The sequence below is a fragment of the Equus przewalskii genome, chromosome 1, assembly GCF_037783145.1.
Source record: "Equus przewalskii isolate Varuska chromosome 1, EquPr2, whole genome shotgun sequence".
In the NCBI taxonomy this organism is placed as follows: Eukaryota; Metazoa; Chordata; class Mammalia; order Perissodactyla; family Equidae; genus Equus; species Equus przewalskii.
In genome coordinates this window covers 58,840,029-58,981,917 of record NC_091831.1, presented here as the reverse complement: position 1 = coordinate 58,981,917, position 141,889 = coordinate 58,840,029, and the positions used below count along the sequence as shown (strand labels likewise).

General features: G+C 52.5%; 2 protein-coding genes and 1 long non-coding RNA gene across 6 annotated transcripts; 1 reads left to right on the top strand and 2 right to left on the bottom strand.

Moving 5' to 3' along the window:
• Positions 1-16,411: 16,411 nt before the first annotated feature.
• Positions 16,412-20,070, bottom strand: LOC139082207 (uncharacterized). The gene is made up of 3 exons (XR_011537980.1): positions 19,159-20,070; positions 16,995-17,070; positions 16,412-16,465 (listed from the first exon to the last, which is right to left on the bottom strand). It is a non-coding gene; the product is annotated as an uncharacterized lncRNA (long non-coding RNA).
• A 72-nt stretch (positions 20,071-20,142) lies between these two features.
• On the top strand, positions 20,143-38,393 carry TBATA (thymus, brain and testes associated). Its single transcript, XM_008543936.2, has 10 exons — positions 20,143-20,286; positions 22,085-22,238; positions 23,534-23,769; positions 25,740-25,895; positions 26,799-26,878; positions 28,159-28,332; positions 30,273-30,354; positions 31,172-31,316; positions 32,809-32,861; positions 33,871-38,393. The coding sequence occupies exons 2-10, from the start codon at positions 22,192-22,194 to the stop codon at positions 33,954-33,956; spliced, it is 1,059 nt and encodes a 352-aa protein (XP_008542158.2). The 5' UTR covers positions 20,143-20,286; positions 22,085-22,191; the 3' UTR covers positions 33,957-38,393.
• Positions 38,394-58,518: 20,125 nt separating this feature from the next.
• Positions 58,519-141,524, bottom strand: ADAMTS14 (ADAM metallopeptidase with thrombospondin type 1 motif 14). 4 transcript variants are annotated; one of them, XM_070612174.1, is made up of 22 exons: positions 141,296-141,524; positions 139,159-139,601; positions 115,205-115,361; positions 109,296-109,486; positions 90,631-90,714; positions 89,732-89,888; positions 87,528-87,633; positions 85,669-85,812; positions 84,907-85,039; positions 83,338-83,451; positions 80,991-81,139; positions 78,853-79,028; positions 76,372-76,505; positions 75,869-75,992; positions 74,772-74,852; positions 70,661-70,824; positions 69,063-69,231; positions 68,491-68,623; positions 65,874-66,081; positions 63,014-63,143; positions 62,782-62,892; positions 58,519-60,596 (listed from the first exon to the last, which is right to left on the bottom strand). In XM_070612174.1, the coding sequence occupies exons 1-22, from the start codon at positions 141,375-141,377 to the stop codon at positions 60,442-60,444; spliced, it is 3,345 nt and encodes a 1,114-aa protein (XP_070468275.1). In that variant the 5' UTR covers positions 141,378-141,524; the 3' UTR covers positions 58,519-60,441. The 4 variants fall into 4 exon arrangements, with proteins under 4 accessions (XP_070468275.1, XP_070468254.1, XP_070468264.1 ...); XM_070612153.1 differs by having other exon boundaries at positions 58,519-60,570; XM_070612163.1 differs by having other exon boundaries at positions 58,519-60,567.
• Between the last annotated feature and the right edge of the window lie 365 nt (positions 141,525-141,889).

The window sequence follows — 141,889 nt, the reverse complement described above, 5'->3', positions numbered from 1 at the left end:
TAAAGACAAAGAAAAAAAATCTTGAGAGCAGCCAGAGAAAAGCAACACCTTTCCACAGGGGAAAAAGTAATTAGAAAGACAGTAGATTTCATCAGAAATCATGGAGATCAAAATGAGATGGCACAATATATCCAGGTGATGAAGAAAAACAACTATCAACCCAGAATCCTATACCTAAGCAAAAATATCTACAGGAATGAAGGGAAAATCAAGACATTCTCAGATGAAGGAAAACTAAGATAAATTGTCACCAGCAAGCTTGCCCTAAAAGAATGGTTAAAGGAATTCCTCTAACCAGAAAAGAAACAATAATAGAGGAAACTTTGGAACATCAGGGAGGAAGAAAGACCACACTAAATAAAACCATAAGTAAATATAATAGACTTTCCTTGTCATGAGTTTTCTAAATTATGTTTGAGAGTTGAAGCAAAAATTATCACACTCACTGATGTGGTTCTAAATCTATGTAGAGGAAATAGTTAAGATAACTATGTTATAAAGAGTGGAGGATACAGGAACACAAAGGGAAGTAAGATTTCTACACACAGAAACCTTCACTTGAGCTGGTAAAATAACACCACCAGTAGACTGTAATAAGTTTTATATATACATAGTCATGCACTGCATCATGACATTTTGGTCAACGATGGACCACATACAAGATGATGGTCCCATAAGATTAGTAGCATATAACCTAGGTGTGTAGTAGGATATACCATCTAGGTTTGTGTCAGTATACTCTATGACGTTTGCACAATGACAAAATCACCTAACGACACAGTTCTCAGAACTTATCTTGTCATTAAGTGACCCATAACTGTAATGTAATACCTAGAGCAACCATTAAAAGTTATTCAAAGAGAGATGCTCAAAAACACTATCAATAAGTCAAAATGGAATTCCAAAAAACATCCAACTAATCCAGAAGAAGGCAGAAAAAAGAAAACAAAAACAAAAACAGATTGGTAGAGTGGGTTTTAAAAAATGACACACAGGGTGGGCCCTGTGGCCAAATGATTAAGTTTGTGCACTCTGCTTTGGTGGCTCAAGGTTTTACAAGTTTGCATCCTGGGCGCAGACCTAGCACTGCTCATCAGGCCTTGCGGAGGTGTCATCCCACATAAGAGAACCAAAAAGACCTACAACCAGAATATACAACTATGTACTGGGTGGCTTTGGGGAGAAGAAGAAGAGGAAAAAAGATTGGCAACAGATGTTAGCTCAGGTGCCAATCTTTAAAAAAAGTAAATAAATAAAAGATAAAAAATCACATAACTATATACTGTGTACAAGAAACTCATTTAAAATATAACAAAATAGGCAAGTCGAAAGTAAAAGGATGGGAAAAGATAAATCATCCAAACATTTATTAAAGGAAAGCAAGAGTGCCTATCTTAATATCAGATAAAGTAGACTTCAGAGCTGTTACCGAACCAGGTTTGTTTTTGCCCACCACCCAGAAAGCCACACACTGAGACAATGAGATTGCAGCAGAGTGGTGGTTTACTCACAAGGCAGCCATGCGAGGAAGCAAGAGCATGAGCCTCAAATTCACTTCCCCAAAAATAGGGACCCACAGATATTTATGGGATGGGGGTGTAGGGGAGGAAGACATTTCCTCTACCCTCTCTGGGTTCTTCTGGCTGGAGAACGAGTTAAATTCACATGAGACAGAATAGCAGGAGAAAACTAAACAAAGCTTTATAACGTGTGTACAGGGGAGAGGCTCAGGCAAGCTGAGCAACTCGCCAAAATGGCTGAAGCCCCCACCTTAAATATCATATCCAGCTAAAGACAAAGGAGGATGTTGGGGGTGAGGGGAGTCAGTTACAGGAGGTTACCAGAAACAGGAATAAAATTATTATGCAGATTTAAGTCCTTGCCTTTGGCTTTGATTAAGAGTTTCTAGAGATAAGGTCATCCCCTTTCTTCTTCCTGGTACAGAGAGGGAGGCACCTTTACAGATGGAGATTTCCTTTACAAGGTAAATGTCTCTTAACAAAAGGCAAGCAAGTTCCACTCCACAGAGCCTCCTTCCCTGTCCCAAATAATCCTCATGTCAAAGAGACATATCTTGGCATGGCCAAGACCAGTCCCGCCTTTGAAACTTAAAGTTTCACAGTCCTTTGTAACTTTAAGAGCTTTCATAGTCCAGAAGCTGAGTGGTAGATTGCTTCATTTCACTGAACACATTTCTTAGTCCTGGTGATAGAACAGTCCAGTTAAAGTCATTTTAGAAGGTGGCGATGCAGGTGGACTCCCAAAGTTAGGCCTGAGTCCAGGGGGCAGCCAGTCAAGAAGACTTCTAGATGTTAGAGTCAAAGCATCTTTTCAACAGACAGGAATCTCTCTTAAGTTTCTATCAAGTTGTTCAGCTTTAGTTAGGAAGGCTTCAGGAAAAAGAGGATGTTCAATTCTCAATGATTCCAAATGAAAATGATGGAAAAAATTGAAAACATTAGTTTGGAGATTTGTAACCAGATATTTCAGCAGAAGAGTTCAGGATCCAGTCCAGTTCACGGGTAGAAAAAAGCCTCAAAGACAATTAACAGAACTAGGATCCAACATCCACAAATGTGTATTATAGTTTTTCACTGAAACATAATTCTTCTCTCTAAAATCACCCTCATTTTTACCAAAGATAGCCAAATTAAGACTAATTGGTTTGCAATATAAGTTTAGTTTCAAGAAACTGGGCCCAATTATTTACATAAGTGCAGCAAGAATAGCAATTGATCATATAGGCTCTTAAATCTACTTTGCTGGAATTTTTTAATGAGGAATCTCAAACTGAACCTTAAAGACTTCTTGAGGCCAGGAAAGCCACACCAAGGATTTGTGCCATCAGGCCTTGCCTGCAATACCTTATTTTTGGGTGAATTTCTCTCCTTTCTTGAGATTCCCCAAAATATTTTGAGGTTCCTCACACCCGCCAGATAAGCAAGCTTCCTTACTCAGCAGGTAAGATTGCTGGAATCTCTCTCTGTAAAGCAAGGTATCAGGCCCATATTTCCAAGTGGCTTTATTTCCACAAAGTCAACCTTATTCCTCAAAGGCAGTATTGTCATATCCAAGTCAGTACGTTTCTCTCAAATGTGACATTCCAGTCAAAGCTTTGGTAAGATAACCAATGTTTCCAATTGTGTCCTGTTATAAGGAGAACAGATTCTTATTGAACTTATGCAAATAACTATATTGCCATGAAATAACCATACTCACAAAGAGTTTCCAAATTCTCGAGGGATCAGGTAGGGAGAAAAAGATAAATGTTTCAGTTTTGCTCACAAAGGTATAATTTCACCAAATTGCCAAAAGTCATAGCTAGGATAAGAGAAAAGAGAAAAAGATTTCCTTGAACCTGAGAAAACAAAGAAAAACATCAAAAAATCAACAATACTTCAAATAAAAGTCACAAAAATTATAATCATCCTCAGTTCATTCAGTCCTGTATAATCGGTTCTTGATCTTAATCTTCTGTTAGCAGTTTTATGGGGTCATCAGTTTCTCCATAGATTTCTGTAATTTCTTACCCAGTTCAGTTCTATGATCTGAAAGTTTATCAGAAACCTGTAATCCAGAATAAGTGTCAGAGTCCTTTCTGTGAATCCCTCCGAAGATGAGACATATTTGCAAAAGCGAAAGGCATCAGAGTAAAACTGACTGTAAACAACAAAAGACTTAAAAAATGACAATTGACAGGGGCTGGCCCCGTGGCCGAGAGGTTAAGTTCGCGCACTCCGCAGCAGGCGGCCCAGTGTTTCGTTGGTTCGAATCCTGGGCGCGGACATGGCACTGCTCATCAGACCACGCTGAGGTGGTGTCCCACATGCCACAACTAGAAGAACCCACAACGAAGAATACACAACTATGTCCCGGGGGGCTTTGGGGAGAAAAAGGAAAAAATAAAATCTTAAAAAAAAAAAATTAAAAAAAAAAATGACAATTGACAGAGAAACTTGGTTATTTCTGTGATATACAACACCTTAAACTAATGATTAGAATTATGGGTGATAGCCAGGACAGATCAGAATTTTAGAATGTTATATAATTTTCAAAACACTTATATCAGTAACATGTACCAACACAATACCACCTAAGAAAGATTATCATCACTTATCTGACAATGCTTCCAATGTAATTTAACAGACCAAATAAGCCTAATTAGTTTAGAATCTTCCTCCTTATAGGAAGAGAGAGCAAATTTCTCTGTGAAGTCCCAGGGGCCCTCTGAAAATTCCTAGAGAAGTCCTCCTCCTTCATGCAGGTCAAAAGAAAGCTTTTATTCAGGATTTGAATATTTTTGAGGGAGAAGCTTATCAAAAAAATATCAAAAGGTTTTAAAACACTTGTTCAAATAGGAAACAACTCTCACTGTGAAACAATGTTCAGGTATGCACTCAAAATGACAATGGAAACAGCCAAAAATCTTAAGAGAGACCTCAGTCATTATTTTAACAAAACAGATTTGTCTTTTAGGCAGACTTAGACCAGGCTGAAAAGTTCAAGATAATCATCTTTTGAGAGAAAACCAAATTTTAATTTCTGCACCAGCTTATTTTTAACATTAAAACTCATTTACTTAGTTGGATTTACTTTAATCTTAGTCTACTTGACCAGGCATAAAACTTCTTTCATAATTTCTTTTTCACAAACCTTCTACAACTTTCTTTTTGCCTTCAGAATTTGTTCCATGCTTTCTTTCTTACTTTTTAGTATAGTAGGACAAATTTATCTTTCTTAACCCATCAAACAAAAATACTTCCATTCTTTATACCCTCTTTACTGAAAACATACATTTTACTTTCCTTGAATACAGAGCTGTTTTCCTTATTAATTCCCAGTAGCTTTAATTATATATGTTAATTAGAACTTTTAACCCTTACAGACCCTAGTAAACACTGAAAAGGTAAGCAATTATGAATTGTCTTTTATCCTGGCATTCTAAACACTGCATAATTTCTAGAAACACGCCACTCTACAATAAAACACAAGGCATACTTTCTAATAGACCCAAATGCTTTTAGCCTCTTTGAAATAAGAAGCCAAAAGTAGATAAACTTACATTTAATAATTAATGTCTAATATCTTATTTGGAAATGATCTAGGTACTCAATGAATTTTATCATTTAAATTAACCTAGCAAAACTTGGAAAATTTCAAGTTACGAAGGATATTTTGGAAGTTATTTTAAGTACACATGCCATAAACTATAATTATTGCTGAAAGTTTATCTATAAACTCTTATTTCATTTATATCTAAATCATTTGTTCCCAATAATGTTTAGATTACCCACAAAAACTCTGAGACATTAGACAAATTTAGCTGTCATTTAAAGTTATTATTTGACAAATTTGTAACAGGGATAACATGAGCTTTTATTTTTCTTCTTTTTAAACTAGTAAACCCAGGCTGCATGTTTGCATCATATTTAAATACTGACAACTCTTGAGGACATGCCTTTTCAATCAAACCAACAGACTTAAACTTTCATTAACCAAAGATTAATCTATATCATCTTAACATAAAAGACATTGGGTTAATTTCTATTACATTTAGGATTTATGTAAGTGCTTACTTTAAGCCAATTAAACAGAGCGCTTAGTTTGGGCCATACCATCTGGAAGTAAAGTCACACATATATAACTATACACATATAGACACACAGACACAGTTTCCACAGCTATTGTTTTGAAAATCACTGCCATGAATCAGGTACAATACAAAGCTCCCTAGTTATGAATCCGAATTTTGTTTTGAGCCCTTTTACTAATATTTGTGGAGAAGACACTCAAGATACTAGATTTTTTTTTTCCCAGTCCTGGGAATTAACTTCATCACAACAGCGTGGAGAAACCACTCAAGTTTTTTCTGATGGAGTTTCTGGGGCATAAACCACCCAATTGAAAACGTTTCCAACTAGTTAAAATGCATCCAGGGGGTGAGTCTCCGGGGATGGTTGAGGCATTCCTCATGGCAGGAAAGGTGGTGTCTGACTGACAGCGGCCAGAGAAAGGGTGCAGAGACTGATGGCAGGCATCAACATAGTTCTAAGATGTAGTCAAGTCCCACTTAGCCCAGGCACTTAGTCCCTGAGCCAGCACAAGTTGAGGCAGGGAAGCAGGAGGCAAAGGCCTGGAGCTGGCTGGGGGCTGGGGCTCCCTGTGTCTGGGGTTGAGAGTTAAGTACAGAAGGTCCAGGTTCTGCTTAGGTCCAGCCTGAAATTTACCTCGATTTGGTGACAAGAGAGGAGGTGACAAACAGAAAGGAAAAGAGATCAGGCCTCACCCTTATGGCCTCTTCCCCAAAGGTTATTGAGATAAGGGTCACATAACAGTTCCCGTGCCGGGGCACACAATATCATCAGGACAGTTCACAGAATAAATCACAGGTCTCCCATCCTCACAACCAACTCAGTAGGCCACGTAAAATACTTAACAAGTCAATAGCCAAGAGAGGGCACCCCACTTGGTTGCCAGGGTGATCAGGCCTGGAAACCAGAGTGGGGGTTCCCAGGAGTGGAGCCGTTAATACTTTAAAGATTTCCTTGTTTCTCAATTGCAAAGCTCAAAAGGAGCCCAAAAATGGCCACTGTAACTTTAAGAGAGAGGAAAGAAAAGGGTCCATTACCTTGAAAATCTGAACCTAGGGCAGTAGCCTACCCATTCTGCCTGTGGGGTTCCTATAGCAAGGGGGTGATGGGGGCATCCCCCTCCATTGCATCCCTTGTATACCTTCCCTATTATGCCTGGCAGTCATAAGTGCCGGGTGAATTGTCCCAAAGATAAAAGAATAGAGAAAACAGATAAGAATTTTCCACCAGTCTGGGGGACACTATACCCAATTGCGTTCTGGAGCCATTCTCCCAAGAAGGGGTTCCCATACTCAACCAAAGGTTAGAGTTTGGTACTTTCCTTGAACCAGAGTCCCGATTGGGACTTTCCCGTGGTTCGGAGTGTGGTCAGGAGCCATAGGGAGGGATTCCAATCCAGCCTTAGGAAAAGAAACCTGTCACGGGAGTCTTGGAGATTGGCGACCGTCCTAATGACTTAAGTGGTCGACCCGTGCCCATGTAAAATTTATATATCAGAGATAGAATTAGGAAGCAATGGATTAATTCATTCTCCATCACCCTCAGGCTTAAGGTACTGATTCTCTTCAGGCTGAATGCCACAATTTGCCCCATAGAGTAGCCATGGGCAGCAAACATGGATTCATACAGCTGTCTGAGAAGGTTCCTGATGGAGCAGTGAATTTAGATCCATCCTTGAAAAAGAGAAAGGCACAAGGAAGACTATAACTTTAGCTCACAAGCTGGTGAAGCAAGCGGGCTTGGCGAGCCAAGGAGTCAAAAGGAAGATTTCTTGGACTCTCAAGGTCTGGAAGTAGTGCTCCTTTATTCAAATAGCATGGGGACAGGGCCTATGGGCAGTGAAGAGCTGCAGCATGGGGACAGGGCCCATGGCCAGGACTTAACAGGTCCTAGTCTTATACTATTGGATAGGGAAGTATTCCCACCCAGACATTTTAAAACATACTCAAGCAAAGTTGACATAACCTCTTTATAAAGAAAATCAGCTCAAGCATTCCAAGCTTTACAATTTTACCAAGACTTAGACCTTTATATTTCACCAATTCAGATATAACCTGAGTTAGGGTTTTAAACCTAGTCATAATTTTCTTGTGTTTCCTTTTTAATTTGGCCTTTTCATAGATACCAATAAAAATTATGATGAGAGCTCTCACAATTTTTTTCCCCAATTTAGAAGTTTTCTGAATTTAAATGATCCATTGTATGGCCGAGTTGGCGAGTAGGATCTTAACAGCGACTCAACCAAAGCTTAACCAAGGACACAAAGAGGCGTCTTCAAAAGAGATCCAGAAAGTTCACTCCCAAAAATAGTGTAAGAAAGTAAAGACCTTCATTGCACAGCTAGCAACAAAGGTTCAGACGACAAAGACCCCTTTTGAAAGCAATTGGGACGTCTTATGACAAATTCCCCAGAGAGCTAACACAGCTGGACAAAGAGAGTGTCCTGGAACCCCAGTCTACACAACTGGCCACCAAGATGCATGCTGGTACATGCATCCTCTGATGGCGGAGACCAGAAAGGTCACAAAACCAAGCTCTCAAGACGTAGAACAAGAAAAAAAGCCCAGACAACAGGCTTATAGATGCCTGTGTAGTACAAACCACAAAAAGACAGAGACAAGGAAAAGTCTATCTCTGGGAGGAAAAGGATCTACAACCAATGAGTACTCAACACAATCCTAGAGTTGCTGAATCCAAGAAGCTAGTGTCACCAACATTTTCTCCTGCTAATCCAAATTTAGAAGAGCGAAAAAAAAAAAAAACCACTCACCACTATTGCTTCCATTGGACCCTGCAGGCAGAGATCCGGGAGACTGACATGGTAAGAACTCTTACCTCTTGCCGGCTCTCATCAGGGGTCCAGGATCTCTCAGCTGCAGCAGTCCAGGAGCAAGCAGTGTCCAGCCAGTGAAATTTTATCCTGTCAAAGTTGCCAAACTGTAGAGGAGGAAGACATTTCCTCTACCCTCTCTGGGTTCGTCTGGCTGGAGAACGAGTTAAATTCACATGAGACAGAATATCAGGAGAAAATTAAACAAAGCTTTATAACATATGTACAGGGGAGAGGCTCAGGCAAGCTGAGCAACTCGCCAAAATGGCTGAAGCCCCCACCTTAAATATCATATCCAGCTAAAGACAAAGGAGGATGTTGGGGGTGAGGGGAGTCAGTTACAGGAGGTTACCAGAAACAGGAATAAAATTATTATGCAGATTTAAGTCCTTGCCTTTGGCTTTGATTAAGAGTTTCTAGAGATAAGGTCATCCCCTTTCTTCTTCCTGGTACAGAGAGGGAGGCACCTTTACAGATGGAGATTTCCTTTACAAGGTAAATGTCTCTTAACAAAAGGCAAGCAAGTTCCACTCCACAGAGCCTCCTTCCCTGTCCCAAATAATCCTCATGCCAAAGAGACATATCTTGGCATGGCCAAGACCAGTCCCCCACAGGGGCAAGGTGGTCTGAAATGTGGAGAGAGGTGACTGGAGATGAGGTAACTGATGATGTGTACAAGGGTAGTCAGATTCCATGCCTCTTCATAGGACCCATGTTCACAAAATGGTGGTGTTATCATGATCTGAGGGTGGAGTTTTTAGCTTCTCAACTTCAAAAGGTCAACTATCGGACATCTCTCTGGGTCCAGTTGATGAGTTGGTGGTCTCAACAGGCCTGAAGTGGACAAGGGGTTCTAATTCCTGAAAAACAGCTCACACACCCATTACCATGGTGACCCAGGCTCCAGGGAGATGTTACCTATAGGAGCCTAGTGGGAGTCAGATAGCATATTGCCTAAGCAGCACAGTTAACAATGGGTGGGTTAAACAGCCAAAAGCTATAATCAGTAATTGCAAAAAGGTGAAAAAAACTTTAGTTCCTAGCTACTTAATCATCAATAGCTAACTCTCTGCTGGCTTCAATCCCCCCTATTCTCTGGTCATTCCTCATTCGTGAGGATTTTGGGGTGACAACAGATCTAGCTACTTCCTGGTGAATCAGGGCACAGATCTGTTTTAGAGGAATGAAACTGTTTAGCACTCATTTGGAAATATTCTCTTGTTCAGGGATTCACGTTGCCATTTTTGCATTATTAGAATTTTGTATCTTCTTCCACATCTAAAACATCTAAAAAGCACATTTTATAATCAAGGGTCCAAGCAGAAGGATAAGAAGTATAGACAACCCAAATTTTAACAGTCCCTGAAAAATAGACCTAATCCCACTGGGGCCTCCATCTGATCTCCAGATGGGGCAGACATCTGGTCTCAGATCCTGATAGTCTTTTGTTTTACTAGATACGCATCAGAGACCAGAGCAACAGCCTGTATCCTGATCTTTCAGTTGTTTGCAGTTTGAAATGTTTCTGACAATGTCATCAGGTGTTCAGGTATCTTACTGAGTGTATTACATAGCAACAGACATAAATCTCTCTTAAGTTTATATCAAGTTGTCCAGCCTCAGTTTGCAGGGTTTCAGGAAAAAGGGCAGGTTCAATTCTCAATGATTCCAAATGAAAATGATGGGAAAAAAATTGAAAACGTTGGTTTGGAGATTTGTAGTCAGATATTTCAAGAGACTAGAAGAATTCAGGATCCAGTCCAGTTAACAGACATAAAATAAAAACCTCAAAGACAATTGTCAGAACTAGATAGGGGCTGGCCTGGTGGCGCAGCGGTTAAGTGCACAAGTTCCACTTCGGCGGCCCAGGGTTTGCTGGTTCGAATCTCAGGTGCGGACATGGCACCACTTGGCACGCCATGCTGTGGCAGGCGTCCCACATATAAAGTAGAGGAAGATGGGCATGGATGTTAGCTCAGAGCCAGTCTTCCTCAGCAAAAAAGAGGAGGAGCGGGGGTGGGGGGGACAAAGGGTGAAGGGGTGCACCTACAACACGACTGACAAACAATAATGTACAACTGAAATTTCACAAGACTGTAACCTATCATAAACTCAATAAAAAATAAAAATTTAAAAAAAGAGAGACCAAAAGTTCAAGAAAATCATCCTTTTGAGAGAGAAAACCAAATTTTAATTTTTGCACCAGCTCATATTTTTTTTACATTAAAACTCATTTACTTAATTGGATTTACTTTAATCTTAGCCAACTTAACTAGGTATAAAACTCCTTTCAGAATTTCTCTTTCACAAACCTTCTATAACTTTCTTTTTACATTCAGAATTTGTCCCGTACTTTTGTTCTTCCATTCTGGTACTTGAGGACAAATTTATCTTTCTTAATCCAACAAACAAAACTACTTGCATTCTTTATACCTTGTTTACTGAAAACATACATTTTAATTTCCTTGTATACAGAGCTGTTTTCATTATTAATTTTTAGTATCTTTAATTATGTATATTAATGAGAATTTTTAACCCTTACAGACCCTAGCAAAAACTAAAAACTAAGCAATTATGAACTGCCCTTTACATTAGCATCCTGTGGCTTGGCAAATTTATAAATATGTTTTATAATTTCAAGAAACATATTACTTCATGATACAATCTTAATAAAATACAAGACATGTTTACTAATAGATCCAAACACCTTTTAGTTTCTTTATAATAAGAAGCCAAAAGTAGATAAATCTAGACATGTCTAATGATAATGTTTCAGTATTTAATCTTATTTGAAAAATGACCCAGATATTCAGTGAGTTTTTTATCATTCAATTTTACCTAGCAACATTTCAAAGTTTCAAGTTACCAGGAAGATTTGGGAAGTTATTTTAAATATACATATCAAAAGACATAATTATTTTAAAAAGTTCACCCAGCACTTTTATCTTTTTCACATCTGTTTAGTTTACTTGTTCCCAATAATTATTTAGATTGCCTATAAAACTTCATGAGACATTAGACTAAATTAGCCATCATTTTAAATTTTTATTTTTGCTAACCAGTTTTGTAATAGAGATAACATCAGATTATTTGACCAATAAATGTAGGATAAAGGCTGCATGTCAGCATCATATCCAGTGCTAACTCTGGAGGACATGTCCATTTTAATCAAACCAACAAATTTAAATAAGCTTTCATTTACCAAAGATTAATTTTACATCATGTTAACTTAAAAGACATTTGGGTTAATTTCTTTTCCATTTAGAAATAATTTAGGTAAGTGCTTGCTTGAAGCCAATTAAACAGAGTTCTTAATTTTTGGCCATACCATCCCAAAGTAAAAATATCACTCACATATAACATACATATAGACACACATACACAGAGACTGCACAGCTATTGTTTTAAAATTACTGCCATGAATCAGGTACAAGTCTCCCTAGTTATGAATCCAAGTTTTGTTTGGAGCCTTTTTACTAATATTTGTGGAGAAGACATTTGAGATGCTAGATTTCTGGCAAGGGTGCTCTTCTGGCTGTTTTTTGGCTTTTTTCCTTTTTTTTCCTTCAGTCTTAGGAATTAGTGATGGGCTAGATAATCTCCAGAGGATTTACAAGCTCTTCAAGATAAGAGAAACGGGTGGAACTGCCTCTAAAGCTGCATTTCCAGTCTTACAACGATTTCCCAAAGACGGTTGCTCTTGTTTTCCCAGAAACTGGGTTGTAACTCAAATGACATTATGGGTTGATCTACCTGTCCAACTACAACATAAAGGCAGAGAAACCACTCAAGTTTTCTCCAAGATGAAGTTTCTGGGACATAACCCATCCAAAGTTGAAAGCATTTCCAATTAATTAAAATGCACCTGAGGAGTGAGTCTCTGAGGATGCTTGGGGCGTTCCTCATGGTGGTAAAGCACCGTCAGTGTCTGGCCGACAGTGGGTTGGAGAAGGGTGCAGAGCCCGACTGCAGGTGTCAACTTAGTTAAAAGATTTAGTCAAGTCCCATTCAGCCCAGGCACTTAGTCCCTGAGCCAGCAAAAGGCAAGCCAGGGGGGCGAGAGGCAAAGGCCTGGAGCTGGCCAGGGCAGGCTCCCAATGCCAGGGTTGAAAGTGAAGTCCTTGGCAGAAAGTTTTCAAGTTTTGATTTTACAGAAAGTCTAGGTTCTGCTCAGGTCCAGCCTGAACTGAACCCCGACGATGACAATAGAGGAGGTGACGAATGAGACAGACAAACAAGGGAAAGATGTGATCAGGCCTTGCCCTCCCAGCCTCTTCCCAAGAGTTATCAAGATAAAGGTCACACAAACAACAGTTCCCAGGCAAGAAAGTTTACAGAATAAATTACTGGTCTCCTGTCCCCACAACAGACTGAGTAGGCACCTAAAACCCTCAACAAGCTCTTGACAGGAGACAAAACAGGGTTCCAGACTGTCAGTCAAAGGACTGACCAAGGGGCCAACCTGGAATCACTCCAGGTGCCCAAAACCAGAGGAGAGCTGCCAGGGGTGGAATGAGGACTCTCTGAAACCAGGCAGAGGAGGGCTCCCGGGGTGGAACATGGACTCTTCAAAACCAAAGTTGTCCAATTTTGAAGAATGCAGCCTAGGGGGCTGCTGGTGGGAATCAAATTAGCGTAATTTAGACAGGGCCGGTCGAAATATACTTATACGGCAGCTAGAACCAGATCTCAAAACCAGCCCAAACCAAGCCAAGCCAAGAGCACTTCTGTGAGTGGATCCCCTAATTCTTCCTTATTATCGAGCGTCCTCAAAACCAAGACCCTCACAATGAAGGCCAGGCCAAGGCTTCCTTTGTCAGAAGTCACAGAGGGTGTCCACTGCCAAACCAAGAGGTAAAAAAACTTTAGTTCCCAGCTACTTAATTATTAATGGCTAACTCTCTGCCAGTTTCAGAGCAATGAAAATTACCCAAAAAAGTGGAATCATTATATAACGATAGAATTGTCAATCCACCAAGAAGACACAGCAATCCTAAATGTGTATGCACCAAACAATATAGCCATACAATATTTGAATAAAAAACTGATAGAACTGAAAAGAGAATAGACAAACTATAATTATAATTGGAGACTTCAATACCCATCTCTCAGCAATTGGTAGAACTAGACAGAAAATCAGCAAAGATAGAGAAGAACTCAATACCTCCATCAACTAGCAGGATCTAATTGACATTTACACAGCACTCCCCTCAACAACAGCAGAAAACACGTTTTTCCCAAGTGTCCATGGAACATGTATCAATATAAGCCATATCATGAGCATGAAACAGACTTTAACAAATTTAAAAGAATTAAAATTATGCAGAGTGTGTTCTCCAATTACAATGGAATCAAAGTAGAAATCAATAGTAGAGAAATAACAGAAAAATTTTCAAACATTAGGAAACTAAGGCATAAACTTCTAAACAAACCATGAGTCAAAGAGGAATTCTCAAGGGAAATAAAATAATACATTAAACTAAATGACATTGAAGATATGACATATCAAAATCTATGGGACTCTGCTAAACCAGTACTGAGAGGTAAATTTATAGAACTAAATGCATACAATTAGGAAAGAAGAAAAGTCTCAAATCAATAATCTAATCTCCTACCTTCAGAATCTAGAAAAAGAACTGCAAAATAAACCCAAAGCAAACAGAAAAGGGAAATAATAAAGATAACAGAAAAATCAATCAAACTGTAAAGAAAAAATAACAAAGAAAAATCAATGAAAAAAAGAGCGGGTTCTTCTTACCCCCACCCCCCTTTTTTTGGTGAGGAAGATTAGCCCTAAGCTAATGTCTGTTGGCAATCTTCCTCTTTTTGCTCGAGGAAGATTGTCACTGAGTTAACATCTGTGCCAATCTTCCTCTATTTTACGTGGGATGTTGCCAATGCATGGCTTGACGAGTGGTGCTAGGTCTGTGCCCACGATCCAAACCTGTGAATCCTGGGCCCTGAAAGTAGAGTGCACGAATTTAACCACTACACCACCAGGCTGGCCCCTGGAGTGGGTTCTTTGAAAATACCAACAAAACTGACAAACCTTCAGCAAGACTGACAAAGAAAAAGAGAGAAATTACAAACCATCAATGTCAGGAATGAAATAGGATATTACTACAGATATCAAAAGAATAATAAAGGAATACTACAAACAACTCTACACATGTAAATTTGACAATTTAGAAGAAATGGACCAATTCCTCGAAAAACACAAACTACTACAACTCATCCAATAAGAATAGATCATTTGAATAGTCCTAAAACTATTAATGAAACAGTCTTCATAATTTAGAAGCCCCCCAAAAATAAATCTCCAGGTCCAGATGGCTTCAGTTGAAAAGCCTAGCAAACATTTAAAGAAGAATTAACACTAATTTTACACAGTCTTTTCTAAAAAATAGAAGAGAACACTTTGCAATTCATTTTGTGAAGTTGTATTACCCTGATACCAAAACCAAAGACACTACAAAAAAGGAAACTATAGACCAATATCCCTCATAAATAAAGATGCAATGATCCTTAACAAAATGTTACCAAATAGAATTCAGCAATACATAAAAAGGATTGTACACTTCAATGAAATGAAGTTTATTCCAGACATGCAAGGCTGTTTAATTACTCAAATATCAATTAATGTAATCCACCATATTAACAAGCTAAAGAAGAAAAATTACATGATCATATCAATTAAGGGGGAAAAAAAGCACTTGACAAAATTCAACACCCATTCATGCTAAAAACTCCCAGAAAAATAAGAATAAAGGGGAACTTCCTCAACTTGAAAAATAACACCTACAAAAGATCTACAACTAACATTGTAGTTAATGGATAAAGACTGAACACTTGCCCTGTAAGATCAGGAATGAGGCAAGGATGTCCAATCTCACTGCTCTTTATTCAATACAGTATTAGAAGTTCTAGCCAGTGCAATAAGGCAAGAAAAGGAAATAACAGGCATACAGACTGGAAAGAAAGAAAACTGCTGTTTGCAGATGATATTATTATCTACATTAAAAATTCCAAGAAATCTACAACATATCTCTTAGAACAAATGAGTTCAGCAAGGTCATAGGATACAAAACTAACATATAAAAATCTATACATTAGCAGTGCACACATGGACACTGAAATTAAAAATACAATATCATTGGGGCTGGCCTGGTGGCACAGCAGTTCAGTTCGCACGTTCTGCTTGGTGGCCCGGGGTTCACTGTTTCAGATCCTGGGTGTGGACCTGGCACCGCTTGGCAAGCCATGCTGTGGTAGGCGTCCCACATATAAACTAGAGGAACATGGGCATGGATGTTAACTCAGGGCCAGTCTTCCTCAGCAAAAAGAGGAGGATTGGCAGCAGATGTTAGCTCAGGGCTAATCTACCCCCCCCCCCCAAAAAAAAAACATACAATGTCATTTACTCAAAAAAACCTGAAGGGCCAGCCCCGTGGCCCAGTGGTTAAGTTCGCGAGCTCCTCTGCAGCAGCCCAGGGTTTCTCTGGTTCAGATCCTGGGCATGGACATGGCGCCACTCATCAGGCCACATTGAGGCAGAGTCCCACATGCCACAACTAGAAGGACCTGCAACTAGGATATACAACTATGTACTGGGGGGATTTGGGGAGAAAAAACAGGAAAAAAAAAAACCCTGAAATACTAAGGTGTAAATCTAACAAAATGTGTGTAGAGTTTGTATGCTAAAAACTACACAACGCTGATGAAAGAAATCAAGGAAGATCTAAACAAATAGTGAGACGCACCGTGCTCAGGGACTGGAAGACTTTAACATGGTAAGGATGTCAGTCCTCCTCTAATGGGCACCCAGGGTTAACTGGGTTGCTAATAAAATCCCAGCAAAAATCTTTATAGATATAGCTAAGATTATCCTAAAACTTATATGAAAAAGCAAAGGAATTAAAAGAGCAAAGAAAATCTTAAAAAACAAAGCTGGAAATCTGTGATATTGTGATTATAATAAGAAATATACATACATATTTAGTCTTCGCCATTCTTAGCACAGAGCTCCTAAAAGCCTTAGAATTTCCTAAGAGATAAGAGAGGTAAAGATGTCTTTTGTTATTCATAACTAGCTCCTTTCAATTACACCTGAATTTATGTTAATAAAGATGGCTTTTGATTGCTAGGGAGCCTTTCAGCCCTACTCCCCCTGTTCCTGGAAGGGGAGAGGGGCTGATGTTTGAATCAATCACCAATGGCCAATGATTTAATCAATCATGCCTCCCTAATGAAGCCTCGTTAAAACCCAAAGGGATGGGGTTCGGAGAGCTTCCAGGTTGGTGAACACACATCCACGTGCGGGCAGTGGCGCACTCCAGTTCCACATGGACAAAATCTCCTGTACTCGAGACCTTGCCCTATATACTTCTTCACCCGGCTGTTCTTCAATATCCTTTGTAATATCCTTTGTAATAAACTGATTTAGCAAATTATTGAACCCGAGGAGGGGATTATGGGAACCCCGATCTATAACTGGTCAGTCAGAAATACAGATGACAATCTGGACTTGTGACCAGTGCCTGAAGTAGGAGCGTATTGAGGGACTGGGCCCTTACCCTGTGGGGTCTGATGTTATCTTCAGGTAGACAGTGTCAGAATTAAGTCAAACTTGCAGGACATCCGGTTGGTGCCCTGAAATGGAGAAATGCTTGGTATGGAAAAAAACTGCCATACAGCTGGTATCAGAGAGTTGCGGAGAAAACAGTTCTCCCTGACGGAGTCTTACACTAGATATCAAGATTATTTAAAACTAGTTACTAAGAGAATGCAGTGTGGATGCAGATAACCAATAACCATTCTACAGATAAGAGAGAGAAGGTGAATTTTACTTGAGCCAGGCTGAGCATAAGCTGGGAAGGTAGGATCTACAAAGGAAGAAAGCCCCCTGGAGAAGCAAGGTTTTCAGTACAGTTTTATACCTTTTCAGAACAAAAAACATACATCAAACATGCCCAGGATACCTAACATATATGGTCATCAAAGTTTCAAAGAGGTATTCAGCTGCAGATTAGCAGGTCAACATGACCCTGATGTCTGGGAAAGGAAATTTATCTTCAGGAGCACCGATACTGGCATTACTGGCGTCAGAGGACAGGAAGTACGCATCCTTATCTTCAAAGAGCGCATTCTTTTACTTTGAGATAATGTTTAATGCATTCCTTACTTTAATGGTTAAAGCAGATGCACAATGTATGTTTGAAAGGCCATATAAGGCTTCTTTAGTTAAGGACAAATCAGGTTTAAACCAGAATAGCTACTTCATATACCTCAATGTGTGAAAATTTGTCAGTAGTATCGGTGGAATGGTAGACTAACAGAACACTGGAGAAGAACAGAGTCCAAAGACAGACCCACACATATCTAGATGCCTAAATTTTAATAAAGATGATACTATAGAGAAGCAGCACAAGAACAGTGTTTTAAATAATGGTGATGGGTCAAATGGATACTTACATGGGAAAAAAACATGGCTCTTGACCCCTATCTTACCCCATATACAGAAAGCAATTTCTGACTGAGCATAGATCTGAATGTGAAAGGTAAAACAGTAAACCTTCTAGAAAATAATATAGGAGAATATCTTCATAACCTTGGGCAGGCAAAGATCCCTTAACGAGGACATAAACACCACAAATCACTAAGGACAAGATTAATAATTGGGCTAGGTTAAAATTAGGAATTTCGCCCATCGAAAGACTACATTTGGAGACAGAAGAGCAAGCCACAGAGGGGAGAACGTATTTGCCACACATGAAACTAACGAGCTCTGGGATCGTCGACTTCCTCTTCTGTAGGCTTAAGTGAGTTCACATATTTAAAAGGGAGCACAGTGCCTGGCACATAGGAAGTGTTCCATAAAATTTTATGTTGCTTTTCTTATAATCAAGGCATCCAGGCAGGAGGAATTTACTTCAAATCATTTCCAGGCAGACAAAATCTCTCTCCTATTTTGACACTCCACAAAGAAAGAAGTCAGCAATTCTTTCATTCAACCTTACAAACGAGTGTTGTAAGGTTCATCCCCCAGCTGCAATCTGCATGCAGACCCAGTGCTCAGTTCTAAATAGCAGAGTGGAGCGTTAAGTGCAGTGAGGAGCACGGTTACTCTCGGCTGTGTCAGGGCTCAGTGTGGGAAATTCCCCAGGTGGCTGAGAGCAGCAGGGGGAAGAAAGCCCTCTCTCCTTTCAATCATGGTGTTATTTATCACAGTAGTTGCCAGGATTCCCAGAAGCATGGAAGAGGGGCTTTTCAGAACCGTTTCGAAGGGGTTGCCTCATTCCTGCAGAGACAGGCCCAGGGCAAGGCAGAGCTTACACGGGGAACATTCTGACCTGTGTGGATGGAGAAGCACTGGGAGCAAGGTCAAGATGAGAGGCCACCTCCCAATGGGTCACCACAGTGGTTTGAATTCCCAGCCCTCAGCCCAGAAGGGGCAGAACTTTTGAAGGACTTGAGTTTGCCTCTAGCTACCCTCCTTCCTTTTCTTCCTCTCCAGTGGAAGACACAGAGTCTAGAAGCTTCAGGGCATGGATAGGGAGCCAGGGGTGCTGAGAAGGAAGACCCTCGAATAGGCCCATCCCCATCAGTTTTGAGGGCCAGCAGCCTCATTCCTAGGACGGCATGAAGCACCGTCTGCAGACCTTGCCCTGGTTCACGGCGTTTATAACCCTCGAATCCTCAGATCTCACCATAGTCCTGTGGACTAAGGATTATACTTACCCCATTTTACAGGTGTCCAAGTTGAGCCTCAGAGACATAAAGTGTATTACGCAAGGTAGTTCTCAGACTAAGGACTCAGCCTACTATATAATCCTACTTCCATTAAGATTGCCATTTTTGAGCATCTCTTGTGTGCCAGGCATATGACTAGGTGCTTCACTTCCATTAGCTCTTTGGTCCTTCAGAATGACCCCAGAAGTAGGTGAGGTTACCCCATTTTACAGGCTCAGAGAAGGTTATAACAGTCAGAGACTACACTTGGTGCCAGGCACTGTTCTAAACTCTTGAATGTGCATTAAGTCACTCAATCTTCCCAACAATCCTACGAGAATAAGTACAGGTAGGATCCCCATTTCAGAGATTCAGAGAACTGAGATTCAGAGATATCAGGTAAGTTGTCTGAGGCCACACAGCTAGGAAGGAGAACTGGGATTTGAACCAAACATTCTTACCGCTATTATACATCTCTGGCACTATGGGCAATTTACCCAAGGTGACACCTCTAGGGAGTGTCAGAATCTGATTGAAATCCCTGCCCAACTGAAAACCCAGGATCTTCCCACTCAGCTATCCTGCCTAAAGTAGGGCTGGAAGGATGCTCTGGGTCATGTTGGCAGCCACCTCCTTTCCATCTAAGAGACAGCTGTGCGAATCAATCCCCAGAAACAGGATGTGTGGAGACAGATGCCTCCACGGTGGCATCTGGCCCAGCTGGCTGACAAAGCTGGGACCCAGCACAAGCAAACTTCTTTGCCAGTTTTTCTCTCTCTGCCTGCTGCTCGCTGGCTGAAACCAGCCCCTGACTCTCATTCTCTCCCTTGGTCCCCATTGAAAGTGCTGAATGGGAGGTACAGCGGGAGCTTGGAGGGAGAGCGGGTCCTCAGTGAGCCCTGCCTGCCCCTCCAGGAGAGTAAGAGGAGCTGAGTGGGGGTGAGGAGAGGGGTGCTGGGGAGTGGTTCTGGAGTTGTGGGGAAGGGGTAACCTAGCAACCACTGGCTCATGTGGTCACAAAGCTGACAGGGCTTGCCCACAGAACAAATGAGCCTTCCCGTTGATGTGTCCTCTTGCTCCTTCCTGCTCCGGCAGCAGGGACTTCTCTCCCACATGCTATAGCGGCCACTTTCCTCGGTGAGTCCAGGGATCTCTCCAGGGTAGGAAATGGACACTAGAGCCAGACCGGGGCCCAGGGGTGGGCCCAGAAGGGCCCAGATGGGGAAAGGGAAGTTCCATCTCTGGATTGGTGTGAGCCTTCAGACCCCTTGTGCCTGGCTGGCTGGGCAGCCACAGGGGAGAAGGAAGTGAGGACAGGGGCAGACTCATGGGGGCGCAGCTTGTCTTGCTAGAGTCCCCGTTGACCTCTCTACAGAGCTGTGGTGTGTGACCCATTAGTGGCTTATAAAATCAGTTAAATAGGTCACACCTAACATTTACAAAATGCGAACAAAAAGTAGGATGAAAATATCAGTGTGCATCATACATATTGCTTCGGGATATTGTTGCTTCAGTTTCACATACACACACAAGCACCTGCACACACATGTATGCACATGCATATAGATCATGATGTAAAAATGAACTTCTTACCGTGGTCGCAGCCAAAAGCGTTTGAAAGTCTCTGTTCTAGTGAGTCCCTTTTCCTTAGGCAGATGGGTTTCCAGGCTTCCAAATACCCTGTCCTCAAGCTTACAGCCTCTCAGCCCCAGAGCCTAGCCCCTACCATCAAGGATGTCCAAAGCCTCCTTCAAAGGAAGCTCTTCCAGTTGTTTTTCTCTTTAGAGAAAAGATCAGGAGCCTTCGAGTCAGGAGGCCTGGCTCCTTGATGTGTGATCTCACAGTCTCTCCCCTTCCCCGGTCTCTGGCAGCGCTGCCTGCCACCCTCCATCCTAACCTGACGAACCAGACCACCAGAGGCCACGAGTCTGAGGGCTCCTTCTCACATGCACTGATTTCCTGCCCCAATCCCATCCCTGGGCCCTGCAACGCCAGCACAACGTCTATGTAGATGCAGACCCACAGATTTGGGTTAATCACGATTCTTCGCTTTGACGTCTATCACCCATCATCCCGGTCACTTAATTAGTTTACTTAATAGTATAATGAACACCAGTAATTGCACCTCCCAAAACCCAAGAACTAGAACATCACCACCAAGACACTTTCCATGCTCCTCTCCTGTCCTCTCCCCGGCCCCACCTGCCCGCCGAAATAGCCACTAGCTAAATCTTGCGTCTAGCATTTCCTCACCTTTTTTTTTGTTTAATCACATTTATGATAATTTTGCTTGCTTTCAAATTTTATTTATTTATTTATTTATTTATTTTGAGGAACATTAGCCCTGAGCTAACATCTGCCACCAATCCTCCTCTTTTTGCTGAGGAAGACTGGCCCTGAGCTAACATCCATGTCTGTCTTCCTCTACTTTATATGTGGGACGCCTGCCACAGCACAGCTTGATAAGCCGTACATAGGTCCATGCCCAGGATCTGAACCAGTGAACCCTAGGCCACCGAAACAGAGCACACAAACTTAGCTGCTACACCACGAGGCCAGCCCCTCCCACTTTATTTTTAAAAAGAATCTCAGGCTATAGGATCTTCTGCAACTTGCTGTTCTTGACTTAGCGTTATATTTGTAAGATGCATCTATGTTGCATGAAGCTGTGGTTCATTCATTTTCATTGCAATATAACATTCAAGGGTCTGAGTGTACCACAGCTTGTTGATCCATTCTTCTGCCTTTGGACATCTGGGTTGTCACCGGGTTTTTGCTGATTTGAACAATGTTAGTTTAAATATTCTTACAAACAGCCCCAGTTGCACATCTGCAAGAGTCTCTCTTGGGCATATATCTGGGAGAGGTATTGCTGGGTCATATGGCATGAAAATGTTTAATTTTACAAGATATTGCCAATTTTTTCCCTCTAAAGTGTCTGTTCCAGTTTACACTCCCACCACCAGCCTATGAGAGTTCCTGTTATCCATCTTCAACACTGGTATTAAGTGTACTGGTCTTTACTCCGTTAGAAACCCTCCAATGGCTATGGAGGTGGGGACCCAGTTGGCTGAACAGCCACCCATGAGGTAAGGCCCCAATGCTGGCTGAGGAGGGGTGAGGATGGGGCAGGGTGGAAGACCAAGGTGGCCTCGGGGGAGCTCCACGGATGGGTAGAGGGTAAGGAGGCTTCAAGGCAGGCAGTACTTGCTCACTTTCCACTGGTGTCAGTCAGGCCCCCAGTGGGTTCTCAGGTCTGAGTTGTCACAGGTCACAGGCTGGACCCCTCCCTGGGGGCGGGGGGAGGAGGGGTGGCAGGGGGCAGGGGCACTAAGCACAGAAATTGCAGGGGTTTTCAAGGGGTGACTTCTCCTGTTAGTTGGGGACAGGGAAGGCCAGCCAACTTTGACTTTCAGAGAAAGTTTGCTTTTATTTCTTTAAGTCCCAGATCCCTTAGAGACGAGTCAAGGAGAGAACAGGAAACTCAGGGGCCTGGTCAGCAAAATCCTCAGAGGGTCCCTGGGCAGAATGACTTGCTTAGCACATCCAGAGTCCATCTATATACTCCAGGACTCCCTTCAGCCAGGGCCACCAGAAGGGAATGCAGACAGCGAGCAGGCAGGGGGTACTCCCAAGCCCCGGGCGAGAGCAGACCACCTTTGGATCCTTGCTGGACTGACCTCGACCTCTTCCTCCAGGGTCAGAGGCACAGTGTCCTCAGGAGAGGGAAGGGGTGCAGGGTGGAGGACAGAGAACCTGAGACGGTTTGTCTCCCGTGAAGCGAAGAGCTTGAAGCTTCCCTGCAGCGTTGCAGCCCTGATAGCTGCCCCGTCAGCTCCGCACCTCCTGGGAGGGGCCCCCTTGGGAAAAAGACTTGGCTGCCGAGTCTGGGTCAAAACTGCCCCTGAGGGCATGGGGGGAGGGTGACGGCCTACAGCTGGCTTCTCCTGACCTGCCAACAGTTTGGCTTGGGGAGAGGCCCTTCTGGGTTAGCCCCCTGGCCCTGGAGGTGTATATAGTGTGCCTTTGTTCCAACCCAAGTATTTGGAGGAGTAGGTGAGTCTATGGCTTCTCTTTCTGGCTTTAGAGATGGTTTCTGGGAAACAACTGGGGTCCTGGGAGGTTCCATCTGAGTGCTCTCAAATGGATCCTAGCTCCGGGCTGAGACATCTTAGAAAGACAAAGCCTCCTGGTACTGGATTGCACCAATCGGGAATGGACCCTGGGGAAGGCTCAGCTTTGGGCGTCAAGGGGGTGGTGGTGAAATCCTGGAAACCAGATTTCAGAGTCTCAGGAATGGACTCTATAATAAACACAGCTCTGAGCTAGGCTGGGCGCTGCTGCCAGGAGGCTCCATTAACTTCTCCTTGACCCTCTCCTTCAGTCCAAAGGCTGAACCGAAGCCTGAGAAGAAGTCAGGGCACAGGCCAAGGAACCATGGGGACAGCAGTCCACAGAAAGAACCGATGATCCCAGGGATTGTGGATTTCGAGCTGATCCGAGAGGCACTGAGGACCCCCATACCCCAAACCCCTGGTGCCTACCGCTTTGGCTGCCTCAGCCACCACTCCTTCTTCTCCCGGCACCACCCCCACCCCCAGCACGTGACCCACATCCAAGGTAGGGCTGGGGGAGGCAAGGTCTGGCTGGCGGTGGTGGGGCGGTCTGGAAAACTGGAAAGGGAGGACCCAGCCCCTGTTTCCAGGCTGAGGTCCAGAGAGGATGGGAACATGGCCAGGGTCACAGAGCTGCTTGGCCACTTGCAAGCACTTGGCCAAGCCAAGACTTGCCTTGGGGGGCAGGCTGCACATCCCTACAGGATTTCTCTCACTGCCCAATCTCCCATTTTACAAATCAGAAAAAGAAAAAGGGATGAACATTCTGCCCCAGAGCTGTGCTCTTTTCTCTAACTCAGGCCATTTCATCCACTCAACCATTCATGAAATACCCACTGAGTGTGAACTATGGGACAGGTACTTTTTTTAGACCCTGGGGATGTGGCCAATACTGACAGTCCCTGCCCTCAGGGAGCCTGCTGTCTGGTGGGCAAGGATAGGAAACACTAAGTATCAGAGGTGGTAAGTCCCAAGGCTATGGAGGGGAGACCTGACCAGCAGCATAACATTTGAGCAAAGAACGAAAGGAAGAAAGGGCATGAACCAGGTGGCCATCAGAGGGATGAATGTCCCAGGCAGAGGGAAGAGTAAATAGAAAGGCCCTGAGGCGAGCATCCTGGCTCTGTTGGAGGAACAGCAAGGAAACCACCCTGGCTGGGGCAGAGTAAGGAGGGTGAGAAAGCAGATGTATCAGAGACGCAGTGGGAGCCCAGATCACGTGGGCCTTGGGGGTCACCGTAGTCACCATTAAGCCATCTCATCGAGTCAGATGGGAGCCATTGGAAGGCTGAGAGCAAAGAAGTGACAGAAGTGACCTACTGGCCTCTGTCTGGATGGTGGTCCAGACCAGGAAGGTAGCAGTGGAGGAGTTAGTGGCCCCGCTCCTGAGATGCGCAGAAAGGAAAGCCAACAGGAATTGCCGATTGATTAGAAATGGGCTGTGAGGGGAAGCGGGAGGCAAGGCCGACTCCAAGGTTTTTGGCTTGAGCAACTGGAAAACTGGAGTTGCATTGCCTGAGACAAAGAAGACTGCAGAAGGGGTGAGTGGAGCTGGGCGGAGGAGTCAGGAGTCTGGTCTGGGATGTGAAAGAGGCGAGATGCCTTTTAGACGTCCAGGTGGAGGTGCAGAGTGGGCAGCCGGGTCTGAAGTCCAGGGGAGAGATGTGAACATGAGAGCTATTCGAGTAGGGACTGTGTTGGAAGGGGCGTGCCTGGGTGGGGTCACCCAGGAGAATGTGCAGATATGGGATGGGAGCACCGGGGCCTGAGCCCTGGGGATCTCAGGGCTAAGAGGCTGAGGAGATGCAGTGGAAGCAGCAGAGATGAGGAGCAGCCCCGAGCTAGGAGGAACCAGGAGAGGGAGGAGTCTTGCACCGAAGGAAAGTGCTTCAGGAAGGAGAGAGTGAGCAACCACGCTGAGTCCTAACCAGGCAGCTCCTCCAAGCTTAACTATCTGATGAACCTAGAATGGCACACAGACCTTGGCTGGAAGGGTCCTCATGTGTACACTGCTTGCTGCCACCTCCAGGCTGCCGTGCTCTCAGCCCTGCACAGGCTGAGAGATGGCGGGAAGTCTTATCCAGAGGGTCTGGCGAAATCTCCTCACAGGCTCTGGCTTAATGCCCCTGCCCTCACGTGCCTGCCTCTGTGCACTGGCACCTGCAGTTGGTTGCTCTGTCACAGAAAACCAAAAGGACCCCAGGACTAGGGTCCCTGGAAGCCTGGGTTCTTGTCTCACCTCTGCCTGACTTGCTGTGTGACCCTGAGCACATCCCTTCCATTGTCCATTGTCAGTGCCCCTGTGGGTGAGGTTTCGGTGGTGGCAGAGGCCCTCCCAGCTCTAGTGATCTATGGGCTGTGGCTAGTGGAAGAAGTGGGGCCAGTGCTCTCCCTGCCCACCAGCCTCCTCCTGGCCTCCCAGAGTTCTTGGGGTGCACCCAGGCCTCCCTTCCCACAGCCTCTAACCCTCCACAGATCTCACCGGGAAGCCTGTCTGTGTCGTCAGGGACAAGGTCTCTCTGGCTGCTTTGCCTCACGCCGCATTCTTATCCCGCTGTCTGATGGGGATGCCTACCATCTCTCTCCCTATTGGAGACCCACAGTCCAATCGCGACCCCCGGCTTTCTTCTGGTGGGTACTTGGGCCACATCCCCACTAGCTCGGGGTTCCACCTGTCCCCAAGGGCTGCCCCTCTTGGGCAGGTGCCTGGGAAGGAAAAGGCTACTGCTATTAGGTTGGGGGGGTTCCAGTGGGGTACCCCACTTTTTTCCTCATTTCCTCAGACAGCTGCATTATTCCCACCCTACCCATCCTCAGAAATGTGCCCCTGCTTGGATTTGAGGTGTTTGAGAAGTTATAACAGGCAGAAGACAAGCAGATGGGGGCAGCAGTGATGTGACTTACAGCTGCAGACAGGGACACTGTTGGAAATATTCAGAAACTTGCATGCTCAGGCTCTGGCCAGTCAGAATGATCCACCATAGACAATGCTGGAGCAGCGTTCCAGAAGCCTCTGCTCTGCCCAGCCTTTCCCTTCCCTCACGGTGGGCGGAGGCAGGGGCCAGGCCTGTGGAGGAGGCTGGGACAGGTGCAGGGCCGAAGGTTTTGGCAGGTTGCTGAAGCGCTCCTTACTGGCCTCAGCCTCTCCGGGAGCAGTTCAACGTTTTCATAACTGGCGCAGCATCTCTGCTGAATCTCAGTCCCAGCCTCCGGTTCCTAAAAGAGGCAAAGCTGGATTAAACCACGGGCATCTTGGTATGCAGCCAAATGCTCTCCAGCATCTCCCAGTGAAGCCACAGCCTAGGACGTGAACCTCAGCCTCCCCCAGGAGCCACCCGCTCCACCCCTGCCCATGGTGTGATTCCTAATCCTTCCCCCAAGGGCACTGCCTCCCCTTTCCCTTTAAGATGCCAGTGAAGTCTGGAAGGAGGGGAGGCTCTTCCACACACAGCCCTCCCAAACCCCAGTGCCACAGGGAGGGCAAGGAGGAGAGCCCCAGGTGTCAGTTGGCAGGATCTTGTCCCCTCCTCCCAGAGGCCTGGAGGAAGGAGTTGAAGGACCTGGCTTCCCGGGTGGCCATCTTCACCAAGGAGAACCAACTGAAGAACAAAGAGGTGGGTGCAGAACAAGGGAGCTGTCTGGGAAGAGACGAAATGGATCCATCCCTTTGTAACAAAATCCCTCCCAAGGGGGTTCAACCCGACCAGCAGTAGAGCAGGTTCACGGAGGCGCTGCTGTTGACACTGGGGGGGAGGGGCCAACAAACGCAACCAGAGGGAGAGGGTCGCAGCCAGGGCTCAGAGGAGGGGAGACCACAACTTGCTGGAGAAATCCAAGACGGGCTCAGAGCTTAGAGGTGGACTGGGCACACATTCCTAGTGAAGACACACAGCACAAAAGCTCAGACACTAGAAAGCACAGGACGTCTTTAGAGACCGGGGGCTGGAGCGCAGGTGTAAGTGGGCAGCAGTGCGCGAGAAGGTGGGAAGGGGGCCGACTTAGAAGCTGTGCAAGACCAGCTTGTTCTTTTGAACTTCTGAACTTAGTGTAGTGTCTGATCACATAGCAGTAGAGAAACACTGACGCTTTTCAAACAAGATGGGTGGCCTCATGGGTGATATGTGCCCATAAACCAGGAAAGACAAGTGGGAGGCAACTTGAAGGCAGTTGGAATTGGTCCCAGGACAGGCCTGGCCCTTCGTGGCTGAGTCTGGTCCTGCCCTTGTCTTAGGCAACAGAGTTCTCGTCCCCGCTCTGCAGCTGACTCACCCAGGGCAATTCAGCTAAGCTGTCCGGGTCTCAGTTTTCTTACCTTTAAAATGGGGAGAAGGATACCACCAGTCTTAACTGGAGTTGCAGGGACAGGAGGCCCCAGGCGCTGTGCCTACAGGCCTAAGTTGAGGGTTTCCCAGGGCAAAGAAAAGAATCTGGGGACAGCTGAGGTAGGAAGTAAGGCAGGTGGTGGGGTCCTTGGTGCAGCAAGATACTGTTTTCAAATCTCTGATAGGCTGGGGAGAGAAGCAGCAATGGGCCTGCCCAAGAGGAAGTATGAGGACCACGCAAGGACCAACAGAGGCAGCCAGGGTCCTACAAAGTTCCAAGAGGAAAGGCTTTGGCTATAATGGAGGGGCTCCCAACGGGGAGAGGGCTCTAGGACAGTGTGGGCTGGCCTGGCCAATATTCCGGGTCCCTGCAACACTGTGATGCTGGTATTCCAGGAGAGGAGGTGGTGGGTGCCCTGGAGGTGTGACCCAGCCTCGTCTCCCCTCCCCTCCCCTCCCCTCCCCTCACTTTCCCTCTCCTCTCCTCTCCTTTCTTCTCTTCACCACTGCCTTCTCCTCTCTCTCTCTCCCCTCACCCCATCTGGAGTCTCTGGCGACTTTTCTCCCAGCAGAAAGAGGAGCCTCAGCGGGAGCAGGGGGCAAAGTACTCTGCGGAGACTGGTAGGCTCATCCCTCCTGCCACCCGAGCTGTCAGCCGCCGCCACTCCCGCCGCGGCCGGCAGAACAATGCTTCAGGCCGATATGGAGGAGGCCAGACCTTTGTCCTTCAGGATCAGGAGCTGCTGGTGAGGCCCTGGGAAGGCTGGGGGCCATGGCCCTAGTCTGAGGGCAGAGAACATGGCTGGACCAGCTCCCTGGCTCCCAGCAATCCCAACTAGGACCCTCATACACTGCCTTAAAGTGTGGCCTTTCCCAGGAATACTGGTACCTAATTCTGTAAGACTGACAACCCCAGACCTGGGCGTCAGGAGTCTGGATTCCAATCCCCGGGGCCCCTAGGTTTCCGTGTAAGCCTTTCCCTCTCAGTTAAGTCCCTTCCCCTTTTGGGGCCTTAGTTCCATGATCTAGCCAAACCGGAAGCATGAACGTGTTATTGCGAAGGTCTGTTCCAGCTGCCACTTGACGAGTTAATGAAGGGAGCTACAGTGGTGGAATGAGAAACTTGGAGATGAAGGTCCTGCCTAGTGTGCCTCAGACCACACCCCAGTGTGCTGCAGCCTGCAGCCTGCAGGCTGGTCCCCAGCCTGGTCTCCCCATGCTCCAAGAGGGGTCTGGTCTGTGCTACAGTAAAGCACAAAGCCCATTTTCTCCACGTTCAAGTTTCCCCATGCAGGTCTGAGATGAGTCCATGACTCCTTCCCGTAGGTTAAGGCAATGAAAGTCCCTATTAAAATGCACATGTGTTCTCCAGGGAAGGCCAGACCATTAGCCAGCATCTAGACCCCTTCCCTGTGACCAGTGCTTCCAAGCACGCTGTCCTTTTGGAGCCTTACAACACTCCAGTGAAGTGGATAGAGCAGACAGGGCCTGGGATCCCCATTCCACAGATGAGGAGGCTGAGGCCCTGCCAGGTGACATTCTGTGATCCAGGTCCCCAAAGAGGGAGAAGCATAGCCGGGACTAGAACACAGTACTTTCTCCACCATAGGGCGGCTTCACCTTGCCTGGAATTAGGTTCTCGGGTCCTGTGGGGAGGGGGCACAGGGCAGGTAAGTTGGCTGCGGAGAACGGAGAAGGGCCCAGGGCAGACCAGAGGTGTGGGTGGAACTTGCTCCAGCAGGTGAGTACCTGGGGATGAGGGTGGGCACCCGAACAGGCGTGGGCCTGGGGAGCGGCCTGGCCTAGTCCCTCCTCTGCCAGGGAGGAGCCAGACCCCTTCACGTCCTGGGAAGACTGACTACCAAGCACTGAGGGAACCCAATTTCCGAGGACTCCAGGGGCTCCACCTCCCACCACGGGCCCCAACTCCAGCTGACACAGGGGTCATCAGCAATGCGGCCCAGGGAGCCCCGTTGTCCATCCAAGACAGAGCTGGATCTTTTCCTGGTGATATTTGACTGGAGAACAGGGGGGAAAGGACCCTGACGTAGCAAAGATCCCGAAGGCTGAGACTGCGGCCAGGAGCAGAGGGTGCACACTGCTCATCAAGAAGGAGCCCTGGCTGAGCGGTCTGCAGAAGCAGCAAGCCCTGACCCTCAGGCTGCCCACTAGGGGCACCCCACCTCTTTGCTGACATCTCCAGACTCTGAGCTTTGGAATTTGAGAGTGGGGAGGCCTGTGGGGTCCCTGAAATCCCCACACCAAGGACCCAGGCACTGGGGACTTGCTGTGTCTCCGAGGAGCTGACTGGCCAGCTCTGACTTTACCCTCACAGTGAGGGACTCTGGGGTACAATCAGCCCAAGAGGGGCTCAAGGGTGAGGAGTCCACACATCTGATTCCGAGGCTCAGCTCTCCACCCGCTCCCTGCTAGGGGTGCTCCTCCATCAAGGCCTCAGTTCCTCATCCATCCAGTGAGGAGGCTAACAGTCTTCCTCCAGGGATGTCAGGAGAGACAGCCCTCTGTGAAGTGCAACGTCCCAAGCAGAGGGGAGGCAGGGACCATCGTGGGGACCTGTTTAGCCAAGCATGTGGCTCTGGGAACCAGTTTGTTGGGGAGGGGCCCATGCGTTGGCTGGAACGTGCTGTCCGGGCACACTGACCCGGGCCTCTCCTCCTGCCCACAGATCCTGGAGCTCCTTTGTCAGATCCTGCAAACAGACTCCCTGAGTGCCATCCAGTTCTGGCTTCTCTCCGCTCCCTCCAAGGGTGAGGATACAGCCCCATGCCTGGGTCCTTCTCTGAGTGGAGGCAGATGGTTCTGCAGGACTCGGTTCTGCAGGACTCAGATGTCACTCAGCAGTCACCCCAGGGCCTTCTGCCTGGGCCTCTTCTCCTTTTTGGAGCCCCACACCAACCTTTTCCGTCTGGACAATGTCACTTCTCCTTCCTCCAGATTCCTCAGCAGGATTTCTATGACCCCGTTCCTTGGAGGGGATCCCTTTTCCACACTGACCGCAGGCCTCAGCACCTGGGAGGGAGAAGTCGAAAGACCGTACTTAGCAGACACAGCCCCTCATCTACCACTGTGGAAAAAACACACACATGCAAATCCATGCACAAAAGAGCACACACGTATATGCGCATGAATATGCGTGGACATACACCCACGCACTGGGACAGCAGTTGGAGGCTGTATTTAAGTGAGAGGGTGAGGAGTGATGGGAGCCAGACAGCTTATTGGAGAAGGCTTCCTGGATGGGGGAATGGGGCTAGGGGGTGGAGGGCCGATCCCCAGCAGGCTTCCCAGAAGGGCCAGGGAGTGTGGTGAGCAGCTGGGCCAAGAACAGTGTACGCAGGAGCGGGGTGTGAAGGGCTGGGCATGGTGCACACACTGGGGCCAGGAGAGAAGTGGGGATCTCCTCACCGGGACAGAGGGCAGAGTGTGAGATGGTTAGAGAAAGCTGCCCTGGGCCAGCGCTGGGCAGAAGAGCTGGAGGCCCTGCTTCCTGCCTGCCCCATGTAGGGACAGGATAGGGGCTGGGGTCATGGCCCTGAGGACTCTGCCTCCTTGCTGTGCTTACAGAGAAAGACCTCGCACTCGGGCTCCTGCAGATAGCCGTGGCTCAGCTCCTTCCTCAGCCCCTCGTCTCCATCCCAGCAGAAAAGCTCCTGAACCAGCTCCAGGAAGTCCAAGAACCACCTCCAGAGAGGAAACAGCCACCCTACAGGTGGGCTTGGCACCCCTCACCTGCCCCTCTGTTCCCAGAAAGGCTCCGTCCTGTTCAGCCATCTGTCCTCCCAGATGAGAAGGGAGCCTGGCACTGGCCAGAGCCGCGGCTGACTGAGCCTGTCCTGGAGGAAGGCTCAGTCCCTCTCCAGACATCCTCCAGTTCTACCTGTGCTGCTGGAAGGCCCACTCTGCCAGACCAGACTCTGCTGCCAGCTGTGGGGGATGCCCGAGGGTGTGACCTGTGTCAGCTGTAATAAGAGAGGGCTGGATGAGCCACATCTAGGCCTCCAGAAGCTCTTGGTCTTTGGGAAGACACATTTACGCCAGTTTTAAGTGCCCTGGCTGGCTGGAGAGAGAGATTCGTGACGAGCTGGGGAAAGGGAAGGTGAGGGACAGCCTCACAAAATGGGTGAGCAGGGCCTGAGTGTCAGCAATGGAACTCGTAATGTCGAGGGCTCACTCTGTTGGCCTAACATTGCCCGGTGTTCTATATACTTCTGTCCATATAGCCACCCACGGAGGCAATATTGCCTCCATTTTACACATCAGAAAACTGAGGCTCAGGAACAGTCAAATGACCCCCAAAGTCCCCTGGCTGGTCAGCAGAAGATCTAGGATTCAAACTCCAAGCCCAGCAGTGCCCAGCCTCACCAGGGAGCTTGTTAAAAATGCAGATTCCTAGAGATGCTAACACCGCAGGTTGCGGTGAACACAGGGGATGTGTATTTTTAACAATCACCTGAGTATGCCTGATAGAGCTTGGGAACACTGCTGGGATGGATTTGAGTGAGCAAAGGAGAGGGTGGATAAAGTCGGGACTGGAAGTCAGGATTGCGCACACTTTGGGGAACGTGAAGTTTGGCGGTGCTGGAGCGTGGACAGGCTTGGTGAGAAGGGGCGGGTTCTTAGACTTGTAGGAGGCACGGGTCTTGCTCTAGCCCTAGACTCGTTTTCCCTTCCGCTTTGAGAGACCAGAGGAAGCACAGGAGGAAGGCAGTGTTCACTGTGACCTTGGGCAAGCCGCCTTCCATCTGTGAGCCTCAGTTTCACCTTCTCAAAACCCCCTCTCCCAGAGGTGTAGGGAGGAAAAATTCTATCGGGTGGGGTGCATAGAAAGGCTTGCCGAAGTGTAAAGCCAATCCGAGACTGAAGAGCGTCCTTCATGCTGTAAGTAATTCACTAGGGAAGCAGCGGTTCCCGGCTTCTCCACTGACGCAGGAAGGCTCCTTGTCTGCGAGGAGCCAGTGGCTTCCCTCGTGCTTCCTGGGATGGGAGGGCCTTGCTTCCTTGTGGCTGCAGCAGGCAATGGAGTCCCAGTGGTTGGGGTCCCGCCTGGGGTGGTGCCAGCCGAGGACAGACACTTGCTGCCTCTCTGGGAGGGCCGCTCTTGCCCCTCCCTGGAGCACCTTTCTCGCCTCCCTGCCTGCCCTGCCACTCTGCTGGGTGGCTCCAGCCTGACCCTCCCTGCCTCTCCTTTGTGTTGGTTGTAGCCAATCTCCGAAGAAGACGAAGACGCCACCTCTACCAAGGAGGGAGAAACCAGGTAGGAGGCCACTAAGCAGGTCACTCTGGGGGCTCGCTGAGGCCCAGCCTGGCTGGGGTTCCCAGGGGGGTCAAGGCACCCTGGAGATGAATCTCTGCCCAAGGAAGCTGCGCATCTTATCCATTCATCCATTCACTCATTCATTCAACAGACGCTTAGTTAGCACCTGTGTGCTAGGCTCTGGAAATCCCTGGGGAAGAATTCAGACAAGTTCCTGCTGCCACGGAGCTTGCATCCTAGGGAGGAGTGCAGACAACAAATAAAAACATTGGGGGGACAGGTGCCATAGGGAAAATAAGGCAGGGTGACAGTGATGGAGAGTGAGGGGTGGCTGCGTGGGGAGAGGGTTCCTTGAGCTGAAAGACAGCAAGGAGCCAGCCCTACACAGGTCGAGGGAGAGCCTATAAGCAGGGCTGCCAGCGCCTGGTGTGTTGGTGAAAGGGCAAGCAGACCATGGTGGTCAGGCCTTGAGGTGGGGGATGGTGGTGGAATGAGATGAGGCAGGTGGGCAGGGCCGGCCTGAGGGAAAGCAGGCGTGTGGTATCATGCAGAGGGCGTGAGGTGCACTGGAGGGTGACAAGCAGGGTGCAGCGGGCCCCCTCTGGCTGCTGTGTAGAGAATGGACTGTGGGGGCAAGAGAGGATGAGGGAGACCAGGCGGAAGACTGCCGCAGGCATCCTGGTGCCTTAGACGTGTGTGCGGGGGAGAAGGCACAGTGTCCTGAGTGGTGGGCAGGGTCTCTGGCATAGAGCAGGGACTTCACAGATATCTGCTACCTGCACATAGAAAGAAGAGGGTGCTAGTGAGGCTCAGAGAAGGGGTCAGCTCCTCCTGGGCCCCCAGCAGAGCCCAGAGCAGAAGCTGGGCTTGACGCAGGCTCTCACACACCTCCCTCTGCTCTCGTACATCCGCCGGGGGACTTGCAAGGAGAAGGGGTCCCCCAGCTCTCTGGGGAGGGACCTGGGCCCCCCTCATCCCCTCCTGCCTGCGGTGTCTCCCCTTCCCGCAGAGAACATTGGGAAAGCCCAAGTCCTCCGGATGCATTCCAGCCAGAACATGGAAGAGAAACCGGCAAAGCCAAAGGCAGAATGCTGAGGACCACCAGCCTCTCTGCCCACCTCGCTCAGGACCCGCGTTCGGGGTTGCTTCTGTACCCACCACTGCAACAGCGATACATACTTTCATATCACATGGAGTCTATTAAAACACTGTCTTCCTTTTAAGAGGACACTTCCACTCTCCTATCAGTAGCAGGTCTGTGCTTGGGGCATTTATTCCAGGAGAGAGGATGAGCTGCACTGAACCATCCCCATGCCCTTGGAGAAAGCCCAAGTGCCATCAATCACATGGGCCTTTCCTGGTTCTTTTCTGTTCCAGGGAATAGAAAGGCAGATGGTGGTTAGGGCGGCCTGAGAAATGGGCTCTGCCCCTCCTTGAGCCAAGACACACAGGGCTCTGGCGAGGTTAGAGCAGAGGTCAGGAGCCCACAGGCCTCCTTAGAACATCATCGATACCAATGATTGAGTTCCTACCAGGCCCTGAGGCAGGGACTTGGGGAACAGTTAATGAGGAACACTATGTGAATTGTTCTACAGGCTTTATGTGGGGTACTATATTTGATTCTCCCAAAAGCTCTATGAGGTAGAGTATTAATATTGTCACTCCCATTTTATAGATGAATAAACAGTCTCGGAAAGGTGAAACAGCTTGTCCAAGGCCACACAATAAGTGGCAGAGTCCAGATCCAAACCCAACATATCTGGCTCCAGAATCCTTGTTTCTATCCACTGTATTCTACTGCCTTACAAACAGCTGCCCTCACCAAAAGTTGTGGTTACATTCCTGAAAAGCATAAGGGTTAGCAAAATAGTGGTTGTCAAGATCAACGAGGAGAGGGACATTATATAAATGTGACCCAGATGCAGCTGGGGTATCTCTATCCTGTAAGATCTAGAGAACGTGGCCATGACCCTCTGGGAAGCCCAGTGTCTTCCTTGAGATTTTTGCAAATTTCCTGGGAACATGAAGGGGAGGGAGGCATCAAGGTTTGACAAAGTCATGGTCACCTGTGGCTCTGAGCTCCCACTTCTACTGACTCAGCCCAGTGGGTGGGTTGTGGTTCCATTCTTTGCTTGCAGCACTGCTCCACTGCACAGCAATTCAGCTGGATTCAGTCCCTCCAGGTTCTCCCGAGGACCCCACTCACAGAAAACTTCTGTGCACAGTAGGCTTCAGTCAAGGTCAGGGTGGGGATCTGCCTTGTATCCTGCAAACAGCTTCGTGGTCCACATTAAATTGCCTTGTTTTTAAGAGTCCTTGGCCACTCTCCCGCTGGGGATGGTTCCCTGGTAGCAGCTTCTCCTATAATAACTGTGCCCGCTGGCTTTCTCCATCCCTGTCCCCACTCCTGCCACCAGTCTTCCCCAGAAAGCCCACATTTATTTTATTTTTATTTTTTTCCAATTTTTTTATTGTGGTAAAATATACGTAACATAAAATTTACCATTTTAACCATTTTTAATTGCTCAGTTCAGTGATACTAAATACATTCACACTCTTGTGCAACCATCACCACCATCTGTCTCCAGAACTCTCTTCATCTTGCAAAACTGAAACTCTGTGCTCAGGAACCAATAACTCCCCAACCCACCACTTACCCACCATCCCTGGCAACTACCACTCTACTTTCTGTCTCTATGAATCTGACTACTCTAGACACATCATATAATGGAATCATACAATCATACATGTTTGTCCTTTTGTGGCTGGCCTATTTCACTTAGTATAATGTCCTCAAGGCTCGGCTATATGGTAGCATGTGTCAGAATTTCCTCCCACATTTATTTATTTCTTATTAATGCAGCAGCTCAGCTTCCTCTAGCCTCTCTTCTCAAACTTTCTAGCCCCACCTTGGCCTGGCCAACCTCGTCAAGGGGCTGAGCTGAACAGAAGGTCTGTTCAGGGGACAAGGTCTTTGCCCCTTGGCAGTTGTGGTTGTAAGAGTATAGTATCTTCCAGTATGAATAATTTTTTAAAATCCACCCAGTAAAAAATTCTAGAAGATATCTGCTTCCAAAATAAATCAGACTTGTTGGCACAAAAACCCTGGCTGTTTAGGCAATCCTTCTCTATCACCGTTAATTTTTCAGGAAATGTTGCATGAGAGTAATATTTGCCACTGCAGATTCTCAAAATTTTGTTGTTCCATAAAGTGCACATCTCTTCAAAGTTGCTTAGCCCATCCTTCAAATTTATTTATTTATTCTGCTTTCTCTGGCTTGTGTTTGCTTTCGCAACTCCTTGAAAAACGCTCCTGTCACTGCCTGACCTTTGCACCCCTTATCATTGCACTTAAAGACAAGACTTCCTGGGCCTGGCTTCTTAGCCATGTATTTTGAGGGTAGATAGATGACTTTTTCAGCAGTCCTGCAGTCTATCAGGAGAAAGAAAGAGAAGAGAACTCAGCCAAACCATGCGCGTATGAAAACATCGTGGAAATAAACACTGTGATATGCAAATAGGAAACCACTATACTGCAAAAATACGGACGGCCAAGGTATGATTGTATGGGGTGACCTGTCCTCATTCAACGCTTGCAGCAACCCGTAAGGCAGGTATTACTATCCACATCCTACAGGTGGAAAATCCGAGGCTTAGAACAAAGTAACACGTCAAGGCTCACACAGCCAATAAACAGTGGCTTCAAACCCAGGGCTTTGGGGCTCCTCAGCCAGCGCTCTTTTCACTGTGCTACACTGCCATCTTGCAGGCCATACCCCAAGGCCCACTCTTCTCCAGGTGAGAGAAATGGATCCTTTTCTCATTTCCAGCCACTTCACCCACTCTTGCTCCTGGTTCCTCTTCCCCATGCTTTGAAGACAGAGTTTGCTCTGACTCCTTGGCCCTCTGCCAAGTCCCCGGGAGGGCCTGCACCCTCTTTCTAGGTTTTAAGAGAGGCATTGCTAAACCCTAGGAGGACAGCCGGGAGGGCGGGGGGAATTTGAAGGTTCCAGACACCTCACAAAGTACTGGTCAGAGTTGTCACTGGCCTTCCTGGAAATGTGAGTGGCGTCGGACCTGCCTTCGTCGTCACCTGCAGTGGGCCATCTGTGCCCTCAGATCCAGTGTGGGTTGGAGGCCAGGCTGGTTACTGGGCTGTGACCCATAAGGTCTGTTTGGCTTTGCAGAGTCTCTGCGCTCTGCTTGGCAACATTCCTTGTCCTCAGCGGCTTGGCCCCCACTGGGACAGCAAGGTGACTTCTGCTGGTGTCAGGACACCATGGTCACTTCCGGGTCCCTCCTAAGTTTTCTCTGGCTCCAGGTCCTGGAATTTTTCTTCTCCCTGTCCTCTGCTCCTCTGCCTGAGACAGGAAGACAGATTCCGCCTTCCAGCCTTCCCTGCTACGGCTCTAGGTTCCTCTTGGGACCCCAGTCCTTAAGTCACTGTGGTAGCCATTGTTTGGGCTGCCCAGGATGTCCCCGACCCTTCTTCCAGGGCGGACATGAGGCCTAGCTCTCTTCAGTCAGAGCACCCCATCCCTGGGCACAGTGACCAGTTCAGGGGTAGGATAAGCATGTGACCCAAGCTGGGCCAATCACAGACTGTCCCTGGGAATTTTCTGCGTGCAGGGGGAGGAATATTGGCATTTGAGAGGATGCCATCATTGATTATCATTGCTCCAAGGGGACACAGTCCTAGATTAAGTCACACCTGGTGGCCCTGATTCTCCCCATCCTTCCCCCTTATATGAGACAATAACTTCTTAATCTTAAAGTTGATTTTTATGCATTTTGTAACAGAAAACCATCTTACTCACTTTTAAGTTCAGGGATATTAAATAAATGCATGTTTTTGTGCTACCATCACCACCGTCATTCATTCCCAGAACTCTTTTTATCTTGCAAAACCGCAACCTTATACCCATTAAACAATAACTCCCCAGGCCCTCCTCCTCCCATCCCCTGGCAACCACCCTTTTGCTTTCCGTCTCCATGATCTGACTGTTCTAGGTACCTCACATAAGTGGAATCATAGATATTTGTCTTTTTGTCTCTGGCTTATTTCACTTAGCACAGTGTCTTCAAGATTCACCCACGTTGCAGCGTGTGTCAGAATTTCCTTCCTTTTTTAGGCTGAATAATATGCCATTGTATTTATATACCACATTTTATTTATCCACTGCTCCATTGATGGGCATTTGGGTTGTTTCTGCTTTTTGGCTATTGTGAATAATGCCACTATGTACATTAGTGTACAAAAGTGATTGATTTTTATGGCACGTGTAAGCAAAAGGATTCTGGATAATGTAAGGTCTTAGAGCTAGTGAGTGGAGGCTCCAGAATTAGAATTCAGGCCCATCTGACTCCAGAGTCACCAACAAGAGCCCTTGCTTCGCAAACTTGAACCATTCTTGTACCTCCATCATGAATTTGTCGCACTTGTTCACCACCTGTACCATTCTTTAATGTTTCTTTAAACTTACTTTTTTAATGCTTTTATTTAAGTAAATATAGTTTTTTCCTAAGCAATAATATCGATGGTGTCATGGTTTTGATGTATTATTTATAAAAGTATCTCATACACGTGAAAATAACATAGATGCATTAAGATTTAAAATGTTCCTCCCTGTGCCAGCTAAGTTCATCTATTGTACCAGCAGGTATACTGACCACACCCTGGGAAACATTGACCAGAACAGATTGCTGTTTGAAGATGAGAGAGCCACCCCTGGGACTCTTGGCTTAAGGACACACATAGGAGTCAGCTTCTTCCCATCCAGTTTGCTGGCTCAACAATTGGGCCCTCCCCAATTCCACTTCAATTTGTGAGACTGGAGACCCATTTCCAGCAAAAGCAGGGGAAGGTTGTACCTCACTGCTAAAGCCTGAGAATCCCATTGTTGGGACGGCCCTCAGAAGCCCTCTGGAACCCTTCCAGCCTACAGGGAACCCCCATCGTAGCATCCACACATGGTGTCCAACTTCAGCTTGAACAACCACAGTAACAGATCTCTGCCTCTCCACGCTGTTTAAGCCTTAGTTTTGCCCCCAGAGCCACAAAGATCAAGTCTTTCCCCTCCTCCCCTGGCTAGCTAATTTTCCCTTGTCAAACCTCATGTATAAGCGTCAATCGAACCACGCCTCCTTTCAAATATTTGTACCTTTTACTTTTTATTTTTCTTGTCTGATTGCATTAGCTAATACTTTCAGAGACTTTGGTTAAATAATGATAATAACGGATATTTAATACTATTTTAATGGGAATGCCTCTCATTTTCCACTAAGTATAAGTTGACTTTGTTTACATATCAAAGATACATATGTATTTATAAACTGAAATATTCACATGTTCTCGAAGTCATGCCAAGAAGTATCTTTCAATTCTTAAGCGTTTAATCCACACTGGAACCTTATGAAGTGAATACTATTGTTATGACAATTTTACAGATCAGGAGCAGAAAAAGAAGTAAATTGCTCAAGGTCATACAAGCAGCGAGAAGCAGATTCAGCCTTCAAACTTAGCGGCTTGAATGGGCAGAACCCATTCTCTGACCCTGTACACCTCATAACGCTCCATGTGGTAGTTACCATTATTAGCACAATTTTGCAGACAATTCAGGAGAGTTTAAGCGATTTGTCCAAGGTCAAACAGCTCGTAAGTGCATCCTTCTCTTGAGTTCATAGGGCAGTCTTAGAGTTCACCACTACTGCACATTGGGTTCATTTCTTCTGCATGCTGTGTGGTTTTTCTCGAATCTGTCTTCTATTTCACTGCCTCAGTTTTCTGCCATGTCAGCTATACCCTTAATGTTACACTACTGTACGCACTAATTAACAGTGGCATTATTTTTGAGCTTGGTTTCTTTTCTTAGTTCCCACGACTTCCTTTCCAACTTAATCTATTGCTTCATTTCAACTTTGATCGCTTGTTTCAAAGAGTTCAAGTTATCTTTAATTTCTTGAGAATGCAAAACATTTCTTATCTAATATTTCCTTCCATTTTCTGGGGATGTCCTCTTCCAGAATGTATACTTCATCTTTCTTTTCCATGCTATCTTTCCTCTCTCTGCTTGCTTCCTTCTTTCATTCCTTCCTTCTTTCCCTTTTTCCTGTAGAATTTTGCCTAGGTACCCTGTCGGTTTCTTTTGCTTTTGCTTACGTTGCATCTGGAACACTCCTGGCCAAGCCTCCTATTTACAGAAGAGTGTCTTCTCCATTCTCCACTTTGTTTACCCGGGCCCTGTGTGCCCCCTCCCCTCTGAACTTCAGCTTGAGAACTGAGTGTTGCTGGTTTATATTCTCCCTGTTTTCCTCTTCAGCTGCCTGGGACAGGAGCTGGGGAAGACTGAGGCCTGGGAAGCTGGTAAATGAATTGGCTCGCTGTTCTCTTCATCTGTAATTTTTTAAATAAAACTTTTAATTTTAGAACCTTTGTAGGTTTACAGGAAAGTCATGAAAACAGTACAGAAAGCTCCCATATATCCCACACCCAGTTTCCCCTATTTTTTTAATAACAGCTTTATTGAGATCTAATTCACACACCATAAAATCCACCCATTTAAAGTATACAGTTCAATGGCGTTTAGTGCTTACAGAGTTGTGCAACACAATCAACTCCAGAACATTTCCATCACTCCACAGAGAAACTCCTGGACCCACTAGCAGTCACTCTCCATTTCCCTCCAAGCGCCCGCTGCCCCAGGCAACCACTAAGCTACCGTCCGTCTCTGTGGATTTGCCTGTTCTGGCCTTTTCACATAGAAGGAACCATACAATATGTGCTTTTGTGACCGGCTTCTGTCACTCAGCATAATGTTTTTAGGGTTCATCCATGTTGTAGCCTGTGTCAGAATTTCATTCCATTTATGGTCAAATAATATTCCACTGTGTGGAGATAACACATTTTGTTGGTCCATTCATCAGCTGATGGGCATTTGGGTTCTTTCCACCTTTTGGCTCTTGTGGATAGAGCCGCCATGAGCACTCATGTACAACTTTTTGTGTGGTCATACGTTTTCAGTTCGTTGGGGATCTACCCAGGAGTGGAATTGCTGGATCCTATGATAACTCTTTGCCTTGAGGAATGGCCAGGCCAGCCTGTTTTCCAAAGCAACTGCACGATTGTACATTCTCACCAGCAGTGTATGAGGGTTTGCATTTCTCCACGTCCTGCCAACACTTGCATTACCTGTCTTCTTAAAACTACAGCCACCTTAGTGGGTGTGAAGCAGTATCTTGTCGTGGTTTAACGTGCATTTCCCTGATGGCTCATGAGGCTGAGTGCCTTTCCGTGTGCTTATTGGCTATTCGTGTATCTGCTTTCAAGAAATGTCTATTCCAATGTAATTCTGTTTTTAAAAACAAAACTCCTGTTTTGTAGACGAGGATTCTCCATTCTGTCTGGAACTTTCCTAGCTCTACAGGGGACGCTCTGCAAGGAAAGCCCACCAGCCATTTTGGCTTGAGGGTCTCAAGTTTTTGCTTGGTTAAACAATCCAGCAGTTTGTCCATTCCATCCAGCCGAGCCCGTGCGCCATCAGAGACTAGGAAATAGGGCAATTATTGCTTGCGTACTTTCTTCCCGCAGCTGGGAGGGGAGAAGGCACACCAGCAGTTCTTCTGTCTCCCTCTGAGATGCTCTTGATCCCAAACGGGAGACAAGAACCAGGTGTCACAGCGCCCTCCGAGCGCTTCCAAACCCACAGTCCCTTTTCCACCAAATTGGAGGGAACCCATGAGGTGTTTAGACTTTGCCTGACTTTCATCATCGTACCATTTTCAGGGAATAAGGCACATGGCTATTCCTGGAGCCTTCATTTAGTTTGGCCTAAATTGTTGCATTTCTGGGCGAATCTTCCCGAAGCACGTGGTCTGGGTTGAGACCCTGCCTGAGTTTCTACCTTAGTGACCCATTCCTTCCTGTTTTTATTTCATTTGGGCCATTTCAATTTGGAAAAGGAAATTAAAATAGCAATAGAGATGCTGTAACAGTAATCATGTTTTAATTTTTGCTGACTTGGTTGTGAAGGAGTAGAAACCCACCCAAATAGGGTTAAAAGTGTGAAAATCAACTCAGACTGAAAAGAAACAAAGGCAGCTCTGCCATCCCTCTGGCTGGAGGACAGACACAGACAAAACCAGCTGCAAAGTTAACAGGAAACGCTGCTTTCCCCAAGGTCCTGCAAGAGGTGTAAAATGCCACAATCACCCCCTCATTGGCGACTGCTGCTTTCTCACCAATGAGACCCCGCGAGAGCCCTGCTGCTGTTTTGATTTACTCCTGGGGAAACCCAATTGCTAAGCTGCTCTTGCCTAATGACAGCACCCAGCCCCTAATTAATCCCCATTTCTCCTAATCTTGCCTCAGAAACAGTCACCAATCCAGAACTGACCCCTGCCTCCCTTGGACCCTTCCAGAACCCGTCAGTGGGAACCCAAATCTTAGAAAAGACACTCCCCCCTCTTTTGTCCAGCAGCGTTCCACACTCCCTCACTGGACGAAGTTAATAAATTTGACAGGCCTGTCCTCTGCGGTCTGTGGCTGCTTAGACTGTGAGAGTCGGTATTAACCTGGTGTCGCCCAGCTCCGTTTTTCCATTCAGCTAAACTTTTGTTTGCCCTCCGGGATAATTAACCCAGGGTAATGACTGCTTAGGTGCTTTCCTCCTGCCAGCAGGAAGGGAAAACAATCATGCCTATTAGCAGCTCTCTCAGAGCTGTTCACCGATTCCAGGTGGGCCCGAAACACTGCTGCTCACGCGGGAAGGCGGACGACCTCCAGGCCCAGCCACGGACGGCCCTTGGGTGGAGGGTCCACGATCAGGGCCTCTCCCCACACCCTGCCATGGGACCACGTGGGCACCTGGCCCTGTCCCCAGAGAGCTGTCTGTCCCGGGGTGAGTCCTTCCTCTGTTTGGGCCTCAGTTCATCTCTCAGCTCACTAAGGCCCCTTCTTCCTAGTCAGACAATCTGTGATTCAAAATATAGCACTAAGTGGGGTTCCCAGTAACAAAAATCACTAGCATTTCTTAAAGGCTTTCCATGTCCTGGCACTATGCTTAGCATTTTGTACACATTTCCCATTTAGTTCTCATAACAATAAATTAAATATTATTTTCCCATTTTTACATGAGGAAACTGAGGCAGAGAGAGCTTAAGTGACTTGTCATAGCTAGTAAGGGGCAACCCTTACATTTAATCAGCATAGCATACTGTTTCCCTAAGTATCATGGAGAGATCAAAAAGAAACTGAGGCTCAGAGAGAGCTGTGACTCCCCTCTGTCACACAGCCAGAACCCAGGTCCCCTGGCTCCCAGGCCACTACCCTCTCCTGGCCTCTCTTTCTAGAGCTGCTAGCAATGCCCCCTCCAAACCGGTCTGGCCAGGGCAAAGGGAGGGCTTTCCCTGAAGGGTCCTGGCCCTTTAAAGTAACCTGACCTGCAGCGGCACACCTGGACTAGAAAGAAACGCAAGGGGTGGGGGGCGCTCCAAGAAAAGGTGCCTGGTGCTGGCTGCTCTGGGAGGGTCCAGCCCTGCCCACCTCGCAGCCTTCGGTGGAAGGACCAGGCCCAGATCTGTGATAGGTTTCATTTGACCTTGGAGTATTCATTTTTTTTGCTGACCTTTAAAAATCAGAATTTAGGTTTTCTCTTCTAACATCAGAAGGTATGGAAACACCAGATCCCTGTTCTGCATGGCCTAAGCGCTCATTCACCGTGGTCCCCACCCTCATTTACAAGCTTCGCCCGGAGGCTGAGCCCAGCTCTGACACACATGCACACATTTACAACCTGCTCTGGCTTCTGCACGTGCACACTCAGCCCTCCAGCTCCTCTGTCCCCTGGCGCTCTGCATCCACAGAGCAGCGGCCTCCAGGCCCTGAGACCGTCTGACCTGCTCCTGGCTGGAACAATTGCCCACTGAGCGTTTAGTTCAGTGGCTGAGCCCTGGAGAGGGGAAGGTTTTGCCCCCAGTCAGGGATCAGGGGAAGTTCTGTATGAGGTATGTTTGATCGTATTCTAAGTTACAGAAAATTCGCAGTTGGGAATCCAGCTCTACCCACTGCAAAAGGGAATGAGGGACCCCACATTTGATCGAGTGGACAGGACTATTGTGCCCTGACCAGTTACTTCGTTACTCTGAGCCTTGGCTTCTGCATTCCTATGAGAACTGCCCCCAGCCAGAGCACTTGATTAATCAGCAGGTGGATTATCTGGGCTCTGACTTCAATACAAGGAGCCTCAGCTCTTTTCTTTGTGAAAACACCATCACTTACTCGGTAACAGAGGCTGTACTGCAGACAGGATTCCAGGAATCTGTTTTGTCAACTGCATGGTCTCTCTTCGACTGCCTCTATGAGGATTGTCTCTACTCTGCGTTAGCTGTGTGACTTTAGGCAAGTGACTCAACCTCTCTGAGCCTCCATTTCTTCATCTAGGAAGTGGATATATTAATAGCACCAACTTCATAGGGTTTTTGTAAGGATTTAGTGAGATATTAGGTGAAGGGCATAGTGCAGTGCCTGGAGCACAGTATGTGTTCAATGAACGTTAGCAATATTTTGCCCGACACTCAAGCACCCACTTTCAGAAATTAATCTAGCACGAAAGCCACATTACTAGTACCATACCTACTTTCTTGACAGCTCTTTATACCAGGAACAGGCTAATACTTACAAAGGGTTCCGATGGTTACAATCTTCACAACTGCCCCACGAAAGGATCTGGCCAGAAGTGGCATCCGCATTTGGCAGGTGGCAGGTAAAGCGAGGCACTAGTGGTCAGACACGAAGACAGGCAGAGCTGGGCTAGAACCTGGGTCTCCAGCCTCCCGGCCAGGATTCTGCTTCCTACGTCCTGTTGACCACCCGCTGAGATGATCAGCTGAAGTGGATGATTCAGAAGCCCCTCGAATGACCTAGGCTCCTGGGACACCATTGGGAACGCCAATTCTTGCCATGCAGACGGCAAATTTGGTAAGTCTGATAAACTCATCTGTTTGGATGTCCAAGACCTCTTCTGTGTTTTGAGAGAAGATGGCGAAGACCAAAATTTTTAACATTTTAGCTGTAATAGTATTACACCATTGGAGAGACTAAAAGCTGAACAAGTTTTCTGGAAGGTAATTGGGAAATACATATCAAGTGACTTTATAAAATGTGGTTTGGGTACATTTCACTCCAATTCACTCCTGGGAGTATCTCCTAAGAAAAATCAGGTAAGCATGAAAAGATTTACCTTATATCATTGTTTATGAAACCAAAGTTTAGAAACAATCTAAGTTTACAGTACTAGGGGATTTGGTTAAATAAGTGATCATCTAGCCATACAATGAGGTAGTGTGTGTCATTAAAAATGAAGACGTAGCTTGACATATTTCAGGATGGAAAGAGTTTCTTCTTATACTGTTGCAGGGGCAGTGGGGGAGGGGAGCAAGTTACCCATGGCATGGATAGCAGCATCCTGTGTGTGTGTGCAGAAACACACTCTTACACATGCATGTGCGCGCATATATCTGCATACGTCTGGAAGGCAAACCAAGTTGTTAACAGTGGTTACTGCTAAGTAGAAATATGGATTTTTTTCTCATTAGGTTTTTAGATTTTTTCAATAACGAGCATGTTTCTCGTGTAATTTTTTACAGAGAAAACGATTTGGGGTGTATGCCCTGGGGATTTCTACTCAGTGGAAGCTGGGTCCCTGGGCACTGCCCCAGCCATCCCACCCCTTCTCTTCCCTGTACCCTCGTCCCCAGCCACCCCTCCCCTTCCCATAAGCCCTTAGCCACGTGAAGAGAGGCAGGGAGCAGGGGCTCCTCAGAGTGCCCCCCCTCCCAGAGTTCCAGGTCATGTGCTTTCCCCTCCTCCCCCGCCTGCCTGGTCATTTCAGATGAAGGCCTGGAGGTCCACCAGGAGGTAGTTTCCAGCAAGAAGGAGACGGAGGCCAGGCTGTCCCACAGAGGCCGGCCTTTTTCCCAGGACTATGACAAGGCACGGCTGCCCTTCTTTCTCCACTGGGAGACTGGGGAGGTGAGTCTCCTGCCTGTCCTTGAGACGCAGCCAGCTCCCTCCCCCTCCCCCAGGAGACTACAGGGCTCGCCCTGAGTCCCAAATGAAGTCACAGGCTGGAGCCCCCAGGAGGCCATGTGGACACAGGGGACAGTTATGGTGACAACTTGCCAGGCAACTTGGGCAAGAGAGGGAGGGGTTCAGGAAGCGCAGCCCCAAAATATTGCCCCGCAGCATGCGGAACATTTTAAGCTGAAGGAGCTTGAGAAAATGGCAGAAGCAGGAGGGTCACTCTGACCTCCCCCGACCCTTGTCCCCTGACAAAGGCCCTCATTCTCGGACTTTGGGAGGCTTCTCATTTCTGAAGGCTGGAGTGATGGCGGGGATGGAGGGCTGGGCTGGGAGAACTGAAGGTGAGCAAATGGGAAGAGGTTGGAGCCCTCCCTCACCCCGGACCAGGGTGGGAGTTGGAAGTTGGAAGTTGGTTTGGTTCTAGGAGGACGTCTGAGGCCTGCCAGGTGTCCCACTCTGTGCAGAAGCGCATGGTGATTAAGACCAAGGATCCTTGCAGCTACGAGGGGCTGAGGCAAGACCTCCACCAGCTAAGCCAGTGGCCACACAGCAGAGTCCCCACTCCCTTGGGTTCCAACTTCCATCTCCAAAACCACTGTCTCCTCTGCGTTAAGGGGGTGAGTCAGCTCTCGGGTCGCAAAGGCCCTCTCCCCAGCCTCACCTTTTCTCGGTGTCCCCAGCAATGTAGGTTTATTTATTCTGTGATACAAATTCTGCCACTCGCTAAGAAGGCAAAAGTGATTGCAACCATTTTCTTTTCAATGACATTTCTCTAGTCGATGGCTGCTTTATCAAAGCCCCCTGAGATTTCTGTAGTGAGCTCCTCCTGTCGCATTTAGAATAGGGTGTGACTGTCACAAATTTGACTCACCAGGGTTTTTTCTCCTGCAGCACCATGCAGAGATAAAGTCCCGCAGTTCAGGCCTGAGGAAGTGGGAGAGCTGGTTACCTGCACCCTCATGCCAACCGGGCGGTGTCTGGCATGAGTGGGAAGGTCGAGGGACGGCAGGAGGGGCCACATTCCCCTGGACAGAGAGTTGGGAACTGCGCGCCTGGCACCCCAGCCCTCCCGCGCCTGCCCCCAGCATCCCTCTTCTCGAGAACCCCTCTCCGGCTCCAGCCCCACTTGCGGGCTCCCCAGTGGCGGCCTGGAGGAGCTGTGGGTGTGGTGAGGGCTCTGGGGGCGGGCCTGCGCGGTGGATCCTGGAGAGCTGGACGGGCTGCAGGCAGGAGGCATCCCCTCTCCACTTACCTGGCAGTCACCGCTCATCTGCCTCCGCCTGGCCCAGGGACTTGGCCAAGTCCTTTCACTCGCTGGCCTCCGAGGCCAGGGCCCAGACACTCTGGGGCTGAACCCACACCTGGTTCACGCTCCGGTTCTGAACGCCTTGCTTTACTTCTCAGTGCATCCGTGTCCACACCTGCAAAGTAGAAGAATAAAACAGAATGAAGCTGTTTAGTGAAAACACCTTGCAAACACTCAAACCGCCAGGGTCAGATCCAGTATAGCATCAGCAAGTGGAGTGGAAAACAGCATCCAGGCCCCCTGGTCCAGTATTCAGTCCTCTGTGCTCTGTGCCCTTCTGTCCCCCGGCCCATGGCATTCAGGTGAGATAGCCTTGAACCCTCCCAATTCCCATAGTCCAAAGATTCCTGGGGATCCTGCAGGCACAGGGTCTCGGGGCCCCTCTGCCTCTGGCCCTCGCTTTGCCCCTCATGTCAGCCCAGATGCAGAATTTGGCTCCTGCACCAATTGCTACTGGGATTCCACTAGTGAGCATTTGGAATTTCTAGCGATTTTGCAGATGTGCGGGTCCCAGGGAAGGGCTGTGCTGTTAGCCCCTGGCACTCTACCGTGGGCTCCCCTCCCCCTCTGCTCTCACCCTTGCTGCCCCCTCCTCAGTTTTCTCAGAAGTCCCCAGATACGACCCCTCGCTCATGAACTATAGCCCCCAGCCTTCGGCTGTCTAAGTACCAGGGCACCCTTGCCTTGTGTCAGCATCCCCTCAAGGGGCATTAGCAAGACCCCTCCCTAAGAGGCCCCTCCCTCCATCCTCAGAGACAGATGGGACAACTGCCCCAGCTCCTTTGCCCAGAATTTGCCACTGGGTGGGGGGCCTTGACACCCCCAGAGGGCAGCCCACCCAGAATCCTTGCAGGGCTGGAAAACTCTTTCACCGACCTGTGCCCTCCTTCTGCCCTCTCAGCCCCCACAGTGTGACCTTGCCCCCCCCGCCCAGCACCTTCCTGGTGGACACGGCCACCTCCACTCAATCAGAGGTCTCCCTGGCCACGCTCGGAGTTCCTGGACTTCAGCAGCATGGAGCATGCACCCTGCAGGAGATGGTCCTGTGCACAGCCGCCCTGGCCCCCCAGCCATCCCAGACCTGCTGAGTCTGCTGCAGAATACCCACACCAACACTCTACCCAAGGGGGCTGTGGGCATAGCTCGGGGAGGGAGGAATGAAGAGGATAATGGCAGCAAACACTTAGGCAGCACTTAGCATGTGCCACACTGTGCTAAGGGGTTTGTGTGGATTGCAAAGTCATGCAAAAATATACATTTCAATCCTCACAATAATCCTGTGAAATACATACTGTTATTATTATCCTCATTTTATAGATGAAGAAACTGAGGCTCAGAGAGGTTAAATAACTTGCCAAAGATTACACAGTGAGTGGTGGAGTCAGAATTGGAAGCCAGGTAGTCTGGCTCCAAGGCCTCTGCTGTTCAGCGCATGAGGCTCCAGAGGCCACCCCAGCGCTGTTGCATTGTCTCTCTCAAGGCCCCACCCCCACCCCATGCTCCTCCCACCCACGTGGAGTAAAGGAGAACCTGTGGAGCTCAGATGGGACAGAGGTTGGGAAACCACTGGCCTAAGAGCAGGAGACTTGAGGTCCGTCAGGAACGTACTGCATGACCGTGGGCAAATGTCTGTAGGAAACTGGCCTCAGTTTCCCCATGGGGCTGGGCAGGGTCCTCTCTAATGTCCACTCTAGCTCTGACATTCTGTGGTCTGTGAGAAAGCAGAGGCAGTGAGGAGGGACAGTGACCCAACATTGACCTTTCCCTGCCCAGGCCCCAGGCTCCTCCTACTGCCCACCCAGCTCGTTCCCAGGGAGGGAGAAGAGCACAGGCTCGTGCACTGTGGATGCTGATGGTGAGTGGTCAGAACTTAGGAAGGCCCAGAGAGCTCATGGGGCATGCCGGAGCCACACAGCCATGTGGGGTTTCCTTTCTCTCCAGAATTCCCTGAATGGAAGGCCCTTGGAGCTGCCCACTGGGGAGTCTGGGATTATCATGCTGGGAGTTGTCTTTGGAAAGGGGGCCCAGCAGGGGTGATCTAGGCAGCTGGTCCCCGAGAGTTGGATCTTGAAGGTCAGGGTCGCTTCTGACAGGTGCTGATTGAGAGGCTGGCATCCTAGGCCAGAGGAACAGCCCAGGCAAAGGCAAGGAGGTTGAGGTGATGGGGCCAATCTGTGGCTGCTGTAGTTTGAGGTCTAGTGGGAGATGAGATGGGAAGGCTTAGGAGTTTGGGCAACGTCCAGCAGACAGGTGGCTATAGGGAGTGACTGAGCAGGGAGTGACCGCAGAGACCTGGGCTCTGCCAGCAGGAGGTGAGCCAGGCCATGTCCCTGCTCCTGGACGGACTGAGCAAAGTGTCAGGCAACTCAGAGCAGAGGCGGTCTCTGCTGGCCCTGAGGCACGCCTGCTTCCCTGGAACCGTGTCCCTCCCCCAGCACTACATTTGCTTCCCACAGCCTCCTCTGCCACCACCTGGTCCAGGCACCACCGCCTCCTGGGCAATGGCAGTGGCCTTGCTCTGACCCATTCCCTGCTTGGTAGCCTTTAAAATGTAAGTCATACTGTGTCATTCTCTTGTCCACTCCCTGCCCTGGCACAAGGCCCGACCCTTGCTCATCTATCCCATTTTGTTGCTGGTTCTCTCTCCCCAGAGCTGCACCGGTTCTCTGACTGGGCCAGCAACCTGTGGACCCGTTCCTCCTGGAAAGCACCTGCTCAGGCTGTTCCCACTGCTTGCAATGCTCTTCCCAGCACTTCCCTGCTGCCTCCTTATCCTCGGGTCTCAGCACAATCACGGCTCCTTCTGAGAGGCCTCCCTGACCATCTTGCCCATAGATAGTTCGCCACCTCATTCTCCATCCTAACACCCTGTGCATTCCCTCCCAGCACTGTCACAGTCTGAGAGGGGCTTCTTCACTTCATTCTCATTCATTATCTGCCTCCTCCATCAGACCCTCAGCTCCATGAGGGGAGGGACCATGTCTGTCATGTTCACCTCTGTAAGGCCCCAAAGCACACAGTAGGTATTCAATAAATGTTTGCTGACTGAATGACTGAAAGAAGAAGAATCAGCCCCTGCTCTCAAGAAGCCCCGCCCACCAGAGGGACAGTGAGTGGTGTGAACACAGATGTATGTGAAGACAGCTTTGCACGCATGCACAGAGGAGGGTGCCGCAGACTCATCTGGGCTCCCAGAGGAGGTGACATCTGGTCCTAGTCTTGAGAGAAGAGTAGGGAAAAGGCGGGAAGAGCATGAGGCCTGCAGGGGCGACCACCAGAGCCCCTGTGGTTCCCACTGTGGTCAGGCTGCGGGCGGTGATGCGTGTGCAAGGCTGACAGCCTGGACGTGTCTCCTCTGGAGGATGTGAACCTGTGGGCGCAGGAACTGAAAACCAACACCTGGGCATGGGACAGAGGGGCTCTGAGCTGGCGCCTGAGGTTGTGACAGGGCATCCAGGGCCCCGAGATGAACGGGTTTCCCTCAAGCCTGTCCCCACATGGGCAGCAGGCTTCCTGGACTCCTAGCAGTCTCCTCTCAGCAGGCGCTCAGCCAAGGCAGGGTGGCCCCGGATTATCTGGATAATGGCTCTATGTGAGTGAGCAGGAGCCCGAAAATGGAAAGGGTCTCCCCTTGGGGCTGCCCTGGCAGTGGATTTCCAGGTCTCTGTGGACAGCCCTTCACCAGGGCCAGCTGACGGCCCAGCTGGAACAGAGGTCCCCCACCGCCCCTGAACACAGCAATGTTGGCCAGCCCCATGCGACTGTGTCTGCAGCTACGGGAGGGGAGACGCCCATAGGGAAGAGGTGGAACCCCAGGGCCAGGGCCGTTTAGCTCAGACCAGGGTCTGATGGGAAACTGTTCCAGACCATCCACTCTCTGCTTCATGCATCCACCCACGATTCACTAACCGTTTATTGTGTGCCAGGCTCTGAGCTGGAGAGCCAACCTCTGCTCTGGGGGATTCTCAGGCTAGTGGTGGAGCCAGGTGAGTGACACCCAAGAAGGATGGGGGAATGACGGGCTGACGGGAATAGTAAACATGAGACAAGGCTTTGGGCAAGATTACTGTTTCCGCCCTCACTTTTAGCCATTTCCTTCTATCTTGTTCCCTGAGGAACTCTGGGGTGGAGAGAAGTCAATACGCCTTAGCAGGACTCGTTCACTGTTCTCAGTGCCGGCCCTGTGCCGCGTCCAGAGAGAAGTGCAGTCCCTGCCCTCGTTGCTGCTCGGGGGCCAACTGTGGGGCAGGGGCGACACGCAGGCTGGTCTTGTCTCCTGGGCACTGAGGGAGCACTTTCCAGGCACTCAGGAGGGGCTATAAAGTCTGTCTTGGGAAGACAAGGGAGGGCTCCACGGAGGAAGCAGCCTGGGAAATGCACTGACGGAGCCTTGATGGGTCACAGTCCTGCAATGCATGATGGCTGTCCTGGTCCTGCAGTGCACGGTCTCATCCAAACCCCTCTCAGCACTGTGAGGGAAGACGGAGGCTCAGGCAAGCATCTCTGGCAAATAGGCAGTGGGCTGGGCTTTGACCCCAGGCAGTGTGGCCCAAAGACCAGGCTCTACACAGCACAGTCCCCTCTGAAGGGATGCTGCTGTGGACGGGACTGCAGCTGGCAGAGAGGGGCCGGCTTTCCTGGGTTCCTCTGGCAACAGCCTGAGCAAAGACCTGGAAGCAGGCAGGGGAGGGTGGGCCAAGGCCGAGCGGATTCTGACAGGGAATCAGGTAGGGGTGAAGGGAGAGGCAGAGAGGCGAGGCTGACAAGAAAATCAGGTAGAAGTAATTATGAGACTGGGGCCTGAGCCTGGAAGACAGCCGTGGGGCCTCGCCTGGTGGGCCCTGCTTCCCACAGCCCTCTGGCAGGGGAGGGGGTGCAACCCTCCCACTGGCTGGGCCACCATCTCCCTTGCTATCCTTCCACACAGAGGTCTTCACACATCCACAATATCCCCCCAGCAGGCCCCCCACTGTGCGTCACAGGCTCAGGGCCTCTCCTCACAGCCGCCAGCCCCTTCTCCTGCACGAGGTCAACTCATGCAGGCCTAGGCCTGCCGTCCACTTGTCCCCCTGCTGTGCCCTCCCTCCCCCAGGCCCTGTGATGTGTTGAATTCTCGCCACTGAGTTCCCAGAGATTGGAAACTCCAGTACCCTGTCACTGATCCAGCCAGTGACGGGCTCCTTCAAGGAGACGCTCCCTCCAGGGTTGGAACCAGCTCCAAGACCCAGTGGGCCCACCTCCACATCCCTGGCTCCCAGCTGCCTCGGTTTCCAGGTCCCAGCCTCCAGGGAGAGTCTAGTGAGAGGACGTGAGCCCTGCGGGACCTTGAAAGGAGACACATAACCCACCCTCTCTGTGTGTTCCTGTTTATTTACCCTGCAGACACTGGGTTTTCTGAGAGCAATTCCTATCCTCATGGGGCTCACGGTCTAGGGGCAAACAGGCCTTATTCAGGACCCACAGAGGGAAACACACAAGTGCACCAAGCTCTCTGAAACAGGTCAGAGAAAGAGCCCCTAGGAAGACCAGCAGGGCCCGGCAGCCACAGGAAGGATTTTGGTCTTCTCCCCAAGGGCGGTAGAAGCCCCTGAATGGCTTTTGGCAGGGCCCTTATGAGGCAGAACTGAATCAGCCCCCAGCCAGCCTCCCCACCCCTGGAAGATATCTCTTTTTTAAAAATTACTTAATTAATTAATTTATATTGAGGTAACATTGGTTTATAACATTATATACATTTCAGGTGCACATCAGTATATTTTGACTTCTGTGCAGACTACGTCACGTTCACCACCCAAAGACTACTTACCATCTGTCACCTTATAATATGCCCTTTTACACCTTTCACACTCCCCTCTCCCCACTTCCCCTCTGGTAGCACAAATCTAATCTCTGTGTCTACGTGTTTGTTTGTTGTTGTTTTTTAGGTATGCGTTTTGGTGAGGAAGATTGGCCCTGAGCTAACATCTCTTACCAATCTTCCCCTTTTTTTCCCCAAAGCCCCAGTACATAGTTGTATATCCTAGTTGTAAGTCAGTCGAGTACTTCTATGTGGGACGTTGCCACAGCATGGCATGATGAGCAGTGTGTAGGTCTGCGCCCAGGATCTGAACCCGTGAACCCTGTGCCACCAAAGCAGAGCACTCGAACTTAACCACTTGGCCATGGGGCTGGCCCTGTTGTTGTTTTTATCTTGCACTTACGAGTGAGATCATATGGTATTTGACTTTTTCTGCCTGACTTATTTTGCTTAGCATAATACCCTCGAGGTCCATCCATGTTGTCTCAAATCACATGATTTCATCTTTTTTATGGCTGAGCAATATTCCATTGTGTATATGATCTCTTTAATATTACTATTCATCATCATATTTTTAGGAATAATAATAATCCCTCACTTGCTGAGCACTTTCATAGACGGTTTCCTTTGCTGTAAAATCAATCCTGCGAACAGTTGCATATTCCCAGTTGAGCATATTCCCAGCTGAGGCTGGAAGGGAGGTGGCAGCTGGGCAGGCTGCACGTGTGGCCAAGAGCTTGGAGTGGAGCTGGACCTCCTGCCTCCCTGAGCTTGTCCTGGGACTCTGAGCGTGAGTGGGTACCCTCCTGCCTCCCCGTCTCTGGGAAGTTCGAGGCACTGCCAGCCCTGAGTGGTCACCCTCTCCTGGGGAAGCCCGGCAGCAGGAACAGGCCCTTCTCCTAGGAGAGGATGGTTTGGCCTGGGCATCTCCAGCTGTCCTTGCAAGTTCTTTCCAGCATCATGCCAGCCAGGAGTCCCAGAGGCCTCTGCTGCTGCCTCTTGGGGGGCAGGGTGTGGGGACAGAAGAATACAAATACAAAAGAATCATGCTCCCCCTCTGGCAGCCTACAGCCTAGGTAGGCAAAGACAGATATGTTAAAATTGTAAGGAATAGGGCCAGTCTGGTGGTGCAGGGGTTAAGTGCGCACATTCCACTTTGGCGGCCCGGGGTTCGGATCCCAGGTGCGGACACAGCACCACTTGGCAAGCCATGCTGGGGCAGGCGTCCCATATATAAAGCAGAGTAAGATGGGCACAGGGATGTTAGCTCAGGGCCAGTCTTCCTCAGCAAAAAGAAGAGGATTGGCAGCAGATGTTAGCTCAGGGCTAATCTTACACACACACACACACACACAAATATATATATACATATATATAAGGAATAACTATTACTTATAAATCACTTCTGGGCCAGACCCAGCACTCAGCCCCTTAAGTAAATGGTCAGTCACCTCACAGGTAAGAATTACGCCCATTTTACCGATGAGGGGCCTAAGGCTCAGAGAGGTAAAATCACTTTCCCGTCTCCACCCAGGCGGTCAGTGGTGGTGCCAGGAATCAAACAAATCCCTGTCCACTTGGGAGAGGGGCAGATTTCCCCCCAGGGGGACAGAGCATCCCCCGCTGCCCTGGTTATGTGATTCAAACCTTTTTTTTACTGAGATATAATTTGCATACAAGAAAATTTACTTTACAACGTGCATGTAACCACCACCACAATCAAGATACAGAGCAGCTCTGCCATTCCCAAAACTCCCTCGTGCCCTCTCCCAGTCAGTCCCCTCTCCCACCCCCAGCCCTGGAGACTAGTGATCTCCTTCCTGTTCTTACAGTTTTACCTTTTCCAGAACATCATTTGAATGAGATCACCCGGGGTGCCGTCTTGGGCCTGGCTGGTGTCTTGGACAGAGAGCTTCAGATCTGTCCAAGTTGATGCATGCATGTACCTAGGAGTGGTTCAGTCCTTTTCATTGTTGAGTAATATTCCATTGTACAAGCATGCCACGATTTATTTACCACTCACTACTTGATACACATTTGGGTTGTTTCCAGTTGGGGGTGCTTTCAAATAAAGGTGTTATGGACCTTTGCATCCAGGTGGTTTTGGGGACATGTTTTCATTCCCCTCATGTGAATATGCAGGGGAGGCATTGCTGGCTTGTAGGGTCGGTGTGAGTTTCACTTCATAAGGAACTGTCCAAATGCTTTCCAAAGTGGCTGTACCACTCTGCATTGCCGCCCTAAGGATGAGAGTTCCAGTTGCCCCACACCCTCCCAGCACCTGATGTGGTTAATCTTTTTAATTTTAGCCATTCTAATAGGTGTGAAGTAGGATCTCATTGTGGTTTTAATCGCATTTCCCTAATGACTAATGACCTTGAGCATCTTTTTATCTGCCTACTTGTTATCGTATGTTTTCTTTGGTAAAGTGCCCAAATCTTTTGCCCATTTTTTACTAGGTTGTCTGTTTGAGAATTCTTTATATATCCTGCATACAATCCAGATATGTGATGTGAAATTATTTTCTCCCAGCTTGTATTTTGTCTTTTCATTTTCTTACCACTGTCTTTTGAAGAGTAGAAGATTTTAGTTTTGATCAAGTCCAGTTTGTCAATCTTTTCTTTTACGGCTTGAACTTCTAGTGTCATCTCTGCCTAGCCCAACAACACAAAGATTTTTTTTAAATGTTTTCTTCTAGACGTTTTATAGTTTCAGCTCTTACCTTTAAGTCGATTATCCATTTTGACTGAGTTAATTTTTGTATATGATATGAGGAGAGAGTTGAGGTTTATTTTTTCCATATAGATGTTCCATTTTTCCAGCATGACTTATTGAAAAGACTATCTTATCCTAATTGAATTACCTTGACACCTAGTTGAAAGCTGACCATGTCTGTGTGGGTCTACTTCTGAATTCTCTATTCTGTTCTACTATTCTCTCTGTCTATTCTTACACTAGGACCATACCATCTCGATTACCGTAGCTTCACAGTGAGCCTAGAAATCAGGTAACATAGGTCGTCCCACTTTGCTCTTTTTCAGAATTGTTTTGGCTATTCTAGATCTCTTCGTTTCCATAAGAACTTTATAATCAGTTTTTCAATTTCTTTTTAAAAAACAGTCTGCAGGAATTTTGATTGGAATAGCAGGAAACTTATAGATCATTTTGGGGAGAATTGATGTCTTAACATTATCGAGCCTTCTGATTTATAAACACCGTCTACCTTCATTTAGATACTCTTACATTTCTCTCAGCAAGACTTTATGGTTTTCGTGCACAGGTATTCCGTGTCCCTGATGTACTGCACATGGGCTTGCTTTCCTAACTTGCACTCTCACAGGTGGTCGGAGCCCCGAGGGATGCTCTTGCTCTTGCGGTCTCCTGTCCTGCTCCAGATTTTTCTCGTGCAGAAGCCTGTGGACAAGAGCTGATGAGTAGGTGTAGACCCCCCCTGTGCACGGGGCTCCCAATGATTCCAAACTGTCACACTAACCTTTAAAAAGTCATTAAAATTTTTGTTGTATTTTCTTACTGCTTGTATGTGGGCCTCTTCCTTCCGAGCTCCGCCAAGGGTGGAAGAGCAGGTGTGCCCTCTCTCTTCTCGGAGGGCCTGTACTCTTTGGAATTCAGTTCACCTGCTTGCCTTGCAACCTCAGCCCTCTGCTGGGCTAAGAAAAGTATGACTTCCTCGATTATCGGGCTTTTTCTTATTGTTAGAGTGGGACCGATGTTCTCCTGTAGCCCTCCACACCTTAAGCAGGGCGTGGGTAACAACAGGCCCTGCAGGGGTGGGAGGGCCGGGGGGAGACTGAGAAAGGGCAGGAGTCCAGCCGGAGGTCTGGGGGCTTTTGAGGAACCCAAATCCTGACCCTGGCCCACTCCTGAGGCACAGCCACAGCTCACCTGGCCCCCCAACCAAGCCGCAGCTCAGGAGTAACCCAGAGACCAATGTCACCCCTGGGAGGAGCCTCATCGTCATCGTCCCTTGCATTTGCTGGTCACACTGTTTTCATAGGTAGGCAAGACAAACACTTTCCCTCCCATTTTTCACATGAGCAGAAGGGCTCAGAGTCCCTCCAAATCCAAGAGCCCAAAGGCTCCCCAGAGCCGTCTGGCCCCTACACTGGACGCTGTGGGGCCCTTGGGGTCAGCGGAGGTCCCTCTTCCTCATCTTGAGCGCTGCACTCCTGCTTCCAGATCTTGAGCTTCTGCCTGAGCTGTTGATTGGCAGAGGTTCCCAATGGTATAAGATTCGAAATTACTGATCCAGGCCAACCCCGCTGCTCCTTGTCCTGGCAATGGCAACTGACCAGTGGTCACTCCCAGAGCACTATGTGAAGGATTCTCAGGGGGCATCCGGGTCAGTGGGGAAGAGTCAGTGATGGACTGGCAATGTCTGCCATGGGCATGAGGTGGGGAGCATCAGCATACATTTCCATGCGTTATTCCTGCTGCACGAAATGTGCCAGGACCACTTTTAGCGCCAGGGAGGCTGGCCTCCTGGAGAGCCCCTCTGCCTGCACTACCCACCATGGAAAGGACCGCACTGTGCCAAGGGCATGTGCCCCCCGGGGCCAGGATCCCCAACTTTGCAGGCCACACTCTGGGTACCTCTGCCCACAGAATTCCCTGCCTGAACAGCCCTGAGTGCACTTCTAGGGCCTGTGGTGGCATTGACCTAGGACAGTCCCCCTAAGGTGCGACAGGTTACCATGTGTGGCCCGTAGGTCCAAATGGTAGCTGTTTAGAAGGGGTAGTTTCCAAGGGGAGGCCGTTTGCAGAGGGATGTTGGAGCCTGGACCTGAGGGCTAGACTGTCCACACACAGGCATGTGAGGCCCCCAGAAGGAGGTCTCTGTGCCCTCATCCCACGCCCCACAAATGTCAGGGAGGGGCTTGTGATGCACTCATTGAAAGAGTGTGGCGATGGATTAGTGATGTCTGACATGGGCAAGGGGTGAGTTAAATTAACATCACACGCTTCACGGCAGCCCTCCCTGCCCTCTAAGACGCACCTCATTCCTTCCGCCTCCTGCCTGGCATCCACGTCCTGCTCGCACTTCTGCAGGGGAAGAGCACTCACCACCTTCCGAGGAAGCCCCCCCTGCATGTTTGAACAGCTCTGCTAATTAGAACGTTCTTCCCTACGCAGATCCCAAAACTACCTCCCAGCCACTTCCACCCTTTGGACCAGATTCTGGATGGTGACTTGCCAAAGGCCACAGAGCTACTAAGTGGTGGAGCCCAAGTGGGACCCTCTCGCTCTGTTCTTGCCTCTCCGCCCTGAGCGGATGCTCAGAGAGCCCCAGAGTGAGCAGGGCCAAGGGAGGGAGGCTGAAGGTCGAGTCTTCTTGTGGCTCCAGCCCCTCCCTGAACATCCTCCACCCAGTCATCTTGCCCAGTCCAGCAGATTAGAGCCCTGGCTTCGTTGTCCCTTTCCTCAAAAACATAGAGAAAAAGAAAAACACAACACAACATTTTGGGATCCAAAACAAAACACCAAGTTATTATAAAATATTAATAAATACATAAAAATTTAAAGATCTGAATCTCAAAGGCACAAGAGTTTACACCCCTTAACACAGGCAGGCTGGGTCTCACAGGAATGATTGAGCGTGTGCCCAGCATCCCAGGAGGGGGTGGGCAGCAGTGGAGAGGGCACCTGGGGAGTCCCCTCTAGGGCCTCTATTCTCCAGGGGGTTGCGGGCCGGGGCCCACTGCTCCTGTTCCTCCAGCCTGGCTCAGAACGGCCCTGTGGACCTGGGGAAGGAAGGACTGGCGAGCACCTCTGTCACCTGCCGAAGGGTCTGGGAGGCCCTCTGCACAGCTCGGAGGACCCCTGGGAGGGATTCTGGGGAGCCCCGCGTGGCTTCCCCAGAGCCGGAGGGTCTAGGGAAATTACCTGCCTTTGGAGGTAACACAGAGGGTGGCCGAGGCCCCACAGTGCTGTGGGTCAGTGTCTCCTCCCCACCCCAGCATGGGGCAGAGGCTCACATCCTACCCTGGGCCACTTGGCCTGGGTGGCCCTTGTCATCCCCAGGGCCCAGCTATGAGTGGACTCTGGTCCTCAGCTCTGGGGCCTGACCACCAGCACCACAAACCTCTGGCCCAGCTTGAGCCAGCTGGGAGAAGAAGCCCTGCCTCCAGCAGGATGGTCTTCGGCAGAGGGCAATGATTGACAGGGCACAGCCAGACAGCTCACGTCTCCTCTGTGTCCCACAAAGTCCCCCTCGTGCCCCAGAGTGAGGACCAAAGTTAGCATTCCTGGTCCAGCCAGGGGTCTAGCACCAGTTGGGAAACCCCTGGATGATGAGGACACACCTTCCAGAGTGTCCAGAGCCCCCTTCTCGGGTGGGCTGGGAGGCCCGACTGTAACCTGGAGGCCCCAGAAGGAACAGGAAGTGCCATCTCCAGGGACAGAGGTAGCCACCGACACTGCCCTCCAGCCAGGCAAGGCAGGCTGGACCCTTGGCCTTGGCCGGAGGAGCTGTGTGGAGCTCTCATTACAAAGAGCTGGGCCTGAGATGAACATGCCTCCCACCCGCCCCAGCCCTGCAGCCAGAGCCTCACGACCACACTGCCCCAGCTCCCTCCCTCTCGGACTGCCCCGAGGGCCCCCTTCACCTCCCCTGGCCCCGCTCTGCCTGGGCAGAGGGGCCAGATGGACAGGGCCTCCACAGGGGTGCCCCCAAGCTCTGATGAAGGCAGACAGCCCGAGGGATCCAGTGGCTGTGAGGAGGGGGTGCTGGCTGGCCCTCAGTCCTGGCAGAGAGACTGACAGGAGCCCCTGAGAGGTTCGATTCGGCCGCCTGGGCTGTTCGCTGAGGTATCTCTGGTTAGGACATTCCCTGATCTTCTCCTTCCTTGCACACCCACTTCACGGGGTGAAAGTGTCACAGCCCCAGACTAGAACAAGAAAGCAAATAATTTAAAAGGAAGTCTGTGCTTGCCCTGCCCGCTGTGTGTCCTCTGCGTGGGGGTCTCCGGGCAGCACACAGAGTGTAAACTTGACTAGGGGGATGGGGAAGGGGGGGCTCATGTCACCGGGGAGGTGGCCGGAAGGCTGGTGCCTGGATATTTCGGGTCTTCCCTGAGTTGCCCTTTATTTTCAGAGGCTTGCAGAGGAGCTCCGGTCCAGCCCCAAGTTAGTCCCCGGTGGGTGCATGGGGAAGTGCCCCAGAATGTTCTAGGGCTCAGTTTCTGGGGAGCAAAGGGGCGCTGGGTCACTCGGGAGCTTGTGCTCAGAGGTCCTGGGAGCTGTGTGGGTCGGCCATGCTGGTGGTCTTCTGATCCCGTTGGCCCCACAGTGGGCTCCACCGCATCTGGAGGGGCCTTGGGTCCTGGTAAAGGGCTCCCAGGAGCAGAGAAGGGTGATGGTGAGGCCAGGGCAGGGGCCGGGCTCACGCCAGGGCCCAAAGCCTTCTTGGTACAGGACTCGCAGCACAGCCGGTGGTAGCCAGGGATGAAGCAGTAGCGATCGAGCACTTCCATCTGGCAGAAGATGGACCTGTCCCCCACGCAGGGCTCTGCTGCACACACAGCACAAGGACCGATGCTGGGGGGACACCCATCATTGGGGTGACATAGGGACACAGGCCCCCACCTCCCACTCAGCCCACCAACAGCAGGCCCTCCATCTCCTGCCCTGGCTGGACTCGCTACAAAGGTTTTCCCAGAGGGGGCCACATGGCTGCCCGAGAGGAGAGACTGGCCTGAGAGTCCTTATTATATAGACAAGAAACTACAATCCCTTAGAGCAGTGGTTCTCAAAGTGGGGTCCCCACACACACAGCATCAGCATCACCTGGAAGCTTGTTGGAAATGCTAATTCTTGGGCCCCATCCAGACCCACTGAATCAGGAACTCTGGGGGTGGGGCCCAGCTCTGTGTTTTGACAAACCTTCAAGGTGATTGTAATGCCTGGGAAAATCTGAGAGCCATGGCCCTACAGCATTAGTTGTCAGACTTGGCTGCAAAATGGAATCACCTGGGAGCTTTGCAAATTGCTGTGGGTTCTACCCTCAGCAAGACCAGACAGTCTCGGTGCGGCCTGGGCACTGGGCAATCCTAACCTGCAACAAAGCCTGGGAACCTTGCTCGAGATGGAAGTGGGATCCCATTCAACCCAAAGGAGTCTGCCGATTCTGCCCAGGGCCAGGCAAGTGCCCAGGGAACTCACACCTGGGACACGCAGATTACACATCGCGCTGCCAGTCATCACGTATTTGCAACGTTAAGCCCTCCACCCATAAATTTGGAATCAATCAGATCTAGGTTCCAACGGAGGCCCTGTCACTTAAAAGCTATGAGGCCTCGGGCAAGTCACTTAAACTCTCCAACCCTCAGTTTCTTCACCTGTAAAATGGGGATAATGCTGACATCTCCCAATGAAAAATAACAGTATAATGATAAATAACATTTATAGAGGGTGTGCACTATACTACTTTTGTTTGCTTTGTTTCAAATATCATCTAAAAATACTTCTGTGTTTCTGTAAAAATCCCAGATAGGTCTCTCCAGACAATGTGAAAGCAGGAGCTTTGCTTTCTACTGAGTTTTGGCAGAGAAAGAGAAAAAGAGAGAGAGGGAGGGAGGGATGGAGGGAGGGGGAGGAAGAGCACAGTGTGGGTGGGCGGGGGTGGGGGGCTGGCTGGTTTAGGGGAATAGGAGAAAGATTAGAAAAACTGGGGAGCCAGTGGCCTCTAGATGGCACCAGAATTCTAGGACCAGAATCTGAGGCCCACCTGCGCTCCCAGGAGAAAAGGGAAGGAAACCCAGGCACTTGCACAGCCTGAGCCTCAGCACAGCAGAGCAGCAGCAAGGCTGGAGCCAGAATATCCTCTGAGAACATCTAGTCAGACCCTTTATTTTACAGATGAGGTCGCTGAGCTGAGAGAGGCTCCAGGATTTGCACAAGGTCGCACAGCTAATGGGCCTCTAACTAGGAGTTAGAGTCTGTGATCATTTTGCTACTCATCTTGTCAGACCCTGGTCCTTGGGAAGGTGAGGAAGGGAAAGAGTGAAGGAACATAGAACATACAGCCTGGTACATAACAGGTGATCAGTCAATATTTATTAACGGATGGATGGATTGGGTGGGTGGGTGGATGAGTGGATGGACAGATGGATGGGTAGATGGAAGGAGAGACAGGAGGATGAACTGACGGGCTCCTGATCATGAGCCAGAAAGAAGTTACTACTACTATTTTTGTTGTTGTTAGCTGTCAGGTAGGCAGGAATGCATGCATTATCTCATTTAACTCTCTCAACAGCCCTATGAAGACAGCTCAGACCTACCACTGCTTATCCAAAAATCTTGGAACCAGATATTATTCATAATTCAGAACTTTTGAGGTTATAAAAGTAATATCAGGTGTAGTCATATTATATAACATCCTCAGTGGAGACTGGGATATCCCCTTGTCACCAAATATGGCAATGTTTCTGTAGCAAAAGAGTAACTTATCTCTTGTTGGTTCGGGTCAGATTTTGCTGCCAAATGAGTTTGCACCAAATTTAGGGAAACACTTGCAACTTTCAACATTTTGGAATTGCAGCTAAGGGATTGTGGACAAGTATGAGTGTCATCCTCATCACACAGCCGAGCAGTCTGAGGCTCCAGGAGGCTAAGGTCACATGGACAGACTGGAGGCTGGGTCTACTCCACTGCTTGCCCGTGTCTGTGACACCATGGCCACTGCAAGGTTTGGGGAGGGGGTGGAGTCCCGAGATATACTTACTTGATGATATCTTGTTAATGGGATGTAGGGGTCCAGGTTGTGGCACCCACTGCCCCTCTGGGGTCACAAGTTCCGGGATGTCAGCCCTCACTGTGGAGTTCCAGAGATTTCCTGTGAGCGGGGAGAAGCGGCTCTAGCATTTGGGACTTCTAGTCAGCCAGGACACAAGCCAGGCTGGGTCTCAGGTCCAGGCCGGAGGAGCTGAGCCTGCCCCCCATCCTATCTCGCTCACCTCCACAGGCAGGCAGGCTGCAGATCTGGACAGTGTCTGGCTTGTCCCCCTCACACTGCCCGAGACTATTGGCGCTGGTCCGGCATACCACCTGCCGCTGCTGGATGCCCTCTCCACAGGTGGCGGAGCACTGCCATGGGAGGGCCAGGCCAGGCCACGGTGGCCGGGGAGGGGTAGGTGGAGAGACAGAGGAAGCAGGCAGTGAGCTCTGAAGTCCAGCCAATGTCCAGGACAGAAAGGGTACAGAGGAGGGTGCCAAGTCTCTACTTGGCCGGAGGGACATGCAAGGACTGCTCTGCTCCAAATGGCCTCACCAGGACAGCACACCAGCTGTCAAATACTCCTGGACCAGGTGGTAAATAGCCACTGCCCTGGACCTTTCTACCATCTAAATGGTTCACCCTGGCTCAGGAGGGGACCTCCAGGACCCCATTCCAGCACTGCTGCCTGTGCCTGCTGTGTCTAATCTGTGCCTGGATCCTTAAAGATTTTGTGTATCACCGTGGGACACTCCCTTCTCATGATGCACCAGCCTGAGGGACCCGGGGCAGGCCAACACCTGATGATATCTTGTTAACGAGATGTAGGGAACTGGACTGTGACACCTGCTAAACTGAGAGGGCTGGGTGACAGGGTGGCCATGGACCCTTCTAGCTCTGAGATTTAATGACTTTGTGACTCAGTTTACCAAAACTCAGCTTGCAGAGGCCTATCTTCTTCTTCAAGAGGGAAAGCCGTGGGTGCAAGGAGCAGAAGGCAAACAGTTTACAAGCGCTGCCACACACAGCATCCCCTGGACCTCACACACTCTGATAAAGGGGGGACTCCCGGCAAAGCAAGGCTGCCCAACGTGACCAGGTCGCTGGGTTTTGTAGGCACTGACCACAGCCCCTCCGAGCAGGATGGGGAAAAACTTGCAAAGGCCCACTTATAATACTGGGGCATTTGATGACCCGAGGGAGACACAAGGGTCACGGGCCACACAGAACCACGGGACAAAGAGGAATGATTACAAACAACAGCTCTTGAGTGCTTTGTCAGTCTTACAGGGGCCACCATCTTCCACTATCTGTCACCTCTGTTAGTTTCATCTGAGGGGTCCTCTGTGGACCAGCAATCTTCCTGTTTTATATTAAAGCAAATAAATCTACATATCATGGAGAAGAATATAAAATCTGCATGAGCTGTGTGGGGATTTTTGATTATTTAAAAAAATACTCTTTATTATGCAATATTTCAAGCATACAGAAAAGTCTGAGGAAGTTGGTCATGAAAGCCTGTCCCAATACCACCACAGCTCAGCATTCTGGAGTATTTTCAAACCTTGGCTTCTGCCTTTTGAAACTTGAAGGAAATGGTAACCCATTGGAAGAGGTTTATCCTTAATACTTTAATTTTTTCTCACTTATTTTCCTGAGGTTTATCTATATCGATAAGTACAGTTCAAGCTCACCCATTTTTCTTGCTGTATTTTATTGTATGAACAGACCATGATTTTTTTGGTCCAATCTCCTACAGATGGACATTTAGGATATTTTCTGATATTTTTCTATTACAATGAGCATCATTGTACTTATCTCTATGATCAAATGAGGCTTTTAAAATTGTAGTAAAATATACATATAAAATTTACCATTTTAACCATTTTTAAGTGTCCAGTCCAGTGGCCTTAAGTCCATTCACACTGCTGTGCAGCCACCACCACCATCCATCTCCGGAACTGTTTCTTCTTCCCAAACTGACGCTCTGTCCCCAGTAAACACTAACTCCTCCTTCCTCCCCTCCCCCAGCCCCAGGCACCCACCCTTCTACTTTCTGTCTCTATGAATGTGACAGTTCTAGGCACCTCACATAAGTGGAATCATACAGTATTTGTCATTTTGCGTCTGGCTTATCTCACTTAGTATAACGTCTTCAAGGTTCACATCAAATGAATTTTTGAGAGAAAATCCAAGACATCAAAAAACTTCCCTGTGGCCACTTCCAGGGCTGTGAACACCTGGACTATTCCACAGCCTCCTCATTGTTTCCGTATTCCCACCCTGGCCTCCCAATGATGAACTTTCTACCGAGCTGCTGGAGTGATCTTTTACACCCAACCAGAGCTTGTGACACCCCCATTAAAACCTTTCAATGGTTTCCCATGCACATTCTACCTCCTCATAAAGCCCTGTGGCATTTGACCCCTGCCTGCCCCTCCAACGTCATCCTGTAGCCCCTGCCCCTCCCATTAAGTTCCAGTCCCACTGTTCTTACAGTTTCTGGAACAGGGTAAAGTTGTTCCTGCCTCAGGGTCTTCCTGTGGCTCATCCCTCAGGTCTCAGCTCAAATGTCACCTCCCTAGAGAGGCCCTCCATGATACATTACCTTCATTTATCCCACACAGCTCTAGCTGCAACCTGCAAACGCCTTCGTTATTGGTTTACTTGTCTCGTACGGTTCCCTCCCTGGACTGCAGGTTCCACAGAGACAAGAATCACAAGGTCTGTCTGGACGATGCTGGATTCCAGGCATTCCTAGTACAGTGCGCCTGGCCCATAGTCGGCAATCAGGAAATATTTCCTGAATGCAAGAATGTGCTCCAGTTTGCTCATCTGTACACAGGAAGATCAGCCCGTGCCTCCTAGCTCTGGGTGATGGCGAATGAACCCAGAACCATGGCCCACATACGTGGGAGCGGTTGGACTTCATTGTGAGAAAAATCAGATCAGATGTCAGGGAGAAATTCATCCAGAAACACCCTGCCCACAGGGAGCACCAGATCCCTCTGCAGCTCCCCCACCCAGACCCACCTCTTCCCTGACTCCCCAGAGAAGCTGCCTGTAGGCCCAGCCCCTCCCACCCTCTGAGGACAACTCACCTGCGACCAGGCTCCCGTCCGCCACTGAGCTGGACAGGGCACGCGGAAGCAGGGCCGCCGGGCCTCGGGCCGGTCCCCAGGGCAGGCCTTGGCCGGCATGGCCTTGTGGGTACCGTTGGAGAGGGGCAGCAGGCACTGCACCCCCCGGGTCTGCACCCCCAGCTTCCCACAGCTCCGGCTGCAGGTGCCCCACTCCTCCGTCACCCACCTGGAGGCAGACAGGGCAGAAGGCGGACGGGAGGTGGGGCCAGGGGGACAATTTCTCCCAGGGTCACTCCCACCCCCTGAATCACTGCCAGCAAGAGCCAGAGAGTGGGTCTGGGCTTCAGAACGCTTGGGGGCCAAGACGACCATCCACTGGCTCTGCCAGGCTGTGCAGTCTTAGTGAGGTCACTTATTCCCACCTCGGTTTCCTCATCTGGAAAACGGGTATGATGCATATTTAAATTCTGGCCCCTTGAGCATCCTTGGGGAAGCTGTGAACCCCTCTAAACCTCAGTGGCCCCATCTTTACATCAGGACTTTTTCAACACCTCATAAATATGTACTGGAGTTTCCCCATGTGCAGGCCCTGTCCTAGGTGCTGAGACACAGTGGTGCACAAAACAGATGAAAATCACCACAGCTTGTATAGCAGAACCACCCCCATGCAGGCTCTTGGGACAATTAAAGCACTTGTATACATAAAGCATGTGGCAGAGTGTGTGGCATGCAGTAGGCATGTGATAAATGCACTGTTACTACCACTGTCAGCACCTGGGGAGCTTCAGCGCTGATCAGCTAAGCTGGTGGTCTCCACGTGGCTTCTAGCCACAGAGCAACTTCCAGCAGCATCTTAAGCAGATGCCCCCCAGGTGAGTTAGACAAAAGCAAAACCGCTCTGGTGGAGGGCAGGCAGGGCAGCCCCCAGCTCCAGCCCCTCTCAGCCTCCTGTGGCATCCTTTAGTAAAGCAAGGCTCTTTCAGCCAACCCCTTCCTCTAAAACACAAAAACACACAGCGCCTCAACTTCATTTGGCATTTTACGGATGGAGACAAACCGGGGTGAGGGGACCTGCCGGGATCACAGCAGAGGGAGCCCCGCATGCTCTGTGACCACAGACGATTGTGGGGAAAGTGGCCTGGAATACAGTGTAAAGTAAGACGTGAGAGAGAACCACGGGGGCGCTGAGGGTCTGGGCACAAGGAGCCCATGCTGGCTAGCACGGGTCACCAGCCCCTGCCCTGGCCCTGAGGATCCCCGGGCCTGAGGGAGCACAGCTGCTGTGGGTCACCAAGGCTGAGTCCAAAACCCCCAGATCCCAAGAGGACTCCCAGGGAGGCAGGAGGATGGGCTCGGCTCTCTGAGGTTTCCTACTGGCCAGCTACCCGTGGCCCTGCCTGGGGGTCACTAGAGAAGCCTCGTGGGGACTGAGGAGGTGCTGGGGCTGGCTCTACCACAGGCTCAGAGGCCGGACCTTGAATCCTCCACAAGTCACAGCTCTTTCCTCTCTCCAAAGCCGCCTCCAAATAACCCCAAGAACATGACCTTGTGCTCCAAAGAGCCTGTATCCTCAGGCCAGGGAATCCCAATCAGGGGCTGGCAGGCCAGACCGCGTCCTGGGCTCCACATGACCGGGCTGAGAGGAGCTAGTGGGCAGCATCCTGGCCTAGGGCCTGGAGCCTGGAAGCACTGAAATCCACTTCACCTCGATAGACCCCCCCAGATCATTAAGGGAAAGCTGTGTCCCCAAACTGGGCCTCAGTTTCCCCATCTGTAAAAGAATGCCTGGAGAGGCAGAACAAAGGAAGCATCTTCCTTCTTCTGGGAATGGAAGTTAATCCAGAAATCCCAGACAGGACAGATGAGTAAGGAGGGCAATGCTGGCCATGGCAGAGTCTGGCATGTGGCTGCTCTCCGTCGGGGAGTCCTGGCTGCAGGGGCTGTGTGCCTGGAGGAAGCAGGCTCAGCAGTCCCTCGTCCTGGGGCTGGGGCTGACAGAGGGTCTGCAACACCCTGGGCTGGGGCTCAGGCTCCTCGTCCCTCCCCGGAGCACTCACACAGGCAGGACACAGGGACACCCAGGCCTGGGCTCAGGCTCCTCGTCCCTCCCCGGAGCACTCACACAGGCAGGACACAGGGACACCCAGGCGTGGGCTCAGGCCCAGTCCCTCCCCGGAGCACTCACACAGGCAGGACACAGGGACACCCAGGCCTGGGCTCAGGCTCCTCGTCCCTCCCCGGAGCACTCACACAGGCAGGACACAGGGACACCCAGGCGTGGGCTCAGGCCCAGTCCCTCCCTGGGAGCACTCACACAGGTGAGGCACAGGGACACCCAGGCGTGGGCTCAGGCCCCTGTCCCTCCCTGGGAGCACTCACACAGGTGGGGCACAGGGACACCCGGGTATGGGCTCAGGACCCCGTCTCTCCCTGGGAGCACTCACACAGGTGGGGCACAGGGACACCCGGGTATGGGCTCAGGACCCCGTCCCTCCCTGGGAGCACTCACACAGGTGGGGCACAGGGACACCAGCACGTGGGCTCGGGCCCCGTCCCTTCCCAGAGCACTCATGCAGGTGAGGCACAGGGACACCAGCGCGTGGGCTCAGGCCCCGTCCCTCCCCGGAGCACTCACGCAGGCGGGGCACAGGGGTGCTGGTTGCAGCGCCGGCGGATGGGCTTGGGCCTCTTCCTGTGGTCGCACAGGTGCCGCTGCACCATATGGTGGTCCCGGCGGCGCCGGCAGCCGTATTTGGTGAACTGGATTCCTGTTGGGAGGGCAGGCTGCCATGGGCGTGGTCCCACCAGGCTCCCACTGCCCTGTCCCGGGCCTCAGGGATGGTGCGTTCTGGAGAGCCCAGAGGGCTAGTCCCACTTTCTTGGAGCCTTTGCACCCCCTCCTGCCCAAGTCACTTTCTGAGGAAGCCGTCCTCCACCAGCCCATCTCATGCGTCCCTAGTGTAGTGCAGGCGGGACGTGGCTCTAGACGGCTCCCCCTCCGCACAGCTGGTGAGCCCTTACAGGGCCCGGGCCCTGCCCCAGCCTGCTCTAGCACTCCCAGCCCCATCCCAAAGGCCCTGCCCAGAAAGGCACGAGCTGTGGACACATTAAGTGGGGACAAGGTCAGTCCCCGGCCATTCCTGCTCCTCTCCCGAGAGGCCCTGGGCTGCCCCCACACAGCAGCTGGATGGTCAGGTGGACCAGTACCTCCTCCGCAGGCCTTGGTGCAGGGGGCCCAGCTCTTGAGTGCCCACTCATAGGTGTCTGTCTCCTCCAGGAGCACGTTGTTGCTCCCGATAAGGGGCAGAAGGTCCTCATGGATGATGTACTTGTAGGCCAGGGTGCTGCGGGGCCCACCCTCAGCCGAGGGGAGCACCTGAGGGGAGATGCAGGAGGTGGCACAGGACTGGAGAGCAGAGACGCAAGGCTAGCAGGGGTGCCGGGGAGGAGGGGGCAAAGGGAAGGATGTGAAAAGCAGAACCAGTGAAAGCCAGGAGGGGACTGCACCGAGCGTGGCCTGGGCGGCCATTTAGACCAACAGCCATGTGGCAAAATCAAGCTAGGCACCTACTTTGTGCCAGACCCGAGAACGACCCGCGTTCCCATTGATGATTTTCCCTCCCACAGACCTAAGTTCTAATGAGGGCAGGAACTACGTCTGTTGGTCTGTCCTGCTCGCCAGAGCACCCGCCCTGCCTGACTCTAGAAGACGGTCTGTGATACAGATTCTTGTCAGGTGTTTCCTCCCACTCTGTTCAGGTTGTCTTTTCACTTTCTTGATAATATCTTTTGATGTGCAAAAGTTTTCAATTTCCAAGAAAACCAATTTATTTTTTCTTTTGTTGCTCACGCTTGTGGTGTCATATCTAAGAATCTGAGGTCATGAGACTTATCCCTCTGTTTTCTCTAAGAGTTCGATGGCTTTAACTCCTGTTTCTTTAGGTCCTCAGTCTATTTTGAGTCAGCTTTTGTATATGATGTAAGGCAGGGGATCAACTGCACCCTTTCACATGTGGCTATCCAGTTGTCCCAGCATCATGTCCCCGGGGAATGGTCTTGGCACCCTCACTGACAATCAATTGGCCACAGGCGGTCAATAACTACAGGGTGAGTGGACAATACATGTTGGATTGAATTAATATGCCAACACCAGGCAACAACAGCCTTCAGACTCTGCCCTCCAGGCCCTCCCCTAGTCACAAGGGTAGCACCAGGAATAAAGCCTGTGCAGGGTCTCCCTGCCACCAGCCAGTGCCGAGGGCACTGCAGACAGAGCCCCTCCTGGTCTGGTCTCCTGCTCCACAAGCCCTGGCCTATGGTCTAGGAGAGGGGAGTGCGGGCGGAGGCAGGCCCCAGCCGGGACAGTGGCTCCAGCCCCCTCTCAGGAGGTGGGCAGTGCCAGATGGCAACCCTGGGTCAGCTGCCCTACAGGCCACAGGAAGCCACTCCTGGACTCACTTTTTGGCAACGCCATAATGCAAGCGGACACTGGATGATGCCAGGACGACAGAGGGAAGCAACCCAGGCCCCTCTGGCTCCCTCAGGCCTGTTTCTGACCCTGCATTAGGGAGAACGGACTCCATGTGTGGCGTCTCTTGTCTGACAATCATCTCTTCTTCCCTCCTCACTTGCCATCTGGCCACCCTCAAGCACGGAGGGCACCCTGGCCTTGCCCAGGCTCCTGAAGACACGAGAACAGGAGGATTTCCCCAGGCCTGTGCTGGTTCACCCCAGAGACAGTGAGTGAGGGGACTGGACTGGGACAGCTAGAGGGGGGGCAGGGCCACCGTGTGGGTGGGGCTCACCAGGACGGCGATGGCTTCAGGCAGGGGCCCGCTGGTCCTTAGGCTTTCCTTGGCGTCCTCCACCGCATACTCCCACTCCAGGCCCATTGCCATGAAGGTCTGGCTCGCGGCTTCCTTGCCCTTGGGGTTGAGGATGAAGCTGCCTGTGACCTGGTTCTTCACCGCTGGCCATGGGGAGAGGGTCACACAGATTTCTATTCCCCTCCACAGGAGCACGAGCCAGGCCTCCTTAGGGCTTCAACGCCTTCCCAGTAGGCCCCTTGGGGCTCCTGTCTACCTGTCACTTCTTCACCCGAGCCTTTTCCCAGGCAGATTGGTCACCATACTGCCCCCAACACAGCGTCCCTGCCTCTGGACCCTGGTGCACACCATTCCTCCCACCCTCACTGTCTCCCCTTCTTCATGCCTGACTAATTTCCACCCATATTTAAGGCTCAGCACAATTCTCTCCTCCTCCAGGAAGGCTTCTTTGATTGCCCAGTCTTTAGGGATTTGCTCTCCCTATAACTCCTATGGCAGAGCATAGAGATTAAGAGAACAAGCTCTGAGTCAGATTGATCTGGGGAAGCTACTCAGCCTCCCTCTGCTGCCTGAGTGTTACCATCTGTAAAATGGTAGGGCTGCTGCCCCGTGAGGATCATCACTGTCCCCACCTCCACCTGCCCTGCCGTGGGGCTCCTAGGACAGTTCAAGGAGTTTAGACACGTAAAGAACTAGGCAGGGTGCATGGCATGCAGCTGGCACTTAACCAGCGGGAGGCACCATGACTGTCCTCAGAACAGTGCCTGACGCGAGCACTGTTGGGATAGACGTCCCGACTCTCCCACACCCTGTCAGCGCAACTCCTCCGTCTTGGCGTCCTTGGCTCAGTGCAGAGACTGGCACGGAGTGGGAGCCTTTAAAATGTCCATAAATGTCTGTCCCTTAAAGTCCCCTCCGTGAGTGACTCACAGCTTGTTACTGAAAGGCACCAGGTAGGAGGGGTGCGGGCGGACGCCCCACAAAGGCCCCGTGTCGTGGCCTCGGGCCCTGGAAGCAGCAGGGGCGGGGATAGGCTGCAGCCAGGACGGAGCCGCTGACCCCGGTGGGGAGGGCATCCCCTCCTGGTGCAGATTCAAATGTTCGAGCGTAACTGTCAGAGGAGAGCTAAGGATCCAAAGCTCTGACCGTGTGCTGGCCACTCTGTAACCGCCCCAGGGCGGTCCTCACCTCCCCCCCGCCACTGCCCCCGAGCTCATTGCCATTATTAATCCAGGCAGGAATCAGAGGCTGTGTCCGAGAGGGGCAGCAGTTTCTCCTGGACACACAGTGGACGGGGATGGGCCGGCCTCCCTGATGAGCAGAGAAGGAGGGGAGGCTGGTCCTGCCCGGGAGAGATGCCCCTCATCTCTGATCTCTCTCAGTCCCCAGGGTCTCCAGACCCTCTAGGCTAGAGCTGGGCAGCTCCTCAGGCCGGGTCAGCCTCAGCCCTGCCCACTGCTCTTGTCTGCTCCTCACCTCACAGCAGCTGCCGGCCCCGCCCCCTGGCTGTACACCCTCGTTCCAGGAGGTGGCGGGCTAGACTCAGTGGGCTGGACTCAGCGTGGACTCTACCATCCAGGCCCAGCTCAGAGTCCTGGCCTCACCACTGACCCACTCTGACCTTGAGCGACTATCTTAACCTCTGGGTGCCTCAGTTTTCTCAGCTGCAGAATGGGATAACAACAGCCCACATGGATTGCCATGAGGCTCAGACGAGATAACGTATGAAAAGTGCCAGTTCGAGGCCCAGCACAAGGTGGATATTAACAGTGTGACTTCTCTTCCTTTTAAAGAGTCACTGTCACCAAAGTCCAGGAGAGACGAGTGAGTTTGGACAGGGCTCCGGCCTTCACAGCAGGCTGCCGCCTGTCCTGGGCTTCTCCAGAGGGTGCATACCCTGCCAGGCACACACACACAAGGGCACACATGCATACATGCGCCCCTACACACACACATGCATAAGGGCATGCAAACGCACACTCATACACACACACAAACACAGAGCCTGCACATTTTTACTGAGGGCCTGCTGTCTACCTCATACGTGTGTAATTGCACAACCTGAGCCAGCGTCAGGTTTCAATGCCCCATCCAGGTCCTGCAGAGCTCTAACCCCTCAGGGGACTCACCCACAAACCCCACTGAGTGTGCCACCCTGGGCCTGCCCCAGGGCTAGGAGCCTCTGCCCCGACCTCCACGGAAGCCGACCCTCGGCCTAGAGGAGCACTCCCTGCCTCCAGGGGATCAAGGAGCCAGACTTGTGGAGACAGGGGCTGGAAGGGGCTGCTGACCTTATGAAATCTTTGTAGGGGTGCAGCAGGAAGAGTATCTGTAAACTCCACCCTCTCCTTGGAGGAAAGGACCCTTCTCTCCTGCCCCCTCCCCTCCTCAGCCCCCGTTCCAGGGCACCAGTCCCCCAAGCCGACAGGCAAGTGGGCAGGGAGGTGGCCGAGCCAAAGCCCTCCACTCACGTACCCGCAAAGAGCAGTGTGGCTGGCGAGGGCACAGGGCAAGGGGCAGGAGACCCGGGCCCAGACAGGCTCAACCCATGAGCGAATCAGGGCACATGAGGGGCTGCAATCCACCTGGGCCTCAGTTTCCCCTTGTGCCTACTGCCTGTTGGTACTACACTCTCTCAGGTGCCTCTTCCAGAGCAGGTTAGGAACCCATCACAGCTGTACTAATGTGGATGTCCTCTCCAAGGGGCAAGTTCTCCAGGAGACTTTAAAAAAAGTTATTATTCTGATGATAATCAAAAACATGAATGCCAGAATTTTTGTTATATCTGAGCCTGCCCAGAGATGTTATGTTTTGTATTAGTGTTTATGATGAGTTCGTACCAAGCAGTGTGACTTTGGGGCATAATAAACAAGAGGGGCCTCTGTGACATGCCAAGGCCAGGTGACATTGTAGCCCATATGCCCTCTGCAAAGGGGTATGAAAACAGACAAGTGTGGGAGAACCCAGCCACCACCCAAAGTGCAGGCAGCTGCCCACCCGCCCACCGGGACCCAGCTCCAAACCATGTTTATGTGTCTTAAATTCAGATATAATTCACAGACCATACAATTCAGGCTCTTCAAGTGTGCAGTTCAGTGATTTTTACCATAGTCACAAGGTTGTGCAATCATCACCACTATCTAATTCCAGAACATTTTCATCACCCCAGAAAGAAAGCTGAGACCCATTAGCAGTCACTCCCCAACTCCACCCCCCGTCCCACCCCCCAAGCCCCTGATAACCAGTAACCTACTGTCTGTCTCTATGGATTTGCCTATTCTAGACATGCTCATTTTTTTCACTGCCAATTTAGTTTCAGCAAAAAAAGAACACAAAGCAAACAAACAAAAATTCTCTCCCATTACAGTAATTCTCTTAACTTGAATTTTATTGCTTTATTTTGGGGCTCTAATTTTCCATCTGTCTTGGCTGTATAGTTGCACAACTGTTGTGAGCGTAAGGGGTGGACATCTAGTTTAGGGACTATGTGATGAAGCATCATTATAATGAGAATAATTGAAGGGTCCATGTGGTCGACTGCACAAACGGCTCCAAATTCCTCCTGTACCTGTATGTACACCCCTCTGCAGTGTGACTCAGTTTCCCAAGAGAGAGCCTGTTTCTACCCCTGGAGTCTGGGCTTGGCCATGAGACTTGCTTGGGCCAATGGGACATTCAACAAAGCATGACACAAGCTGAGACTGAAAACTGCTTGCACACTGGGGCTGCCTGCTCTTGCCACTCCTGGGGACTATGTGACAGACACCATGTGAATAATCCTGGGCTAGCCTGCTGGGGACATGGCCCTGTCACCCCCATGACCCCAGCCGCCAGTGGTACCAACCAGCTCCCAAGAGACCAAGCAGCAGACTGCATTTGCATGAGTGAGTCCAACGGAGCAGAGGTAGCACCCAGCTGGGCCCAGCCCAAACTGATGGCTGGCAGAAGAATCTAACAAAAAGGTTCTCTGCCATTACTCAGATTTGTGAAATCTTCCCTCGTTAGGATCCTCTCCTCTGTTCTCCCAGCTCCCCAAGCCCGAGGGCAGGTCCCGGGCCTGGCTGCCCCCTCCTGGCACGCCAGCACTCACCAATGCGGTGCGGAGCCTTCTCCAGCTCCTCGATCTGGATGTGCCTGGCACCCGCTGGGATCTGGACCAGTTTGAGAGCTCCTGCGACAGAGGAGGACCCAGAAAAGCAGTGAGCATCCTGAGCCGGTGGCCTCAGTTCCCATCATCCCCCATGACACCCCCCTACCCAGATACCCAGGAACCTCAGTTTCCTCATCCATAAAATAGGAATGGGCCCTTCTCCACGAGGAGCTGTGGGGATCAAATGAGAGGCTATAGCTCCAAATGCTCTATTAACTCTAAGGGGCTCTGTGTGTTGGTTTCTATTATTGCCCACTTTCTTAACCCTCCTCTTCTCTCCTGATTTTCCACCCCCCCTTTCTTCCCACATCTTAAGTCACTGTAGGATTTGGATGAAACAGGCCATGAAGATCAAGTATGGCTGCCCTAGCTCCCCCTGGCCCTCCCAATCCTAGGCCTGGAAACAAACCTTTCTCAGAGCCACCAACCTTGTCTCCACAAGGAGAGGCAAGACAAAGCTGTAACATTCCCAAAGGGGAAATAGATTTAGTTCATACTAAAGTGTAAAGAACTAACATCTGGCCCTTTTCAACAGCAAGTGTGACCAGATCAGAGGTAGGGAGGGAAGTTAAGGAACTCAAAGGTACCAGGAGTTCAAAGCAGGAAGCACTACAGGTTTAAAAAAACGAGGAAAGAGGAGAAAGCAGAGAGGAAAAGAAAATTACCAGTGTAGTCTGGGCCACATCTTCAGACCTGTCTGACCCCTCACTCCCACCAACAGGCCCAGGGCCAAAGAGATAGCCAAGCTCCTATCACAACACACAGCCTAGCAGAAATATGCTTCCGAGCTACTGGGCCCGTTGCAGGCAGCAGCGTGCCTGGAAGACAAGGCGGCCAGCGTAGCTCCTGGCTCGCCAGCTGGGGCAACCTGTGAAGGTCCGGAGATGGGCTCCAGGGCCCCTCTTCCCTGCCCTGAACTGTGGCCTGGCTCAAGGAGGGAGGGCCCACCTGAGGGACGGCTCAGGCTCTAGGAACCCAGCTGGGGAACCCCAGAACCCCAGCCACTCCTGGTCGACGGTCAGCCCCAGCCCGCTCACCTGCCTGCTTGGAGGCCTTGCCCAGCGTCCCCTTCACAGTCCTGCAGTGGGAGTTGTCACCGCCACAGACCCCGCACTTGTCATCAGCCTTCATGGACCCCACCTCCTTGTCACAGCCGACGGGCTGTGGTCAGAGGTGGGGTCAGCAGGAGGAGGCTCCCACGTCCCCACCATCACCCCCAGGTGTAGCCCCCGGCTCCCTCCTGGGTCCCCAGGCCCCAGACACGAGAGGACCCTGGACCGAGAGGCATCCCTAGACAGGGCTCTGCTACAAATTCGCCATGTGACATGGGCAGGTCTTAAACCTGGCCCGCTCCTCTCCCCTCCAATGGGGCTGGCAGTAACCCTGGTCCAGCATCCCAGGGTTATGTTGAGGACTGAGGGGTGTCACAGGTGGGGAAAGTGGGACGACACTTGTCTTCCAGGGAGCAGAAGGGGCAGGTGGGGCAGCTCTCCATCTCCAGCTGCCGGCAGAGGGCGGGTGGCCTGCAGGGGGCACCCACCACACACTCTCCACGGGCACAGATGCTGTATGGGTCCCGGTAGCTGCAGCGTGTTCCATCATGGACCACCTGGTTCATGAAGACCACAGCCCCTGTGTCCTCCGACTGGCAGATCAGCTCACACTTCTGGGCGTCTGTGGGGAGAGGGACCAACCACACTGAGCCCCCAGGTGGGCATGGAGAAAGTGGGCTGGCCCAGGACACCAGTGCACAGCCCATGGAGTGACATCAGCGCATGGCCCACGAAATGACACCAGCGCACGGCCCAGGGAATGACACCAGCGCACGGCCCAAGCAGGAAGCTCTGAGGGCCAGCTCTGGGCAGCGAGGGGAGCAACGGGTGTGGAGCCAGGGCTTAAAATCCCTGTAATGTCACTTATTTATTAGCCAGGTAATCTTGGGCAAATTATCTGACTTCTCCGAGCCTCAGTTCCTTATTTGTTATCCCTGAACCGTAATGATGATGAGAAAAATCAAATGACAAAATAATAATAAGCCAACACTTAGTGAATGCTTACTGTGTGCCAAGCACTTCCAAAACCTTTACACACTCTTGATGTGCAACTTTAAATGCTTTCTGTGAATTAACTCATTTACATCTCTCAAGGAAGTAGGTTCTGGCATTACAGAGAAGGAAACCCAGGACCAGAAAGGTTAAGGAATTTGCTCAAGGCCACACAGCCATGCAATAAGCAGAAGAGCCAGGATTCTAACCCAGGCTGCCTGGCCTTAGTGCTGCTCTGACCCCTGCACACACTTCACCGGTCACACGGATGATGGGGTGTCCTAACACGTCTGTGAATGTTAGCAGGCCAAGTGAAAGGCGGGCAGAAGAGCAGTCTGTGTTTGGGTTTGTAAAATGGAGCAGCACTGAGGGAGGGTGGGGAGTCCTTCCCACGTCTAACAACTGAAGGTTCTCTTCTCTATCCAGGCTATTGACGTCCCCAAAAAGGAGGCTCCAGAGAACATAGAAACACCTGCTGTGTTCTTCAGAAAAAGGGAGGCAGGGGCTTAGCCAACATCCCGGGATTTGTCTAAAAGTGCAGGGAAAACCCAAAGTCCCGCTGCCCCCGCAGCCTCCTGCCCCTCCCCACCCCGTGCCCCTGTGGCTTGTTGGCTTCTGAATGGACCTGCAAGGCTTTCAAAGCAAGCTGCTCCCTCAGCCACATTTCTAAGGACCCGTCTGGCTCCCTGCTCCTGGTGCCCAGGCTCCTCGGACACCTAGTGACATCTTGCCCCAGCACTCAAGTCTGGAGCCACAACATCCAACACCACTTTGGATTTCACACATGGTGGGACCTGGGCCAGGGGTCAAGGGGTGGGGGGCTCCAACCCTCCTACAGACAGGAAGGACTTTGACCTGTCTGCCCCAGGCAGGTGGGTCTCCGGGCAGCCGTGGAAGCCAGCCAACAGTGGCAAGGGAGTAGTGAGCTCCCCAGAGTGGGAGGAATCCAAGCAGAGGGAAGACACTCCCTGCCAGCCTGTTCCGGAGGGGTCTGTGCACCAGCGGGCAATGGACAGGCCTCTGTGGTCCTTTCAAACTTGAAGATTGTCATTCTAAATGTGAGCTGAAGAACTGAGGGGTCCTGCAACTGATACTTTGGAACCAGGGCTACAAAGGGGTGGCCCTGGGCTAAGGAGAGGAAGGGCTGTTCTCATTGCTCCATCTGAGGCTGAGGGCTGTGTGTTAGGGGGTGAGTATCTGTCTTTGGAGGGACCATGGAGAGGCCGGCAGGGGGAGGTGGAGCCAGAGGACGGTTACAGGCCCCTCCAGCCTGAAGGCTTTAAGACACCATGAATCCCAGCCCTTCATGGGCTTCCTTCCCTCTGCCGCTATGAAAGCCATCACTAGAAATGCTCCAAAACAGACAGATGCTGGCACTGGCTTGGTCCCAAAATTCAGACCCTGTGGGTGAGTCCCGAGGCCTGTGTCTGTCCCAGGGCAGCCTGGAGGGGGTCAGTGTGAGGATCCCATAGGCTCCCATCGGCCTGCCTCTCAAATCATTTTCATTAACTGCTAAAACGGCAGCACAATCAGCAAAACCTACAAGCACGGCAGGTCACAGGACCGAGCTTCTTAGGACATTGGTTATGCAAAGCGAGGGGGCTGAGCCTGTGTGGTGCCTTCCCTCAGGGAAGGCCATGTCACAGGCACCAGCCCCAACAGCCGGCACTGCCGCCGGCCTCAAGGGCACCCCTGGGTGAAGTGCCCCTTGCTCAAGGCATTTTCCTGGCATCTGCCAGAAAACAGTCATCAGAGTACCATATCAGAGATGGGTCTGATGAGGACGGTGGTCCCCCGAGGTAAACAACACAAGGGGCTGCACAAAGGTCTGTGGCAAGCCTGCTGACTGCAATGTCCCTTCTGGTGTCCCCACTGTCCCTCCACCTTCGCCAGCAGGGGAGGCCCTGCTGGGGAAGACACAGACCCAGCACATGCCCAGGGATGTGGGGGTGGGAGGGGGAGCAGGGCCCGCTCACCGTCATCAGGCTCGTAGGGGACCCAGCTGTGCTTGGCGTTCTGGTGGATATAGTAGGAGTTGCGCTTGGCACACTGCTGGGCCCGGAAGTCCTCGTAGGGCCCCGGACACTCCTCGCTGTTGCAGATCTGGTACTGGAACGTGGGCCCTGAGCACAGGCGGCCTCCATAGGCTGGGCTGGGCAGACACAGAGACCCAGTGACCTTGCTGGCTGGGAAGGCTGGGGAGGGCCAGGCTTCCAACATCGCCACCAGGGGCAAGCTCGGCCTTAATAGAGCAGCATCAAAAGGAGGTCCACTAACTCATAAACTGGAGAGGGACCCCCACTGCTGGGGCTGCTGAGCTCAGAGCCTTCCAGATCCCTCTTGCTCCTTCAGGCACACGCCACCTATTCCACCATGTGGCGGGGCAGGGAAGACAGGAATGACTAACCCTCTCCAACTGGGCTGGAAGGGAAATCAGTCTTACTCATCTGTGTATATTCTTCCAGCTGTTACACAGGGCCTGACAGACAATAGGTACTCAGTAAATGACTCAGCTACTCCTATTTGCATCTGCTTCCATTTAATACCATAATAAACTAAGGAGTGGTAAAGAGACGGACCTGGAATCAGAAGATCTGGCTGAATCTAACCCCAAGTCCTGATTGTGTTTGTCCCCGGGCAAGTGACTTAGTCTTGCTGTACCTTAATTTCCCCTTTAAAGGAGGGACCATAAAATGTATTTTATCTGCCTCCCAGTGTGCCTGTGAAGAATAAATAAGAAAAGCTATTTTAAAGCAATCTGTACTCTCTCCTCCAGTAGGTTAGAGGATTAGGTAAGATTATGGATACACAGTATCCAAGCCGGTCCTGCTCAGACAGCCGGGAGAAGTACTGGCTTACACACACCACGGCGCTTACACACACCACCCGCTTACACACACCACGGTGCTTACACACACCACGGCGCTTAGCGTCCCACCTGGCACAGAGCAAGTGTTCCATACGCTGCAATAATTATAACAGCAGCTGCTATTTATTAGTGCTTAATCTGTGGTGGGCATGGTGCTGAGAACACACATATTATTTCATTTAAGCTTCATAAAATAAAAAGTTACTATTACAGAGGACTTCAATAAATGGAAATAACAATCGTCATGACTGGAAGGTGGTTTTCTCAGTGGGCACCGCTGGGCCTTTCTCTAACTCCGGCTTTCATACCCTCATCAGGTGGAAGTTACACGGCAGTTCATTTTGGCTCGTATTTGTACAAGGCCAGTATAGCCACCTGACACAGGATCAAGCTGCTCCAGGAGGTAGTGAGTTCCCCATCCCTGGAGGTAAACAGCAGAGTATGAAGGACCACTCCTGAGGATGCTAGAGGGCAGATGACCACCACCGAGCCGCTGCGCTCCTAGGGCCCTGCCGTTCTGCAGTCCTCATCAGCTCACTCAGCGCCATGAGGGTGGGCCAGGCCCTGCCCCACAGAGGGGCAGAATCCCTCGTTCCTGGAGGCAGCCCCACGTGGCCGACCCCGGCCGGCCCCGGTGTCTCATGAAGCTCCTTAAGCAGGTGCTTCAGCGTGAGAGATGGAGGCCATAGAGAGCTGGTGCTCCAAAGTTCCAAAACCATGGGAGGGGATGCCATAGAAGGGATAACAAGGGAGAAACGGACTGCTTCCCCAGAATGCTGAAATTTGGGAGGGGGTGGTGAGAGACGGGATTTGACTATAGGAAGAGGTAAGTTAAGAAAAATTAAAGGATGTTTTGCTTCATGTGGTAGAAAAAAAACTTGGGGAATTTATTCTCCCAAGACATGGCCATTGAACACTTAGCTCAGGGTTTTCTCAAATTTAGCTGGAGGATCAGGATCATGGCAGGGCTTGTTAATCTGGCAGAGTCCTGGGCCCACCCAGCCTGTGCGGGCAACCTTCAGGACACGAGAGTTTGCAAATCACTGGTTCAGACCCATTCTCAGATGGCAGACCCAGCCAGAAATGACCTGGCCCCCCAACAATTTTGTGTCCTCATCCATTAGAATACATAACCCCTGCAGGGGTCCTCCTCTTGTGCCCCACCCCCCAGTGCCTTCCCCTCCAAGCCCCTCAGGCCTGGAAGCGGGGTTCCCTGCCTTGCCCACCCCAGCCAAGCACACTCACGGGGGATTATCACAGCTCCGGCTGCGGGATCGAACCCCGCCCCCGCATGACCGCGAACATGACCCAAACGTGGTCCAGGAGCTCCAGCCTCCATCCTGGCCGTAAGTCTGCTCCAGCGACTTCCAGATGCAGTGACCTTTGAAGCACCACTGGGATGGAACAGAGGGCATGACATCACCCTGGGGCCACTGCTGCCCTGCCTGCCATGGAGGGTGCCCAACCAGGCACATGGCACAGCTGGTAGGCACCATGGTGAGCCCAGAGAAAGGGTCGTTAAAAGCACAAGCCTTGGGGTTACACAGAATCCCCCCCACCATGCACTGAATGACCTTCAGCAAAGGACTCCCCTTTCTGAGCCTGTTCTTCAACTGTGCGACGTGATGAAAGCACTGTCCACAGAGCTGCTGTGAGCATTCAATGAGACAACACCTGGCACATACAGCCCTCCAAAAACGGCAGACGGTATTATTAAAGATGATAATAACTGTGCAATTATTTGCTTCACTTTTCCAGGAGAAATAAAAGCCTGATAGAGGAGAGAAGACACAATTTTCCCACACTATCTAGAGTTGATCTTGGCTGTACCTCGAAACCACCATCCAGGGGCCACAAGCAGGTGTGCTTGTGGGAGGCAAGCCAGCCACATGGGGAGGTCCGTCCATGTGGTGGAGGGACTGTATGCATCGAGTCCAAGAGGCCTGGGTTTGAACCCCAGCTCAGCCTTTCCCAGCTGTGTGTGGCTTTGGCATAACTTCACCTTGCTGAGCCTCAGTTTACTCACCTGTTAAATGGGACTGTTCTAAGAACTGACAGGAATAACAAAGGCCTGTGCACAGGGCCAGGCACAAAGTAGGCCTCAACCAAACAGGGAATAAATACAGCAAAGCTCTCTGTGTCCTTTTCAAGACATAACTCAGTGGTTCCTAGCCACCCTGGGGAACTTCAAAAACTCCGGATGCCTCAGCTTTACCCCAGACCAACTGAGTCAGGATCTCTAGGCATAGGGAATTTTTAACTAAGCTTGTAATTTTTAAAAGAAGCAGCAGAGCCAGCCCCTTGGCCTAGTGGTTAAGTTTGGCACGCTCTGCTTCAGCAGCCCAGGTTTGGTTCCCGGGTGCGGAATTACACCACTCATCTGTCAGTGGCCACGCTGTGGCAGCGACCCACATACAAAATAGAGGAAGACTGGCAGTGGATGTTAGCTCAGGGTGAATCTTCCTCAGGCGGAAAAAAAAAACAAAGAAGAAGAAGCAACATACTTTGTATACCGTAAAATTCACTCATTTCAAGTGTACAAGGCAATGATTTTTCATAAATTTACAGCATTGTGCAATCGTCACCACCATCCAATTTTGGAACATTTTCATCACCTCAGAGAGATATCTCGTGACCATCTGCAGTCACTCCCCACTCTGGGGGTAGGGACTTTTAAAGCTCCCCAGACGGTTCTAATATGTGGCCAAAATTGAGAGCGGCTGATTAACTGTTACATGAAATTGTGATACGACAGGGCCTGGGACTTTGAAAACACCCGGAGCAGGTGTACCAGTCTCCAGGATAATAGCACGGCAGGGTTGGAGCCCGCGGGCCTGTATAAGGCCATGGGAAGCCCCATCCATCGGTGAAGGGACAGACTCTACACCCCTGTAAGTGGGAGGAGCCTGGTGAGGGCAGAGGGCAGAGGGCAGGCTGGTGGGGGCAGGTCCCCAGGCTGGGATCCCAGCTGATGCTGAGCCATCATCACGCCTCTCAACACTGCTTCTTCCGAGCTCTCTCATTTGCTTTGACGTGACTCAGTGACTTCAGAACAACCCCGAGGGGTGGGAAGGATGCTTGGTCAGAGGTCAGGAGGAGTTCAGTGAATGGCCCAAGGTCACCCCACAGCGATCACGGCAGGGCCAGCAATAGAGCAGAGGTGGGGTTCACACCCCAGCCCAGGGCTCTCAGCCGCAGCTATGATGTCCCCTGACAAACAAAGCCCTGCACCCACACACGCGTGAGGGAGCAAACAGACAGGGAAATGCGTGACAGGGCAGGTCTGGGGGAGGAGGCCTCGTCCTCCACATCTGTAGAATGGGAGTAAGCACTCCGGCCGGGTGGCCTACGAGATAGTGCCAAGCTCCATAAACTGCAGAAGCCACGGAGTGTGAGGTGGGAGAGAGGGAGGGTGTGAGTGTGTGTGAGTTCACCTGCGGCCTCCGTGCACATCTACCTCACACGAGGCTCGCACCTGTCCTCCAGCACCGCCCACCACATTCATATACACACTAGGTGGGGAGGCAGGGGTTCTCCTGAGACCTGCACTCCAGGAAGCCACTCCTGCTGTAGACCCCGGGCCCGCAGGTACCTTGCCTGGCTCGCACTCGGTCCCATCCAGCGGGGGCCCCTTCTTGGTCTTGCAGAAGTATGGGTTGTCAGGGTGGCTGCACCACAGCTGTTTGCAGGGCTCAAAGGTCCTGAACTGCGTGGAAGGGGAACAGGGTCACAGGGCAGGACTAGCTCTCCAGCTCTGACAAGTTGTCCAGGGTGCAAAGGGCAGGGACACAGAGAGAGAGGAGGGTGGTGGACACTGGGCCCAGAAGACTGCGAAGAAGGTAGGAGGGGACTGTGCAACCAGAGCCGCACACATCCTCAAGCTCCACCCTAGCCCAAGTGCCAGTGGCCTCCAGCGCCCCCTCCTCTCTCCAACAGGGCACAGAGAAGAGGGGCCCAGGCACAGCCCTCACCCCCTCGTCTCCTCTCCCCAGGCCTCCCTCCCCGCCTTTGCAGAAGCCACTGTGTGACTGAGTGCAGACTAGGGTTTGAGGCTCTAGGGAGGCGGGGCCCACCAATGCCCCCTGAGTCCTGTGCACGTGGGGGCATCGAGGGGCCTGCCGGTCTAGCTCAGACCTGCAGCACCCAGACAAAGTCAGCACTCCATCTCCCTCCAATCTCACCAGCCTGCCAGAGGCTGGTGACCTTAAGTTTCCAATTGTCTAGGAAAGCCCCAATTTCCTTTTCTCTTCTGTCATCCGTGCCAGCCAGACAAGTGTCCTGCAAATACAGCACTGGGGCATTGAAACCCCCTATCCCAGGCTGTTCCCCGACTCGCAAAGCAGAGACCATGTGTCCCACTGTGCCCTGGGCAGTGGAGAAGGTGACCACGTGCAGGGCCTCCTGGTTCTATAGAATGGAGGGGGGTGGGCTGCATTCCTGGGTAAGGGGCTTGAGGCACTCAGGTCACCAAGGCCTGCCCCATCAGAAAGTCCTCTGCCCCAGGATGTCCCCTTCTCTGAGCCTCCACCTGGGCCCCAGTTAGCAGCTGTTCAGTTCTCTCCTGGGTGGCTCTTGCTGGCAGCCAGGCCCCAGGTTCTCCCCTGCCCTGTCCTGCAGAGTAGGGACAGGACTATGCTCTTCGTATCCATCTCCCAGGCATGGGAGAAAGGGAGCATGGAATTGACCCCCTGGAGAGAGGAATGTGCGGGCACAGGAGAATTTCACTAGGGTGGGAAGTCAGCCCCAAACCCCTGAAGAGCAGATGGTGGCAACTATTCCTTTGCCAGGCCAGAGCCCAGTGCCTCATCTGACATGCGGACTGCCTGGCATTTAAGCCCCTGGTGACCAGCTCAGCCAGGATCCCATTGGCCATCTGCCCTCTGTTTTACTCTGTTCCCATCTTTTCCAGGGCTGAAGTGTTCTCTAGCCACTGCACACATCTGCCCCCACAGGTGGGACTGGGCAGGGCAGGTATGTGCAGAAGGTGGTAGGGCCTGGGCCCTGGTCACCCTGCATCCCCCCATGGTGGCTGGCACTGAGGCTGCAGGCCCATCACAGGGCCACCTGGCTGGCAGGGCAGACGGTGCTCTGTGACTGACCAGCCTGGGTCACAGAGGACACGACCTGGCGCCCCGGCTGGCAGAGGCCGGTGGAGACTCACCACTGAGCAGGTGTGGTACCCAGTGCCAAAGTCGAAGCGGCACTGCTCGTCCATCGAGTAGTCGATGCCGGGCAGCTCTGGGGGCTGGGGCCAGGCGGGCACAAAGGGGTCATCGAGCAGGCAGTCGTAGGAGCTGCCAGTGGAGACCGGGAGGTGAGCCAGGCGGAGGCAGGAATCCCTTAGCTCTCCATTCCCGGGGCTGGGAAGGCCTGCAGGAGTCCACCCACTGCTCCGCGCCAGGAGCTGCGTATTCTGGGGACAACGGCTGCCCTGGGCCCCCCTCACGCAGGACCTCGCTTCCACCAACGCGTGCCTGGGGTCAGAAGCTCAGCCTGTAGCTGCCTTACAGGGCCAGTTTTGCCCACTTTAGAGGGACACGCTATGGCCAAGAGCAAGGGCTGGTTCATGGACAATTTGAGGGCTCACTGCACTGAGGGAAGAAGAAAAGTCAGCCCACCATGCAGAACATATGCTGGGCCAGCTGCCACATGAGGTTAGTGACAGTACCTCTGCGCGTACCTGCCCCATCCAAATCCACTCTGCGCCCAATCTCGGCCTTGACCCCCAAGTCTAATGCTTGTCCTGGGCCTCCACATCCCTGGAGCCCCAGGAGCCAACTGGCAAAGCCAGGAATTGAGCGTGTGTCACGGGCGGGATGGTGTTGGGAGGGGAGGTGACTTGCGGGAGATGGGTAGCAGTGTGACCTCTGCGTGGAGTGGCGGCACGCTCCCCGTCCCAGCCCCCAGGGCAGAGGCGACCTACGGGAGGTAGCGGCTGAGCTCCAGCTTGCTGCAGCGGGACCAATGGAAGCGGTGGAAGGCAGCCTGCACCAGGGGCGCCATGACGCTGCCCAGGCTGGTCTCATCTGCGCAGCCATTCCCCTGACCGTCATGCTCCATGCCGAGCCTGGAGGGTGTGGGAAGACAGAGGGGAGCCCTGAGTCATGCTCAGGGAGCCCGCCCCGGGAAGACAGGCAGGCAGGCCAGCAGTGGGAGACCCTGCCCTGAGCAGGCTTCAGACTGCACCTCCTGGCCTCAGTTTCCTCACCACGCAGCGGAGAGGACCACCCCTCTCGATGGAAGCTGAAGCCCCACCCTGACCCCCAATAGGGCTGGACTCATTCTGTCCTCCTGCCCCCTCCTCAAACTCCACTCACATCCTCACAGCTTCCAAGCCCAGCTCAAACCCCACTCCTGCTCCAGGGGACCCTCCCTGGCCTCCTAGCTCATGGGCTGACCTCCCACAGCAGGGCCACCTGTATCATCACTAACAACTCGCACGCCAGGCACTGTCTTCCCACCAGACCCAAGGCCTTTGGGTACAAGGACCAGGTCTCCTTCAGTTCAGTTCAACCCCATTTGCTGAGTCCCTCTGGGCCAGCCTCTTAAGCTGCTCCAAGACCCCACTGTACTTAGCACAGAGCTTTGCACATGGTGGGCACCTATTACAATGACAGCTGAAATTTTAAAGTTGTCTTTGTAGTTAGTATTCAACGCCAAAACCCAAAGGTTCTAAATTCTTAAATACTCCAGGTGGCTGCAACTGGCCTTGACTACTCAACACACGGGCTTCTAAGCTTGACCTTGTCCCTCCAGAGGGAGGGGCCCCTGCTCAGTGAAGAGTGGACACCCCCTGCCCCCACATACAGGAAGACAAACTCCTGGCTCCAGAATATGTAGAACCACTGGCTTCCGGGGCAGGAAGAGACCTCGGAGGTTCCCTGGGGCCAGCCTCTCTGCACAGATGAGGAAACCGAGGCCCCAGAGAGGAGGCGCACCTGCCCGGGAGGGGCAGAGTTGGGATGAAGTCTGCATGGGCTTCCTGCGCTGGTGGGGTTGATGAGGAGATGGGTCGGGGCGGCAGACCCGCCCGCTGGGGCTGGCCCCTCCTCTCCTTCCCATGCCCTGCAGAGAGCAGCTTCCCTCTGTGCGACAGCGGGGGCGGGGGTGCACGTCCCTTAGCTCTGCCCCTGTGCACAGACAAGGCACGACCATGGCATGTGCACATTGCCACCTGACACGTTGGACAGAGGCTTATTTGCTTTTTCCCGGCTTCTAGAGCTCTTCTCTGTCCTGATCTCCTCTGTAGCCCCATTCCTAGAATAGGGCCTGGCACACAGCAGGTGCTCAAGAAATACAGGTTGAATGAATGAATGAACATGCTCTAGACAAAATCCCAGCCCAAGGACCAAGCAAGCCAGCCTCCAGCCCGGCCTGTGGCCTGAGTGCCAGTGCACTGCTTATGGTGGGCTCAGGCCAGCACTCCAGTGTGTGACGAGTGCCAGCGCAGGCTGGAAGGGCTCTCAGAAGGGCCTCGAGGAGGGGATGGGATGGAGGGGCAGAGACTACCCAGAGAGCACACTGCCTACCACGGGACACTGCCACTGACCTGCCCACAGGCCGGCCCACATCTGGGCCCCCAGGCACAAGGCAGACCCAGAATTGCTCGGGTAGTCCTGGGCCCCTGGGTTCCCTCCCCACCAGCGCAAGGCCTCGCTGCAGGGTAGCTCCTCTGGCATCTCCTCAGACACTGGGACAGGAGCCCAATTTGGGGCAAAGCCTCCCACACCCACAGACATCCTGGGAGCTCACAGCACAGCCAGCCCTCTTGGTGCCACTTACACGTGGCCGGTCTCATGGGCCACCACGAAGGCTGAAGAGAAGCCGTCCTCGTGGTTAAGAGCACAGCTTCTCAGGGGGTGGCACATGCCAGTGACAGGTGCATACCCTGCCGGGAGAGGAAGAGAGGTCAGAGAGAGAGGTCATGCACAGGTGAGGTAGGACACAAGGTCTGTGCCCTACCGGCCACTGCAGGGACATCCTGACTGGTCACTGCCGGCGGGTCCCTGGAGGAAGAAGGATCCTTGCAAAGTACCCCCGCAGTGGAACAGTCTGGGCCAAGCTGCCCCCACATCCTAAGGCTTCCGGCTTCCCTCTCGGCCTGCAGCTTCCCTGTGCCTGTTAGAAGGCAGCAGGATTTCCAGACAGGGCCCGAGCCTGCGCACACCTGACTCCCATGCCTCGTCCCTCCAGCCAGCCAGTCAGTTAGTCAACAAACAAGCTCCAAATGCTTTCTAGGTGGGGGTAGGGGTGGCATAGTGTTAGATACTATGGGGAAAACAGAGGAATCAGGTCAGAGCCTCCCATCCCCCAACCTACAACACCCCCACACTTAGGGGCCCACGGCTTAGCAGGGACAAGGGTCAGGAGGTGAGTTACATGTGTGCCTGCAGGGCCAGAGTTCAAGGAGCGCAGCACGGAGAGCAGGGGTGATCTGGAGGAAGGGGCGGGTTTCAACTGAAGGGGCTGAAGGGACCAGGGAACGACTTATGGGGCACAGAGCTGGGCCTGGAGGACAGGTGAGACAATTCTCTGGAGGTGGAGAGACGGCATGTGGGTGTGGAGGACACAGGCAAGGGGGCAGGGCCCAGAGAGCCATGGGCAGTGCAGGAACAGCGTGGCCCACGTGTACCAGGCAGCGCTGGTGCGAGGCCTGTGTTCTCAGGGGCCTGCTTTCAAGACCCACCCTGGGGCCCTGGTATGGGCTGAGAGGGTAGAGGGCCCGGGAACACACCCAAGGAGGGGTGAGGTAGCTCGCTCCTGGCGTGAGTTCCCTGCTGGGCCTGCAGCTGACCCTTCAGGACTGCCAAAGTGCTCTTTCATTGGAGAGGGTCTTGGGGGCACAATGAGAGGCTGTAGGGGAGCAGGTTTCTTGGGCCTCCAATGTCCTGGAGGTCTGAGATTTGCCTTACCTGGGATACAAGTACACACATGGGTGTATGTTTGTGTGTCTGTGCATGTGCGTCTATGCAACCTGTCTATGCTGCAGGTTGCTGTGTTACATGTTTGTGCATGTACATGTGTATCTGTGCAGTGTATGCATGTGCTTATTGATACATGTGTCTATGTGTGCATGTACATGTATGTCCATGTGTCTGTGCATGTCTATCTGTGTGTACGTAGGTGTATCTGTGTGTGTGCATGCAAGTGCACATTGGGGGCTTTACGGATTCAGCAAGGAGCTCTTTGGGTCGAGGCATGGCTGCCAGACTCATTCCTAACATCGAATCAGAAAAAACTAGAAAGTCCTCAACTTGGAGCCTGGAGATCTAGTCTGAGTTTCAGATCTGTCTCTTCTCTGCTGTGGGACATAGGTGAGCCTTTTCACCACGATGTGCCTCAGTTTCCCCACATGGAAAACGGGGAGTGGTCAAAGCCTCCTGTGTTTGGAGAGCACTCACAGGCACACTCCGTCACAGACATTCCATGCACTCCTTGGCCCTTGCAGCAGCCCTGGAAGGAGGGAGGCTGCTATTTTATTTGCCCCATTCGACAGCTGAGAGATCACAGGCAGATGAAGTGAGCTTGGATCATCAGGCTCCAGAGGCACGGAGCTGGGGGCAGAGCACAGCCTTCCTTTCCGAAGTCCATACGGGCCCACCCTGCTGCCCCCCAGCCTGCAGTAAGGACAGATGGATGTGGCGTGGGCAGAAGCATCTTGAAGATCGCTGAGGGGTCTCAAGCAGCCAGCCTCTGGGATGGGAAGCACAGAGCCTGGGACCTGACCACTCACAGCTGCCCACAATCTTGGCCCAGACAGTAGGGACCATGGCGGGGACCCCTTCACTTCCCCTGACCCCCGGGAAGCCATTCCAAAGCTCGCTCACCCATCTGGCCAGGTCCTGTCTCCAAAGTCCCATGGACCTTTTTGCTGCCAGGGAACCCAGCCACTCAAACCTCCCTGGGGTGGCCCCGGAGAGAGCGCAGCCCTGAGCCTCGGCTTCTGCCCTGCAGCTGCACACACCTGGCCTCTGCAAGTACAGTACCTGGCATACCTGAGGGCCCAAAGTCCTGCCGGGTGAGGAAGATGACATGGTCGTGGTGCTCTGCATGGTCGGGGTCCTGGCGCTGCTGAGAGTGTGCCCAGCGACACACCTGCTCCAGGCTGCGCGAGGGGTTCCCACGCTCAATCAGGCTCAGGGACTGCGGGGGCCGGAGAGCATCAACAGCGGAGCGGTGGGTCGGAGCCCCCAGACCACAGCGGGCACCCGGCGCTCTCTTCCCACTGGCAGAGAACACCAAGGCCCACGGACTGCAGCGCTGGTCCCAAGGCCACCAGCCGTCCCAACGCTGGCTGCTGCTGGCACACAGCCCTCCCACTTCAGGGGATGTTCGGGTGCCAAGCCCTGGGCAGGGACACCCGTCAGCTGAGAACTCAACACACATTCTCTCTAATCCCTCGACTAACCTGCCAGGCAGATGCTGTCCAGAGCATTTCCTCTACACTTACATTCATTGTCTTATCTAATCTTCAGAACAGCCCCTAGAGGAAAGCTCTGTTGTGACCCCCGTCTTGGGGAGGACAAGCGACTGGTCTAAGATTGTAGAGCCCAGGGCCCCAGGGCCCCACCCTACCAGGACTTGTCTTGGTCGCTGCCCCTCCCTAAGCCCCACTTTCCCCATCGATTCCTCAAGGACCAGGACCTCCAGCTATAAGGGTACAGGACTGTCCATTTATCAGATTAGAGGGAGCCCTTAAGTCCTCGCTTACCAACCCCAAATGCCTCTGCCACTGAAGCCTCAATTCTAATGGTCTCAGGGCTCTGATTCCAGAGACAAAATGTTTCCTAGATGCCGTCCCCCTCCCCCACGCTGTAGCTGCTCCAATGCACTGGCCCCACACCCCTTGTCCCTCCACACCCCGCCTGCTGACAAGGCGGTTTACCTGCCGGTAGCCAACCATGATCAAGCGGACAAGGGCAATGTTTATGTGGGCTCCGAGGGACTCATCGTGGTAAATCTCATCCACCTGAAAGAGAAGAGCATGCAGTTTTAGGGGAAGTAAATGTTCGTTAAGGGCCTACTGTATGCCAGGTACTGGGCCAGGTACTGGAGAGAGGTAAAATGACCCGCCCAGGACGTGCAGCCAACGAGCAGCAGAGCTGGGCTCGAATCCTGGCTGCCTGACTCCGACCCTGAGCTCTCCCCACGAAGCCCAAGTGTGCAGGCGTCTGGTCTCAAACTCAGCAGCTCTGACCAACTCTCGCCTCTCTACATCTCTGAAGAGCCCTTACAGAAATGTCACCTGGCTCAGATCCCTCGTCCTCACATCCCTGCACACCTTTTCAATTGCCACCGCAATCATCTGTCTGGCCTGTCGGGCCGGGCACTGGGGAGGCAGGGGCAGGCGCTCCTCCAGGGCAAATCCAGGGGGAAAGTGCTGGGACCAGCAGCATCAGCATCACCTGGGGGCTCACTGGGAAGGCAGAGCCTCAGGCCCAGCTCCTGGGTCAGAGTCTGCATTTGAACAAGATCCCTGGTGATTCTCAGGCATTTGAACAAGATCCCTGGTGATTCTCAGGCTCGATCACGTCTGAGCATCACTGCATTGGCTACTCCCTCTCCCACCGGCCCAGGGACCTGTGGGGCAGTGCCTTGCACGGTTCATCAAAGCACGCAGTCCTATCTACTCCCCTACTCAGGAAGCCCCAGAACAGTGTCCATGACAGGTGGACACAGCCTCTGCCAGTCCACCCCCAAGGACAGGGAGCTAGCCCGCTCCTGAGGATACCCATCTCCTGAGCTGTCCCATTGGACAACTCCAGGTTTTTTGCTTTAAATAACTTTTTTTCTGAATATAAAACATTTCACTCTAAAAACTTTGAAAAGTACAAAAAAAGTAAAAGAAGAAAATTAAATCACCTCCCCTACTATTAGCCAGATACATAACAGCCACAGTTAACACGCTTCCTGCTCTATGTGTGTCTCATTTTACAAAATTGGAATCACACTGAATATACTCTTTGCATTTCGCTTGTTTCATGCAACATTATTCTGTGTGTTTAAAAGTATCATCTCCAGTGTCTGCATGGCATGCGCCACCACTTATGTAACTAATCCCCCAGTTGGACATAACCCCAGAGAGAAGTGATTTGTCCAAGAGGAGAAATGACTTGCTGAGCGAGTCAGTGTCAGTACACAGCACTAGTGGAGCAATGCAGCTCCTGGGAGCCAGAGTTCTGGTTCAAATCCCAGCTCTGTCGCTTTGGAGCTGGGTGGTCGGGGGCAAACCAGGTAATTCTTTAGAACCTCCGTTTCTGTCTCTTAGAACAGGGATCATAATGGCTGTCGTGTGGACGTCTCACGCCAACTCCACATCTGGGAATGATGAGTGAGCCACACAGGCAGACAGGCCCCAGGCACCGACAGTGATGGAGACAGAAGTGGAACCCAGCCTCTGACTCCTGCCCGCACAGCTTCCCAGGAGCCGGGATAGAGTTTCACGCATGGCCCTGTTCTCACCACTTTCGTCCCTCTATGCCCTTCAGCTCATGAGCAAAGTAACCAGCCTACAACCCACACGGGGACTGCGGTCCAGCAAACCCAGAGGAACCAGGCGGCCAGCCCCACATCTGAGAGCCCCCCGGGAGAGGAATCCAGGAGGGGAAGCGGAGGTCTGCTCCTGTGCCGACACAGCCCTCCTGGGCCAGGCTGTGGGGGCCGAGCTGCGGCAGCAGATGCTGTATGCACCGTGGAGCCCCAGCCCGCCTCTCCCAGTGCCCAGAACAGGCAGCTGCCCCAACTCATGAGCAGGCAGACTTCAGAGCAGCCAGCATCAGGCTTCCACCAGGGTCTGCCTGGCACCCACGTCTGGACCCAACTGAGATGGAAGACCAGTGCCCCCTGTGGGACAGCAGGCCTCCCCAACACCCCGCCACACGGAATGGTGGGAAGTCCAACAGGCAGCAGCTCTTCCTCCCACCGGCCCCCTCTCCCCAGCAGGAACAGAGACATCATGGGAACAAGTGCTCAAATACATAAAGAGATGTCCTTCTCAACCCGCACACCCTTGACTTTCCTAGGAGAACTGCGGGCTGGAGGGGCAGGGGTCCAATCAGCCACACACACATTTTCTCCCCAACAAATTCCAACCTAAGGATTCTTCGCTGATCTGCTGACATGACTGCTGATCTGCAATAGAAAGACTCCTAACTAACCCCGACGTCTTAGCCCCTCCAACACCAGAACTTGGCCTTCCTTCTACACAGGGGTGGGGTCGGTGTCTCAGACCACCCTGACATGCCCTGTAGGCACGTAGACCAAGGGTGGGGTCACGGGTGACGCACATTCCACACAGCCACACCGCGCCCCACTACACATGTATAAACCACGGCCGCCCCGAGGCAGGGGAAGAGAGCAGGCACTGGGAAACAGGTGGGGGCATCTGCAGGGCCCTGGGCGTAGCGAGTGACCAGGGCCACTGCCTTCCTGCCCCGTCTCTCTCCAAAGTGGACCAGGTGGAGTGCTGCCAGAATCCTGCCGTATTACTCATTTCTATCCCCGCACGCAGCAGGCCAAACCCCTATCAAGGCCTCCAGTGACCCCCGCTCCCCTGCTCCATCTCCAGCCCAGGACACTGGGAGGTCCTCACGGTGGGGCTGGGGAGGGGGCTGCCGCACTCTGAGCAGGAGGCAGAATCAGAGCCTGAGTGTCCAATGCTGATGGGGTTGAGTGGGACCTCGTGACGCCACCTCCCACTCCCAGGTAACTGGCCTCAATGCAAACACTGAGCAAGCAGAAAGGGACACCCCATCTGGAGAGACCACTCAGCACCCTGAAACAATCCCCAAAGGCTTCGGGCGACTGGTATATGGAGCTCTGCAGCACAGACTCCCTATGCCACCCCCCAGGAGCTGAGGGAACAGATGGTACACGTGTGGGCAGGAGGGGTCAGGGAGGTCTCCCTGGAGGACCGGCAGGATCTCTGGACTAAGAAGGTTGTGGACCCTTCGGAGGAGATGGGCAGAGGCTTGGTGCAGGGGAGAGGAAGGCAGGAGCCATGTGGAGCCACCAAGAGAGCCCCGAGGTCATTGGCAATCAAGGTAACTGAGGCCAACCCCCATGTGATGGGGACTTTCTTCCCAGCCCACGCTCACACACCTCTAGCAATGGGGAGCTCTCGGCTGTTAAAATGTCCTCAGTGCCATAGGCCCCACTCAGCCTTCCCGTCCACCTCCTCCACTGGCCTCAAGTCTCCCTCTTGAAGTTTCACTGAGCACATCTGCGCCATTCCTGGGGACAGATGGTGACCACAGTCTCTCAGGGACTTCTCCAAGCTCACATCAGTCAAGGAGAAAATCTCACACGCAGCAAGAGAGAGAAGCCAGATCATTTAGCAAGGAAGCACCATTGGGTTGGGAGCAGGGTTTCAACGTAACAAGGGGGACACTGAAGTGACACCACCAAAGCACCAAGATAAAGGAACTGTTGACCCAGAATCCTGGGCCCAGCAAACTCTCTCTTAAGAACCATGATGAAATGAAGACGTTATCAAGTAAGCAAAAACTGAGACAGTTTCACAGGACCCACTAAAGGATGCGCAGGAAAAGAAGATGGAAAATGATCTTGAAAAGGACACCTAACCCACAGGAATGGATGAGTAGTTTTGAGGCTGTGATACAAGCAGGGTTCAGCAATGAGAGACAGTCTGATCTTTTCTTATTCTGAACAAGGATAATAAAGTAGCTCTTTACTCCCTTATTCTCCCAATTAAAACAAGTGGGGCTGGCCCTGCCATTCCAAGTCCCCTAGTCCAGCCCACCTCTGGGGCCCTGGCACAGTCATCTGCACACACCCCTGTTACCCCCAGCCCTTGAATAGGGACCTCAGTGGCTCTGATTCAGCCGGAGCTGCCCAGAGTCTTTGCCCAGGCCAAAGAGGTGGCTGGCCAGGGCTGCCATGTCCAGCCAGAACTGCAGAGGCCGCCTGGCACATGAGTCCCATCCACAGCCTGAGCCGGTGCTGGAGCCCCAGCCAGGAGTGCAGCGCCCTGGGAGGCCAAGGACCCCAGCCCCGTGGAACACACAGGCAGCTCGCTGACAGGCTCCAGGGCCTGGCTCTGTCAGCTCTGCCCTCCACGCTCCCTCTCAAATGCCAGAGGTGAGGCCGCGAACCAGCTCAGAGGAGGCCAGGAGTTGCTTCTCACGGTGGTGGGCACAAGCATGGCAGCGGCAAGACACATCCACAGGGCGGAAAAGAATAGTGTGTCTAGTCTCCTTGCTTCCTCACCTCAGACAATTTCCATGTCATTTGCAAAGAGCCCCCCACCCCAGGTTAGGGTTCGGCATGACACATTGGCCTGGGATGCCACTGGATGCGCACCAGAAAAAGAAGGAAAATTCAGGACTTTCTCTGGCCCCAGGGAGACAAAACAGCAGAAGGGAGAGGATGCTAGAGCGCACCAGAGCTGGGGGAATGAGCTGCTGGTCACCAAACACAACCATGTGCCAGGCCCTGTGCTGAGCACTGTGCAGACAACCTCACAGCAGCCGCATGGAGAGAGGAACTATTCCCTTTTCATAAGCGAGAAATCCAGGGCTCAGAGAGGTTAACTTGCCCAAGGCCACTCAGCTGGGAAGTGGGAGGGCCAAGATTTGAACTCAGATCTCTGTGAATCTTAGCCACTAAATGCTGCTGCTCTCCAGAACCAGCTTCTGTGGCAGGCTGGCGGGGGTGGGCTTTCTCTGGCCTGGGAGAGAAGACGAGGAAAGTTTACAACTCAGAGGAGGAAGGCAAGCCTTCAGGCGCCCTGCTCACCTGGGTCCAGCCAACGTGGCACGAGCAGGTAATAGAGAGAAATTGAGCTCGGGAGCCTGCGGTTTGCAAGGCAGCCCTGACTGTGGACTTCTCTCCATCTGCACACTTGTCCTCACTTCAGAAAACGCCACCCCCTTGGTTGGCTAGGGAGAGGGAAAGAGGTCTTGCCCTCCAATAGTGCAGTCTTTCTGAGAAGATACGAGCCACGCTGGGAGGTAATTAGATGAGGAGGTTCAAAGGAGGTGAGATCCGGGCAGACGGGAGGAGCCAGCAGAGGCAAGGCTTATGCTCGCGGGCACTGAACTGGGGGCAGGATAGGGAGGGCCGGGGGCAGCTTCTAAGTCAGGGATGGAAGGAGAGAGATGCCCAGGGGCCAGGAAGCAACGGGCAAGGAGGCACCTCAGAGGGGAAGGCGCAGGAAGAGAGCCTGGCGCTCCTGAAGCCTCGACCACATTCCCTGGGTTTTCTGACCTGCTTCCAAACAGTCCCTCGTGGGTGCACCTCAACTTCTGAAGCACAAAAAGTCTTTCTTGGGAGCAAACGCAGGGTGGAGGTGGGTTTCCACATCCAGTAAACAGCGAAACAACTAGCAAGAGAGTCAGCGCAAGAACCCTTGCCTTGTTCTCCTGTAACCCTGCGTGACCACGCCTCCCGGGGCCCTTGTGGTCAAGCCCACAGAGCCAGAAGAGGGGAAGGTGGTCTATCGGGGTGGGAGCTCTGAATGTGTTTTCCTGCCCAAAGGGAGGGTCAGACTCCGGGCACCTAGGGCAGGAATGCCCGGGCTTTAGTCTGCGGCTTGATGGGGAGAGCTAGGCCCCCAGGGAGCCCATGGGAGGGCAGCTGGCAGCCCTCCCTTCTGGACCAAGCCGAGATGGGCTTCTCCTTGGCAGGGCAGGGGTAGGGGGGCCCAGCAGAGAAGGTCCCGGCCAACCCCAAGCCCTCACTCCTAGGGAACACAGCTCCCGAGGAGCGATGGAGCAGAAGGTCCCCCTACTGCTGGCAGCCAGGTTCAGGCAGGTCTCAAACATGGAGGGCTGTGCTGAGAAGGTAAGACCCTGGGGTCTTCAGCCACCCTGTACTCAGACAGGAGACAGGCCCTAGCTGCAACCTAAGGGCTGCCGGCGCCCCCAGCTCCCTGCACCGCTTCTCTGGACCCTCCCAGCACCCTGCCGGAAGGAAGTGCCACCCCTTCTTTTCTTTTTTATTAACGCGTTTTAAGTTTAGAATAGCTTCAGGTTTACAGAAAAGCTGCAAGGACAATACAGAGAGTTCCCGCCTGCACGGCACCCAGTGTCCCGCATTATTAGCATCTGTCATTACTGTGGCACATTTTGTCACAACTAGTAAACCAATATCAGCACGTTATTATTAGCTAAAGCCCATATCTTATTCAGGTTTCCCCCAATGTCCTCTTTTTCGCTCTGGGATCCCATCCAGGACACCACATTCCACTCAGTCATCATTCCTCCTTAGGCTGCTCCAGACGCTTTCTCCTCTCTGACATTTCTCGGACCTTCCTGGTTTCTGATGACCTAAAAGGTTTCGAGGAGTCCTGGTTAGGTATTTTGCAGACTGCCCTTCAATTTGGGTAGGCCTGAGGCTTCTCTCATGGTTAGACAGGGGTTACGGGGTTTGGGGAGGAAGATCACAGAGGTAAAGTGCCATCCTCCCCACATCACATCAAGAGTGCACGCTACCAACACAGCGCATCACTGACCAACACGCTGCATCACTGACCAACACGGCACATCACTGACCAACATGGAGCATCACTGACTGACATGGTGCATCACTGACCGACACGGCTCATCACGGACTGACACGGTGCATCACTGATGACACTGACCTTGACCACCTACTGAGAGAGCGTTTGCCGGGTTTCTCCACCGGGAAGTGACTCACCTTTGCCCCCTTCCATGCCGTGCTCTTTAGAAGAAAGTCTCTATGCAAAGTGGAGTTAAAATCCACTTCCTTGAGGCCAGAGTATATGCATCAATTATTTGGAATTCTTCTGCACAGAAGATTTGTTCCTTCTCCTCCATTTATCTCTTCATTTAATCACTTATTATCAGCATGAACTCATGGATATTTATTTTACATTCCAGCTATAATTCAATGCTGCATCATTTATTTGGTTGCTCAAGTTGTCCCAGCTATGGCCCTTGGGAGCACTTTCATTTGGCTCCCATGTCCCTTTAACATACCCTCACTGGTTTTGGTTCTGGGGTTCTGTGTTTTTTAAACACTTCCTTCCTTTCCGGCCCTACGAGATGCTCATCTTGTACATTCCCTGCCCCAGCTCTGGAGTCAGCCATCCTCCAAGGAGCTCCCAGGAGCACAGTGCATTATCCCCATTCTCATGGTGAGAAAGGCAGGCCCAGAGTGATGGAGGAGCGTGCCCAAGGACAGCAACCACAGTTGGTTCAAGCCCAGCCTCTGCTCAGGGGCCTTCCCTGGGCATCCACTGCCTCTGAACCTGGAGAGAATGGGGCCAGCCCTGCTTGAAGGCAGGGGAATGGCCACAATGACCTCTCCTGCCCTTTCTCAGTCCCAGGCCCTAAAACCAGCCCTTCTGTCTCCCCAGCCACGACCCTTTTAACAACAGGTCACATGGTGATTCTGCAGAACAGGCGCTCCACCGCCCAGGTACCAGAGACACACACCGCGCTTCTAGAGTCTGAGACACTCTTCTTTTTCCCTGTTTACTATCACAGTGGGCCAGGGGCAGTCACCGTGTGTGGTCACTGCCCGTACAAGCACGAATTTCTTGTTGTTCCTGGCGGCTTCACAGGACAACCGCAACCCCTCAACATTTCAGGTAATGACCCGTTTAGGGACTATCTGAGGAAGGAATGTGAGTCCCGGTTGTCTGAAAACCTGCATTGCCACCTTCCGGTAAGATCAAGAAGGCACCCACATTAAAGCTGCAGAAGGGGTGTCGTGTCCGTAGCTTTGACAAAATCCCAGTGACAAGAGAAGAGCAATCCTGCAGGATCACTCGTGCTCTTGAAGGCACAGGCGACAAAACCACGTGGGAAAACACGGACTCTGATGGCTCTATGCTGAAAGTGACTTGGACAAGTGATGCTCTGAATGTGAAGACGTCATGGGAAGACCTTACTTCCTCACACTGTCTTATTTATGTGTGTACAAGAGCAACATGACAAAAATCTAAGTCTAAATGAGGCTAAAAGAGCTCTTCTGATAAATACAAATAAAAATGCTAAGTGATAAGAAAACACAGAGTTTAATTGGTAGGTTTTGCTCTTCCTTCAGTACATAAAATAACGGAGCGTCTGGGGCCTTAGATTTGATGAAATATGGTAAGGACGTGCTCACACATATGTGTGAACTCATCTGTGTGTGCACATCTGATGTGGTATGGTACACGCAGGTGCATGTATCTACACACATATCTGTGTTACATGTGCGAACACATGTACCATATATGTGCGCATATGCACACATGTGTGGATGTGTGTCAACAACATACTGCTGCCTGCAGCCTGGGATCCCTGCTTTCCCTGGGCCCTCAGGGGCTGACCCACGCAGTAGCCAGAGCTGGGCCCTGGTTTCCCCTGGGTTGGGACACAGACTTCACCAGGCTGTCACGCTCACTCATATGCCACACTGGCAGCCCTGCCTTCAAGGTCACCAGTGAGATCTTGGAGGCTGAGCCTGCTCTCTGGGAGGTGGGAGGAGGTTGCTGAATCTCCTGATTCCCTTCTCAGTTGCCACAGGCTCAGTTGCCACAGACTCGGCTGCTCCATCCCCTCCCTGCCAGTTCACGATCATGGCCCTGTATTTCAGAGGGCTGGTGTGGGCTACAGGTGGGCACTTGAAGCTGCTGTCTAACCAGCACACCTCTCCAGGGTGGGGCTCCGGGACTCCCAGGGCCTGCAGGCTGGCCTGAGCGGTTCTCCCGGGACCCAGTTGCTCGGCCCACGTCATGCCCAGGCTGTGTGTGCAGGGTGGTTCCAGACTGCACAGGAACAGAGCCCTTTCATGAGTCCACAACGCTCAGCATTTATCCTCCACGACCTATTTCCAAATTGCAGCAGGCTTTATGTCCCAGGGCAGCCTGCCTGTGTGTAAAGAGAGGCAGTGTGGAGGCCTGGGAAGACCGGAGCTCTGCTGCGCGATCTCACCCCCAAGCCCATCTCTCCTCATCAGACTATGGAGGCCTGAGGACGGAAGGTGAGGCAAACGTCAATCATCTGGAACCAGGCCTGGTACATAGTATGTGCTCAATCAACGGCATCTGTTAATTAGTTTAAAACTTCTACTTCTCACTTTGGGAGCCCATTAGACCACCCCAGAAACAGGATTTCTGGAATCTGACCTCCAGTTTGTCCAATATGTTGAGTGAGCCGGTAGATATGAACGCCCTTCGTGAACAGTAAAGCTGTCTTTACACGTGAGGGTACTCGTTATCAGTACATCTCCCCTGCCAGGAGTCCCAGCAGTGGTCCTTTTGTGGTGGGCGCTGTTCTCTGCCCAGTGGGAATGTAAACACCTGTGTGTGGCAGTAGGGGTTTGCAGCCCGGCCATGAGGGGTGCTTTGACGTGGACGATTCTCTGTTGCGGGGCATCCTGTACATCGTGGGACGTTCAGCAGCATCCCTGGCCTCCTCCCACCAGACGCCAGCAGCCCCTAGCCCTCCAGCTGTGACAACCAAAAAATACCTCCAAACCTTCCCCGTGTCCCCTGGGGGGCAAAACTGCCCCCGGTTAAGACCCACTGCCTTAAAGTACACGAATGTTTGCATTTAGTTTTGGGGGTTTCTGAGTGCCCTAAAAGCAGTGGAAAGTTTCCTGAGGAGAGACAAGAAGAGAAAGGAGCAAAGAGAGGGAGGGGGAGGCTTCCCATCTTCACGACGAGCAGGCAGGACGAGCTGCTTTGGAAGCTCACAACCCTGGAAAGGAAAGATCTGGCAAAGCAACACATCATCAGCAGGAGAGCAGCTTCTGTGGGGCTCCAAACCAGCCCTTAGCAGGAATGTTTAACACGTGTTTTGTGCCAACAGAATGCCACCCCCCTCCAAGCTGCGGCCACCAAGGCTCTGGTCTGACAGTCACCCACACCCAAACCTCCCGGGTCTGGAAGGGGCACCAAGCTTTTCCAAGCAGGCCGTCTGAGCGACTTCAGTGTTCAGAAAGGGGCTCCGAGGTGGGTGGGAGCTGGTAGGACCTTCACAGAGGCACCAGCCAGCGTCTCTCCGGCAACCACGTCCAACACCTTTGTAGTGTCAGCCGGGCGAGGTGGGGAGCAGGGTGGGCAGAGAGCCCACCACCCAGACAAGTGGGCTGCCAAGAGGGGTCCAGCTGCAGGCTGGTTGCGTGAGGCTCAGTGAAAGGGCCTCTTTATCCCTTCTTGCCCACCCTCTGCTCCGGCTCCAGGCCCTAAGAGGATCCCACATCCCCACGGCCAAGGGAGTCCTTGCCCCAGAGACTGAATGCATCACCCCGAGGCAGGGAGAGTGTGCCTGGCTGGCAGGCCCGGCCATAGCCAGGAGCCAAGGGCAAGGGTGATCCAGGTGCAGCTCCAGGGTCCTGCCCCTGCCAGGGAGACCCGTGGCAGAGAGCGGTTCCTTCTGCAAAGGGGCAGCATTCTTCCCACCTCCCAGGCTGGGAGCCTGGGCACCTTCCTTCTCCCTCCTCCCCAAGCTGCCTGCCCCAAGTTCTGCCACAGCAGCAGTGGGGGAAAGCGTAGACTTTGAAATCAGACAGCTGTGGGTTCGAATCCCAGCTCTGCCACTTGTTAGCTGTGTAGATTCTGAGCAAGTCACTTAGCTTCTCAGAGGCGCAGAGGTCAAAGGATGTGGCTGCGTAAGGCGCAGCGAGGACTCTAGGAGGGCTTCTGTGAAGTGCTCAGCTCTGAGCCTGATGAGCGGCAGGGACTGGAGTGATACTGGGACGTCTGAGATATTCAGGTAGTTTGGAGAGTCCTCATTTCCTGGGTCTTTCCACTGCCCCATCACAGCCTCAGCTGGCCTCTGGTGTCCCATCCTCGCCTCCCCAAATCTACCTTGGTGCCACCAACAGGCACTGTTCTTCACACATTTTCTCCACTCGAGAGCCCGGGCTACTGGCTGATGGAGATCCTGCCACAGGTGAACTCCGAGCGTTCTCTGCAGGCCTCCGTCACCTCCCCGAACACCCGGCTGCCTCCTCACGCTGCCTCCACAACCCTGCCTCGCCGCCCTGCCCCGCTGCCACGCTCAGCCTGCGTGCTCTTCCCCTCGCCAAACCCCTCCCACCCACGGCTGGCTCAGCTCCAACCCCCTCCAGAAAGCCTTCCTCTCCCCTAGTCCACAGGGACAGCTGCCTCCTTCAGCACTGCCCTCAGAGATTCCCAAATTATTATGGGACTGAGGCTTGTTTTTGCAGCCAGACCAAAGCTTCTACAACAGGAGTCTGTCTGTCATACTAGGCACACACCAGGTGCCCACTAAATGCTGAAAACTGCCCAGCATGTTTCAAAGTCCTCAAATTTGAAGAAGCCTTAAGGAGAGTGACAGATGGGTAAACTGAGGCACAGAGAAAGACAAGTCCACCCAGGGCCCACCAGCACATGAGGGAGGGGTGAGGAGGGAGTCCTTGCCCACCATCTGGAGCTGCATGAATATTTATAGCACATCCCCAGGTTAATAAAAAGAAAAATGAGAAGCAGGATGCCCCTGACTCATTCTCTCAGCTGCGGTGGGGAGCTCCAGGGACGAGGACCCGATCAGATCATTCTGAGCGCTCCACTAACAGCTCCGCCCTCTGCTCGCTGGCTTAGCACAATGAGACCATGCACCCTGGGAACCAGATCTCCTCTCTCCCCTCCTGCCAGGCCAGCCCTGGCCCCGGAAATCAGGATCAGAAATGGTCACAGGCAGGCAGGCACTCTGAGGGAATAGCAAAGGGACACGCTTTTTACTGGCTTCATGAAATCCCCGGGGGAATTAGTGCTTCAAGTGTCCCAGGCAAATAAAAGTTCCCACACAATGCACAGGATGAGCTGCTGCTCCCCCGGGAGGGAGAGGCTGCCGGCTGCCCCTCTGTTCACCTCCACGGGCCGGAACCATGGCGGGCTGCTCCTCTGCACCCTGGTTAGTCAGAACCCCTCACAGCCCTCTTTCCCTGGGGCAGCGGCAGGTCTGCCACAGCTCCTTAAGCGGGGCCATCTCAGTGCTATGAGCCCCTCTCCCCCGGGGGAACAGGCCGCCATGGGAAGCTCTGCCTCAGCTGCACCCCTCACATACCCCAGGCCCTTTCTGTTCCCACATCCACAAGGGCAGGCCAGCAATGAGCAGAAGACCCAGCCTCCAGCAGCCTTCCAGAACCTCCGAGAAGACATGTCCTCCCCTCCTCACCTCCTTTCTGGCAGGTGGTGAGGAGAAGGAAGGTGGAACCAAGACTGCGGAAACAGCAGTCCCCAAGGCAGGCCCGCATGGCACAGTCTTCAGTGAAGATGCCGCAGAGCTCCCTGGCCAAGACTGTGAGTCAGAGGTCAAGAGAGGGGGAAGAGGTCATGGGCTTACCTTCCTCCAACGGTAAAGTTCCAAGGACATGGGGAAGGACAGGAGGGAAGGGGGCGACTCGACTCCACATCGTGAACCTCCAGAACTTACTTAGGAGAGCTTCCCACCCACTCCTCACCGCCATCTGCATGGTCTCTACTAGCTCCAGATCTGAGGGATTAACAGACCCTTCTGAACGCATCACATTTCAGTCTGGGAGCGCCTTTGGAATACCAAGTTTCAAAAGTACACTTTGTTCTACGGAAAAAATATCCCCTTGTATGACCCATTAAAAGACATCCTCCAGTTTCCAAGGGAAGCCCCAAATTCTGCCTGGGGAACAAGTTCTGCCGCCCCTCCCCATCACCTTCCTAACTTCGCTGCCTTCAACCCCACACCTCGGAGGCAGGTCTCATCTTTTCCATGGCCCCCAGGCCACTTGAGCTGATCCTCTCAGAACCCTGTCGTGGGGCTTGGACTAGACCAGTTACTGGGTCTAGTGGGGGCCTTGCCAAGGGCACACAGTGGCCAGGAAGCCACAACATGTGGGTTTCCACCCTAAGCAGGGACCTCAGGGACTGGCACAGGGACACACACGTATATGATCACTCATTTCCTGGGGTCGCTTCTCAGGTCCCACCCCTGGCCTGTGTGGGGACCCAGTCAGAACTGCAGAGTTGGTATAAAGATTATTTTAAGCTGAAGACATCTGGGATTCAACAGATGCAGAAGGCTTCTCAGAAATTCTCTTATCTGACAAAGAAGCAATTTCCGGGAAGCAAGCTACCATAAATCCCCTCCCCAGGGAACCTTCACAGCCATAAAAAGTGATGGAAAGACCACTTGCACCTACATAAACAAATATCATCATAAACTTTCTTATTTCCCCTTAGTTCTCCTAAAAACCCATTTGTCTTTCCTAAAGAAACCTATTCGTCCTACCCCTAGAGCCCTTCTCCCTCCTTTCTTTCTCCTATTAAATTAGGTATATAAGCCCCAAATTCTAACCACCTCATTGAGTTACTCATCAGTATGTCCATGGATATGCACACTGAACCCGTAAGTAAATGTTTTTTTCTCTTGCTAATCTGTCTTTAATTAGTTTAAATCACAGATCCCCAGGAACAGAGCCTAAGAGGGTAAAGGAAAGTTGTTTTTCTTCCCTGGCACCTGGGTCACCAGCCATGGACAGCACCACCTGGCATGAGGCTACAGACACTGTATAGAGGCCGTGGGAAGAAGGTAAGCTCTGAAGTCGACAGAGCAGAGCTTGGATCCCAGCCCCACGGCTGACCAGACAGGAGACCAGCAGGTTGCAGAGCGCTCTGCATCCCAGTTTCTGTGTGGGGACATCAGCAATACTCAGACCTCTCACAGGGTTCCTGGGAGACTTGAGTAAATGAGGTCACGTTTATAAGGAGTCTGGCTCCCAGTGGTTGCTCAGAAACGGTTCCAATGACGTCACTTGCAGTCGTCTGTGGACACACGGCAGTGTGAGTGCTGGAGGGAGGGACTGCATCTTCCCCTCCTTCCGAGCCTTCCACTGTGCAAGCTGTTCTTTCGTCTGCACGCCTCACTCCTGCTTTCCAGGAACAGACCCTGCTCCACCTCAACACACATGCCCAATGAGCTCCACCTGGGGGGCCGGAGCCGACCCTCCAGTCACAGCAACTAGTCCAGGATGGCCACGTGACCCACCCCAGGCCAATCCCCCCTGGGAGGGGGAAGGATCCCTGGCCTTTGGGTCCCGAGAGCAGGAGGTGTGGGAATCTGGGGTTGCCAGTGGCCCTGTTTCCCGTCATGGGGAGAAAGCCTGGTTCCTATTGGAATGTGTCTCAAAGCACAGACAAGCAGCGGGAAAGAGTGTCCTAATGGCCCTGAGGCCCTAGTCCCTGTGCTTCCTGGAGCTGCCCTGTCCTGCAGCTTCCTTCCAACAGATCCCTTCCTTGGCTTAAGCTAGTGTGAGTTGGGTCTCTGTCACTTGCAACCACAGAGCCCTGACTAACACCTACCCCCATCCTGCCTAATGCCTAGCACCAAGGAGGGCCCACTGAGGCAGCACAGCACCTGGCTCTGAACAAATGAATGAATGACAGCCAAGACTGTGGGTAAGGCCAGCGGGGAAGCAGGGCTCCAGAAAGTCTGTTCCACCCTTCCAGAACCTGCTGACCTACTCAGTCCAACCATGAGACATTTAAGGAGAAGCAAAGAAACAGAATCTCAATGGAGGCGCACAAACAGGGGTTTCTCTAAAAGATGCAAGAAGGAATGGAGCAGAAGGCTCAAGAAAGAGAGCTCTGTGGTCTTCCGCAGACAACCCACCCTCAACCACTCCCGACCGCAGGCCTTCCCTCCATACCCCACGCCCCAGCCAGAATCCAGAAAGGGAGAGGCAGTGGCCAGGGCAGTGCTGGGGAGGAGAGGGCTGGGGGAAGGTCCCACAGCCAGAATCCGGGGTGGGTCCTAAGCAGGGCTGCCACTCCTCTAGCTCCAGGGGCGAGCTTACAGCCGGTAAGTCAGATGGGCCACGAGACTCCCAGCCATCCAGGGAAAGTGCTCTCTACCTGGGACCTGGTCTAGGCCTCAAACTCAGAGAATAAAAATTGGTACTTCAATGGAGACTAAGCACTGTCCACAGCACACCTTTCAGTCCTACCTGAATCTGATGCGGCAGAAGCTACTTTACAACCCGAGCAAGACAGACAACTGACAGCAATGCACAACTCTCGTCTATCGACACGCAAATTCTGTCTTCCCTTCCACCCCGTGAAAAAGCCAGTTTTGTCTCTATCTGCACATTCACTTCAAAATTCCTGATCTATAAAGGTTTCTGTTCTTTGGGCTCTCTTTTGAATAGGTTATGACATCTGCCTGGTTCCCTCATTGATTAGTGAGTAAAGCAAAAGCTTTAAACACACACCCATTTTCATTTCTGTACAAGAGTCACGATTTTACCTTTTTCTGAAAATTATCTTTTAGCAAACTGAAGGACTCTGGGGCTATGAATAGGGCCCAGCTCACAATCCTGGGCTCTTCAGCCCCTATTTTGGACCCAGGTTCCCAGCTCCCAAGGGCTTCCTAAGGCCTCCCCTTCGCCTACCCACTCCAGCTCCTCCTCCTGTTCTCCACCTGCTGGCTCCGGCGGCCGACCTGGCTCTCCCACCAATGGGATTGGTCCTCAGCTGTGGGGTCTTAGGTTGGGCCAGTGATTTATAGAGTATAGGTGGCTGTGTTCATATTCATAGTCATCCTCCCTTCCTCCCTCTCTCTTTCTCCAACAGCCCACACAGCAGCCTTTGCTCTTTGAGTTCCAAACCACAGGTTACTTCAGGGATAGAATTAGTATCCAAACAAAGGGTGGCAAGGGGCAGACTTTCTGGCAGCCCCTCCCCTCACTGGGGCTCCTGTAAGTGGAGCTGATTTCTAGCCTTGCTCTTTCCTTAAGGCTGGTGTTGGATAGAAACCTGCTGCCTGCCTTCCCCTTTTCCCCTCTGGGCAGATGCTGGCTCCCTGCTCCTCCCATAGACACCACCAGCTCCATATTTACTCATCACCTACCAGGTGCTGGGCTCTGTGCTGTGTGCTGTTGGGGTTCAAGCCCAAGACAAAGTCCTCACCCTCAAGGACCTCACGCTCAGAGACTTAGACAAAGAACCTCTATAGGCACACACAAAGACAAACGATACGGCTACAAGAAGGGCAGAACACATTATTTGAGTACTCACTATGTGCCAGGCGTGTGCTAAATACTTTACACATATTTAACCTTCACAACAAACCCAAGAGCAGATGCTATTATGAAATTATGAAAATACAGAGGCTTTCAGAGTTAAACACTGGAGCAGACACAGTCAGGGTGTCTGTCCAGCTCAGAACAACTTCTCCAGTGGCCATGCCTGTGTCCAGTCCCTCTCCTACTTTGGGAAACTCTATGTCCTTCTCCAACACACAGTGATTGGTCCAAAGGGTGGTCATGTGACCTAGAGTTAGACCAATCAGAGTCCTGTTCCCGGAACTTTGCCTGGGAACTGGAGGGAAAACTTCTCTTGTCTCTGGCCATGGAGCTCTGGGGGTAGGAGTTGGCCTCACGTTGCTAAAGGCCAAGAATCTGTCCTGCAGAGAAGCTGGTCAGAGAGAAGTGGGATGTCACAGAGAAAGTAAGGAACCTAAAGACAGAGTCCATGTAAGCCTCCAGTACCAATTACATTTAAAACCACCTCCATCCTGTTCCTCTCACAAGCTGGCTCATAAGCCAATAAATTACCCTGTCTTTCTTAATCTAATTTGAGTTGGTTTCCCATCATTTGCAACCTACAGAGTCCTAAGCAATGCAGGTCCTTTGCCTGAGCTGCATGCTGTCTTAGCAGCCACCTCATTTGCTGTGTGGCCGGATTTTGGACCCCAGACGGCACGGCAGCATCAGGCTATTTCATTATCCTACAAGTATTTCCAGGCAGATTGTCATGACTGGAGGTTGATGCTTCTGTTCATTGACTGTTCGGTTTCCAGAAACGTGTTACTACTCACCTCATGGAAGTCATATCATGATTCTCACCAACCACTTACTGAGAGCTTATGCTATGTGAGGTACCAGGCTACACACTGTGTGTCTCATTTAACTCTCCCCTAAACCATGCACAGTGAGTATTGTTAATGCTGTTTTAAAAGTGGAGAAAGGGACACTTGAGAAGGTTAGTAACCGGGCTCCAAGGTCAAAAAGATAGGAAGGGGCGCAGCCAGACTGTGTGGTTTCAAAGCCCACGCTCCTGGCCAGTCCACTAGTGTTCCTCTCTGTGCAGTACTGTGGTCGGCTGCAGGTCAATCACAGGCTTCAAGAACTGCCAGGGTAGATTGAGCGCAAGGTGATGCTATCCCAGCCTGCCCACCTGCAGTCGTTTGGTCTGCATGAGAACACAGCTACCTTACAGGTCAGAGGAACCTTAAGCCAGTGGAGGCCCATGCAGCAGGTGGACCCTTGGCCTTCTAAAGAGGCCCCACTCAAATTCTTCGGGACCCACCACGTGTAGGCATCACCCTTCTCAGCTCTTACGTCTGGATGAACGTCTATGATGAGCTGTCAAGCTGGGTCACCTGCAGGGACTCAGGACCCTGTCCTGTTATCCCCTGTTGATGTGGCATTTGCCTGCCCACACTGCTCGCCTCCTCCTGCTGGACTCCACACAGCCCCAGCAAGCTGAGCTGGGCCTGACCCCAACATGTCACCCCTCTACCCAGCTTCATAGGGGAGGGCCCGGGGTTCTGCCCACCCTCCCTAGCATCTGGCTGTGGCCTGCATGACTGCCACCATAGGTCCCTCTTGCACCTCGACTTGTCTTCATCCTCCCAGAGCCATAGCTGCAGGCCCCTCTGACAAAAGCCTCTTGCCAGAAGAGAAACAGCAGAGGGCCCACCTCCAACACTTTCCCCCTCCTTCCTTTCTGGTCTGTGCCTCTTTAGCTCCGAGGCGCCCACTTCTAACCCACAGGCCAAATGTGGTGTGTAGATACATTTTGTTCAGCATTCACTGTGGTTTTTTATTTTAACATTTAAAAATTGACAGCTTCACTTAGACATCTAGATTTAAATTTTCCATAATATCAAGTTTTTTTTAAAAAAATCTGCATTTCTGACCTTTCTAGAAGAACTGGCCATATGTGACAAGAGCCCTGCATCTCTGCATGAGAGTCACCAGCAGCAGCTGAGTGAGTACCAGGCACTCACTTGGGACAGAAGTGGGCTCAGCGTCACCAGTCTCAAAGTCTGCCCATGACTCTCTTTTTCCCTGCCTGTCTGGTCTCTGTGAAGACACAAGGCCCACAGTGGGGACCTGGGATCCCCTCTAGCAGATTGATAGCTCATTGGCCAGTCTCTCCAGCCTGGGATTGGACATTTTCTCCAGATGATGGGTCTCAGGGAAGCCCCTTCAACTCTAAGGCAAGCGAGCACCCCCGAGACACGCCTGCCCCAGGCTCTGAACGTGTCCAAGCCCAGAACCCACTGTCAGCGGGCCCCAGCTCGCCAGGGGCTGGCACTGATGGCCTGTGACCACCTCAAGACAGGTATGCACCACTGAGGTCAGGCTGCGGCCTGGGGTGGGCATCAGGCTAGCTCAGGCCTGTTTCACCACAGAACCCGCTGTCCAGCTGGGCTAAGGAACAAGCAGTGACTTCCCCAAGGCCACGCAGAAAACACCAGGCCCGAGAGAAACCACCCATTCAGACCAATACCGGTGGCTCCCACTCCACCCCCTGCCCAGCCCTAAGCCCCAGGACTCGGAGACACTCACGATGTTCATGAGGGTGAGGACGTAGTTCTGCACGTGCTCCTTGCCATGGAAGCGTACCACTGAGTCGTCCACCGCCAGCAGTACTTCGATGCTGTAGCTGCCCGTCTTGGCATGTCGCCGCTTCCGATCCCCGTCACCCAGCTGGTCCCCCACCAGGCCCAGCAGGTTGGGAAGGCTGCCCAGGCCAAAGGCTGAAACCAGGATGGGAAGAGATGGAGGTCAGACCCACGTGAGGGGCTGGCCCCCTCATGCCGCCCGCCAACACAGCTCTGCCCCCTGTCGCATGTGCCCCCTCTCCTGCCTCTGTAAGCCAACGTAGCCCGAGGGTTTGTTCCATACCAGATAGTTCGTGGGCACAAACCGTTTTCCTGGCACGAGGGAATGGCTACATCTTTGAGGCAATGAGGAGCAGAGAAGTGATAAGTGGCCTGGGTTCCACTTCCCACTTGGTCCTGTCCCACAGTGTGTCCTAGCCCAAGCCCCTTCGCTTCTCCAGGCCTCCATCTCCCCTCCTGTGACATGGTGATGAATAATCCTGGATCTCTTGCCCCACAGGCCTGCTGTAAAAATCATAGGTGGCAGTGAGTGGAAATGTAACCACAGGCCCTCTAGGACTAGTTCAACTGTCCCCATCTTATCAACAGAGTAATTAGGAACTGAGAAACGACCCCTTGTCTAGTTCCAGCCAGTTGAGACCACCAACCTCTCAAGTGGGCCTGCGTAAATGCCCATAAATGAACCCTTTTGACATCAAAGGGCTGAAAATTCCACCCTCAGATCATGGTAACGCTGCCATTTTGTGAGCACGCATCCTATGAAGAGGCAGGCAGCTTGACTACACTTGCACAGATCATCAGTGACCTCACTTCTCCTCACCTCCAATCATCCATCTCCACGTTTCAGACCGCCCTGCTCGACATCCCATAAACTGCCCCAAGCCCTGGCTCGGGGAGACAGATCCGAGAGCACACGCCCTGTCTCCTTATAGCTGGATCTCACAAAATAAAGCTGATTTCTCTTCCCCTAAGCTGATGCCATAAAATTGGCTTTTTTTTTATGTGCATTGGGCAAGAGAACCCCAGTTGTGTGCAGTAACAGATCAACGAGCACCTTGCAGAGACCCAAGTTCTGCCTCCAAGCCTCTGCCAACAGGGGTACTGCAGGAGCGAAATCTGAGGACAGGGCAACGGGCAAGCACGGGACGCTGTGCTTCTGTTCCTTTTGATTTCCCTTCCGTTAGCGGCCCTCTAGTACAAACAAGGAAAGCACTAGAGTTAAGGGTTGGAAAACTGTGTGGCCACTGGCCTATTGGAGACACCAGAGAAGGGCGGCCGGCCCTCCAAGTGCACGGCCAGGCGAGCAGGGTTCAGGCCAGTGTCACCACTGCTCACCCCTGGGGCCACTGCCTCTCTCTCTGCAGGTCACACTGCACAGAGCTCTGGCAGTGAGCCCAGCGGGGAGTGCAGCTGCCCAGAGACAAATTCCTGGGAGGGAGGAGGGAGAACTCCAGGAGGCAAGGGCTCCCTCCAGGGAGCGTGGAGAAGAAATGACAGTCACTCCCAACGTGGGAGCAGTGCCCGAAGGGTTACACACCGCGAGTGAAATGTGGGACTTGACCCCTCACAGCTCCGCCTGCAACGCCTGTCAAAGAGAGGCTCAGAGAGGTTACCTGACTCATCCCAGGTCACACAGCAAGTTAAAGGCAAAAGCCCAGAATGTGAACCCGAGTCTCTCACTCTCCCATTATCACACCCTATTAGGGCCCACCCAGAGTTCTCTGTCAGCAAAAACAGTGAGGAGATTGGGGAGGGCCTGCCGAGGTCAGCCACAGACCCCGGAGGTGTCCCAACCACACCCTCTTCTATGTGTCTCTCATCCTTCAGGCCACACATAGGTAACCCTCAAAGTGGGAGATGGGGGCAGCAGGCTGCTGGCAGGCTTTCAGTGAGCCCACCCAGGAAGCCCCAAGAGAATGTAAACCAGGGCAGCTGCTTTGAAAAACAGTCTGGCAATTCCCCCCAAATTAAACATAGTATTACCATAGGACCCAGCAATTCCACTCCTAGCTATATACTCGAAAGAACTGAAAACATATGTTCACACAAAAACTTGTACATGAATGTTCATAGCAGCACTATTCATAATAGCCAAAAAGGGAAGCAACCCAAATATCCATCAAGAGATGAACAGATAAACAACATGTGGTTTCCCCACACGATGGGACATTCCCCTGCTGTGCAAAGGAGTGAAGTCCTGGGACGTGCCACAGCATGGATGAACCTGAGATGCTGAGTGAAAGAAGCCAGTCACAATAGGCCACATGTTGTGCGATTCCATCCATACGAGATGTCCAGAACAGGCAGTCCACAGAGATAGAAGGCAGCCCAGTGGTTGCCAGGGCCGTGGGGAGGGGAAACGGGAGTGACTGCTGATTGACGGGTATAGGGTTTTATGGGAGTGATGGAAATGTTATGGAATTCAGTAGTGGTGATAGATGCACAACATTGTAAATACGGTTAAAAAAAAAAAACCCTAAAACACTGAATTGTATGCCTTAAAATGGTTAAAATGGTGGATTTTATCTCAATTTTTTTAAAAAAGCAGCAGCAGCAGCAGCCCTAAGGCCCAGCCGGCTGGCTGTCCCTCAAGGGATGAGCTGCCCTAGTGTCTGGCAGCCCCGGCCCTTGGCCAAGGAGCTGGAACTCCGCCCACAGGTGCACACGGCCTGCTGGCCTCCAGTTCCCTCCTCAGGGGGGACTTGGGGTGGAAAGGGGGTGACAGAGAGCAGGACCACAGGCTGAGGAAGGAAAGGGCAGTGTTGGGAGCATGGGAGCGTCCAGGGCACAGCCTCCAAGGCCAAGGCAGGGTCCACAGGGGAGTCTCTGAGGGGCTGGGGCAAGGGCCAGCTCACACCTGGAGGTCTAGCCGAGGGAATTTCTACCTCCAGATGCTAAACAGTCTAGATTTCTCACAGAGCCCTTGAGGACAGACGTGCTTAACTCTTTTTGGGGGCCCATCAAGGATGTGTGTAAGTATGAGTGTGTGTTTGCATGAGTGTGAGGAGATGTCAGTGGGTAGGGGGTGTAGGTGAGTGGGCAAGCATGTGTGAGGTGACTGTGTGTGGGTGTGTGAGTGGGTACAAGTGTGGCAGGGAGTATAAGTAGGTATGAGTGTGTAAATGAGTGTGACTATGTGTGAGGTGTGTGACTGTGTGTGGATGAGGTGTATGTGGGGTGTAGTGTATGTGAATGAGTGTGAGTATGAATGTGTGAGGTGTATGACTGTGCGGGTGGTGAGTATTAATGTGTGAGGGGTGTGACCGTTGGTGTGCAAGTGGGTATTGTGCTATTGTGTGTGAATGAGTGCAAGTGTGCGTGAGTTGTGTGGCTACGGGGGGTGTGAGTGGGTATTAGTGTGTGTGAACATGTGAGACGTATGACTGTCTAGGGGTGTGAGTGTGGGGTGTGTGTATTGCATGTGAGTGGGTGAGTGTGTGTAGGTGTATGTGAGTGGGCAAGTGTGTGTAAGTGAGTGTGTGTGTGTGAGGTGAGTGGGTATTAATATGTGTGAATGAGTGTGAGTGTGAGTGTGTGAGCTGTGACTGTGTGAGGTGTTTGTGTGAGTGTGGGGGGTTGTGTTGTATGAGTGGGCGAGTGTGTGTGAGTGTGTGTGGGTATACACATGCTCTCTTCAGGAGGCAGCAGCCAGGACCACATCCTGAGTGCCAACGGGAAGAGTCCCACCCCCAATGTCATGGGTGCCTGTCAGCCACCTGCACGGTGGGGCCCAGGTGGCAGGAGGCCCTTCACGAGGCCCTGGCTCAGCTGGAAAACTAGCCTGATGGCTCCTCTGACGCTGCCTCTCCTTCCTCAGGAAAGCCAGACGCACTCCACAGGGCAGCAGAGCTCACGCAAGGGACACAAGGATCATTAAGACTTGGCATCTGTCCTCCAGGACCCCCAGCCTGTGTGGGAGAAGGAAACAGTCCCAGGAGAAATCCAGGGGGCTGAGGGATCCAGGAGAGGGGACACCTGAACTGCGCTGACCCCCAGCAGGACGGGGAAGGACAGAGAGGGGAAGGTGCCCAGGCTGAGGGAGCCTTCTCAGAAGCCGGCTTCCTGGTGGCCAAGTAGCTCTGACCAGCTGGCCCGGCCTCTGAGGCTCTTCTCACCCCCAGACATGCGGGAAAACCCTTCGTCCTCTCAAGAATGTTCAGTGGAGATGGGTGCACCCACAAAGCCTTCTCCACACACTGGGCCCAGCCCCGCTGCTAGTCTTAAAATAACAGAAGGAGTGAGTGTCACAGGTTTATTCTAAGGAAGGACACAGATGAGCCCCGGCATGGCATCGCCCACAGGCTCACAGGCACTCCAGCAGGCAGTGCGATGAAAGGGAGTCACACAGCCTCCCGGGCTGAACTCTGACTCTGCCAGCTGCGCATCTGAGGTCAATCATCCCTAAGGTGGGCGCTGGTTCCCACTGGTCCCCACCCTGCCCCTAAAACCCAGCCTAGCCCCACCCCACCCCAGGCCTGCAGAGCCCTCCACCACTCAGCTGGCTCCTGGGGCTGCGGCTTCTCTTACAGCGACTCTGGGGGAGCAGCTGGGGCTTCAAAAGAGGCATTGTGTGTGGGGACAACTGGCTTCCAGGCATTCCTTCACGCGATGCCCAGCCCCACAGGGGCCCTGACGGGAGGGCGCGGTCCGCTCACAGCCAGATTCCACCCAGGCCTTCTCATGTCCTTGTGGCCAAAGGGGCTCCACGACAAAGCTAAGTTGGACTATGAAGTTGGCCACGGGCCCAGGACCAGCACACATCGCAGCCGCTGCTTCATGGGCTCAACCATGGGTCCTGAGCATTGCTGCTGCGCAGGCGGCTGTGCTGGTCACTGGGGGGCAGGGACGCCCCGCTCTCAGGGGCTCTCACCCTAACCAGCAGTTACCCTAGTAACAATACTGTAGTAAGAGCAGCCACTCAGCAAGCACCTACTACGTGCCCAGCTCCGTGCTGGGATTCTTACCTACACTATCACTAATGCACTCAACCTGAGAGGCAGACAATGACCACCTCCACTTTGCAGAGTAGATGAGGCTCAGAGATGTAAGTAACTTGCTTAAGGTCACACGGTAGACAGTGTTGGAGGCAGGATTTAAAAATCATCGGTTGAGGGGCCAGCCCCGTGGCCGAGTGATTAAGTTCACGCGGCCTGTTTTGGCAGCCCAGGGTTTCACCGGTTCAGATCCTAGATGCAGACCTAGCATGGCTCATCAAGCCATGCTGAAGCGGTGTCCCATACAGCACAACCAGAAAGGCCTACAAGTACAATATACAACTATGTACTGGGGGGCTCTGGGGCGGGGGAGAGAGAGAGGAGGAGGGGGACGGGGAGGGGAAGGAGGAGAAGAAGATTGGCAACAGATGTTAGCTCAGGGCCGATCTTTAAAATTAAAAAAAATTCTAAAAAAAAATCGTCTGTTGGACACCAAGCTGACTCTGATGCCCTGACACCAGGCAGTCCCCTACAAGTGCCCCAAGAACTTCTTTCCTGTGGCTCCCAGGGTTGAGTTGATTTTTAGGGGGAAGAGCTAACTGCAGCCATTCCACCGTCTGCCTTGGCAGAGAAACAGCCTTGCAGAGCAACCCTGAGCCCTGGAGAGACCTCTGGAGTCCCAAGGACTACAGTTCAGGGGACTTGAGTAGCTTCTGTGGCCCCCAACTCCAGCTAGCTATAGTAGCCCCTAAACCCACTGGGGTTTCTCTGCTAGTGCAGAAGATCTACACAGCCTGGTCCCATTTTACAGATAAGAAGGCAGAGGCCAGGAGTTGAGAGGTTAAGGTCAGAAGTTACCCAAAGACCCCCCCCAGAGGTGTGGACAGAGGCAGAGCTCGGGGACCTGCCCAGTGCCTACCTTCATTGTGAAGGTCCCCGCCAGGCTCTGCCCACTCCCGCGGGACAACTTCCCGACGGTACACCACATGCGTCCTCCCGCTGGCCTCCTTCTCCTGCTGCCCCCACTCCAGGGGTTCTATGAAGAAGTCAGTGCTGTCGGTGCGGATGAGGCCCGCCTGAACCAGGGGAGAGAGAAGAGGCATGAATACACGGCACAGAACAGGTGAGCAGTTGTGAATGCAAATGTGTGTGACCACATGGGTGCAGGCTCTTTCCGGGGGGCCTCAGGCAGCCCTGGGATCCCAGCAGGGAAGTTTAGGGTGGCAGGAAGCTGAGCAAGGGGGCCCATGCCCATTTCCAGAAAATCAGATCCACTTGACTGTGCTGTGCACTCATGGGGTTCCACAAAACGTTTCATTGAAACAAACGGTTCCTGTGCTTAAAAGGGGGGAGGGGAGGAAAGCCACTGCCACAAAGAATACACGCGCACATCCCAGGACACCGCATCCCACCCTGAAGCGCTGGCACGTGGATTTGCCTTTGCCTACCTGCAGACAGGAGAGCAAATCCTATCTGTAAAGGTAAAGGATGCCCAAGGAGGGTGCTGGTTCCCCGCTCCAGGACAAAGCACTATTATTTCAGATTTGAAGCATGTGAGCACTCATGCCAGGGAGAGCAGCTAATGTTCGCTGACCATCAACGAGCCAGCACAGTGCACACGAGTGCACACTCTGTTTTCAATCTAATTTTTTGCCTGCATCAAAATATTCCCTTAAAAAAAATCGGGTGTTTTGACCTTGGAAATAAAAACAGAAAATTACAACCTTGGCCAAGCCCAGCAAATGTGTTATGAGCCCCCGGTGAAGGCAATAATCACAGGGGCCAAGGAAACACACAACCAGATGTGTGTGAATATACAAGTAGCCGCGCAGGGCCCCGGCCCCCGGCACACATCAGCTCTATAAAATCAGAACAGCCCACCTACCATGGTGCTTGGGACAGAGCAGGCACTGCTAAATAAATATGTGTTTGTCGAATTCCCTCACTCATTCAGCAACTGTCTACTGAATGCCTACAACCTCCCAGCACTGCTCCAGACACTGGAAATGCAGCTGGGAACACAAGGCAGCGAACGAAGGAACCATTTTTATAAACCCATTGCCCCTTCTCCGTTTGAACAGGAGCTGCCTGTTTTTAAAGCAGCCACTACTTTACGCAGTTAACTGCCACCAATTTTCCCACCTCAGCCTGTTTGGAGATGGCCTCTTTGGGAACTCCCTTGCAAGTCCGACGGAGCACACACCACCGAACCTCCCAGCAGCTGCCAATCTCTTTCTCGTCCCTTCCAGCCAGATGTGTGGATCAAACGGCAAACACCATTTTGGATCAAAGCCAAGGGGGCTGCCTTCTGCGCCTCATAAACCGCCTCAATCAGAAGGCCAAAAATGCTATAGGGAAAAATAGCAGCATTACTGCGTCAAGTTTGGGGCTTCCCAAGGTGACCATTTTATCAGGTGACACTCAATTGTCTGCAAAAGTTCTGGTCTGCTTATTAAAACGTCAACGTCGCAGCTTGTTTGGAGCAAATATCCTTTCATTCAAAGCACTCTCCCTCTTATCTGTACCTACTATGTGTCCAGGGCAGGGAGAAGCAGATGAACGAGGCCCAGCCTTGGGTTGTGCGTGGCTCTTCACCAGGAAGGAGGGGCCCGCAGAGAAGCAGGGGGAGGCTGGGTGTCGTGCTGGGTACTAGGGCGGGTATGCCTGAGGGCCAGGTATCCACCAGACTCCTGGCTGCAAGGGGCAGAAATTCAGCTTGAACCTTCTTGGCCCAAAGGAGAGTATATTGGCCCCATGACAAACCATGGCAGGGGCAGGCGCTGGGAGTGAGGGACCTAATGCCCTCAGCTCCCTCCCACCCTTCCTCTGGGCACCCTGTCAGCTGCATTCTCCCAGCAGTGCTATGCAGTCTATTCTGGCAGGCACATCTCTGCCCTGCCACCAGAGACAAGGAGATGGTCCTTTCATAGTCCCACCTGCAACAGCCCAAGGGAGGACTGTGGTGGGTCCAGCCAGAGTCACACGGTCACTCTGGGACTGCCAGTTCCTGTGAGACCTCCACGGCCCGCAGAAGGGCGATGACTGCATTGGAAGGGAGAAATTCTTAGGGTGGCAAGAGAAACCCGCCTGGGCTGGAAAGGGTGCACCAGGCAGGGGCCCGGGCAAGAGCGTGGGAGCATGAGGGCAGGGCAGGCCTGGGGAGGCATTCAGGCTCATGGGCAGAGGCTGAGCCCAAACCTGGACAACAGGTAATGGCCAAATTGAAGGGCCTCTGCCACTGCAGCCCTGCAGAGCCCCCCAAAAGGAAGCTTGTCTTCCAGGGCACACAACGACTGTCAGACAGGAAGCCCAGGGCATTCCCCCCAAAGCTACTACAGCTCGGCCACCACTCCAGCCCTTTCCTCTTTCTGTACCCGTCTGATACCCAGGGGGCTGTTCCTGCCCTGTTCCAGCCCCCCTGGACCAAGCAAGGCAGGGGCCCCTCACAGCACAAGTCAGAAGGCCTGTGCTTCATCCAGACCGAAGTCGTCCACAGCCAGACTCGCCGAGGACTGCAGCTGTGCTGTCCCTGCCCACCACACCTCTGGAAGCAACGCAGCAGAGGAGAATTCTCCAGACCAGGGGGCAGAAGACTCCACTCAGCCACCCCCAAACCTGGGCCACCTCGCCACAGCCCTCCCCCACTGAGACTCGGCTAACCAACTGCACAAGGAGGATTCTTCAAAAGCCAGCATTCCCTCCCTCACTGTCCAACGACTCGATGTGGCCACCAGATCTCAGTGCCTCATGTGAGGGATGCAGGTTCTGGAATGAGCCACACAGCCTAGGGAGGGGCTGGCTGCAAGGCACTGCCTTCCAGCCCACCCCTCCCTGCCCACAATCATGGACCACACAGACCTTTCAAGATCACCATGCCTGCCTCAGTCTGAGGCTTCGGTACCTGGACAACATCCCTAGTTAGGGGACCTCTCACTTTTACTGGGATGCCTCTAGTGACAGAGAGCTCCCTCCCTCAAGATGGAACCTATTATGTGTAGGGACATTCGCAATGTTTTACTGAGCAGAAACACATTTCCCGACATTCCACCCTTTATAAACAGTCTTATTATCACTGACGTTAGTAGCAGTATCTATCACTTGTATTTACACATCTTATTTCATCTTTACAATGACCCTATGAGGGAGGCACAAATATTAGACCCATTTCATGCAGGAGGGAACAGAGGCTCAGAATGGTTAAGTAACTCGCCAAAAGTCACCCAGCAAGTAAGTGACAGCACTAAAACAAGAGCCCAGCTCTGTGTGTCTCTTAACCACTAGGCTATACTACCACAGGTCATCCCTGGGCCCTGCTTCTGCCCTTGGGGGCCACTTGGGGCAAGGAAACCTTCCTTTCATAATCCTATCTGCAAATCCCTGGGCCTCTGGTCTGGTCTGACCTCGCAGAGTAAGCAGGATGTTCACTTTTCACCCTGGGCAAAACGCCCCCACGGAAGCCAGTCCACCTCCCACCATGCACGCAAGAACAGAGGAGAAACTTCAGCACAAAGTCCCAAAAAGAGCAGACTCCCCAGGTGACCTCCATCTGGCATGAGAGGCTCTGCACAGCATCCTCATCACACCCCAGCTCCTCTCTACCAGAATTGGAAGCCCCAGGACTCCTGGGTGTGGTCAAGGCCCCCTGCCCACACGTCTCTCCCCAGGGCAGAGTTCAAGAAGCCCTCTTTCCCCAGCCCAGTTAACTCTTTAGGGCAAAGACCTCAGCCCTGTAATATGCAACTTGGGATGTAAGCTCAAACCTCTGTGTGACCGTGGTTTCCACCAGCCCCCCCAGGGAACAAGGGCAGAGCTTCCCCAGTGATTTTCCTCGTCCATTTGTGCACACATCCAGCCTTGATCAGCAGCTCTTATCCAGGCCTGGGCGCCCCCTTGGCCTCGAAGACCCTCCCCCTGGAGAGGAGATGGGAAGGCAGGCTCGGCCACCAGACCAGGAGGCAGGCCCTTGGTTTCCCCTCTGCACCATGAGAGATTTGGCCGATGATCCCCTCCAGCTCTGCCCTGGCCAGGAAACCAGGCCCCGAGCGGGCAGACAGACTGGCAACAGGAATTTTTGGCTCTGCCTCCTCACCAAATTACTCCCATCTCTCAATTGATGAGATGTTTATGTTTCTGACAAGTGGTGGCTAATTTTAAAGCACTATAATCAAGTCAAATTTCTGTGTAAGAAATCAAGAAAAGGGGGGGAAATAAGTTCTGGTAGGCTGGAAAAGAGATGGCAGCCATGTCTGTGCTCACCCTTACCTTATTCCCTGGAAAAATAAATAAGCAGGAAATACATACTAGAAAGTATCTTCACGCAATAAGAACAACAGAAATAGCTGATCGCGTCCCACTGAGCCACAGCCTATACACGCCCTCAGGCAGCTTCCCCAACGGAAACTCTCCCACGGGCAGGCCTGGCGGCCCTCAGCAGAGCCCACTCTACGGCTGCTTCGGAGGGGCCCTTCCTGGGAGCTGCGTGGCTGATGGGGAGCATCTGTTGACTTTTCTAATATGGTTGTGACATTGTTTTGGTGGCAAAGGTGACACCTTCTGCTACATCTTCATCCTGAGGCCTCCAGGCCACACTAATTGAGGTTTTCCAGTCCTGCTTCCCCTCATGGGAAGCCCCCAGATCCAGAGGGTAATTCCAGGGCACTTGAAGGAGACAGGGTCACGTGGTGATGCGGAAGGTGGGTGCTGGCTTAGAAATCGCCTTGTGTCCTGCCTTGGGTCATAATTGAGCAAGTTCAGTTGGCCACTGGCAGCTGTCTATCATCAGGGCAAGGTCCCAAATACTGAAGCAGATAATTGAAGCCATATTATTTTGGTATTTGCATGTGTACATGTGTAAATGTGTTTTTTCTAAAATTGCATGTACTTGCATGTAAACTGGGAGGTGAGGGTTCAATGAGCCAATAAACAGATCCCCAGGGAGGCCACAAAAAGAGATCCTTGAGTACGAGAACATGTGTCCTTGGATGGTGCCTGGACAAGTGTAGGCCTGGACAAGGGCAGGGCTCCCTCTGTGCTGAGTCAGGTGCAGAGACAATGAGCAAGGGCCCAGCATGGGGTCCAGGCAAGGGAAGGGGCTTAGCTCCGAGAAGACAGCTGCAGGCCCTCTGGGAAAGCGAGATCCTGAGCCCCCTTGCTATGCCCTCAGCTCTACCAACTTCTGTTGAATGCCCAGAAGGAGGGCCCATTTCAAGATGGCAGCTCCAGCAGAGCCAGCTGAGGGGTAGGCCAGGTCTCCCCTTCCTTCTGCTTCTAAGGCCAGCCTCACTGGGGCCTCCCCAGAGGAGAAAGAAGCAGAGCAGGCCACCTCCGACCTAACCATCCTGCCACCTCCCAAGGAGAGTGCATTGTCAGTCCCGACCTGTTCTGGAAATTCCATTAGGAGGGCGTTACTGCCAGCTGTCTCAGGTTCAAGGCATCCAGCACATTCAGTCTCAAACTGTTCCACTGTAGGAAACGAAAGAAAACCCAGCAAGGGGAGGCTGGGGTGATGCACACAACTGGGAGGGGCATGAGAATCAGAAATGGCTGGGCCGACCCCGTGGCTGAGTGGTTAAGTTCACGCACTCCGCTTCGGTGGCGCAGGGTTCGCCAGTTCGGATCCTGGGTGCAGTCCTGCACACCGTTCATCAAGCTGTGCTGTGGCAGTGTCCCACATCGGTGAACTAGAATGACTAACAACTAGGATATACAACTCTGTACTGGGTTTGGGGGAGAGAAAAAGAAGAAAGGAAGATTGGCAACAGATGTTAGCTCAGGGCCAATCTTCCTCATCAAAAAGCATACCTTAAAAAAAAAAAAGGAAACAGCTTCCACCAGATTCACCCTCAACCCAGCAACCTGCTCCTATCCTCAGCCACTGCCAGCCACGCTCCCTCCACAACCACATCACCTGCTACAACCTCAGAAGGCTCGACTGTGGGCCTCTTCTTCCCCTCCTCTACCCTCCTGCTCACCTAGCTATGGCGCTGGCTCCAGCTATTCCTAAACGTCCTCAAGACTTCCAACGCGCGACCGCACTGCCTCGTCACCGTCAGTCCCCTCACCAAGTCCTTACTTCCCTTCTCACCACCTTGGACTTCTTGGTCTAGACGCATAATAAATCTCTTACAAACACCCATGATTCTCTCCCCCACTTTCCCTCTATCCTACTCTCCCAGAGAAGCCTCTGCCCTGGTTCAACACAACCAGTCACCGACTCCATGTCAGCACGCTGATGGAGAAAACGCAACGGTGCCCACTGGTCTCACTTGAAATCAGCGGCCACAACTCTCATGTGAGCACGATGCTGGCTGGGGATTCTGCTGCCCTTCTTGCTACGTCTGCATTCCAGTTCAACTTGCAGCACTGCCCCCACCCTCAGCCTCTCCTGTTTTCAAGGAGAAAATGGACACCATCCTCCCATCACCCTATGAACTCCACACCTGTGCTCTCCCCTTCCTCCCCCAGCAGCCTGTGCTCAGGATCACCTCCCTCTCACCTCCTGCAACTAGTACCCCTCTTTCCAGCATCAGCATGCTCTCCGTCTCTGGGATCACTGTCCTCGTCACAGATGTGCACTCGAGCACCTCCATCTGTGAAACCCCCTCCCTCGCAGCCCCGTCCAGCTACTCCAGGTCTCTGCTTCCCTCCACAGCAGAAAGTCGTTTAGGCTCACAGCCTCCACCTCTGTGCCTCATGCCTCTCCTCTACCCATGCACAGGGGCTTCTAGAGCCGCCACTCCCCAGAAACTGCCCTCATCAGGGTCACCTGTCACCTCATGTGGCCAGAGCCAGCAATCGCTTCTTTGTCCTGATCTCACTCAGCTCCTCCCACCACACACATGCTCCTTGGGGATTTCCCCTGATCACACAGCTTTAAATACCGTGTATTCACAGATAACTCCCAAATTACATCCCCAGCCCTGACCCCTCCCAGAATTCCACACAGGACTGTCCAACAGCCTCCTTGATAGAGACCCTGGGCCTCCGCTGGGCACCTCAAACCCTAAAGCAGACCAACTCCTCCCCTTGCCTTCCCCATCTCAGCAAATGGCACCATCTTCTTCCCAGCTGCTCAAGCCAACCATCAAGGGGAGGGTGGGCCAGGGGGCTGGGTTTTTTCAAATCCTTCCCCCATCCCTGCCCACCATGGTTCTGGTGAAGTCAGTTCAACCAGAAGCCGTACCCATGTAACCTGAGGGGACAAGACCCTCTAATGGGTCATCTTGGGCCACTGTCCCTGATTCATGACAAGTGTGAGGGGGTCAGCCCCACCCCACACCCCCCCACACCCTGGGACCACCACTCCTGCCAGGACTCTTCAAGGCGGCCCAGATCCCTTCCTCCCTCAATATGTCCTTGGGTCTTTATGAAGCATCTACTGCAAGCTAGGCTTAATGGCGGTGGGGGTGTGCGAAAAGACAAGTAAGAGCAGTCTCTGCTCTCCTGGTAAGGAACTAGTATCTAGAATATATAAAGAACTCTTACAATTCAATAACAAAAAGACAAGCCAATTTAAAAATGGGAGAAGGATCTGAGTAAACATTTCTCCAAGGAAGATGTACCCGTGGCCAATGAACACATGAAAAGAGGCTTGACATCAGTCATCACTAAGGAAATGCAAATCAAAACCACAATGAGATACTCCCTCACACCCACTATGAAGGCAGGAATCAAAAAGTCAGATAATAACAAGTGCTGACGAGGATGTGGAGAAATTGGAACCCTCATACACTGCTGGTGGGAATGTAAAATGGTGCAGCCACTTTGGAAAACAGTCTGGCATTTCCATAAAATATTAAACAGAGTTACTCTATGACCCTGCAATTCTACTCCATGGTATATACTCAAGAGAAATGAAAACACATGTCCACACAAGAATTTTTACACAAATGTTCACTGCAACACTACTCACAACAGCTAAAAAGTGGAAACAATCCAGAAGCCCATCAACAGATGAATGGATACACAAAATGGGCTATAACCATACAATGGAATATTATTCAGCCAGGAAAATGAAGCACTGACACATGGTACAACACGGATGAATCTTGAAAACATTATGCTAACTGGAAGAAACTAGTCACAAAAGACCACATATTATATGATCCATTTACAAGCAAGTCCAGAACAGGGAAATCTACAGACTATAGACAGAAAGTAGATTAGTGGTAGCCAGGGGCTGGGGTAACGGATTAGGGGGGTGATAGCTAAAGGATACAGGGCTTCTTTCTGAGATAGTGAAAATATTCTAAAATTGAACGTGGTGCTAATTACACCACTCTGTGCATATGATAAAAATCCATTGAATTGTACACTTTAAATGGGTCAGTTGCATGGTATGTGAATCATATCTCAACAAAGCTGTTAAAAAAAAAAGATGACACACATGGAGATGACACATACATGCATGGAAACGAGACACACGTGCAAGGAGATGACACACACATATGCACTGACACACACATACAGAGACAACACATGTGCAGGCAGGCAACAGACACACGCACAGAGACAACACACATGCACGAGGCACAGAGGGTGCCCGCTACTACGGAAGTGTGAGTCAGTGTGGCTGGGATGAAAGCCTGCAGATGCTGAGATTCTATATAATTCAAACCCGGTGTGGAAGCCCCAAGCCACAGGAGCTCTGCTGGAGGCTGGGCTGCCAAGGCCTGGGCCCAAGCCAAGGAAAGTCTGAAAGCTGATTCATCCCAAGCTGCAGCCCTGGGGACAGACAGGAGGAAGGAGTTCTTGGAGGATGGAGCTGAGAACCGCCAGCTTGTCCTCAACTGGCAGGCCCTGCCATGCATGCCCCACATGGGCAGCGTGAGAACTCCCAGGACAGGCCAAAGGCCCAGGAGAAGCACCAGGAGTGGAGAGCCTCCACCAGCTGGAGGGAGTTATCTGGGATGACCGCTCAGCCCCACTTCCCAGGGTCATGACGTCTGCAGGCCCCCCACCCTGGGAGGTGCTGGGTAAAAGTTTCCCGAGGTCTTGCTAGGCCCAGTCCATTTGTAGCAGGAATCCTTCTCAGGGAAGGAGCAATGTGGTGGGTGTGGTGGGTAAATGCAGAGACCCCTGAGCCAGCATCCCTGGGTCCTGCCACTCTCCATCCATGTGAGCTGGGCGAGTTACTGAACGTCCTGTGCTTCAGGATTATAACAGCACTCTCTTGTGGGGTTGCTCTGAGAAATACACACAGAGCACCCAGGAGGGGCCAAGCTTGCAGCAAGGACTATGTAAGTGTTCGAGTTTGCTGCCACGATTATCATGACCATCATTCAAAGTGTGCCTGGTAGTCCCAGTGGCTCATGCAGGGAGCCTAGGCGTTCAGTGCTGGAGCAGCAATCCAGAACCACAGGACGGTCTGTCTCTAACTCATGGCTCTGCTGTGATCTCTACTCAGATACCCTGCCTGTAAACAGGAGGAAATCCCTGAGAAAAAAATACCAGTGGTTGAGCATCCTTATGGAGAAAAGTCCTTACCAACAGAACAGGCTGGTTCAGGGTAATTGAAAAAAAGAACATGTGCACACAAAAGGTTGATGGCCATGCACCCAGCCGTTAGACAGCTGTCTCTGGGTGGCAAAATTGTAGGCAATTCCTTCTCTTCAAACTTTTAGGTATTTTCTAACTTGTGATTTTCCTATCTGAAAAGGAAAGCTGATTCTGCAGTGTCTGCCTACTACAATGAGCAAATAAATAATCATAGAGCAATTATTTTTAAACAAAGTTTAAAAGAGGAAACAAACCCAATGTAATCCTCCTTTTCCGTCACCCAGCTTCCCTGCAAAGTGGCATAGAGGCCGCCCTTGGGAGTGAAGCACCTGGGGCCCCGCCCCAGCCCAGGCCCTTCCCAGCCGGCTGAGGCAGGCCCTCCAAGCCTCAGTTTCTGTATCTGAAGCCAAAGGGTTGCTGGGAGGATGAGATGAGGTCATGAAGGGGAAACACCCCTCCCCGAGGCCCCACTCACAGCAAGGGGAGGCCTTTACTCCTTCCTTCTTCGGGGCCTGGCTCTCCTGGTTCCCGCAACTTGACTTCAACTTTTCCATCAAACACACAGTAGACTTTTCCAACAGGCTGCAGCAGTGGGTCTCACCCCTAGATGCCCACTGGAATCATCTGGGGAACTGGCAGAACTACAGATGCCCAGGCCACACCCAAACCACTGAATCAAAGCTCAGTAGGCGCAGACCAGGCATCAGGATTTTCTTAAAGATGCCCAGGTTATTCTAATGTGCAGCCAGGTCTGGGGACCACTGATCTAAGCTCTGGAAGCTTCTAAACTATGGAATGGTACTCAAAGGAGTGTTCAAGTGATCACCCGTGTTTCACAGAGTAGGAGCAGCGTGAGGGGTTTGACCAGCATTCGTTTGTCATAACACAGGAAATGGGCAGGGAAGACAGAAAGGGAACGAGAGGACGACTCCGTGCCCTGACCAAGGGGGCGGGGGGACCAACGGAGCGGGCGGGGGAGGCAGTCTGGACAGGAACGCCTCTGATGTCACGAGCACCTCCCTGTGCTGAGCATGACCAAGAATCGCCTGCACCACATGTGACTTGTGCCATAGGTGCTGTCTTAGAACCTAACCACCTCCTCCCCCAAGGTTCGACTCCCCTGTGGGTGAAGAAGAATTTACCAGAATTGCCCTGAGCTGGGTGGGTCTGGGAGGTGGTGGGTGACAGGGACTGTGATCTGCTGTGTAGCCAGTGGCAAGTCAATATGTCACGGCCACCCCAGCTAGGGAGCTCACAGTGCAGACAGTGAGGACAATTAGTAGCAGTACCTTGATGATGATGATGATGACAAAGGCGATGACTGATTCTGTCCTCTGGCCCCTGGCAAGCCCTCACACCAGCAGGTGCTCAGAGACTCCCCTTCTGCTCCAAACCCCCACCCTGGAGCCCAGCCAGAGTCAAGGGCAGACCTTGCCAAGCTGGCAGCCGCCCCAGTTTCCATTCCCTGTGCGCAGGAGCCACATGGCTCCAAGGCTTCCCCCTATGTCACCACCACGGCCCACCAAGGTTGGGCCAAGAGCTCCGCCTGGCCCCCTGCTTGGCCCTGAGTCCTGGCAGCGGTGGTGGCTTTGGGACAAGGGGACAGGAAGCAGCCCTCAAATGCCAGGAGGCAGCATGGCTGCCAGGCCCTGAGCTAAGGGGTGGCTCCCTGCATCCAGGCCCTGCAGTCTGAACCCTATGGCTCAGAAGTAAGCCAGCTGACAGTGGGGCAGCTCCAGTGAAAAGGTGCGGCCAGTCCCTCTCGCAGCTGGGGGTCAGCCCTCAGCAGGTCACTTGTCTCAGCCACGCCTCCCCTATGATCCATCTGGCCCAGAGGGGTGCTGACTTGGTTTCAAACGAGATCATGAGTGTAAAATGTTTACCACAGAGTCTGACACACAGCAGGTCCGCAGCGAATGAAGGCTGTGGTGGCGGCAGGGGCAGGACTCCCTGCAGAAGGCAAGGAAGCAGGGGAGAATGGAATGGGTGGGCTTCGCCGCCTGAGTGCCTGCGCCAGGCCCAGCTCTAACCCCACAAGGGACCCCAACAGCACGTACCCCTCCAGGTGCCCCTGCCCACCTCCGCATGGCGGGAGGAGTGGACAGAGCCACACTAGCTGGAAAGCACCATCCAATGACGCACGTTCTGGTCCTCAGTCCTCACCGGGCCTGGCACCATTAGCACATCTCCCAGATTCCTCAGAACTCTGCCACCTACCAAAGCTTGTCTGTGTTGAGCCCTGAGGCTACCAGCAACACAAGTGCCCACATCCCAGCCACTCAGGCTACTCGCCAGGTCCCCAACGCACTTTAAATGTTCACATACATCTCTGCGATTTCATGTCTCCTAAACCTCTGTCTGCAATGCTATTCATCATCCATCCATCTATCCATCCATCCATTCACCAGATAACTACCGAGTAGGCCCTGTTCTAGATGCTGGGGACACAGCCAAAAATTCCTTCTCACCTGGAACTAACATTCCACCGAGGGGTGAGACACGCAGTAACTAAGGTAAAATACAGCATACGGCATGCCAAACAGAAACAGCCGTGGAGAAAAATTAGGCAGAGGAGAGAACCGGGGATCGAAATTTTAAATAAGGGAGTCAGGGAAGATGTCACGAAGAAGGTGACCACTGAGCAAAAGCCTGAAGGAACTGAGGGGCAGGCACTGGCAGTACCTGGGGAGGAGTGTCCCCCCAAGAAGCATGGAGGGACGGCTGCGGAGGGAGGGGCAGAGGAGGTCACAGGCGCCCAGGAGGAGGGACGACCGGAGGCCCGCTCGGCTTCTCCCGGAGGAGGATCAGAGGAAGGCTCAGATTTAACGAGACTGGTCTGGCCGCTGCTGTGAAGAGACAGCAGGGGCGAGAAAGGACACAGGCAGATGGGTCAGGGAGGCCATTACCACCGCCCAGGAGAGACGGGTGGCTCCGACCACCCCACCACTTGGTATTCTTCTCAAGCCCTGTTTGTTTCCCTTTTGGAATTACTAGCAAGAAAAATACCCCCACTACAGCCACACGGGACCTGTTCCGTACCTGGCACCACATGTGTTGGCACAGGCTCCCATGCCTCTGCCCCTGCCGTCAGCTGTGCCATCAGTGTCCTGCCGACCCAGCTCAGACGTTACCCCATCATCGCTCCCTCCTCCGGGCCCGGTGGCTCCAGGTGCCGCTCCACCCCAGGCCAGGAGTGTCCGTCTATCCCTCTTCTAGACGTGAGCTTCAGGAGGACAGGGACGGGTCCACGCCATGGGACCGACTTCAGAACAAAACCACCTTAAATAAACATTTTGGGGGCCACGCCCACAAACAAACTCCCCTGGGCATATTGCCCTTAATGAGGGAGCTGCTCTCCCACAAAACGTGGCCATGGCTTAGGGGACTATGAATTACGAGGTGACAAAGTACCAAGCACTCAGGGCACCCAGGCTGGCAGACTGGCAGCTACGAACACAAGGTCTCCATGGGCTGGGGACACTGATGCAAGTGTGGCTCCTGCCAGCCTCAAGGGGCAGGAATGAACCTCTGCTGCAGGGCGAGGGTGGCTTGGGGGGCACAAGGGTTTTCTGGACAGATCAAAGGTATAAATATTTGGTCGGCTTAAAAGCACAGGCTGACAAAGGGCTTCAGGCAGCCCACTGGGAACAGGGTTTGCATTCAGACCCACCATGTCCTGACAAACACGCCCACCCTCGGACATTTCCCTGAAGGGGCCTGTTCTGCCCCCTCTGCCGTGCTACGGAAAGCAGAAGAAAAGGAGACTGCAGCGTTTTAAAAGTTCCATGACATGTAATGTGTGCATAACAGCAGCCCACTGCCTTCCAGTATTTCCACAATGGATAAAACAGCAGCAGTGGTGACTCAGGGCTGAGAAACACCAGAGGGTTCCGTTTGAGCGTCAAATCCCACTAACGGGGTGGTTGATATTTGTTTTTTCTCATTTGGCTTCCCAGTTTTTGGGAGAACAATGACATACAGGGGTTGAGCAGCCCACCCCCGCAGTGGGAGCCTCATAAACACCGCCACTCAGGACCCAGGCCCAAGGACTCCCAGGACGCCCCCTGAGCGGCGCTTCAGCATTCAAGCTCCGAAGCCGTTGCCACGGCCACTGCATCACTGCCCAGCACAGGGTGTAGCACCTTGAGTCGCTGCTCACATTTACTCAGTTCTTTTCCACTGACTCAGGAGGGGCCGGGTGGGGTCCTGAGGAAGCACTGGACTGGGAGTCAGGGGCCCAGACCCCACAGCCCTGACAGTTGCTGCATGAGCCTGGGTGAGTCTCTTCCCTCCCCTGAGCCTCAGCTTCCTCATCTGAAAGAGGAAGAGGGGACCAGGAGGCTCCCAAAGGCCCTTGCAGCCACAGCTGTCCACACTCAGGCCAAAGCCAGAATGAACTGTGGACACAACGCTGAGCTGTGATTCCCCACTGGAGGGTCCATAACACGACGATCATCTGTGCTAACAGGGCACTCCTGGTGCTACCAAGGATGAGGCAGCCCGCAGATATTACTATTATCGTTGTTGTTGTTTCTAAGGCTTTGAAGGCAGGGCACGGCCTGCATGCTGACAATGGAAGGCCCAGCCTGGCAGATGGTTTGGAAACTTCAGGGTCCAGGGAATGCGGAAATTCCCTGGGTCCTCACCGAGGGCCCGCCCCTGGGCCTCCACCACGCTGAGGCTGGGAGGCGGAGGGAAGGCAAGCGCAGCCCCCAGGACACGCATCAGCCCGCAGGGCGGCCTCTGGACCGCCATCCCTCCAGCCAGCTTGAAGACATGAGCAAGAAAAATGATTCCAGCCTCTCTTGCCGGAATGGAGGCTGGCTCTGCTTGGGAGGAGCGGCAGGGAGGCAGTGTCTGGCTTTGATTCCATATCATAAATAAGTCATTAATGCAGAGCAGACGGCAAGGCACAGCCATGGGGAGACCAGGGAGGTGAGACTGCAAGATCAGACCACCTTGAGGACTGGAAAACTCCAGGACCCAGACCCTGGGCGTCTGCTCAGACAGAGGCCCAGACAGGATGGGGCCTTCCGGGAAGCAAGAAGAGCATGGAGATGGGCGACCAGGGGTCTGAAAACGAACCTACTGCAGATCCTGCCTCAGTTTCAGTGTTTATTCGGAGTGATCAACAATAATCATAAAAGCTACCACTTACTAGGCCCTGTGGCAGTACTGTCAGTGCTTGATTTCTAATCAATAAAACCACAAGGTAGGGATACCCACTTTACAGATGCAGAAACTGAGGCTCAAGAGGTCAAGCCACTCGCCTAGGGTCGGTAGGGAGAAATAATGCAAAGGTGGCTGCAGCAGTCACTCCTGTCTGCACCCCTCTGTGCAACGAGACTTGGCCACCCTTCCCCTCAAGAGGTGGAGTCCGTCTGCCCACTCTTGGAAAATGTAGTCTGGCCCGGGGCCCACTCTGACCAACAGCACAGAAGCAACATTATGTGAATTCCAAAGCCGGGCCTTAAGAAGTCTTGCAGCTTCTGCCTCGCCCTCTTGGAAGGCGACCCTGAGACTCCCATGAAAGAAGCTGGCCTTGCCCACCGGAGGATGAGAGGCCACAGGGAGGAGAACTGAGGCTGTGCAGCCAACAGCCAGCACCAATGGCAGATGTGTGAGGGGAGCCCACTGGGACCTTCTGGCCCAGCCCAGCCTCCAGCTACGGGCCATCACATGAGGGCCCAGGAGCCACCCGCGGAGGAGCTGCCCAGCCACCCTACCAAGCGTGAGGGAGGATCCATTGTTGTTTTGAGGTCCTCAGTTTTAGCTGGTTTGTTACGCAGCAGTGGGTAACTGATACAGCCCCTCAGTTTCCCCACACTGTCTCCCCAGGAAGACCTGTGCTGCCCCCCTCCCGGGACTTGGCTGAGAGCAAGGCACCCCACGCTGACCACTGCCCCTGCCTGCGGCCCCCAGGCCCTCCGGCCCCCTGGGCAGGAAGTGGCCACAGAGGATGCATGAAGAATAAGATGGGCTGCAGGCTACTTTCCACCAGAGGACCCACGGTCACCCTGTGGGGTGGGTCATGAGAAGTTCCCTCTCACTTCAAAGGGACAATTTCTGGTTTTCATTGTACAGACATAAATTCTATGAAGCGGCCCCAGGGTTTCCCAGGGAACTGGGCGATGTGAATAGTGAACGGGATGACCCAGGTGGCACCCTTGGGGAGGATGCAAGCTCTAGAGCCAGAAGCTCGCTGGTGACGGGAGGGAGGCAAAGCAGCTTCACGTCGCACACCCACGGGGCATGGCTGTGTGGGGCACACGCTGGGGCACACTCAGGGACAGTGTGCCCCAGCTGACCTGCAACATCAGCCGGGGTGCAGGAGAGCAAATGGTGGTGCGTGTGCCACATCCATCATCGCCGACCTGAGGCAGATGGCAGTCAGCCATGGAGAGAATGACAGGCGTGCTGTCCGCTGTCCCTCCTCATCTAACAGGGGGAGAAGATGCAAACGTGAGCACCAGGCCACCTCTGGCAGCCAGCCCTCGCACTCTCTCCCCGTCAGCTCACCCGGCGTCCAGAGAGCCTGCCCTGTGCAGGGGTCGTAGGGGCACACAGGTGACCGAGCTCAGACCCTGCCTTTGGGAGCCCAGTGGGAACATTCCGGGCGAGAATGCAAACTGGGGTGAGGAGCTAGTTGCAGCCTAGGAAAACTAACAGGCCTGAGTGAGACAGAGACCGGATGGGCTCTGCCCGCCTAGCTGAAGGCCCAGAAGTTGAAGACCCCTGGGGGGTCAAGCAGACACGCAGGGTGCTCTTGACCACCTCTTCTTTCCTGTCACCATCTCCTCAGACCCAGCGGACTCAACCTATAAATCCATACCATCTAACAGTAACTGCTGCAGCATATCAGGTACTGAGCTAAGAAGCCCTTGGCAGCTCTATGAAGTGACTATATTATGATCCCCGCCTTACAGATGAGGAAACTGAGGCACAGAGAGGTTCAGAAATTGCCCAATGCCACACAGCATGTAAAAGGCAGAGGTGGGATTTCAACCCAGGTGGTCTCTTTCCCCAGGTCATGTTCAAGGCCCCTGCACGTACTGCCTCACTGGGAATCCACGGCCTCCTGCTAATAACCCTGCTATGTTTGGTCCATACACTGTCTTAAAAAATAGAACACTTAGCTTAAAAATCCATATTTCTGATATCTCCTTAAAATACTCAAAGATCCTGATACGCAGATGGGCCCCCTTTACACAGGGCATGCCCTCTCCAGGTGGCCGCCATCACAGCTCCCCACTAGAACCTGGCCCTCTTCTCTGTCTCGTGTTACTCCCTGCTCCTGGAGGCAGCTGAAATCGCGGCCTGTTCCCAGCCCTGTGCTCACTTCTTGGAGAAATGCAAAAGTTTAAGACCCAGTCTCTGAATTCTGGGAACCAGTGGCTGAGATGAGGGATGCATCAAGCAGAGGGAAGGGAGAGGCACCGTGGGAGGTGTGAACAGCACAGGCGCAGGCAGGGAGGCTGCAAGGTGAGGCGAGAACACCCCGGGCTGGCTGCAGCGGGGGTGGGAGTGTGCAGAGCAGGAGACGCCATGGAGCTGGAGAGGGAGGTGGAGCAAGGAGGTGAGGCCTACACCCGCGTGGGACAGGTGGCCTACAGGCCAAGATGGACGGGGACAGGCCAGCTGTGTGGCGGGGTGAGGGCACCGCTGAAACTCCAGGCTTCCCGCTCCACAGCCCCAGGGCAGGGGTGGGCAGTGGGGCTGAGCCAGGGCTTCCCAAGGAGCTGCCAGGACAGGCCACTCACTCCCCAGCCAGCAAGGAGCAGCCCCCAAGGTGAAGACAGGTGCTGGCCCAAGGACACCAATGAGCCACAGGCACATCTGCTGCACCAGCCCTACACCAGCATGCTGCTGGAAGATTAGTATCTTCCCCAAATACTAATGTGACTCCTGTTACTAACCTCCCATGGCTCCCTATGGCCACAGGGCCAAGTCTAAGCTCCATGGTGAGGCAGAGATTTCCAAACGACATTTTCACCAAGCCGGCCCCTCCCATAGATAGCTGGGATGACTTGCCATGTCCTGAATCCTGTGAAGATATAGGATTTCCTTCCCTGCAGAATGCCTACAATTCCTACCTCTTGGCTTTAAAAACTCCTGCTGATGCTTTAAAACCCCACCCAAAGGTCCCCTCCCCTGGGAACCCTTTCCTGAGCACCTGTCCTCAGTACTCATCTCTAGGCCACCCACGGAGGGTTTTACGCCCCCTGCAGCCCCACAAACACTGAAGGTTAGTCTTCTGGAGCCCTGGGAGAGAGCGCGGAGCTCATCCCTGCGTTCCCAGGACCTAGTCAAGGGCCCATACATGATTAATGGGACACTCCACTTGGCACCTCTCAGTGTCCCCCACTCCCGGAAGGCATCTGGGGTCACTACAGACCAGCTGTAGTGCGCGCCCACGCACTGAGCAAGCACCATCCTGCTCGTTCTGCAGAGAAAGCTGTCGCAGCAGGAGGGAGGTGCATTCCCCAACCCAGGAGCCAGGGGCGGCCTCAGACTCTCCTCAGAGCACACTGAGAATCCGCACGCTGTTGCAATACAAGGGACTAACGACATTTACGGTATTTTTCACTATTAACAATAACTAATTACTGTAGTGATTACTGTAAAAAATTAATAAATATTGCTATTAATAATCACTGAAATAAGCCCCATTTTTCAAGGCCCTACCATACCCCAGACTCTTCACCTTTTTACGTTATTTATTTAATCCTCTGAACAACCCTTTAGATGGTCTCTCTTTTCCCCGCTTACAGACAAGGAATCTCAGCAGAGAGATTTAGAAACTCATCCAAGGTCCCACAGCTGGTCTGTGTCAGAGCAGGGACCCCGCGCTTTCTGCCCCTCTAGACTGTCTCCTCATAATTACTGCTAACAACGCCTGTCAGGGCCCTTCTATGGGCCGGGCACTTTTTGTAACAATTTCATTGAGATATAATTCACCTACCATACGATTCACTTGTTTAAAGTGTAGGATTTAAGGGTTTTAGTACATGCACAGAGTCGTGCAGCCACCACCACAATTTTAGAACATTTCATCACCCCACAGAGAAGCCCTGGTCCTTGCTGCCGTCAGTCTCGATCCCCCACTGTAACCCCATCTTAAAGATAAGAGGAGGAGGCTGAGAGAGCTTCTGTGACTTGCACAACCTCAGGCAGGGAAGAAGCGGGGCTGGGGCTCAGCCTCCCGCCCTCTCCCCACGCCGCCTGCCAGGGGTCTACTCTGTAACCCGCTAAAAATGCACGATCTACGGAAGGTGGAAAACGGAACCAGATGTGACAAATCTTACACGTGTGGCTGCTCCTGCGCCAGGCCTGTGACTCACAGAGGCTCTGAAGGCAAAGGGGGGACGCACAGCGCAGCCCAGCCTCCACCACCCCAGGGAAGGGCAGCGAGGCCCGAGACCCAGAGAGGCCGAGGCGGCAACAGAGGAAACAGCCTTTCAGGAGGCTGGGAGTCCAGGTTCCAGGTGGTACACGGGGTCCCCACTCCACTGACCCCATTCCTGCACCCCACAACCCCTCCAGGACCCACAAAGAACTGGCCCCCGACCCAGGCCTCCATGTTTCTCCCAGGAATTCAGAGCCACAACTGCTAGCAGAGAGACTGTTCTGCACCTGGCCCCCAACCAGGGGCCCTGAGACGACCCAGGCCCTCCCTACCCGCACACCCTCAGAGGTTGGGGGCACAGGAGGGAGGCTCTGAAGAGCGGTCCATCAAGTTGCTGCTGCTGCCTGGGCACAGTCCCAATCTGGGACCCAAGGGCCTGAAGCTGCCCCCAACCCCAGAGGAAACACTCTGCAGGTAGGGCTGGGCCTCCCCACATCTTATTTCCTTCCTCCAAACACCCTCAAGCCTGCCTGGGTCAATTGCTCTCTCTGCTGGCCAGGGGCCTGGCACTTTCTTTCATGTTTATAATGTTTGAACAGCCTTGGCTCAGTGCCACCTCTTCCAGGGAGCCTTCCTAGATGCCCTAACCAAAATAAATTGGTCCTGGGGTCGGCCCGGTGGCACAGCGGTTAAGTTCACATGTTCCGCTTCTCAGCAGCCCAGGGTTCGCCGGTTCAGGTCCTGGGTGTGGACATGGCACTGCTTGGCAAAGCCATGCTGTGGTAGGCGTCCCACATATAAAGTAGAGGAAGATGGGCACGGATGTTAGCTCAGGGCCAGTCTTCCTCAAAAAAAAAAAATTAAATAAATAAATAAATAAATCGGTCCTTCCACTGCTGCCTCACACAGGACTGTAATTTGTCTGCTTTTATGTCTGGGTCCCCATTACCTGCAAACTCATCCAGGGCAGGGGTCTTGGGTCCCTCATTCCTGGGTCCCTCCCAACCCCCTCCTCTGGCCATGATACACGAGGCCCTCCAGAAGAGCAGGGGGGAAGTGAGACAAAGCGCTCATCCCTCAGTTTTAGTCATGAATTAACCACAGCGCACAGACCCCTCCAAACGTCTGTCCCAGGCGCCCTCGGGTGAGTGGCCCCCCGGATGGCAGAAGTGGAGGGGTGATGGTCGCTGACTCCCACTGCAGGCTCCAGTTGGAAATGAGGATCAAGCCACAGGTCTAGACACGGTGCTTCTCACCAGAGCAGCCAAGATCCACACGGCTGCCAGTCTGTCCGCACAGAGGGGGTTTTCTTCAGACTGTCTCACAACTGGAAGGTTCGCTCAGCCATGAGGGCCAAGCTTGGGACTGGTATCTTTTCCTCTCTGTACCTGCAGCCCAGCCCAGGCCTGGCATGGAGCAGGCCCAGGACCAGCCAGGGAGGGAGGAGTCCACCACAGGTTTATGGGACCTGGCTTCAAACTCCCCCAGCAAAGCCTGCCCCGTGTCACACAGTGCCACTGCCGGAGCTGGAAGGAGCTCCGAGCTCATCCATTCCAGCCTCCAAGATGCACCCAGGAGGTGAGTGAGGCCCAGAGAAGGAGGGCAGCTGGCCCAGGGTCACACAGCCATGTCTTCCAACTCCCGGCCCAGACTCTTTTCAGGTAACAGGCTGCCACATCCCCACTCTGGGCCCCCTCTCCTATCCTGCCCTTCCTTCAAGGTCAGACCAAGGCCCACCTGCCCAGTGAATCTTCTGGGATCCCACCCCCAGCCCTGCCCAGCGTGGTGCTCCCTCACTTGCTTGCTCAAGCTCTTCCTTCTGCCCACAATGCCCTCCCCACCCACTGGCCCCAGCAAACTTCTACTCATCCTTCAAGGCCCAGTTCAAATACCACCTTCTCTAACACCAAAGATAATAATCACTCCCATTTACTGAGGACACACCCGCATTGTGCTCTGGAAAACCAACAGGTTAATGTTGAAACTACCTGTGGGGTACCCCCTGCGTGGCACCCAAGGTCCTTGAGGGCAGGGACCTGACTCTCTGCAAAGCAGGGTAAAAATGTCTACATACCTCATATGACTGAAGGGCTTGCAAACTGTAAAGTCCGGTGCTAACAGAAGCTATCTGTATTATCTTCATATGTGCCCCCGTGACTCAGTTTCCTCATCTACACAGCGGGTAGAGTTAATGAACGCATGTGAGAGTGTGCACTGTGCCTGGGCTGTGGGAAGGACTCGTTACCGCTGCTGTCATTATTGGTGTCACTTTCATTTTCTTACATCTCCCTGTGGACCCTGCCCACAGCCAGCGCTCTGTACACATCTTTTTGGAATGAATGACTTCCACACTTGAGATGTTGAAGAAGATGGGTTGAAACCCAGAGACCACATAAGGATGCAGAGTCGAATCTTATCATCACAGAAATGCTGCACTGTGGCCTCTGAGCCCGAAGTTGGCTCAGCCGGGTCACTGTGAACAGCTCCTCGCTCTCACAGGACACAGGGCAGTTTTCTGGAGTGGCCGGAAGTGAGGAAATCTCTGCCCTGGGGAGGCCTTTGTGCTGGGCTGTGGCCCCTGTCAGGGACATGGGCGGCGAGCCCGCTGGGAGCTGGAGTTAGGGACTGGCTTCTGGAGACAGCTGAGGGCACAAGCAGGGGCCTGGTGCTAAGCAGGGCCCCAGCCCGAGGCTCAGGCCATGAGGTCCCACCAAGGGTGGGGAAAAGAGGTGGGGGTGCCCATGGAGCCATACCCGGGGCCTCAGTTCCACTGCGGAACCGGCTGCCAGAAGTCCATGCCTGGACAGCCTCTGAGACCTGATCCAGCTTCTGCAAACGTCACACAGAAGCCATTTCCGTCTGCCAGGGAGCATCAGTGCAGCCCCTCTCTGGACAAACGAGAAGAGTAAAGCCCAGAAATGGCAAGTGACTTGCCCAAGTCACACAGCTGATGAGAACATTCACTCAGAGGCCACCAAAAGTCAGCAACACCGGCTGAGCCATGCCCGGCCCAGGCCCACTGAGCAGCCTCCCGCTCCAGCAACCAGAGAGCAGCTTGTCGTCGTGTACACTGCACCGCATGGCCATGTGACCTTGATCAGGGGGCGCTGGGCCAGGGACCTTCGTGGCCACGGTCCCTGCAGCCCCTAGCAGTTCAGTGACCACTTGTCAACGGTCTGCTGGGTTGGTTCAGTGACAAAGAGATTCTCAGGGTGCAAAGGGGGTAGACAGTCACCTACTAATGGTGACAATCATCCACGCATGTCTCCCTTTATGCACCCAGGGTCCTTCTATGGAGGTTGTCAAAGAAGCGGGAGCCCCAGCTCCGTCCCTGGACAGCTTAAGTCTACGTGGCTGATGACCTTAGGAGGTCACCAGGCAATTCAGCCAAGCCACTGGTTTGCCCTGGCACTTTCTGTCTCTCCCTCTGCAAAGACACTGCATCCCTGGATGATTCCGTACATCACTTTGGATTTTCAAACCAAAACTTGTGGCCACAGCACAGCGCGAGTCAGCAGGCTGACCGAGGGCTCGTGCCGCACGGAGCTGCTGAGTCAGGGCGGGCGGCTGCCGGGCCTCAGAACAAGGGCTCCACCTCCTCCAGCCCTCCTGACGACCTGGGCTTCTCCAAGTCTGCTCCACAGAACCCTTGTATTCTGAGTGATTCCCGTGTGCTCAACTTTGAGAACTGCCTAGACCACACCTCTCAAGGGGCCCTATTGCCTCGAATGGGGCAAAAATTGGTTCTTTGGAAGGCAAAAAATGTACTCTTTTTATATATAAAGATATACATACAGTTTATAAAAAGATATTCAGTACATCTGTGGTATTAAAATGTCATGAGAGGGCAATTAGGAAAAAATGTCTAAAAAGGCTCCTCAAGAAGGTGATAATGAAAAAAAGATTTAGAAACACTGGCCTAGACAAAGGCAGCAGTGACATTCAGAGGAAGACCCCTCCTAAGAAGGGGAAGATGGTGAGAAGTGCTCCCAGCCCTGCCCATGAGGAAAGACCCCTCCTTTTCATCCCCCCCATCTCACTCAGCCCTCTCTTACAGCCGAAGGGCCAAGGGGCAAGTGGGTCCTCTCCTGGGACACATCAGCTCATCCCTGGCAGAGTAGAGACCATGGACAGAGTGCCACCTGGGCCCTGGGGCTGCCACTCAGGCTCACGAGGGCCTGACACACCAAAGATGGAGCAGCGAGGGGCACAAGATCCAGCACAAATTGAGCACGAGAAAGAGGGAAGCCACTGGTGGCCTTCTGGTTTGCAACACGGAGCCAACTAGCAGGGGTGTTCCCTGCACCTGGGAAGAGGGTCCGAAGAAAGAGCTCACAGAGCTTGCTTCGGACCAGGAACAGGGGGATGAGGAGGACATGGCAGTTAGAACACTAACAGTGGTTAACACGACAGAGCCTTGACCACATGCCAGGCAGGTGCCAACCACCAACCATGCTGCCCAGCGATGTAGGCCACATTTTCACCACCAGAGCATCAGCTCCATGAGGGCAGGGACCCTGTCTGTCTCGGGCACTTCCATATGGAGGGCCTAAACACTGCTGGGTACATGGGACATGTGCAGTAAATGTGTGCAGAATGACTAAATTCTTGCTTCACGCATAAGGGAAAGAACCACAGGGAGGGCAAGGACCATACCCGGAGCCTCATGGTTAGTGAGTGGCACAGCCAGGATTCATCCCCAGCGGAGCCCACCCTCCTCACCCCAGCGTGTGTCTGGGCTCACAGATCCCTGACAGGTGAGTCGTGGTCCTGGTACATCAGCAGATGGTGAGGGGCTGAACAGGATAAGGTACCATCCTAACTCTGCCACTTCACACCTGGCAGAGTGTGGACCTGGGAGCCAGCAGGGCATGCAGGGTTCTCTGTGGAAGGCGGCGAAGCCTCCGCCTGCACACGGTGCCCATAGGAATCCCAAACACAGGGGAGCCAAGGAGAAACCATGTCAGCCTGGCTCAGACGGCCAGGGACTGGGGCGGGGCGTGGGGTGAGGGATGTAGGTTGTTCCTTACCAATCCGTCGCAGTTGCTGATGGCGACAGCTGCCCCAGGCATGCCCGTGACACCCCCAGTATAGACACACTCCCGCCGCAAGGGCTGCCGGAACAGCTCCTGGAAATCCTCCTGCCACTGCACCGAGGCTCCGGGCACCACCAGCCGCTGGTTGGGTTGCAGGTGCAAGTGCAGTTTGTCCCCAAAAATAGTGACGTTGAAGTAGAGGGAGGGGCGCCCCGCCCAGCCAGGCCGCAGCGTTGCTCCTTCGGGGCGCCGGGGGCTTCGGGCCACCCGGAAGTGACTGGAGTGTGACAGTGGTGCGGGTGGCCTGTCCACTATCGCACTCCCTGCGGAGGCTGCTGCTGGCCCTGACACCACGTGGGAGAGGAAGCGTCCCCGAAAATCTGTGCTGCAGGGCACTGTCACATCATAGTCACCAAGCTTTCCGGAGAGGTGCAGCTCTGTTGGAGGTAAACCAAGAGTTACTTCAATGCAGCCTGTGCAGAGGGAAGGGAAGCCAGAAATCCCAAGGGGGCAGGGAGGGATCTGCAAGCCTGAGCATCACCTGGGAGGGACCCCTTGGCCCAAGCTCATCCATTCCCCATCCAGCGCTTCCTGAGCCCCTGGATCTCCGCACCCCGATGAATGGTGTTCAAGTACTTTGTGGACACAAATTGCTCCCTGTAGTCCCCAGGTCCTTGTTAAACTTAGCGGAAGAAAACAAATGATGCCAAACAGTCCTGTCACTCTGGCAACAAGCCTTCCAACCTTGGGCACTTGGAGGAAAGGACTGGAATTCTCCGAATGCCCCCAGGGCAAAGAGAGGGAAGGCCGGACCTGTCCAAACTCCCCCAGTGTGCTGAAGCCACCAGCCCAGCCTGGGGCAGCGCCCTCGTCGCCAAGCTCTGGGAACACGGCTGGCAAAACAAACACACCTAGAAACCCAGGGGATCCTGGGCACGCGTCAAGGAGAAAGGAGGAGCGGAGAGAGAAGGGAGGGGACACAGGCCTGTAGTTTTCCAAGTTTAGAAAGAGAAGTTTTTAAGCAGCACAGTGGCTGCTGAGATTTCTACGTGGCCCAGCCCCAAGCCGGGTAAATATAGATCTTCAAAAATAAAAGGAGGCGCACGGGGTGACCTGCCCACTCGGACTGAATTAAGTGTGAGGTCATGGCCCCACGCTCCAGGCTGCACGCCAGTGGCCCCATCCTCACGCAGCTTTCCCGGAGCCCAGCCAGGCCGGGCAGGAATGACAGCTCCCTGGCTTCCAGGCCTGGTGATTCACGGATACAGTTTGGGAGGAATTTTCATTTCTGTGCGGCTCTATCTCTTGCCTCCCCAACCCCCTTCACGGCACTGATAAGACCTGGAAAATGATGGGTCCTGAAAATGCCCCATGTCCAAAGCAGTTATGGGTGGGGGAGGACTAACCCTCCTCAGGTTTTACCCATTACAGCAGAAGACCCCCCAACACTTCAGCTAGAGAGATCCTGCTCTGGTACATGAACAGAGCTCACAGACAAGCAGGCACCCTGCCTGGAAATGACTGGAGCCCCCTCTCCATGCTCAGAGCCCCCAGGAAGGCACCCCACACTGCAAGGTGAGGGTGGAGAGTGTCTGGTCTGGGGAGTGAGGGTGTCTGCAGAGAGCGCACAGAGAGAATGCTGGGGGAGAGAAATGTAAGTGTGTTTCCATGCAGAAGTGTGGGTGAGCGCTGGTGCTCACTGGGGTATAAGACAACCACCTGCCAGAATGATTCTGTGCATGTGACAGACACATGCACACACATACACACACATGCACACACGGATACAAGTTGGAGACAAAGATACTGAAAGAGAAAGACACACAGGAGAGACAGAGAGAGAGAAACACAGAGACAAAGAGACAGATACACAGCCCCTAAGAAGAGGCTCCGTGTTCCCAAATCCTCTCCTGGGATCTCTCTCTACATCTTGTGGCAGAAAGGGAGAGAAATCGCAGAACAGCGTCGGTGGCACATGGGAAAGGAAAGCGAGCTCAGCCCTGGTGTGCGCACCGCCTCCCACCCGCTCCAAAGCTGCTGTCTCTTGGGGCACCCTTGGGCCACCCTGACCCGAGTGCACCCCGGCCCCCACGCGCCCCCACACGCCCCCGCGCGCCCGGCCCGCACTCACCTGGGGTCCGGCTGCCCGCGGCGGCGCAGAGCGCACAGTGCAGGGGCAGCAGGCAGGACAGCAGCGCACCGAGCGGAGCCATGTGGCCGCGCGGGGACGCGGGCCGGGCAGGCGTCCGAGCCCCGAGCCCCAGGCTGCGGGCTAGGCTGGGGCGCGCCTGGGGCTGCTCGCGGGCCGGCCGGCCGGTCTCCGCCTTCTCCGCCGACGCTTCTTCCCGCCTCGCAGCCTCCTGCCCACCCGCTCCCGGCCCCCCGCGCGGCGCCGCCGGCTGGACCGCTGGCTCCGGGCACCCGAGGCTGCCGGCAGGCGAGCGGAGCGGCCAACGCGCCAGCGCCCCTGTGCCAACTGCTGGCCACTCAGCCCGCCCGAGCCGGGACGCTCCAGGACGGGGCCGGAGCCGGGCGAGGGGGTGGTGGGGCGGGCCTTGGGTGGGCACTCTGGCGGGGCGGGGCGGGGTTGGAGCGGGGGGCGCCGTGCGCCCGGGGGGCGGGGCGCTGGGCTGGGGAGTGCGCGGCCGGGCCGGATCGGAAGTGCCACGCGGAACCAGAGCTGGGGCTCTGGGCGTCCTGGGCGCGTGTCCCCTCAAACGCCTGG

What these genes read in the sequence shown, in the direction of transcription:
- TBATA (XM_008543936.2), top strand. Translation starts at nt 22,192, where the DNA reads ATGGCTATGGAGGTGGGGACCCAGTTGGCTGAACAGCCACCCATGAG. An exon ending in CGACCCCCGGCTTTCTTCTG is followed by an intron (nt 25,896 to 26,798) that starts GTGGGTACTTGG and finishes CCCTCCTCCCAG; the next exon opens with AGGCCTGGAGGAAGGAGTTG. An exon ending in ACCAACTGAAGAACAAAGAG is followed by an intron (nt 26,879 to 28,158) that starts GTGGGTGCAGAA and finishes TTCTCCCAGCAG; the next exon opens with AAAGAGGAGCCTCAGCGGGA.
- ADAMTS14 (XM_070612153.1), bottom strand. Translation starts at nt 141,377, where the DNA reads ATGGCTCCGCTCGGTGCGCTGCTGTCCTGCCTGCTGCCCCTGCACTGT. An exon ending in TCCTCACCCTCATGAACATC is followed by an intron (nt 90,715 to 109,295) that starts GTGAGTGTCTCC and finishes CTTCTCTTTCAG; the next exon opens with GTGGATGAGATTTACCACGA. An exon ending in TGGGCCCTCAGGTATGCCAG is followed by an intron (nt 87,634 to 89,731) that starts GTACTGTACTTG and finishes CTCTCCCGGCAG; the next exon opens with GGTATGCACCTGTCACTGGC.